The 144179-nt window shown below is 41.9% G+C and overlaps 1 protein-coding gene across 1 annotated transcript; it reads left to right on the top strand.

Moving 5' to 3' along the window:
• The first annotated feature begins 57866 nt into the window (after positions 1 to 57866).
• SEL1L (SEL1L adaptor subunit of SYVN1 ubiquitin ligase) lies at positions 57867 to 122051 on the top strand. The gene is made up of 21 exons (XM_002719616.4): positions 57867 to 58090; positions 64242 to 64279; positions 65121 to 65352; positions 80801 to 80968; positions 82448 to 82553; positions 83343 to 83505; positions 87388 to 87441; positions 87576 to 87635; positions 92135 to 92216; positions 92555 to 92709; positions 94198 to 94254; positions 99590 to 99658; positions 102201 to 102278; positions 103300 to 103362; positions 105933 to 106020; positions 106366 to 106514; positions 107974 to 108139; positions 109017 to 109091; positions 110113 to 110285; positions 115631 to 115759; positions 117873 to 122051. The coding sequence occupies exons 1-21, from the start codon at positions 58021 to 58023 to the stop codon at positions 118080 to 118082; spliced, it is 2385 nt and encodes a 794-aa protein (XP_002719662.3). The 5' UTR covers positions 57867 to 58020; the 3' UTR covers positions 118083 to 122051.
• Positions 122052 to 144179: the final 22128 nt, after the last annotated feature.

Genomic DNA, 144179 nt, shown 5'->3' with positions numbered 1-144179 from the left:
AACAATCCATCATGGGAAGCGGGATACACAGTAAACTCATAGAATGGCAGATGTCCTAAACAGCACTCTGGCCTCAGAATCAGCCCTTAAGGCATTCGGATATGGCTGAAGAGCCCATGAGAGTATTTCAGGCATGGAAAGCCAAGACACCCAGGAAAAAAAAAAAAGGAAGACCTAAATGGAAGATCTCTGCAAGTGAGATCCCAGTGGAAAGAATGGGGCCATCAAAGAAGGAGGTACCTTTCTCTGAAGGGAGGAGAGAACTTCCACTTTGACTATGACCCTGTCTGAATAAGATCGAAGTCAGCAAACTCAAAAGGCTTCCATAGCCTTGGCAAGTCATGACTAGAGCCTAGGGAGATTACTGACGCCATAAACAAGAGTGTCAAATTGTTAAGTCAACAACAGGAGTCACTGTGTACTTACTTCTCATGTGGGATCTGTCCTTAGTGTGTTGTCCAATGTGAAGTAATGCTATAACTAGTACTGAAACAGCATTTTACACTTTGTGTTTCTGTGTGGGTGCAAACTGATGAAATCTTTACTTAATATATACTAAATTAATCTTCTGTATATAAAGAGAATTGAAAATGAATCTTGATGTGAATGGAATGGGAGAGGGAACGGGAGATGGGAGAGGTGTGAGTGGGAGGGAAATTATGGGGGGGAGCCATTGTAATCCATTAACTGTACTTTGAAAATTTATATTTACTAAACAAAAAATAAAAAAAAAGAAATCAGCATGGGCACAACAACAAAAAAAATTACCTATGTGTATGGGCAGGTGTTTGGCTAGCAGTTGTGATGCCTGTTAGAATGCCTGCATCTAGTTATACATTAGTATAACTAGGTTGATAGTTAGCGCCACATCTTGATTCTAGCTTCCCCTAATGTAGACCCTGAGAGACAATGATGATGGCTCAAGTAGGTGAGTTTCTGCTACCCACATGGGAGACCTGGATTAAGTAAGTGTCCAGCTCCCAGCTTTGGCCACCTGGACACTGTGGGCATTTGGGGAATGAATCAGCAAATCGGTGCTGTGTCTCTCTCAAATAAATAAATAAACTTTAAAACTTTAAATAAAGGCCGGCGCCGCGGCTCACTAGGCTAATCCTCCACCTTGCAGCGCCGGCACACCAGGTTCTAGTCACAGTCGGGGTGCCGGATTCTGTCCCGGTTGCCCCTCTTCCAGGCCAGCTCTCTGCTGTGGCCAGGGAGTGCAGTGGAGGATGGCCCAAGTCCTTGGGCCCTGCACCCCATGGGAGACCAGGAGAAGTACCTGGCTCCTGCCAACGGATCAGAGCGGTGAACCAACAGCAAAGGAAGACCTTTCTCTGTCTCTCTCTCTCACTGTCTACTCTGCCTGTAAAAAAAAAAAAAAAAAAAAAAAAAAAAAAAAAAAAAAAAACCTTTAAATAAATAAAATCACCTGTGGGGCTTATAGCTCTGGCTTGCATTATATTTCCATTGGACTGCACTGGCCTAGAAAGATGACATGTTTCAAAAGCCCGTAATACCTGGCTCCATGCCCTCATGGCCCATTTCTAATACTTCCAGGTGCCTCCAAGGACAGTTATGTGCCTACTAAGGCATCTAGATTCCCACTTGGATGGGGCATGTCTCTACTTCTCTGCCTGGAGGCATCTCTAGTGCCTTGGGAGTTTGCTCGGGTGACGTGGAAGCACCTAGGATTGAATGCTCCCAGTCATTAAGGGGATGGTAAATATATGGTCTGTCTTTAGCAGTCCCTTCACAAGAGAATCTTAAAGTGTATTCCACACAGTCCCTCAGAGGGCCCCCAGCAGGGCTGAGCCCCAGCTGCCACAGCAGGAGCTTGTTCATTATTTGCTTCCTTATGCCCTCACTTATACTTCCTGGGATCACCTACCATATAAATCCCTTAAACCAACTGTTTGTCTTAGCATTGCTCTAGAGGGACCCAACTTCATAGAACAACTCATTTTCACCAACTTTATTTATAGGCTCCATGCCAAGTATCCTCGGACTTTCCAAACCATACTTTATTTTTCTTCCTGGGCTATTATTAGAAAAGATGTCTTCAATTACTTCTTTTTTCTATTAATTCATTTAGAACTGCGTTGTCAATGGCTTGAAAAACAAACAAGAAATGAAGATTGTGCTCTAATTAAACAAATAGCAGATCATTTAAGACTTTGAGTATTTTTTTTCCTCCCAAGTAATTTGCTTACATTTAAACTGTGCTTATAGAGTGTCGTTTTAATTATCAAGCCATTAAGGATATTGTTTTGGTCCTTGGAAACATTTTGTTCTGCTTTGGGGCAGTGGCAGGTTCTTTTGCTCAATGGAATTAAACTCCACAAGACAATTAAATAATGTTTCCCATTGGATCTGCAAGAAAAGGCACAACCAGGCGGCAGTGTTGGTGGGGGACAGCCACCATTCCCTGAACAAGGTCAAGCAGTAGGCACAGCTCTGCCCTGCTCGGCAACACGGCTTGCTATCTCATCCTATGCTTGTGTGGACAATGTGGTGTATTAAAAAATAAATAAATAAACATTAAAAAGGCCGGGGCGCAGGGCTTTAGAGAGCAAGAAACCCATGTTTTAGTCCTGTCTTCACCACTTACTCATATGACGTCCTTCAAATCTTTTTGTCTGAGTCTGTTTCCCTATCGACAGAAGGTCAGGGGCTATCACAGAACGAGCACAAAGAATATTTGGACAGGGACTCACACTTCAAAGTGTCCACGTTCAGATCGTTTACATTGTCTTCAAATGTGTGTGTGTGAGTACACTCACAAAATACATTTTAAGATTTTGTACATATACTTTTCAGGTGTTTCTTCAGTCTTTGATATATCAGCAACCTGAAAAGTACCTTGAGCCTCTCTTGACTCAGGCTGTGATAAGAATAATAATTCTCATATATCCAACAGCTCTTTACATCAGTACACAAGGAGCTTTAGAGAACATGAGATTTATTTCAAACCACCTGCATTTCCTTTATTCCCTTTAGTTCTTCTTGGAAAGCTCCACTTTCAGGTCTCCCTTGAGCCTTCCCTCTGTAGCCTCTTTGAAACCCTGGAGTCCTCAGTACTTCTCTTGTCTGTGTCTGGCTGTCCAACTGGGCATTCGTGTGGGCTGTCATTCCAGGAACCTGTACTTGGTGTGGCTTCAGAATGTTCTCACTCACAAACTCTCTCCATGGGAGATGCTGACAGCCCCTTTTGAAATCCCCCAAATTAGGCTCTGGGCTCTACCTAGCAGATTTGTTGAATAACATATCAAGCAAAGTCACTGGCATCCAGTACACAGTGAACTCAATATTTGCCAGGTGTTCCCCTTTTCTACCCAACACTCATCATCTTGCCTGAAATCTTAGGAAGCTGAGATTTAGTTCAGTGTTTCAATTAATTAAGAGTAATTACTGTGTGCCTACAAAGTTCATATGATGGGGCCTGGTGCTGTGGCAAAGCAAGTTAAGCCACCATCAGCAGCAATGCTGATTCCACTTGTGGCTGCTCCACTTCCACTCCAGCTCCCTGCTAATGCTTCTGGGAAAGCAACAGAAGATGGCCCAATTGCTTGCGTCCCTGTACCCATATGGGAGACCCAGAAGGAACTCCTGGCTCCTAGCTTTGGATCAGCCCAGCTTCAGTCATTGCAACCATTTGGGGAGTGAACCAGTAAATGGAAGATCTGTCTCTCTCTCTCTCTCTCTCTCTCTCTCCCCCTTTCTAACTCTGCCTTTCAAATAAACAAATAAATCTTCTTAAAAAATAAATAAAAATTTAAAAATAAAAAAGTGGTAAGACTTTGCTAGATTCCAGAATAAGGAAGGTTGAAAAGATAAGTTACAAAAAAGTCAGAAGATGGAGCCCCTTGCCCTTCCAGAAATCATAACTTAGTTGAATCTGATACAGAATAATATATTGAGCCTTCATCAAATGTTTGTGAAATGAATACAAGACTCACGTACAATGAAAGGCTAAAATGTCAAGGATCTGAAGAGGTTTAAGATATTAGCTGGGACCAGCACTGTGGTACTGTGGGTTAGGCTTCCCGTCAGCAACCCATATGAGCACTGGTTCAAGTCCTGGTTGCTCCATTTCTGATCCAGATCCCCACTAATGCACCTAGGAAAGCAGTGGAAGAAGGCCTGAGTACTTTGGCTCTTGTACCCAGGTGACCTGAATGGAGTTCCAGACTCCTGGTTAGGCCTGGTCCAGCCCCAGCCACTGGGGGCATCTGGGGAGTGAATTAGCAGATGGAAGATTTGTCTGTCTCTCCCTCTTTCTGTTACTCTACTTTTCAAATAAATTTTTTAAAATCTTTTTTAAAAAGATATTATGAGCTAAAGACCCAAGGAATTCCCAAATTCTGCCTTAGACAGCCTCTGTTCCACATTGTGAATTCTCTTACACAGGGGACAAACAGGAAATGAAGGAATTAATTATCTGGGATTGTGTTCCACACTCCTGTGAAGAACTGCCTGATAACCTGGTTAGGGAGCATGCGATCTACTTAAAGATCAAAGGGACCTTTTCCATCTTCCCAAACCCAAACCCAAATTATATCTGGGATTACACAACCCTGTGAGGAGAGGGCAGCATGAGGGAAGCATACACTAAGCACTCAGAGTAGAAGAAAGCTGCTAAAGATGGCTAACCTGCCCAGGGCTGCCCATCCAAATACTGCTGCAGTTACTGAGGGACTTTGTTACACCCAAGTGCCCTCACCACTTGGAAACATGGCCCAGTTGGCACATGGGAATCTGGCCTTCCCCAGTGATGGTACAGAGCAGTAGAGTGGGGTGGGAATTTGGCACAACAATTGGGACACTTGCATCCCATATGAGAGTCCTAGCTCTTCTCCCAATTCAAGCTTCCTGCTAATGTGTACCCCAGGAAGCAGCAAGTGATGACTCAAGTACATGACCCTGCCTCCCACATGGGAGACCCAGACTGAGTTCCAGGCTCCTGGCTTCAGCCTAGCCTAGCCTCAGCTCTTACAGACTTTAGAAATTCAAGGAGCATACGGAAGGTCTTTTTCCACCCCATCACTGCCTGCATTGTGCCTCCTGCTTTCTTCCTCTCTTTGCCTCTCTCTCCTTTTCAAATACAATAAATAAATAAATGTTAATGCATTATGTCATTAATTGACTTAAAAAATAGGCAGACAGGAAATTCTTTAAAACTCCAAGTGTAGCATAGCAGGTACAGCCATTGCCTGTGATACCAGTGTCCCATCATAAGGGCACAATTTGAGTCCTATCTGCTCCATTTTCAATCCAGCTTCCTGCTAACGTGTCTTGAAAAATAGCAGAAGAGGGCCCAAATGCTTGGGGCCCTACACCCATGAGGGAGACGCAGAAGAAGCTCCAGGCTGCTGGCTTCAGTCTGGCCCAGCCCTAGCCATTGCTGCCATTTGGGGAGGAAAACAGTGGATGGAAGCCCCACTCCTACCCCTGCAACTCTGCTTCTGAAATAAATAAAACAAATCTTTAAGAAAAAAAACTTTGAGAAGTGAACTCACATCGGGTCAAAGTAATAAAAGAAGTAACAGGATATTATTTGGCAGAGTTATCCTTAAGAGTCCCTTAGCATCAAGCAGGGCCAGAGATAATTTTGTTCTTCTCATGGAACTTTCTAGAAATTCTTACTAGGGAGTTTTCTGTGTGCTACTTTCCATCCCTTACAACCTCAAGAAGTGCTTGTTCGATGGACAACCCAATTCTGCAGTCAATTATCAGCAGGCTCACAAGCTGATACCTCTTTAACATATACATAAGAAAGGGAAGCTACTTGGTTGTTTAATGATATTCTTTCCACGACTTCTTTCTAGGTGTTTTCCATAATTGAATTGTCTACAAATAAAACAAGGATTGCTGCTTCTAATAGCAAGTGGCATTTGGTAGACACCTTTGAATGAAATGTAACAAAACACTTCAAACAAACGTTCATTAACTGTGTAGTTCTGTTTGAGGGCAGGACACACTGTGTTTCTAAAATGAAAGAGTTTGAGCAATCTAAACATGGCTTAGAAATAGCAGGTAGCTCTTGTTCACTAAATATGGTGGAAAATGGCATATTTTGATTAATAAAAAATCTCACCTCTTTTCCTTTCACCTAACTCAGATTATTTAGAGAAATGCTATATTTTATATCAGATACAGAAAATAACTTAAAAACTCTTGAACCCCAACTCCCTGTATCTATTCCATCTCATTTTTGCACCTTAGCCCAGGTAGATGGTCCAGGCATGTTTTGCTCCTTCATCTCTGATTTCATGGACCTAAAAACAATGATATATATATATATATATATATATATATATATATATATATATAATGCAAGTTGTAAATCTCTCTTTTCACTTTATTCTTTTCCTGAGTACCTGAGTCCCATAATAATTAAGTCTTTAGTCTCGGAAATCTGCCCATAGTTGGCAAAAACAAAGCCAATTAAATCAAAGATATTTTTAAAATCAACTTTATTTCTTATTTATTTGTATCTGACAGTGTTTCTGCTATACCAGGATTTCTCAAGAAAAGTAGCATTTAAGAAATGGGCAGAGGGGTTTTGATTAAGTTGGCAGAGTAAGGAGGGAACTTGCTGCTCGACTCCAGAAGATGGTTTGTTTTTTGTTTTGTTTTGTTTTGTTTTGTTTTTGACAGGCAGAGTGGACAGGGAGAGAGAGAGACAAAGAGAAAGGTCTTCCTTTGCTGTTGGTTCACCCTCCAATGGCCACCATGGCCGGCACGCTACGGCCGGTGCACCGCGTTGATCCAAAGCCAAGAGCCAGGTGCTTCTCCTGGTCACCCATGGGGTACAGGGCCCAAGCACTTGGGCCATCCTCCACTGCACTCCCTGGCCACAGCAGAGAGCTGGCCTGGAAGAGGGGCAACCGGGACAGAATCTGGTACCCTGAGTGGGACTAGAACCCAGTGTGCCAGCGCCGCAGGCAGAGGATTAGCCTACTGAGCCACGGCGCCAGCTGAGAAGATAGTTTTTAAAAAGTGGAAAGAGTGCAGTCTCAGGGAAGAGCTAGGGAGAAAACAGCAGAGGAAACTCTAAGCAAATTGGAGGGACACAGTGGACCTTTGTGGAGGGCAAGGACACACACAACTCAGGACTCCAGTAGCTGAGAGCCTCTGCACCAACATTGGAAAGTGAGGGGAGACCAGACTGCAGCAGCCAAAGCCACTGGCTAAAGCTGCAGGAAGAACCTATAGGGAATCCAGCTTGGAGCCCCATAGGGGATAGTGTACCTGCCAAACCAGAGGAGAAAAAACAAAGGGGAGGGCATGTTTTCTCTCTCCCGGATCACCCTGCCACGGTGTCCTGTAACAAGCTGATTGAGAGCAGGCAAAATTTTGGACATACATAACAGCTGTGCCAGCTTGTGTCCATGCCCAGCAACCAGCCAAGTGGAGGCTCCTGAGTCTGGTGGGGAAAACAGACAGGAGGCTGGATGCTAGTGAATGTGGGAGGCTTGTGTGCTGGGACTGTGGAAACACTGAGGCTATGTAGGAGGACTCAGGGTGTGGCTGGGACTTTGGACACTCCACACAAACTGGGCTGCCTGGTTTCCTGGCAAGGGACATTGCTGGGGAATCTGAGCTTACACTGAGTACTATACAGATCCTTTGTCTGGTCCTTGTGGCAGAGCAGACAAATAATATACACGCTGGGGCTGGTGCCCAGGCACTGGTCTCCTTCAAGGAAAGGAGTTCTGCTGAATCTACAGCAACAGACAAGAACAAACTTCCCCTCTCATTAAAGAGAGAGAGAGAGAGAGAGATTCACTACACCAAACCTGGGTGTGTCATCTCATAAACATCCTTCACTCTGGAGCACTGAACAGAGCTCTTTGGCCACACTGATCACACACCTCTACATATTACCTGAAAGCAGACACTCCATTAATCCAAACAGACATAGTCCAAAGATAAAAGCCACCACACCAAAGAAGAAGAAGAAGAAGAAGAAGAAGAAGAAGAAGAAGAAGAAGAAGAAGAAGGAAGAAACCAATGAAAATCTCCACAACTGCTGAATAACAAACACAGAAATTTAAGAAATAAGAAAAAGGAACACAATATGATGCCCCAAAAGAACACACTTCAGTACTAGATTGTGAAGATAATAGTAAGATTGAAGAAATGCCAGAAATGGAAGTCAAAACATTGATCATAGGTTTACTTAGAAGTAATCAGAAATCCATACATGACATGAAGGAAAATTTCTCCCAAGAAACTGAGATCTTAAAATAATAGAATAATAGGAATGAAGAATTCAATAGAACAAATGACAATGCAGTGGAAAGCCTTAACAACAGAATCAGTGAAGCAGAAGAAAGAATATCTAACTTAAAAGACAAATAACAGGAAATTATACAGACCAAACATAAGAAGAAGAAATTAGAAAACTAAAAAACACTGTTGTGAATCTACAGGATATTATCAAATAACTCAACATATAGGTCTTACAAGTTTCTGAAGGTGTGGATAGAGAGAGAGGATTAGAAGGTCTTTTTAGTGAAATAAAAATAGAAAATTTCCCTGATTTGGAGAAAGAAAGGGACATCCAAGTACAGGAAGCACATAGAACCCCTAATAGACATGACCAGAAAAGATCTTCACCACGACACATTGTAATCAAACTCTCCACAGTAAAACATAAAGAAAAGATTCTAAAATATGCACCAGAGAAATGCCAGGTAACTTTCAGAGGATCTCCAATTAGATTCACAGTAGACTTTTCATCAGAAACCCTGCAAGCTAGGAGAGAATGGTAAGATATATTCCAAGTCTTAGAGAAAAGAACTGTCAACCCAGAATACTATACACTGCAAAGCTCTCATTTATAAACCAAGGTGAAATAAAGACCTTCCATGACAAAAAGAAAGTGAAGGAATTTGTCACCACCCATCCAGCCCTGCAGAAGATGTTTAAGGATGTGCTATACATAGAAACACAGAAACACAGTCATCACTATGAAAGAAGGTAAAGGAAGGAAATTTCCCAGAAAAAGTACAAGGAAATCCAAGGTAAAAAAAAATAGCAATACTTACAGGAAAATGGCAGGAAAAGTGTTACTTGCCAATGGCTACCTTGAATGTTAATAGCCTCAATTCTCCAGTTAAAAGACACAGACTGGCTGAATGGATTCAAAAACAAAACCCATCTATTTGCTGTCTACAAGAAACAAACCTTACCAACAAAGATGTATACAGACTGAAAGTGAAAGAATGAAAAAGATATTCCATGCTAACAGAAACCAAAAAAGAGCTGATGTAGCAATCCTAATAGCAGATAAAACTTTTAACACAAAAACTGTCAAATGAGACAAAGAAGGGCACTATTTAATGATTAAGGGATCAATTCAACAGGAAGATATAACTATTATTAACATATATGCACTTAATTACAAGGCACTTGGCTATTTAAAAGAAATGTTAATGGATCTAAAAGGAGACATAAATTCAAATACAATAGTAATGGGGGATTTAAATACACCCGTTCAGCAATGGACAGATCAACCAGACAGAAAATCAGCAAGGAAACAGCAGTTAATCAACACTATAGACCAAATGGACCTATCAGATATCTACAGGATTTTTCTTCCTACAGTTGCAGAATACATATTCTTATCCCCTGTGCATGGAACCTTCTTTCTCTAGGATTGACCACATGCTAGGCCGTAAAACAAGTCCCAGCAAATTCAAAAAAATCAAGAGGCCAGCACTGTGGCATAGTAGTTAAAGTCACTGCCTACAGTGCCAGCATCCCATATGGCCACAGGTTCAAGTCCAAGCTGCTCCACTTCCAATCCAGATCTCTGCTATGGCCTAGGAAAGCAGTAGAAGATGGCCCAAGGGCATGGGCATCTGCACCCACAGAGGAGACCCAGGATCAGCAACTCTGGAATCTCTAGAACATATGCAAACACATGGAGACTGAACAACTTGCTCCTGAATGAACAGTGGGTCACAGAAGAAGTCAAAGAAGAAATCAAACAATTTCTGGAACAAATGAGGACAACAATATAACATATCAAAACTTATAGGATACAGCAAAAGCAGTGTCAAGAGGAAAGTTTATAGCAATTGTGGCCTACACAAGAAATTGGAAAAGTACAAAAAAAGAAGCTATCACTGAATCTCAGAGGTCTAGAAAAATACAGCAAACCAAACCCAAAACTACAAGGAGAAAAGAAATAATTAAAATTAGAGAAGAAATCAACAAAGTTGAAACCAAAAAAAGATACAAAATATATGCAAAATGAAGAGCTGGTTTTTAGAAAAAATAAACAAAATTGACACACTATTGGTCCAACTAACCAAAAAAAGGAGAGATAAGACACAAAGCAATAAAATTAGAGATGAAAAAGGAAATGTAAAAACAGGCACCACAGAAATAGTCATCAGGAATTACCACAAGGAGCCAAAAAACTGGGAATCCTAGAAGAAATGTATAGATTCCTGGACACATACAACATATCTAAATTGAGCCATGAAGACACAGAAAACCTAAACAGACTCATTACCAAGATGGAAGTTGAATCAGTAATAAAGACCCTCCCAACAAAGAAAAGCCTAGGACTGGATGGCTTCACTGCTGAATTCTACCAGACACTTGGAGAAGAACTAACTCCAGTCCTTCTCAAGTTACTCAAAACAATGAATCCTCCCAAATTCTTTCTATGAAGCCAAAATTACCTTAATTCCTAAACCCGGAAAAAATACAACAGAAAAACAGAACTACAGACCAATTTGCCTGATGAACATAGATGCAAACATCCTCAACAAAATTCTAGCCAATAGAATCCAACATCAGAAAGACCAAGTGGTATTTATCCCTGGTATGCTGGGATGGTTCAACATTCACAAATCAATCACATTAACAAACTGAAGAACAACAATCATATTATTATCTCAGTAGATACAGAGAAAGCATTTGATAAAATACAATACCCTTTCATGATGAAAACTTAAGCAAATTGTGTATAGCAGGAACATTCCTCAACAAAATCAAGGCAATTTATGACAAACCCATGGCCAGCATCTTATTGAATGAGGAAAAGTTAGAAGCATTCCCATTGTGATCCATAACCAGGCAAGGATGCCCACTCTCACCACTGCTATTCAATATAGTCCTGGAAGTTTTAGTCAGAGTCATTAGGCTAGAAAAAGAAATCAAATGAATATAAATTGGGAAAGAGGAACTTAAACTATCCCCCTATTTGCAGGTGACATGATTCTATAAATAGGGGATCCAAAAGACTCCACCAAGAGACTATTGGAACTCATAGAAGAGCTTGATGAAGTAGCAGGATATAAAATCAATACATTAAAATCAACAGTCTTTGTATACACAGACAATGTCACAGCTGAAAAAGAATGGCTAAGATCAATCTCATTCACAATAGCTACAAAAAAATCAAATCCCTTGGAATAAATTTAATCAAGGATGTCAAAGATCTCTACAATTAGAATTATAAAACATTAAAGAAAGAAATAGAAGAAGATAAAAAAAATGGAGAAATCTTTCACATTCGTGGATTAGAAGAATTAATATAATCAAAATGCCCATTCTTCCAAAAGCAGTTTACAGATTCAATGTGATACCAATCAAAAAATCAAAGGCGGGAGCCAAGATGGCAGAATAGTGAGGGCACGCACCGATAGTCCAGGAAAAGATAGTTTAATAAAAGTGGAGTTGCTGTAGCCTCAGGAAAAGGCTCAAGAAAAAATTGCAGAGGAAACTCTTCCGGATCTAGTGGATGTGACACAGAGGACCTACAGGTAGAGCAAGGTCGCCCACTGCATGGAAGCTGAGCCGTGGGAGCTGAGTCACGGGAGCCGAGCCACAGAGTCTGCGCGCCAACGCTGGAAGGGGAGGTGAGACAAAAACCCCAGTAACCCAAGACATTGGCGGGGAAAGGCAGAAAGAGCCTACAGGGAATGAGGCCTGAAGTCCCACTGGGGAAAGTTCACCAGGCTGATTGGAGGAGAGAAAAAAAATGAATAAGGGGAACCAGCATGGACATTAGCCTCTCTCTCCACTCACCTTACAAAGCTGAGCAAGACAAAGAGCAGGCGCCATTATACGTATGTAAAGCGGTGCCCGCCATTAGCCAAGCAGAAAAACCTGACTCTGGTGGGGAGAAATAACAGGAGGTTAAAACCTACTTAAAGTGTGGAGCTAACGAACTGAGACTCTGAAAATCTGAGGGGGGGGCGAGAGAACTCACCGAGTACACAAACTCAGTAACCTGGGCAACCTGGTGAGAGACTGCGGAGAAATTTGAGACCACACTGAGGGCTGCATAAACTCTTTGTGTGGTCCCAGGAGTAAGCAGACGAATACCCACAGGGGCCAGATTTCATACATCAACTACCCTCAATTCCACTCAGCTGTGTGGAATTACTTCCCAACTGAGTCAAAGAGAGAGAGAGAGAGAGAGAGAGAGAGAGAGAGAGAGAGAGAGAGGGAACAATCTGGATGAGTCACCTTTGGCACACCCTTAACCCTGAAGAACCAGAGCTCTCTGGCCACACCCATCACAGCCTCTAAGGATCCATCAAAAGCAGACAGTCCACTTAATCTAGAGTCACAGTATAATGAGAAAAAAAACCACAGTGAAGAAACCAAAGAATATCTCCAATATGCCAAACAACAAATGCAGAAACTGAGGTAAGAAGAACAAGGAAGACACTATGACACCCCCAGATGAAATAGACACCCCAATTCAGGATTATGAAGATGATGAGATAGAAGAAATGCAAGAAGCAGATCTCAAAAAATTGATAAGAACATTAAGAAGTTCTCAAAAACAAATTCTTGAACTACAGAAATGCTTAATGGACAAGATAGAAAATCTCTCTCACCAAAATGAAATATTAAGGAGGAATCAAAATGAAATGAAACTAGTAGAACATGAAACTGTGATAGTGATGAGAAATCATAATGAAATGAATAATTCAATAGATCAAATGACAAACACATTAGAGAGCCTTAAAAACAGAATGGGTGAAGAAGAGAGAATATCAGACTTAGAAGACAGAGAACAGGAAAATATACAGTCAAATCAAAGAAAAGAAGAGGAAATTAGAAATCTAAAAAATATTGTTGGGAATCTTCAGGATACTATTTAAAAACCCAACATTCAGGTTCTAGGAGTTCCTGAGGGCATGGAGAGGGAGAAAAGATTAGAATGCCTTTTTAGTGAGATACTAGCAGAAAATTTCCCAGGTTTGGAGAAGGACAGAGACATCCTAGTACAGGAAGCTCATAGAACCCCTAATAAACATGACCAAAAGAGATCCTCACCATGACACGTTGTAATTAAACTCACCGCAGTGAAACATAAAGAAAAGATCCTAAAATGTGCAAGAGAGAAACGTCAGTTTACTCTCAGAGGATCTCCAATCAGACTCACAGCTGACTTCTCATCAGAAACCCTACAAGCTAGGAGGGAATGGCGAGATATAGCCCAGATACTAAGAGAGAAAAACTGCCAGCCCAGAATATTATATCCTGCAAAGATCTCATTTGTGAATGAAGGTGAAATAAAGACCTTTCACAGCAAACAGAAATTGAAAGAATTTGTCGCCACTCTTCCAGCCCTGCAAAAGATGCTTAAAGATGTGTTACACACAGAAACACAGAAACACGGTCATCAATATGAAAGAAGGTAAAGGAAGGAAACCTCACAGCAAAAGATCACAGGGAATTCAAAGCATATATTAGAACTTATCTTTGGCAAATGGCAGGGCAAAGTTACCACTTTTCATTAGTCACATTGAACGTGAATGGCCTGAACTGTCCAGTTAAAAGACACCAATTGGCTGATTGGGTTAAGGAACAAAACCCACCTATTTGCTGCTTACAAGAAACACATCTTTCCAACAAAGATGCATACAGACTGAAAGTGAAAGGCTGGAAAAAGATATACCATGCCAACAGAAATGAAAAAAGAGCGGGCGTAGCCATCTTAATATTGGACAACATAAACTTTACCACAAAAACTGTTAGGAGAAACAAAGAGGGGCACTATATAATGATTAAGGGATCAATTCAACAGGAAGATATAATGATTATCAATGTATATGCACCTAATTACAGGGCACCGGTTTATTTAAAAGATTTGTTAACAGACTTAAAGGGAGACTTAGACCCCAATACAATAGTACTGGGAGACTTCAATACTCCACTCTCAGAAATAGACAGATCAACAGGACAGAAGATCAACAAGGAGACAGTAGATTTAAATGACACTATAGCCCAAATGGATGTAACAGATATCTACAGAACTCTTCATCCTACACAGAAAGCATTTACATTCTTCTCAGCAGTACATGGAACCTTCATTAGGATTGATCACATACTAGGCCATAAAGCAAGTCTCAGCAAATTCAAAAGAATTAGAATCATACCATGCAGCTTCTCAGACCATAAAGGAATGAAGTTGGAAATTAGCAACTCAGGAATCCCTAGAGCATATGCAAACACACAGAGATTGAACAACATGCTCCTTAATGAACAATGGGTCATAGAAGAAATTAAAAGAGAAATCAAAAATTTTCTGAAAGTAATTGAGGATAACAGCACAATATACCAAAACTTATGGGATACAGCAAAAGCAGTGTTGAGAGGAAAGTTTATATCAATAGGTGCCTACATCAAGAAATTGGAAAGGCACCAAATAAATGAGCTTTCAATTCAGCTCAAGGATCTAGAAAACCTGCAGCAAACCAGACACAAATCTAGTAGGAGAAGAGAAATAATTAAAATCAGAGAAGAAATCAACAGGATTGAATCAAGAAAAACATTCCAAAAAATCAGCCAAGCGAGAAGCTGGTTTTTTGAAAAAATAAACAAAATTGACACCCCATTGGCCCAACTAACTAAAAAAAGAAAAGACCCAAATCAATAAAATCAGAGATGAAAAAGGAAATGTAACAGCCACCACAAAAATAAAAAGAATCATCAGAAATTACTTCAAAGAGTTGTATGCCAGCAAACAGGGAAACCTATCAGAAATGGATAGATTCCTGGACACATGCAACCTACCTAAATTGAACCAGGAAGACATAGAAAACCTAAATAGACCCATAACTGAGGCAGAAATTGAAACAGTAATAAAGGCCCTCCCAACAAAGAAAAGCCCAGGACCAGATGGATTCACTGCTGAATTCTACCAGACATTTAAAGAAGAACTAACTCCAATTCTTCTTAAACTATTCAGAACAATCGAAAAAGAGGGAATCCTCCCAAATTCTTTGTATGAAGCCAGCATCACCTTAATTCCTAAGCCAGAAAAAGATGCAGCATTGAAAGAGAATTACAGACCAATATCCCTGATGAACATAGATGCATAAATCCTCAATAAAATTCTCGCCAATAGAATGCAACAACACATCAGAAAGATCATCCACCCAGACCAAGTGGGATTTATCCCTGGAATGCAGGGATGGTTCAATGTTCACAAATCAATCAATGTGATACACCACATTAACAGACTGCAGAAGAAAAACCATATGATTATCTCAATAGATGCCGAGAAAGCATTTGATAAAATACCACACCCTTTCATGATGAAAACTCTAAGCAAACTGGGTTTGGAAGGAACATTCCTCAATACAATCAAAGCAATTTATGAAAAACCAACGGCCAACATCCTATTGAATGGGGAAAAGTTGGAAGCATTTCCACTGAGATCTGGTACCAGACAGGGATGCCCACTCTCACCACTGCTATTCAACATAGTTCTGGAAGTGTTAGCCAGAGCCATCAGGCAAGAAAAAGAAATTAAAGGGATACAAATTGGGAAGGAAGAACTCAAACTATCCCTCTTTGCAGATGACATGATTCTTTATTTAGGGGACCCAAAGAACTCTAGTAAGAGACTATTGGAACTCATAGAAGAGTTTGGCAAAGTAGCAGGATATAAAATCAATGCACAAAAATCAACAGCCTTTGTGTACACAGGCAATGCCACGGCTGAGGAAGAACTTCTAAGATCAATCCCATTCACAATAGCTACAAAAACAATCAAATACCTTGGAATAAACTTAACCAAGGATGTTGAAGATCTCTACAATGAAAATTACAAAACCTTAAAGAAAGAAATAGAAGAGGATACCAAAAAATGGAAAAATCTTCCATGCTCATGGATTGGAAAAATCAATATCATCAAAATGTCCATTCTCCCAAAAGCAATTTATACATTCAATACAATACCAATCAAGATACCGAAGACCTTCTTGTCAGATCTGGAAAAAATGATGCTGAAATTCATATGGAGACACAGGAGACCTTGTATAGCTAAAGCAATCTTGTACAACAAAAACAAAGCGGGAGGCATCACAATACCAGATTTCAGGACATACTACAGGGCAGTTGTTATCAAAACAGCATGGTACTGGTACAGAAATAGATGGATAGACCAATGGAACAGAATAGAAACACCAGAAATCAATCCAAACATCTACAGCCAACTTATATTTGATCAAGGATCCAAAACCAATCCCTGGAGTAAGGACAGTCTATTCAATAAATGGTGCTGGGAAAATTGGATTTCCACATGCAGAGTCATGAAGCAAGACCCCTACCTTTCACCTTACACAAAAATTCATTCAACATGGATTAAAGACTTAAATCTATGACCCAACACCATCAAATTATTAGAGAGCATTGGAGAAACCCTGCAAGATATAGGTACCGGCAAAGACTTCCTAGAAAAGACCGTGGAGGCACAGGCAGTCAAAGTCAAAATTAACATTTGGGATTGCATCAAATTGAGAAGTTTCTGTACTTCAAAAGAAACAGTGAGGAGAGTGAAGAGGCAACCAACAGAATGGGAAAAAATATTTGCAAACTATGCAACAGATAAAGGGTTGATAACCAGAATCTACAAAGAAATCAAGAAACTCCACAAAAACAAAACAAACAACCCACTTAAGAGATTGGCCAAGGACCTCAATGGACATTTTTCAAAAGAGGAAATCCAAATAGCCAACAGACACATGAAAAAATGTTCAAGATCACTAGCAATAAGGGAAATGCAAATCAAAACCACAATGAGGTTTCACCTCACCCTGGTTAGAATGGCTCACATTCAGAAATCTACCAACAATAGATACTGGAGAGGATGTGGGGAAAAAGGGACACTAACCCACTGTTGGTGGGAATGCAAACTGGTTAAGCCACTATGGAAGGCAGTTTGGAGATTCCTCAGAAACCTGAATATAACCCTACCATTCAACCCATCCATACCACTCCTTGGAATTTACCCAAAGGAAATTAAATTGGCAAACAAACAAGCTGTCTGCACATTAATGTTTATTGCAGCTCAATTCACAATAGCTAAGACCTGCAACCAACCCAAATGCCCATCAACAGTAGACTGGATAAAGAAATTATGGGACATGTACTCTATAGAATACTATAAGAATACTATACAGCAGGAAAAAAAATGAAATCCAGTCATGTGCAACAAAATGGAGGAATCTGGAAAGCATCATGCTGAGTGAACTAAGCCAGTCCCAAAGGGAAAAATATAATATGTTCTCCCTGATCGGCGACAACTAACTGAGCACCAAAGGGGAAACCTGTTGAAGTGAAATGGACACTATGAGAAACAGTGACTTGATCAGCTCTTGTCCTGACTGTTGATGTACAATGTAATACTTTATCCATTTTAGTATTTTTTTTGTTCTAGTACTATTGGTTGAACTCCGTAATTAACACACAACTATTCTTAGGTGTTTAAATTTTAACTGAAAAGTGATCCCTGTTAGGAATTTGGAAAACATTATGCTGAGTGAAATAAGCCAGTCCCAAAGGGACAAATATCACATGTACTCCCTGATCGGTGACAACTAACCGAGCACCAAAAAGGAAACCTGTTAAAGTGAAATGAACACTATGAGAAACGGTGACTTGATCAGTCCTTGCCCTGACTGTTTATGAACAACTTAATTCGTTATCCGCCTTAGTATTCTTTTTGTTTGTTCTACTTAATACTTTTGGTTGAATACGGTAATCAATACACAATTATTCTTAAGTGTTGAAACTTAACTGAAAAGTGATCACTGTTAAATATAAGAGTGGGAATGAGAGAGGGAAGAATGTGCAATTTGGGACATGCTCAAGCTGACTTGCCCCACACGGTAGAGTTAGAAACATACCAGGGGATTCCAATTCAATCCCATCAAAGTGGCATGTACCAATGCCATCTCACTAGTCCCAGTGATCAATTTCTGTTCACAATTGATCATAATGATAGGACTAAGAGCCAAAGGGATCACATAAACAAGACTAGTGCCTGCAAATACTAACTGATAGAATAAAAAAGGGAGAGAATGATCCAATATGGTAAGTGGGATACACAGCAGACTCATAAAATGGCAGATGTCCTAAACAGCACTCTGGCCTCAGAATCAGCTCTTAAGGCATTCAGATCTGGCTGAAAGGCCCATGAGAGTATTTCAGGCATGGAAAGCCAAGACACTCTGGCAAAAAAAAAAAAAATGACCTAAATGAAAGATCTCCGTGAGTGAGATCCCAGTGGAAAGAACGGGCCATCAAAGAAGGAGGTACCTTTCTCTGAAGGGAGGAGAGAACTTCCACTCTGACTACAACCTTGTCTATAAATATGATCAGAGTCGGTGAACTCAAAAGGCTTCCATAGCCTTGGCAGCTCATGACAAGATCCTACAGTGATTACTGATGCCATAAACAAGAGTGTCAATTTGTTAAGTCAACAACAGGAGTCACTGTGCACTTACTCCTCATGTAGGATCTCTGTCCTTAATGTCTGTACATTGTGATTTAATGCTATAACTAGTACTCAAACAGTATTTTTCACTTTGTGTTTCTTTGTGGGTGCAAACTGTTGAAATCTTTACTTAATATATGCTAAACGGATCTTCAGTATATAAAGAGAATTGAAAATGAATCTTGATGTGAATGGAAGGGGAGAGGGAGTGGGAAAGGGGAGGGTTGCGGGTGGGAGGGAAGTTATGGGGGGGAAGCCACTGTAATCCTTAAGCTGTACTTTGGAAATTTATATTCATTAAATAAAAGTTTAAAAAAATTAAAGGCATTCTTCTCAGATATAGAGAAAATGATGCTGAAATTCATATGGAAAAAAAGAGACCTCAAATAGCTAAAGGAATCCTATACACAAGCAAAGCCGGAGGCATCATAGTACCAGATTTCAAGACCTATTACAAGACATTTATAATCAACACTACCTGGGACTGGTACAAAATCAGATGAATAGACCAATGGAACAGAATAAAAATGCCAGAAATCAATCTAAGCATCTACAATCAACTTATATTTGACTAAGGAACTAAAACCAATTCCTGGAGCAAGGCCAGTCTCTTCAACAAATGGTGCTGAGAAAACTGGATTTCCATATGCAGAAGTATGAAGCAGGACCCCTACCTACACCTTACACAAAAATCCATTCAAAATGGAATAAAACCATAAATCTGTGACCTGATTTCATAAAATTATTAGAGAACATTGGGGAAACCCTTCAAGATATTGGCACAAAGAGTTCTTGGGAAAGACCCCAGAGGAATAGGAAATCAAAACCAAAATTAACAAATTGGATTACATCAAATTGGAAAGCTTCAGTACTGCAAAAGAAACACCCAGGAAAGTGAAGAGGCAACCAAAAGAATGGGAGAAAATATTTGCAAACAATACAGCTGATAAAGGATTAATAACCAGAATCTACAAAGAAATCAAGACACTCCACAACAACAAAACAAATAACCCAGTTAAGAGATGGGGCAAAGCACTTAGACATTGTTCAAAAGAGGAAATCCAAATGGCCAACAGACACATGAAAAAATGTTCAGGATCACTAGCCATGAGGGAAATGCAAATCAAAACCACAATGAGGTTTCACCTTACTCCCGTTAAAATGGCTTTCTTACAGAAATCAAACAACAAAAGGTGGCGAGTTCATGGGAGAAGATGTACCTTAATCCACTATTAGTGGGAATGTAAACTGGTGAAACCACTATGGAAGACATTTTGGAGATTATAGTCTTACTGTATGACCCAGCCATCCCACTCCTGGGTATTTACCCAAGGGAAATGATATCAGCAAATAAAAGAGTTATCTGAACCCCTATGTTTATTGTAGTTCAATTCACAATAGGTAAGACATGGAATCAACCTAAATGCCCATCAACTGAGATTGGATATAGAAATTATGGGATATGTACTCTATGGAATACTACACAACAGTAAAATGTGAAATCCGGTCATTTTCAACAAAATGTATGGATCTGGAAAACATCATACTCAGTAAAATAAGCCAGTCCCAAAGGGACAAATACCATATGTCCTTCCTGATCTGTGATAACTAATAGACCACCTAAAAGGAAATCTTTAGAAGTGAAATTGACTCTTTAAGAAGCAATGACTTGAACAGCCCTTGTCTTGACTATCGAGGAACAGGTTTTTTTTTTCTCTTCTTCATACTCTCTGTTGAATTCTTTACTTGACATAGAGTTAATCATATGTGTATAAACTCAATTGAAAATAGATCTCAGTAAAAAATGAGAATGGGAATAAGAGAGGGAGGAGGAAATCTGTAACTGTAAAACTGTATAGTTCTTCTTACATTTCTACGGACTTACTTATAAAGGTACTGTTTAAAAAGTTGCCATGGGATCCCAAATCCCATTAAGCTGTGTGGTAAAAATGCCCTCTTAAGTGTTAAAGTGACCATATTAAGTGTTAAAGTGATCATATAGATAGGATTAAGTGTTAAAGAGGTCATATAAATAAGATCAAGTGTCTGGTAATAACAACAGAAAGAACTATAAAGGAGAGAATGTTCCAACGTGGGAAGCAGTCCACACAGCAGACTCATAGAATGACAAGCATTTTCAATAGCACTCTGACCCCAGAACCAGCCCTTAAGGCATTCTGGTCTGGCTGACAAGCCCATGAGAGCATTTCAAGGATAAAAAGCCAAGATACTGTGGCAAAAAAAAGTCCTGTTTGAAGGATCTCTGTGAGAGAGAGCCCAATGGAAAGAAGGGGCCATCAAAGAAGGATGTACTTTTCTCTGAAGGGAGGAGAAAACTTCCACTTTGCTTATGGCCAAGTCTAAATACTGACAGAGATTGTGGATTCAAAAGGCTTCCATAGCTTTGGCAGCTCATGTCAAAAGCCTCATGTGATCACTGACATCATAGATAAGAGGGTTTATTGTTAAATTAACAACAGGATTCACTGTGCACTTACTTCCCATGCAGGACTTCTATCTTCAATGAGTTATATTATGAGAATTAACTGTAAAACTTGTTCTCAAGCCGTTGTGTGTGTGTGTGTGTGTGTGTGTTCAAATTGTTGAAATCTTTACTCAATATACAGTTGGTCTTATGTGTATAAAGTTAATTGAAAATGAATCTTGGCAGGCGCCACGGCTAACTTGGCTAATCCTCCACTTGTGGCACCAGCACCCGGGGTCGGGGTGCCGGATTCTGTCCCGGTTGCCTCTCTTCCAGGCCAGGTCTCTGCAGTGGCCCAGGAATGCAGTGGAGGATGGCCCAAGTGCTTGGGCCCTGCACCCGCATGGGAGACCAGGAGGAAGCACCTGGCTCCTGGCTTCGGATCAGTGCAGCGCGCTGGCCGTAGTGGCCATTTGGGAGGTGAACCAATGGAAAAAGGAAGAAATTTCGCTCTGTCTCTCTCTCTCACTGTCTAACTCTGCCTGTCAAAAGAAAATTAAAAAAAAAAAAAGAAAGAAAATGAATCTTAATGGAGAATGGGACTAGGAATGGGAGAGGGAGGAGGAGGTAGGATGGGAGTAGGAGTGGGAGGGTGGGAAGAATTGTGAGAAGAACCACTATATTCCTAAAGCTCTACTTATGAAATTTGTACTCATTAAATAAAAGGGGTTTTTTTTGAGGAAAAAAAGAAATGGGCAGAAAGATCTTCAAACCACTAAAAGATTCAAGTGCTACAAAGGGTTCCAGCTTTCAATTCCACTTACAGAATTTAGAAAACACCAAAAGCATATTTTCTATATGTGTTTTTTATATTTTAAAAAACTGAAGTATTTTGGAATTTAGATATCTAAAACATCACATTGTAAAGTCCCCCAAGTCTAATAGAAATAGTATTTTCAGGGTTATATTAAAAGGGATTAGTGGGATTAAGGGAAGGCAGTTAGGCCAGAAATTGACAAATGTGGGAACTATAATTTCCATGTGTTTGTTAAAACATTTGACTAACTGGGTAGTATAGTGTACACCAAAGTGGGCACTACTTAAGTCCGTAGCTTAAGTTATCCCCATGTGTTAGGAAAAATTATACAGATGGCAAGAGAGACAAAACATTCAACCTAAATAATCCACCCATCTTTAGAGAGCAAATCTAGTATATGATTACTAAATTCACTAATTTGGCCAATGCTCTGCGTATTAGTCAGGGTTCCTCAGAGAGACAGAAGCAACAGAAAACATATATAGGTCTATGAGTATGAGAGAGGATTAATTGGGGGAACTGGCTCACAAAATTGTGGCAGCTGAGAAGCCCCGTAAAAGGCCATCTGCAGGCTGGAGACCCTGGAATAGCATGGCCCAGTCCAAATCCAAAGGCTTAAAACCACAGAAGCCATTAATGTTATTCTCAGTCTGAGGCCAAAGGCCTGAGAGCTAGGGGAGCTGCTGTCTTAAGTCCTGGAGTTCAAAGTGTAGGGGGCCTAGCTTTCTGATGTCCAAGGCAGCAGGAAAAGTCTATCTTAGCACACACAGAAGACACCATTTACCTTCTGTATCTGTTCTCTCTGGCCACCCAAACATTGAATAGTGCCACACTGAGGGTAGGTCTTCTGTATGTAGTCTACTCAAACTCGGACCAATCTCCTCTGGAAATATTCTCCTAGACATACTCCAAGTACACCCTGCATTTCTAGGAATTCCTTAACCCAGTCAAGCTGACACCTAAAACTGACCATCACACCATGCTATGCCAAGCAGATGGACAAAAGCAATACCAGGCATGATGCTACATGTTAAGATTGACAGGTAACTGCTTCCACACTGTGGTAGAGCTGGTGGAGTCTTTAATAGATAAAGCTTAGTGGAAGGTCCTTTAGGTTTCTGGAGGTGCTACCCTCAGAAGTGACTAAAGTACTTCTGTTGAGTGCTCTGGGTTAGTTCTCACAAGAGGGTTGCTACAAAGGACCAGGCTGACTACTCTAGCCTCTGTGACTTCCTGTTTAGCCATGTGATCTTTCTCTCTTATACCTGCTCCCACCACTGTGGTGTCATCTGTCATGAAATGATGCAGCCCAGGGGACCCTCACCAGAACTAGTACTTTGCTATGTAGACTTTCAGCCTCCAAAACTATGAACTAAATAAACCTCCTTTCTTCAGAAGTACCCACCCTCACAGATTTCATTATAGTAACAAAAAAAGGACTAATACAAGAACAATCAGTGTTTCAAGATGCTGAGGGCTTCACACAATGTATGAGCAGAGTTGCCCCACAGCAAGCAACTTCAAATCATACTGTGATATGCTTTCCACAGCTCATTAATTAAGATGTTCTAAAATATAATTCACAGGAATGCATTACATTAGTGGTTCCTGAACTCCTGTCCATGTATAAAAAATCAGAAAATTATCATTGATCCCCATCAAAATGAGACAAATGAGACAACCAAGGGTTTTTCATGCAGCTGACTTTTAAATTCATTGAATAAACAAAGTCATTTACTGTGAGATTATATTCTCCCTACTTTTTTTTTTTTTTTTCAGACAGAGCGGACAGTGAGAGAGACAGAGAGAAAGGTCTTCCTTTTGCCGTTGGTTCACCCTCCGATGGCTGCTGCAGCCGGCGCACCACGCTGGTCTGATGGCAGGAGCCAGGTGCTTCTCCTGGTCTCCCATGGGGTGCAGGGCCCAAGCAATTGGGCCATCCTCCACTGCCTTCCCGGGCCACAGCAGAGAGCTGGACTGGAAGAGGAGCAACTGGGACTAGAACCCAGTGCCCATATGGGATGCCGGTGCCACAGGCAGAGGATTAGCCAAGTGAGCCACTGTGCCGGGCCCAAGTCTTCATTCTTTTCAGAGAAAAGTAGCAAAAGAACAATGGAATTTTCTTTCCCAAATGAACTTAATTAGCAAAACAGACTGCCTCCCTATGAGAGTCCCCAAAAGATGTTTTTTAAATGTATTGGTCCAAGGAATTCTGATATCTGACAACCACTGGAACTGACAGGATATGCATAGGTTTGCCAGAAAAAAATGTGATATGAATGTATCTTTCAACCTGAGAGTCAGTTATGTTAGTTACTAAGATTTTTGTCCATTTGTATTCTAATTATGCCCAAATTTAATTTTAAATTTATAAAACAAAGATGAGTAATAAATGAATTTAATAAATGTCCACCATTTTCAATCATGTTTACTCTAGAATTACCATTTTCCTTATGAACTGTCATTTGGGAGATTTCTTATTTGTGGTGAAATATGAGTAAAACTGTAGCTCCTGTATATAAATGTGTGTGCTAGTGTATTTGTTTGGAACCTTTTTGAGATCCCCAAGCACCTTGTTGGGAGAATGGAAAGAGTGAGTAAAGACAGCAACATAAATAAACTATTATTATTTATATTGTACATTCTTCATTCTCATGCACTAATGCACAATGTTATTTATTAGTTTAATCACTGTTGTGAGAATTGTTATTACTATTTCACGAAATAAAACTAGAAGTGGAAATTGGAAAAGAGAAAAGAGAAAAATACATTCCATCTTGAGGACATATAAGATTTACTGTATCTAATCTGTACACAGACAAGCTATATTTATTTCTCACACAATTCCTTATTCATCAGTGTATTAAATTGCCTCCTACCCCAGTAACCAGGGGAACAGTAGTGACTATGCAAACACACAAGCTTCATTTCTTCCCATTGTCCCCTCCAGCCTTACTGTTCCAAGGCTTCAACATTTCAGGTCCCACATAACTGCAGGGCAGGATAGTCCACTTTTGTAGGCTCAGAGAGTCCAGAACATTCCAAAAATTATAAAATTCTAGATGTATCAACTCAGATGTCACAATCCAGACTCTACTTCCCTCCCATTCGGGGTCTTGCCCTGGTAAGGCACACCTGCTAACTTATAAATTCGAACTTCTCTGGAGATCAGCAGTCTTTTTAATTAAACATAAAGACCATTATTTAGCTGTTTCAACCCTCTGACTGCAAAGATGAAAGAATACTTGCTGTCTACCAATATGGACCCCTGCCTTTCACAGGTCAATGGCCTTAAATTGGCCATTGACCACCCTTAATGATAATTTCACCAGTGCATCAATGACCCCAGCAAGAGCCATTCAATTAATAGTCCTTATAATTACCATTCCCCCAAACCTCCCCTGTGCCTGAGCTATTACATCCATCAGTGAGCTCTGCTTCACTGGTATCTCATTCCAGTTCACCACTGGCAACGTTCTAACCTTGTGCATTTGCAGTACACCAAAGGCTAGCTTTATTCCACCAGCTACCATCAATGAGATGTTCATTGCCAGTAGCTCTCTTTAATTTTTAGAGGCACTTCCTAGAAAATTTCTGTACCTATTGGCTTAGGTCAGGTTTGCTGGGACAGTACATTTCACTGCAAAAAGTATATTGGGACGTGCTCACCTAAACTATGAGTACAAGGGAGTGAGCAGCAGAACAAAGTGGAGGAATAAATTGAAATGAAGCAAGATTTCAGGTCGTCCTACAGAAGAAGCTGGGATCCACATGGAAGCACAAGGGCCACACCTGGGCCCCCACATCAACCACTCATTGAATAGGGAGCACAGCACTGAAAGAGGTAGCTCCTAAGCCGGCGCCGCGGCTCACTAGGCTAATCCTCTGCCTTGCGGCGCCGGCACACCGGGTTCTAGTCCCGGTCGGGGCGCCAGATTCTGTCCCGGTTGCCCCTCTTCCAGGCCAGCATCCACTTCATCCCTGGGAATCAACAACCATGTTAATGCAATTGCTGAAGACGGCCAGTGCCTCCCGGTCTGGCATCTCTCAGACTTCTCCAGCCTTGTCTGCCATAGAGCCTCTACTCAGACTTCTCCAGTCCAAACAGACTCCAAAATGTCCTCCACATACTCCTCTCAGGCTTGGCTCATAGCTTGCCCACTGTTGGGAAATTCTACTCCTTGTTTTCAACTTTGCTGAATGTTTCTCATCTGGCCCAAGTCCTGCCTTTCCTTCGAAGTTTTACCAATGGTTCCTGCCCACCCTGCCCTCCTCTGGTGACTCACTAACCATGAGACATGGAGAATATTTATTTATTTATAAATGTTTTGCCTTCAACTAAGCTATAAGCTCTACCTCTTCCTAGGCTGAAATCTTGAACAGTGAGCAAGTAGATCTCTGAGCCTCAGTTAATCCATTTCTATCAAACTTAAAAATTACACGCTTAATATTTTAGTGAGTGTCTGAGTATCTATTATGTGCCAAGCCTAACGGATGTTCCTGTCTTCAATATCTGGAGGAGGGACGTGGCCTTGTGTATGAAGCCTGCAGCTCAGCATGTAAAAGCCAGAGGTGGCCAATGGACATGCCCCAGCTCACTAGAAGAGAGAAAGGGGAGAGAAAGATAAGGGAAGGGGCACAAGGGTCAAGCCAAAGTCTATATCCACAGTCTGCTGCGCTGACTTGCTCTCTCTGAGACTCATTACTCACCCCTCATGTCTGTAGCTACTTGTTTTAACCTAGTTCTCTTGAATCCCCAAGAACATTTTCCTCTCTCTCCAAATATAAAGAAAAGTTCAGGAAACAAAGACAGCAAAAATAGAAAATTAAGGTCAATGGGGAAGAAAGAGTAACTCTAACAGTTGGTCTTTAAATCTGTGCTAGTTTTTAGATCTAGGGCCTGCAGGCAATAACTATTCTTTATTTCTCTTGAGTTTCTCTAGCCCCTCACAGGTGTTTGTCTCATTGGCTCTAAAATTTTGCTCTTAGAGTGAACTTCTCCAGGGCTGGGATAAATAAACATCACTCTTCTATGAGATCATGTCTCCTTTTTATAAAGTATGTTTGTTCCTTTCTCCTGGAATTCCTAAATGTCTGCTTTCTTCGGTTTGCAAATGGGAAGACCCTGGAGAAGGGGAACGAATGTGAAGAAAGAAGGGGCAGGTGGGACTCGAAGATAAAAACTTGACAAAGCACACACCTCAGCCCAGTCCTGTCAGAGCCAGTGCCTGTTGCTGGTCTTGAAAGAAGTGAGCGCTTCCAAGATACAGACCCCCAGTCCCCGCAGGAGGGAATTGTGCTCAGCCAAATCCACTGACTTCAGGCTAGAAACCCCAGTTCTCAGAAGTGAGAAGCAGCAACAACTGCAATTTCGGCCTGCTCCTAAGCCTCTGTGGACCTACGTGTTTATTCTTCACACTACTTCATCATCCATCTTCTCCTTCCCAGCGTCTCAAAATAAACCTCCCGAAGCAGGCACCTGGGGTAGTTGGATCAGAGTCCTGGTTCTGCTTCCTGTTCCAGCTTCCTGTTAATGTGCACCCTGGGATGTCGCCGGTGATGGCCAAACACTTGGGTCCCTACCGCCCACATGGAAGACCTGGATGGAGTTCCAGTTCCTGACTTTGGCCTGACCCAGCCCCAACTGTTGTAGGCATTTGGGAAATAAACCAGTAGCTGGAAAAGTTTTCTGTGTCTATCTCTGTCCCTCTGCCTTTCACATAAATGAGTAAAAATTATTTTTAAAAAAGAAAGCAGCTTTCTCTGGGTTGCCTCCAGAATATGTACACAGGAACTCATCTTAGCTCCTGCTCATGCTCTGATTGCCAATCAGCACCTTCCTCTTGGAACTTTGCTCCTGTATCTACACGCATTCTGAGTTTGTTTCTCAATGTGGTCTCCTCTGGGACCCAAGAATGTTCCATGCCAGCACCATGGACATCCCACAAAGAGAAGTTATTGCCCAGTGATGTCTCTGAAACTAGACAATGTGCTGACTAGCAGGTGAACTGGGGAGAGGAGAAAAGATGGCAAGGCCGCCTAGCAACAAGGAAGTAACAATATTTTTTAAGATTTATTTATTTATTTATTTCAAAGTCAGAGTTACAGACAGAGAGAAGGACAGGCAGAGAGAGAGAGAGAGAGAGAGAGAGAGAGATCATCTATCTGCTTGTTTACTCCTGGCCAGGAGCCAGGAGCTTCTTCCAGGTCTCCCACATGAGTTCAGGGGCACAGACCCTTGGGCTATCATCTGCTTTCCCCAGGCCATTAGCAGGGAGCTGGATCAGAAGTGGAGCACCCAGGACACAAACCAGAGCCCATATGGGATAAGGGTATCATTGGCGGTAGCTTTACTGGATATGCCACAATGCTGGCTCCAAGAGTGATGATTTCTTTACAGGGAGAGAGGCAGTATGAGTACTGAGGCATCATCATACATGGCCCATGAGCTATGGCAAGGGTTCAGGGTACATTCTTGTTTCCTTAGTCTAAATTCTTAACTTCTATACCTCTGCATAAACCAGTACTTCCATTAAAGCTCACCTAATAGCCCAAAATAGAGGTCCTTATTCTAAGCCAGGATGCTAAGTCTTCTTTTCATGGCATTACTTTTTTAAAAGACTTATTTGAAAGGCAGAGTGCCAAAGAAAGGGAAAGAAAGATAAAGAGATCTTCCATCAGCTTCACCAAATGGCTGCAACAAACAGGGCTGGGTCAGGCCACAGCAGGGGCCCAGGTATTTGGGTCATCTTCTGGTGCATTCTCAGATGTATTAGTAGGAAGTTAGTTTGAAAACTGGGGAGCCAGAACTCAAACATTACTCCAATATGGGACGCTGGCGTCATAAGCAGCAGCTTAACTCAAACACTGGCCCTACAGCGTTACTATTTATTAGCTATGCAAATCTAAGCAAGTCTTCACCCCTCCAGATCTCAATGTCTTTTCCTATAAAATGAGGATGAAATTCCAGATCATCTCTGCAGTCTCTTCAGCTCTCAGTACGTAAGACCACCCATGGGCTTCACACACACGTTCTCTCTTAAAACTTCAGGTCCATCAACTCAGAAGATTCCACCTCTTCCTCTAAATAAGGTGTAATCCATGTTTAATTTTGCAGGTCCTCCAGGGACTCCTTGTCTGGGTTGGTAATTGGTAGAGTTGGAAATAAAGAGAGCAGTTAAGAAGAAAAACATACATTTCAGGCAAGAACTAGTCAATGGTTATTCCAGAGAAGCAGCTTGGAGGCTTGCCCTGCTCCAAGATCCGATAGTAATCACCTCCATTGAACTGCTCATTGCTTTGTTACACAGGCATCCTTCTAATCAAACCAACAAAGTCAGCCTTAATATCTCTATTTTCTTAAGTGGAGAAGCAGGAAATGGACTTCAAACTCCACGCTCTTCTGGCTTTGCCACGCTTGCCTGTTTTCAAGCACCAAACAAAGGGTCAGGCCAGTGTGGATAGAACATCATCTTTATAAAGCTACTTTTCATCCATGGTAGTTTTATGTTTTACCTGGTGTTGTTTGAGAATCATATTTTCTTCATATTAATACAGCAAAATGGGCTCTAATTTTTGGCATAAAAATTTTATTCTTTCATTAATTTTCATTAGCATATTTCCTCTTTTGTTGAATGCTTAATAAGTAGACTAAAATTCCATTATAAGGTCAATGAGAAAACTCACACCTATGAGTGTTCTCAGACTTTACTAGGTGTTATGCTTCAAGGGAAAAATTGAGTCATGGCTTATTTAAGTACATGCAATGATGAATAGGTCTGACTGTTCTTTTGAAATTTCTGTGATTCTCGCAGCACTTTGAAAGAGACTCCCAGTACCTAGAAACTGTCACTTTTCTTCTCGACCACCTGAGAGTGGCCATGTGCCAATTCAGTCTGTCATTCTGCAGCTCATTATGACGATCTAACAATCCATTCTTGCCAACCAGTCATTCTATCAAACTGGCCTTGAATTTATTTAACAGTCACAAATGAGAACAGCATGATTGTCATTAAGTTGGCATGAAGCAGATATTCTCAATTAAGCTTCTTTTTATCTTCCTTTCTACAAACTTTCTGAAAATTTAAAAAATTTTAAAAACTACAATGAAAAAATTTAATAATCATCCAATTATCCCCTGCCCAGAATTGACCACTATTTGTATCTTGTCACATGGACCTCTAATCTTTTCTTTGGTTTTTAAATTTAAAATCACCCATGTTGGTAAAAATGAGACTTACCTGTTATAAAAATGTAAAGAAGGGCCAGAGCAGTGGTGCAGCAGATTAAGCCACCACCAGAAACACCTGCATCAATACGTCAAGTCCTGGCCACTCTACCTCCATTCCAGCTCCCTGCCAATGTACCTGGGAAAGCAGCAGAAGACAGCCCAAGTATCTGGGTCCCTGCCACCCATGTGAGAAACCCAGTCAGAGCTCCAGACTCCTAGCTTCAGCCTAGCCCAGCCTCTGCTATTGAGACCATTTAGGAAGTAAACTAACAGAAGATCGCTTTCTCTGTCTCTCCCTCTCTCTATGTCACTCTGTCTACCAAATAAATAAATCTTTAAAAATGTAAAGAATGGGGGGCCAACATTGTTGCATAGTGGGTAAAAGGCCACACCAGCATCCCACAGGGATGCCGGTTTGTGTTCAGGCTTCTCCACCTCCAAATCAGCTTTCTGCTGATGGCCTGGAAAAAGCAGCAGCAGATGGCCAAGTGTTTGAGCCCCTGCCACCCATGTTGAAGACCTGGAGGAAGCTCCTGGCTTTGGTCTGGTCCAGTGCTGACTGCTGCAGCCATCTAGGGAGTGAACCAGCAGATAAAAGATTCCTTCTTTCTCTCTCTCTCTCTCGCTCGCTCAGATTTTCAAATAACATAGATAGATCTTTTTAAAAATGTAAAGAATGCAGAAAGTCACAAAGTCAAATATAATTTTAAAAATACCCAAATTACACAGCCAGGAATAACTATTGCTCATATTAGAATAAAATGATCATTCAGCTTTCTATATAGAAATAAACATATATAAGTAGATAAAAAGGAGAAAATCTATTTATTGAAGTTGGTTGATTCTTTTTTAATATTTATTTATTTATTTATTTGAAAGAGTTACAGAGAGGGGGAGAGGGAGAAAAAGTACGTGTGTGTGTGTGAAAGAGAGAGAGAGAGAGAGAGAAAGAGAGAGATCTTCCATCCTCTGTTTCATTCCCCAAATTGCCACAACAGCTTAGGCTGGGCCAGCAGAAGCCAAGAGCCTAGAACTTCATATAGGTCTTCCATGTGGGTGATGGGGGCCCAAGTACGTGGGCCATCTTGTGCTGCTTTCCCAGGCATATTAACAAGTAGCTGGATTTTGGATTGGCTCAGCTCCGGCCATTGCGGCCATTTGGGGAGTGAACCAACAGAAGGAAGACCTTTCTCTCTGTCTCTCCCTATCAAATAAATAAATTTTAGTCTGTAACTCTACCTCTCAAATAAATAAATAAAATCTTAGGAAAAAAAAGTGGAACAGCCAAGACTCCAACTGACATCCACATGGGATGCTGGCGTGGCAGGCACCAGCTTAACCTGCTGGTTAATGCCAGCCCCAGTTAGCTCATTCTTAAACATATACTTTCAATAGAAAGGATTAATTTTAAATTTATGCATGGTCCCTGACTTAACAGTGGTTCTACTTGAATTTTTGACTTTATAATGGTGTGAAAGCAGTACATATTCTGTAGAAATTATATTTCAAATTTTGAATTTTGACCTTTTCCCCAGGCTAGCAATGTGCAATTTTATCTTCTCTGGCAATATTAGACAGTGGCAGTGAACTGTAGCCCCCAGTCACCCCTGTGGTCACAGGGGAAACAGAACTCTACAGTGTGCCATGTTGCCCAACTAGAACATTTGCTATGTTAGCCATATTAAATGCTTTTTTGACTTAAAATATTGTCAACTTAAGATGAGTTTATCAGGGTGCACCCTCATTTCAAGAGGAGGGAGATTTTCATTCTTCATTTCAGAGACAGAGAGAGAAAGAGACAGACAGAGCAACAGCTCTCAGCGGCTGGCTCGTTCCCCAAATGCTCATCACGGCCAAAGCTCAGAGACAGGAACCCAATCCCGAGCCCCTCAGATTGAAATCAGTAACCCAACTACCTGACTCCCAGGAAGCCGGAGTCAGAAACCAGACATCTGAACCAGCATCTTAACCACCAAGCCAAATGCCCACCCTGTGCGCTGCTTTTAAAGGGAGTAAAAGAAACCACAGTGCAATCAAAGAAACTGCTTAAATTCAAATAAATGCTCTTGAAAATACTTTTAAGATGTCTCTAAGGAAAAGAAATCATTAAAAACTAAAGAATTGGTTTTTTTAAAGTAACTTATTTTGATGGGAACAGCTTCTCTTTACTGCATACTTGCTCCGAAAGGTGAAGGCTCTGTTTTCTCACACTTCCTCTCCCCCTTCTTCCTTCTGTCTGCACTTGTATTACTATGTTTACATTGCCTGTTGTCTATTCACATTTGGTTCTTTAACCCTGATCGCCACAATTGTTTCCTATTAATTCTACATCTTTATGGAGCCAGTGCTCAGCACAACTTCTGCAGTCCTGTGTTCTCTGTTTTGATTCATGCCATAAGGGTAAACTTGTTACAAGTGCCTCAGTCTTTGAGATACTATTCTTACTGTGATAAGAACTCAACGTGAGATCTACTCTCCCAGGAAATTTTTAAGTGTACAATACAGTATTGTTAAGTGCATGCACAGCATTGTACAGCGGATCTCCAGAACTTATTCATCTTATATAACTGAAACTTTACGGCTGTTGAATAACTCCTCACTTTCCATGACTGTCACCCCCTAGCAAGCATTTTTCTATTCTTTCTGTGAATTTGGCTCTTTAGATACCTTATGTAAGTGAAATCGTGCAACATTTGTCCTTCTGTGACTAACTTATTTTACCCACATTGTCACAAATGGCAGAATTGCCTTCTCTTTTTTTTCCCCTTATCATTCATCTGTTGATGGACATTTAGGTCACTTCCACATCTCGGCTATTGGGCATAGTACTGCAATGGATGTTAGAGTGTTAATCTCCCTTCAAGAAGATCCTGCCTCAATTATTTTGCATAAATACCCTCAAGTGAGATTGCTGGATCATACAGTAGCTCTATTTTTAATTTTTTGAGGAAAAACCATACTGTTTTCCCCAGCAGTTGCACCATTTTGCATTCCCACTAACATGAACAAAGGTTGGATTTGCAGATTCAGTTCTTGTCTGATTCAAAGTTTCTGTTATTTCTTTGAATACTTCTTTAGAGACACACAATGTTCCCTCTCCTACTTACATTCAATTGCCTTAACCTTTGTTTTTTTAATTACATTTACTCAGATTGTCTCAAGTCTCTCTTCTGTGTCAGTAATTAAAATTTCAGCAATGTTTAACTTTTATTCTTTGTTGTTACCAATTATTAGTTCTAGGGTCACATTGTTTAGTTCTTCAACTTAATTCCATGATGTTCCATAACTCACTGATTTTATTCTATTTTTTTATCTTTTATTTCATTTATATTGGCTCCCTTAATGTCAAATTGTTCTAAAAACATAAAGCACTTGCAAAAATTTTCTTCTAAACATAATCTGTATGGTACACTTCCTGCTTGCTTGCTTTGGTCTGTGGTTTTGTTTTGCTTCTTTTAGTGTAGGCTTGTACTGGTATCCTGCTGTTTATCTGCATTTTGCTAATGCTTAACAGTCCTATATAGACATTCTCCCTAGTCTAATATAAGTGAACTGGGCTTTTAGCTCTCTTCTCATTGTATCTGTGACCACAATAACTTCCTGTCAAAGAACAAATGGGAGAACTCAACTAAAATGACAGGTAGGGCAGATTTGATTAGAAAACTTGGTCTCTCTCTCTCTCTCTTCAAATATTTTGCTAATATTCTGTACAAAGGATCTCCTTACCTGAGAGATGGCCATGGCATAGCTCATTCCCACGGTTCTTGGGCTTCAATAGTTTTCTCCAATTCCATGCCTCACCATGGAGTTACCCTCACGTATCTCTTTCTTCTTTTATCATTTCCATGAGTCCTTATTCAGAAGAAGTAAAATATTTGTTTGTTCAGTTTGCTTCTGCACTAATTGGGGGCTATTAGAATTCACAGAATGTTGTCATCTCACTAATCTGCCTTTTGGAGACTCCTGGAAGGCTGTGGTTCCTCTCTATTCCAGCATCCTGTGAATCTTTCCATAGCAGCCATTTTTTTAAAGTTTAATGTACTAGAGTATGCCTCATCATTTGATTATTCCTTATAATCTTTCTGAATTTTATGATTTCTTTATATTTAGGGGGAAGGATGTAGTCTTAGTCTGCCATATTAGCACAAAATCTTTTATTTTTCTAGATGCTGTTAAGTCATACAACATGCTCCAATGTGCTCCCAGGGTGGTGAGCAATTTCCAGCACAACAGCTTTTTATCCCACCATCCATATGTGGAAAGTAACTGAGAGCCACCCACTCATTCAGTAAATACAGCCTGAGCAACTACTCCATGTCGTGCACCTATGCTAAACACCTAGTTATTGTGATGAGAAGTAGAGGACAAACTCTGAGCCTTTAGGAAGTGCAGAGCCTAGAGGAACAGACAGACGTCAATCAAAGAATCACACAAATAACATAGAGTTAAAACTGTTTCAGTTCTGTAAGATGAAAGGAGTTCTGTGCTTGGATGATGGTGACGCTAGCATAACAGTGTGAATATACTTAATGCCAATGTGATGTATTTAATGCCACTGAACTAGACACTTAAAAATGGTCATGATAGTAAATTTTGTTACATATAGTCTACCATAACTTTTACAAAATGAGATTAAATGTTATGAGAGGGAGATAAATGGTGCCATGGAAACATAGATGAGGGTAGGTCAGGAGACTTCCCTGAGAAAGAAATGATTGAGCTGAAATCCAAGGAACAATAGGATGGAAGTTATTATAAGGATAACCTTGAATCCACTCCAATTTATGAAAAAGATAAATCATTCACAAATGTTGGTACTTTATTATTGGTATGGCAGGATAATATATTTGAAATATTAACCAATATTTTTTCTCTGTATTTGCTTTCACCTTTCCACCCTTCTCCAGCAAGCCCATACCCAAGCAGCCAGGTTAGCCTGAATTACTTTGTAGGGAGAAGAAAGGCAGAGACAATAAATAAAAATATCAAACAGGCTTTAAGATTCGTTCACAATTTTTTTTTTTTACAAAAGACAAGGAACTTAGGTGAAACAAAGAAAATTTGGGGTATAGGTTTCTACAAAAAATTATGAATATAAGAGAAGGATTTCCAATCTTGAGACAGAAGCCTAAGAAAAGCAGCAGGATCTTGGAAGTTGGGGACTCTGAGCAAGGAGGCACTGGGGCCAACTCCAGGGATATACCCAAATCCCCAGGCCGGTGTGAATCACCTCAGGGCAGGAAAGGCTTCTCCACAATCAAAGAGCCCTGGGAGGCAGCAAGATGCAGAGTGCCAATGGCAATGACTGCCTGTGGTTTCTGGGACAGCTGAACAATATCATGGGTGGCATTACAGAGTTCACAGAGCTCCCGTGTAACAGAGAAATTCTTGTACCCCCAACAGAACCAGGAGGTGGCACAACCAGCCAACGAATCTGAAACACATGGGGAAAGAGTATGGATGTCTCCTTGGCAACCCGAATTAAGCAACAGTTGAGGACTAGGTGAGTAATAGACATCTCAGCAGACGCCTGTGTGGCCAGTTGACACCAAGGGCTTGGAGGATTTCCCTGCACACACTCCACAGTGCCTTGGCATCACCTCTGCCCCAACAAGAGACACGAATTGACTACGATGAAATTTCTGCCATCCCAACAGAATGAGGGAACAAAATGAAGTTAAAATGACTCAGAAGAAGAAAAAGCTACAAATTGGCCGGCACCGCGGCTCACTAGGCTAATCCTCCACCTAGCGGCGCTGGCACACCAGGTTCTAGTCCCGGTTGGGGCGCCGGATTCTGTCCCGGTTGCCCCTCTTCCAGGCCAGCTCTCTGCTGTGGCCAGGGAGTGCAGTGGAGGATGGCCCAGGTGCTTGGGCCCTGCACCCCATGGGAGACCAGGAAAAGCACCTGGCTCCTGGCTCCTGCCATCGGATCAGCGCGGTGCGCTGGCCGCAGCGCGCCGGCAGCGGCAGCCATTGGAGGGTGAACCAACGGCAAAGGAAGACCTTTCTCTCTGTCTCGCTCTCTCACTGTCCACTCTGCCTGTCAAAAAAAAAAAAAAAGCTACAAATTGTTCCTCCTAATTTCTAAGATAAGATTCACAGTAAAATAAAATGACCTGACACACTCCTTAGAATTCTTAGTAACACACTGGTGTGTCACTGTACTAAGGTTTAGAATCACTGATACAAATGCTCCCCACTGGGACATCATACTGGCCAAGCCCAGTCCATTAGCCATGGGTGAGAACCAGGGTTGGGCACCTCCTAAGAAGGGATCTGAACATGGTCGCAGGCCAGGCCCTGCTCAAGAACAGTCAGACCCTGCTCTATTATTCCAGTCTGTTGAGCTGCTCTTTTGTTCCTTTTCATGTAGAAACTGATAAATCTCATGTATTTCTTAATGGTAGCAATGATGTCTTAATTTTTGCCTGTTTTTTAACCCCTTGCTGAACACTGAGTACCTAAAACAGCAGTACAAAACAGGTGCTCAGTATTTATTGAACTAAAGATTCCAACTTTGCATCCTTGACCTAATACACTGTCTCATACAGTGTTAAATAGAATTTAAATGAACATCAGTAGCTGCTGGAGGCCTGTGTTTAACAGCTTGGCCAACTCTGAATGAAATTCTGGATATGCCCAGAGACAGCCCAATGCTTTTAGATAACTTGGCCTAATTTTTAAGACTCAAAATTTCAGATCCAGCTGAGTTCCCATTTCAAAAATATTTTCAACATCTGGAATGTAGAATACTTAACTGATGATTCCTATCGATACCCAGTTGAATGGAAGCCTGGAGGTTAGAACCTGCCACTTGTAAAATATAATACTAAGCTGCTTCGGCCTCAAAATGTTGTGTTTAGCTCACAACCTGAGAGTTATGCCACGTTCAGCGCTGAGCCATCTGTGTAGGGAAAAAGGCAGATTCCAAACAGCGTGGTCATACCGCCCTCTGGTGGTGAAATGCCATAGCATGTGAAACACTGCAGTAGAAAAACTATTCCTCGAGTATAATAGCTAGTATTAATTAGTACTCATAATAAATTGGACCACATTCCATAACACTGTAAACTTCACAAATGTTATTTATTCTGTCGAGGTCTTATAACAATCTCCGCTATTATTTTCTTGTTAACGATCAGCAAAGTGAGACTCAGAGAAGTTCGCATAATCCAAGTCCACACTAGAGCTAGCAAGTCAAAGGGCAGGAATGCAAGCCCAGGAACATCTGCTTCTAAAGTCCATGTGCTTTCTACTGTATCACCCAATAGTTTGTTCACAGCTATATCTCCGGTGCCTGCCACATAGTGGATACTCACTAAATATTTATCAAATGGATGAATGACTGAAGCAGCTGTTGTGTCTTTGAAGTGCACACACACACACACACACACACACACACCAGTATCTATCCTGTGCTGAATGCTGCCATGAACACACATCATTTGATTGCACTCCAACATGGAGAAATTAAGTTATTCTGATACACTCTTTAGCTCATTTAAGACTTTGAACACCTTCTTCTTACAGATACATGCATTCATCATTCAAAGATTGTATATTAAAGCCCTATTATGTGTCAGATGCTGTTCATGCTATGACGAGTCTTGGACAACTTGAGTGGTACTTCTCCAGCTTCGGTCAGCTTGCTGGCTCTTCCTTCACTTCGAGTTGGAACTGCGTGACAATTCATCTATTTTCTGTGCAGTATTTTGGAAGATGGACTTTAATTACTAACATCCTAGGTTATCCATACTACTCAATGGTAGCATGTGATAGCTTTACAAAAGAAAAATTGTATGCTGTGTTTTTAATTGCACTCATGAAAGCAACCATGGCAGAACTGTCAGTATTGTTTTTTATTTTTTAAAAGATTGCATTTATTTGAGAGGTAGAGTTACAAACAACGAGAGGGAGAAGAGACAGGGAGAAAGGTCTTACTTCCACTGGCTCACTCCCCAAATGGCCACAAGTGCAGGAGCTGCGCTGATCCGAAGCCAGGAGCCAGGAGCCTCTTCCAGGTCTCCCATATGGGTGCAGGGGCCCAAGGACTTAGGCCACAGCAGAGAGCTGGATTGGAAGAGGAGCAGCCGGGACTAGAACCAGCGCCCATATGGGATGCCGGCACTGAAGGCGGAGGATTAACCTACTGCACTACAGCACTGGCCCCAAACTGTCAGTTTTTGTAAACCTGCACCTCAGGCTCTTTTTGTAGCCATCAAGGGGCCCTGCTTCAGCAGTCATGAACACATGACAAGACCAGTATTCAAGTATAAAGACTCCAATGCCACCGCCACCTGTTTCCCAACTTAATGAGCCTCATCACAGCAAACATTCAGGAAATGTTAGCAAGGAATGGGAATTGTAAGGGAAGAGCAATTGAGCTATCTATGCAGCAGATAATTTGTTCAAGGAAATACTGAATGTATGTTACCGAGCCAGCGGGAAAAATGCAGGTCATTAAATTTCTATTTGTAAAACAATAAGGAAACCAAATAATCACTAAGATTCCCTTCATCTCCCAAACATTCTCACTGAAATTAGAGGAAAATTTCTTTCTGTTTCCTTTTCTCTGAGATCAGAGAATCAATGTTAAACCTCCACTGTGTTCTGAAATCTCAATCCTCTTTTTGTGACAGTAAATGTATTCATTCAATCAACAAGGATCTGTTGAACAATGCCACGTGCCATATCTTAAGGCTGCTTTGGGGCTGGATTTCAACTGGAATAAAAGCTGGCATCACTGCTCTGTAGTCTCCCGCAGTCATCCGGGTTTGCTGGCTGTCTCAGCCCTTTGATGAGTCCCGGGGAAGCATCTTTATCTCATGAGAGGTGGCTCACAGGTGGCAATCAGCGTCCCTAGGATGGGAAGGCCTCCAAAGTGAATAGAGAGGGAATGAGAAGGTGACTTTGGTGGCGACTGAAACCCTTCAATAGATATTCCTGCCCTGAAAGTGGCAGTGAGAGAGGGGCTGGCCACAAGATCAAGCTCGTAGAACCAACTGATCCATTGCAGGACATTTCAAATCATGCCCAAGCCTATCCCAAATGCCAGGGAAAGAAAACAGCACAAATGCCTCTGTGTTCTCTGAGAAAATGGTCCTCTGTGGGAAGCAAGGGGAGAAGCGGACAGAGGCGGCGGTGGCCAAGCAAGGGGGTGTGTTTCCAAGAGTGTAGGATGTAGGCAAGAGGGCACTGGCACAGGGGCAGAAACTCGGAAAGTTTATTCACTTGAGCTCGTTGTTCAGAGGATGCTCTAGGAAGATTTGCCTTGTGCTCACAGTGCAGAAGACATCCAAAAGCAAGGAAATTGGCAAGAACCCAGTCTGAGTCAGACTTCTGGGGTGGGTGTTTGGCCCAGAGGTTAGGTCACTACTGTGGATGCCTGCGTCCCATATCAGATTGTCTGGGTTCCAGTCCCAGCTCCATTCCCCATCCGGCTTCCCACTACTGTGCATTCTGGGAGGCAGCAGGTGATGGCTCAAGTATTTGGGTCCTTGGCACCCACACGGAGACCCAGATTGAATTCCAGAACCCTGGCTTTGGCCTGGCCTAGCCCTGCCTGTTGTGGACTTTTGGGGACTGAACTAGCAAATGGAAGTTTTAGAATATCTCCTGAAAGAACTGGGAATGAGAGTTTGTGTATATGCTGCATACATCCTTCAAGGATGTCATTGAGCTTGCAAAAACAAAGGCATCTCCCTTCAAGTGAGTCCTAAATACCAACAGAAAGTGGAGTCAGGGCAGTGTTATTAGATAAAGTTACGATTTTATCTGATTCCTGTGTCTTCTTAATGGACTCCAAGTCCAGAGAAGGAAGACGATGGAATGTATTGCATATTTCAAATAGGAAAACAAACATTAAAGAGATAATACATAGCAAATTATAAATAGGGCTAAGTGTTATGGACTATAGCAGGGAGAATATGACTACTGATAATATGCACAAGTTCTTTGTAAATTTGAGGTTTTAAAATTTATTTATTTATTTCAGAGGTAGATGAACAGACCAAGCCCCCATCTTCTGGTTCACTCTCCAGTACCCCACATGGAAAGGTCAAATCCAGGAGCTGAGTATGCAGTCTGGGTCTTGTCTATGGGTGGCAGCAACCCACCCATTTGACCTTCACCACTACCTCCCCGGGTGCACATGAGCAGGAAGCTGGGACCAGGAGCAAAGTCAGCCTTAAACCCAGCACTGTGATATGGGATGCAGTTAACCCAAATCTTAACCATTAAACCAAACACCTGGGGCCAGCGCTGTGGCCTAGTGAGCTAAGCCTCTGCCTGCAGTGCCAGCATCCCATATGGACACTGGTTTGAGTCCAAACTGCTCCTCTTCTGATCCAGCTCTCTGCTATGGCCTGGGAAAGCAGTGGAAGATGGCCAAGTCCTTGGGCCCCTGCACCTGTGTGGGAGACCTGGAGGAAGTTCCTGGCTCCTGGCTTTGGATCGGCACAGTTCCAGCCATCGCGGCCATCTGGGGAGTGAACCAGAGGTTGGAAGACCTCTCTCTCTCTCTCTCTCTCTCTGCCTCGGCCTCTCTGTAACTCTGGCTTTCAAATAAATAAATAAATATTTAAATACACACACACAGAAAAACCAAAAAATGACTAAGAATAAATGTTTAAAAAATACTAAACAGTTAATTATTACTGTGAAATTTGCAGAAATAGATCTAGATAGTACAGGCATAAAGCTGGATACACATTATTCACAGTGGCAACTAAATGACACTGGATGATAGAATTGCAAACCACTTTATTTTCATAAAATAATCAGTGATTTAATTATAGTCTCATAAAATTAAGTAGAAATACTCCAATTAGATTTAAATCATTTCTATTAAAAATGTTATATCCATTATCATATATATCTTACATTTAATTTTAGCATGCCATTATGAATATTTAAAAAATAAATTATAAATGTATATTAGAATTTTATTTAATTTTTTTTCACTTTACTTGAAATGCACAGATAGAGATAGTAAGAAAGACAGAGGGAGAGAGAGAGAGAGAAAGGGAGGGAAAGAGAGATCTTCCATCCACTGGTTTACTGTCCAAATGCCTACAACAGCCAGGGCGGGGCCAGGCTGCAGCAGGGAGCCCAGAACTTAATCCAGGTCTTTTATATGGGTGGCAAAGAGCCAAGTACTTGAGCCATTACCTGCTGACTTCCAGGGGACTCATTAACAAGAAGCTGGATGAGAGATGGAGCTGGAACTTGAACCAAGCATTATGAAATGAGATAGCAGTGCCCCGTGGCAACTTAACCACTGAGCTAAACACTCACCCCCAAAACTTTTTTACTTTCAGATTTATTTCCATTTATATATAAGATGAAAATATGTCTAAATTAAATGTACCTTGAATTTTGTTTTTACTGCTTTAGATCACTGATACCATGTAACAAATACAATTTATGAAAGTAGAACTCAAAAGGAAAATTAACAGAAGTTCTTCAAAGAGGCATCTTAAAATTAAAGCCAGAAAAATGAGCAAATTTCTGTCAAGTATGACCCATATAAAATTTCCCACTAGAATATCATATAATTTCTAATAAAATTTTAATTGCTATAAAAATTTTTAATTGGCAAATTATTCTCATCAATTCATGATCTGCAGAGGTATGATGAATTTCACATTCTTTACCAAGGAAGATCTAATTACACACTGCAAAATGTAATTTGTCCACAGAAAAAAGCATAAATGAAAGTTCTAAAATTGAAAAAAATAACAGTGATAAATGGAGGGCAGGGGCTGGCACTGTGGCATAGTGGGCTAAGCCTCTGCCTGCGGCGCCAGCTTCCCTTAAGGTGCCGGTTAGAGCCCAGGCTGCTCCACTTCCGATCCAGCTCTCTTTGATAGAAGAAGCTTCAGGCTCCTGGTTGTGGCCATTTGGGGAGTAAACCAGCAGACAAAAGACTTTTCTCTCTGTCTCTCCCTTTCTCTATCTGTATCTGTACTTCTCAAATAGATAAATAAATCTTAAAAAAAAAAAAAGAAAAAAAGAGCGATCAATAATATTCAGTAAGTGAAGTAAATGCCAAGTTGATTGCCTTACTGAGATGTTCCTAAAAGGACATTAAGTATCCCAAATGTGCCATAAAGATGCTTTTTGTTGTCACTAAAACCACAATATCCAGGCTTAGAGAAATGGTTTCAAATTCTGATGCTTAAGATGAACAAAAACCTAATAAAATAAATGATCACCCTCAAGGACAGAACACCACCTTGAACACACCCCATCTCGTCAGGCCACTAATTTAATGAGAAATAAAGCAAGAGAAGAAAACACACTTAAAGTTTTAAAAAAATCATTGTGAAACAGTTCATATGGTGCCAAGGTCAAAATTATACTGAGAAACTAATATTCACTATATGAAGATAATACTGTATTCACTATAATATATTACATGTGTTGTTCAACTATCAGAACAGGTAAACAACGCATAATTCATCAGTATTTCACTGGTCTTACATCAGTCGTAAAAACAGGCTCAGACTTCAGTGGAAAACTGAGGAAACCATTTTCTTATTTATTTAGTATTTATTTATTCATTTGAAAGTGAAAATTATAGAGAGGCAGAGGCAGATCTTCTATTTTTTATCCAATGATTCACTCCCTAAATGGTTGCAACAGCCAAGACAGGGCCAGGCTGAAGCCAGGAGCATCAGCTGAGTCTCCCATATGAGTGGCCAGGGGACCAAGCACTTGGGCCATCTTCTGCTGCTTTTCCCAGGCCACTAGCAGGGAACAGGATTGGGAATGGAGCAGCCGGCACCAGAACCAGTGCCCATATGGGATACCAGCATTACAGGTGGTGGTTTTACCCCCCATGCCACAATGCTGATCCCAAGAAAACTATTTTCAAGTTTAGGCCTTGATTGAAGAGATAGAAGAAGCTAAACTACATGACTTATCTAACCTTACTAACATATCTGGCAAGGAAAAAAGAAGGTTAAGCCAGAATTTCTACCAAAAAAATCAGAAGCATTTCTTTGTGCTAGTATAAGGGTACTTGGAATTTATTGCTGGAAGAGATGAGCTTATCTGTGGCAACAGAAATGCTATTTTTTGGACCAATTCATCAATGAAATATAAGATCTGCTGGATCTGTTTGACCCTACACCATGAAATGACACACAACAGGAATACACACTTTAGGCTATTGAGGCAATGGGTGCCAATCAGATAAACTCCAAGATGCCACAAGAATTTCGCAAAATAACATTCCCAATAAAGGGCAAATAACTGCCAACATGAAATTCATTTTGAATATGTGATATTATATCAGAGAAATATTTGCTTATTTTTAAGTTTTGAAAGGTGGCAAAACATACTTAATTTGATACTTTACTTTAAAAACATTACTCTTGGTATTTTTTAATTTTAGAGAATTTTTACTAAATTGAAACATTTTAAAAATACATAATAAAGGTGGTAGTCTACTAAAATATAAAGCATTTAGAAAAAGGAAATGGAAGTATTTTAATGACAGTGAAAGATTTCTGTATAATTCTGAGATAAATTTCTGAAAGTCTATTTTCAGGCAAAAAACAGATCAAGATATATTCTAAATTGAAAAGAGATGTTTAACTAATTTTGTATCAAATTGCTATTTAAAGTTCTCTTTCTATTATCTCATTATTAAAATTTTTGAAAAAAGACCTAATGCTGAATTGATGTAGACACTGCTTTAAGAAATAATTAGAAATATGATATAAAAATAGCAATTCAGATGATGAATTAAAATGTGTAGTAATACTTTCTGTGATAAAAATAATTTATCACATTCAACTCTATAAGATTGAACATGTTAGCAATATTTGTGGCTCATTTTTTAATTTAATAATGCTTTGAGAACTTTATTGACAACTATAATTGCTACAGCCTCAGCAGAGTGGTTTGCTTAACTTGGAATTTAAAAAAAAAAAAACCTTAGGATACTACAATGACTCAAGAAAAATTATATAATTTAGTATAACTGTCAAAGAGCACAAATTTTGTGAAAGGCTTGATTAAACCGCTTAATTATAGTTTTGTTGATATTAAGACAAAGTTGATATTAAAGTAAATGTGTAAGGTATAAATTACATGTCTTCAATTTATGACCCACACAAACATGGTCAATCCATCAACAAAACACCCAGGCTTGGGCAACTATAATTACACTCAGTTGTCTTTGATATTTGCCAATTTTCATTTATGTAAGCCTTGCACTTTTTTTTAATGAAGGTGTATTAGTTCTGGCAAGCAAACAGAACATAATTTAACAGTTTGTTTGCTCAATTTATAACACTTAATTTTCAGAAACAGGATGGATAGGCCTCCGTGTACTTATGCCATTGGCCCTGCCAGGTACATGCCAGGTGTATCCCTTGGAGGCGGGGACACAATCGTGGCACTGGTACTCAACACTGCCAGTGCAAGCTCCCTTCCCTGTTACACTGCTTGGTTCTTAGCTTGGTGAAAGTGTATGGTCTCCTCTTTGTTTGGCAATATTCTTCCAAGAATATTTATACATGAAAATCAATCCAAGCCTTTTTTTTTTTTTCTTTTTTTTTTTTTTGCTTGTTTAACTTGACAGAGAGGGAGAGCTCCCATCTGCTGGTTCACTCCCTATATATCCACAACAGCTGAAGTTGGGCCAGGCTGAAGCCAGGAGCTCGAAACTCAATCCAGGTGTTTCCCGTGGCTGGCAGAGACACAAGTACTTGAGCCTCCTAAGGGGCACATTAGTAGCCAGCAGGATCAGGAGTGGAGCTGGGTCACAAACCCAGGCACTCTGATACACAACACGGGCACCTTAACCAGCAGGTTAACCACAGACCCGATATCCACCACAAACATTTTTTCATGTGACTTGCAACATAATTATTAAATTAACTATTGAATGACCCTGAAAACCACAATAGCTGGAATCAGAGTCTCATTGAGATTCAACAGTGGTGGATAGGGCTGCATATAACTTTCTTCCAAGGGAGACAAGGAGGACCTTGATAGTGAAAAAAAACTGGCAAATATTACTTCAACCAAGTGACCAAGGTCAACATCACCACTGATAAGTCATGTTGATAGTATCATTCTTGATATGGTATAATGAGGACATATCACTTCAGTATGCTCCCTCATAAAACCCACAACTGCACTCTAATTGTTAAAACATCAGAGAAATCCCAGTTGAGGGACCTTCTACAAAATACCCACCAATACTTCTTAAAACTATCAATGTAAACAAAAACAAGAAATATCTGAAAAACTGTCATATCCAAGAAGATCCTTAGGAGACATAATTGAATATAATGTAATGTCCCCTATGGGATCCAGGCACAGAAAAAGGACACATCCCTAGTGGGAACTAGGGAAAGCTAAATAGAAATAAGTGCTATAGCTGGGGCAGACATAGTGACAAAGTGAACTAATGTGCCACTGTGATGGCAACATACCACGCTGGGGAGCCAGTTTGAGTCCAGCTGCTCCACTTCCAATCCAGCTCCCTGCTTATGTGCCTACAAAAGCAGGAGATGGCCCAAATAGTACCTGGACCCCTGTTACTCCTGTGGGAGACCCAGATGGAGTTTGAGGCTCCTGGCTTCATCCTGGGCCAATCCCAGCCATTAAAGCCATCTGGGGAATGAATCAGTAAATAGAAGCTCACTCACTGTGTGTCTGTGTCAGAGAGCGAGCAAACGAGAGAGCAAGAGAGACTGACTCTGCCTTTCAAATAAATAAATCTTTAAAAAAAATAAGAAGAATTAGGACAGCTGCCAGTGCTGTGGCATAGTGGGTAAAGCCACTGCCTGCAGTGCCAGCATCCCACATGGGCATTGGTTCAAGTCCCGGCTGCTCCACTTCCGATCCAGCTCTCTGCTATGGCCTGGGAAAGCAGTTGGAAGGTGGCGCAAGTCCTTGAGCCCGTGCACCCATGTGGGAGACCCAGAAGCTCCTGGCTCCTGGCTCCTGGCTTTGGATTGGCCCAGCAGCCATTTGGGGAGTGAACCAGCAGATGGAAGACCTCCCCACCACACCCCTCTGCCTCCACCTCTCTGTAACTCTGCCCTTAAAAATAAATGTTAAAAAAAAAAAAAAAAAAGAATTAGGACTGCAGCTAATGGTAATGTATCAACACTGGTTTGTTTGTTGTGACAAATGCATCACAATACATAAGACATTAGCAACAGGGGCAAAGTAGGTAGGAACTCAATACTCTCTTTGCAGCTTTTCTATAAATCTGAAACTATTTTAATACTAAAAGTTTTTCATTTTTATTTGAGAGAGAGATGGTAAGCAAACCCACCTGCTGGTTCTCTCTCCAAATGCCCAAAAAGGCAGAGGCTAGGCTGGGTCAAAGCCAGGAACCAGGAACTCAGCTTAGGTTTCCATGTGGGTGATAGGTGCCCAAGTATTGAGCCATCACCTACTGCCTCCTGGTGTCTGCATTGGCAGAAATCCAGAGTCAGGAGCCAGAACCAGGCATTGAACCCAGTTACTTGGATTTGGAATGTGGGAATCTTAACCAATCTCTTAACCAACAGTTTGAACACCTAGCACAAAAGCCTATTTTTTTTTAATGTAAAGAGATGTGTCTGAAGGAAAAAAATGCCCTCAAATTGGGGAAGGAGAACCATGTCCCCGAAGAAGACTCCCCACAAAAGAGGCCGGAGACTAGGTTTGTGACACAGGAAAATTCCAGGGCTCAGTCTGTCCTGCAAGAGGCCTTGGCTAGGCACAGCAGCACACTGAATCTGGACCCCTCCTGCCTCAGCCATCTTAACACCACTGACGTGCTGTGTTCCAAGAAGAGGCCATTTGTCTGTCACCAAAAGAAAAAAATCCCGAGAGCCTCAAGCCGATTTCCTATTAGCTGCCAGAGCTTGATTCATTGCCAAAAAGCACTTCTGCGAGCAGGGGCTGTACCCAGTGATGGCCACAAGGGGGCACATGAGGCCATCGGGAGCAGCCCACAGTGGGTCCAGAGGTCAGCAGCCCAGGACACGCACCTGAGAGGCAGTGCCTTCCTGCTAACTGGGAAAGCAGCAGGTAAGGAGAGAACCACAGCAGATTTTCAGGTCATTGTAAACAAACTCCAGGGTGACTTTCTCTCTCTCTCTGCCTCTCCTCTCTCTGTGCGTGTAACTCTGACTTTCAAATAAATAAGTAAATCTTAAAAAAGAAAAAAAAGAAAGAAAGTAAGTTTACATTCCACTTTGGAATCCAGAATGGGGTGGGATGGAGCGGAGGGGGACATTCTCTGGGCCCCTGACCCCCACTGGAGTCCACTTCTAGTGCAACGCCGAGCCTGCTCTCCCAGCAGCAGCAATGGCCCTGACCTCCTGGGCTAGCTTGGCCTGGTGACAGAAGATTCTGAGAGATTTCTTTCAGGCACTTTTATCCTAAGTGATTTGGACTGCCAGTGGCTCAGCCTGTTGATTCTCATGCTCCACTTTCCCTCAGCCTAGGTATGTCAAAACATCCAGATTCCTCCTCTCCAGGCCTAGCCACACTCTGGACCCACCTGAGCCTTGAGATGCATGAACCCGTTTTCTCCGTTTGTCAATGCTTGGTAGTTGGAGGAAAATCTGTGTAGTTCAGGTCTCCAAAGGCCCAGGCAGAAAGTGAGGCATGACTTTTTTTTTTTTTTTTTTTTTTTTTTTGACAGGCAGAGTGGACAGTGAGAGAGCGAGACAGAGAGAAAGGTCTTCCTTTGCCGTTGGTTCACCCTCCAATGGCCGCTGCGGCCGGCACGCTGAGGCCAGCACACCGCGCTTATCCGATGGCAGGAGCCAGGTACTTCTCCTGGTCTCTCATGGGGTGCAGGGCCCAAGTACTTGGACCATCCTCCACTGCACTCCCTGACCACAGCAGAGAGCTGGCCTGGAAGAGGGGCAACCGGGACAGAATCCAGCGCCCCGACCGGGACTAGAACCCGGTGTGCCGGCGCCGCAAGGCAGAGGATTAGCCTAGTGAGCCGCGGCGCCGGCAACATTTCTTCATTCTCAAATCCTCCAGCCCACAGAAGGACAATTTCTGTCCAGGACATTCCTCACGACCATTATCTGCACACACACATGCACACAGGCCTAGCATAGACCTGTGTGAGAAAGAGGGAGCACACACTTGCGAGGAGTCCTCCCTCTCTGCCCTTCACCGCATTTCAACTCTGCTGCTCTGTCTCAGGGGCCTAAATGGGCTAGCTGTCTGGCCCGCCAAGAGCGTGTATGGGCGGGGTCCTATTCTGATAGAAGTAGAACCCTACAGAAAAAGTCATGCAAACACAGCAAGGAGGCAGCCATATGCAAGCCAGAAGAGAGCCCTGACCAGAGCCCAGCCATGTCAGCCTGGTCTTACAGTTAGAATGTGAGAAAACAAACTTCTGCTGTTTAAGCAACCCAGTCTCTGGCATTTTGTTCTGGCATTCCAGACAAAGACAGTGTGCCCCCCGCCTTTTTTTCCTTTTTTTTTTTTCCTGGTCTCACTTGTAGAGTTAAATACGAATACGAGTAGCCTATTCATTGTGCTGTCAACATCTTTCCAAAATAATGAGATTTCCTTGACAGTAATATTTATTTTGCAGGACACGGCACTTGCCTCACTACAATCCAATTATAATGTTGAAATAAAAATGTGTAGCAAAATGTTTAAGAACAAGCACCTACAACTTAAAATAACACAAAGGAGTATTTTAGGAAAGACAGCAAGCCCAAAAACAAAGGATGAAAGTGAATGTGTGCTTCTTAGTAAGGGTGGATTGAGGAGTTGCACTTTGTAGAGGAAGAATATCAGAAAGCAAGGCCTAGCAGCCTAACTAGAGGGGAGATAGAGGAAAATGCAGGATAGTGCAAGCAGGTGTAACTGCCTCTAAAGCAGACAATCTGCATTAGATCATGAGGGAAAATGTATTGTGAGCGGAGGGGAGAAAAGTTGGTGGGCAGGAGAGAAGATGGTCAAGTAGGGGGATTTTAACTCATGGCACGAGGTTATAGGAAAGCCTCAAACAAGAGGATTTGAGGACAGTGGGTCTGATGATGATCTTCTCAGCAAGTGTATGTGACATGAAGTAGTATAAGAACTGTGCATAGGATGGTAACCAAGGAAATGAAAACAGTAGAATGTTTAAGAAACATCAGGGGACAAGAATTGCCAGGACTTAGAGATGAGTTAATTGTTATTAAATAGTAAAATCAGTTCTTAAGATTGACAAGGGTAAAATTCTGATGAGGACAAACCATGCAGTCCTGGTTAACTCAGGTGGCGGAACTACTGCACCTGGCACTTACTTCTGAGGGCCCCTCTTGCACATGCTCCACGATTAAATTCCCAGGTTTCCTGGAGAATTCATAAGTAACTGAAGTTGTTTTTTATACCCTTAGGCCACCTGAGGATAGAATGCCCAGACTGACCTCTTCCTACGTCTCCAACTTATCATTTTATCTCTTGAAATGTGCTAAAAATTCTCACTGTTTCAAGAGAGCATCCAGTTCTTTCATTCCACTGCTGCTCCTCTCTCTCATAAATAACTATTTTGCCTTTGTTTTTGGACTCAATACAAAAATCATTCCCTTATATATAAAGATAAATTAACTTTGGTGAAAATAATGTTCAATCCACATATACTTATAAGTATACACATGTATATATACAGGCAATCCATATCCTTTGCATATACACTTTACATACACTTACGTGCAAAATATAAATGTCTCTGGGGGCCAGTGCTGTGGCACAGAAGGTTAAGCTCCGCCTGCATCGTCAGCATCCTATATGGGCACTGATTTGAGTCCAGGCTGCTCCACTTCCCACCCAGCGCCCTGCTAACGTGCCTGGGAATACATCAGAGGATGGCCCAAGTGCTAGGGTCCCTGCAACCACACGGGAGACCTGGATGAAGCACCTGGCTCCTGGCTTTGGTCTGGTCTAACCCTAGTCATTGCAGCCATTTGGGGAATGAACCAATAGATCTCTGTCTCCTCCTCTCTCACTCTCTTTCAAATAAATAAATAAATAAATCTTTTGTCAAAATAAAATACAATAAATGTCTCTAAGTTATTCTGTGATACAAGTGAGGATTCCTCTTGCACCTTTGTGCTTGGACTCTGAAATCAAGCCGCTTCATTGCAATACCGGTGCCCACACGCTGAGCTTTTAACTTAAGGAAGTTGCTTAACATTGGACCATGCCTACATTTCTTTGACTGCAAAATAGGAGTAACTACAGTCCCTCCTTCACGTTACGATTCATGAGTCTTGAACAACAAACATAGCATGTGTCAAGTGCTTAGCACAATGCAAACGTAGTGTGAATGCACAACCTAAGTTACTGTGATGAGGAACTCACAGACCCTCCCAGAATGCAGCAGGAAAGGTGTGAGGACTCTTCAAAAAGAAACAGGAGGGGCCTGCACTGTGTGGAGCAGATAAAAAAAGCTGTTGCCTGCAGGCTGGAATTCCATAGGGACGCCTGTTTGAGTCAACGCTGCTCCACTTCCAATCTAGCTCTCTGGCTCCTGCATTCAGATCAGCTTAGCTCGGGCCAAAGTAGCCATCTAGGCGTCAATCAGCAGATGGAGGCCTCTCTCTCTCTCTCCTCTCTCTCTCTTTGTGCCTCTGCCTCTCTGTGACTCTACCTTTCAAATAAATAAACCTTTATAAAAATAAAAAATAAACAGGAACAAACATTTGCAACTGTTCTGACCTCCCACACATCACCCAACTCCAGCAGCATTCCTCCCCTTCTCTGCTTCCTTCTCTTCTCAATAGTTCTCACTGCCTTCTAATATATTACACTTTTCTTATGGATTTTGGTTTCCTTCTCTTCCTATTTAGAATGTAAGTTCCAGCCGGCACCACGGCTCACTAGACTAATCCTCCGCCTTGCGGGCGCCTGCACACCGGGTTCTAGTCCTGGTCGGGGCGCCGGATTCTGTCCCGGTTGCCCCTCTTCCAGGCCAGCTCTCTGCTGAGGTCAGGGAGTGCAGTGGAGGATGGTCCAAGTACTTGGGCCCTGCACCCCATGGGAGACCAGGAGAAGTACCTGGCTCCTGCCATCAGATCAGCGCGGTGCGCCAGCCTCAGCGCGCCAGCCGCGGCGGCCATTGGAGGGTGAACCAATGGCAAAGGAAGACCTTTCTCTCTGTCTCTCTCTCTCTAACTGTCCACTCTGCCTGTAAAAAAAAAAAAATAGAATGTAAATTCCATGGTTTTTGTCTGTTTTATTCACTGCCAGCTTCAAGAACAGCAGGTGCTGAGAAAGAAAAACAAAGAGCAGCCCCTGACATTCAGAAACTGGCCTGACACATGCTGTCCTCCAAGTAGACATAAGCAGTCTCACAGAATACCAACCACAGACAGACAGGCTACTCTGACAACAGAATACAGTAAGACACTGCAAGGTCATTGCATAATGCTATCTAGGTACAGACAAAAACAGCAGCCCTGGGCCACCAGCAAAATACCAAACACATCCTCTTCAGGCCCAAATGAATGGCTGATACTTCTTCACCAACTACAGCTTTATCTTCATTCTAGCCTCCTCTCCCTTAAGATTTATGGGTTTCTAGTAAATCATAAAAAGGCGGCATCTCCTATCTAGCATCCAATCTAGAGTTGAAGCTAGCTTCCCTAGACTCCATAAATCATCCAACCAAAGCCCAAATTCTACGTAGGTTCTAAAGCCCTGTTACTGATACCTCTTGGTGGGTGCTCTCCCACCTGGAATGAGTAATGGTGCCAGTGTGTTCAACTATAGATAGGTTCCTGGTGGTCTTTGGCTGTAAGGCATTGACAGTGTGTGAAAAACAGTGGGAGAGAGGAAAGGAGGAACAAGCAAGGAAGCAGTATGCTATGAATATAATGATCCTGATGCAGTATTCAGTAAAATAATCCAAGCTGTTTATCGCCACCTGTTAAAGCTTACTTACTCATGTTCTCACTGAAATTCAGTTTTAATTCAGTCTCTCTCCAGAACCGGCAGTGCACATGTCTATGAAAAGAGTATACCCCAAAGATGCCTGTCCAGTTATATAGGGTATCAAAGTATTCTGGCTTTTCCCTTACCCGGTATGACTCAACACTTCTCAGGAAGAATACACACCTCCAAAGCAAATGTTACTTCAAGAGGAAACTTGGCAAGCAGCCCAGGGGCCCCTTCCCCCTCTCACTCTCGGTCAGCATCAAAGTTGAGTTACAGCAAACACACTCTTCCTCAGCCTGTGTTCTGCACTATAAATTTTATGACCCAAATTATAATCATGGAAAGTGATATGAACATCCAAAGGCTGTTTACTTTGATTACTTATTGTGTACCTGCCAAACACTATTCTGAAGTTATAAGGGTTATAATGAGGAACAAAACCATTGTCCATTTACTCAACGAGTTCAGAATGTACATACGAAGATGTTACCTAGTAGTTCACGGATCTACATTTTAAGTTACACATGAAAAAGAAAAGTAAGAAAAATGACTTTAATCTACCTCCTATCAAAGAAATTCCATTCTTTTCTAAACCCTGAGGGGAAAATATGCTGCCGTGGCAGATACCTAGATACAAACCTTGGAAGCTGTGCACATTATCAACTAAAAAAATCTCCAAGAATAACACAGGAAAGAATAGAACCCAGGAGAGTTAGTGACAACCACTCCATTCTCAGGAAATCACTCTGATGGGTGTCCTGGGTTTATAACCTCAACACTTTCAGGAGTTTCTCAGCATTTGCTGATTGTTTGGTTCATTTCAGTGGAAAGAGATCCCACCAATGTCATCTGAATGGAAAGGCATTTATTACCTACCCTATGCAGTGTTGTAATGCAGAGCCAACAGGTTTTCTGCAACTTGGAAATCTATGACAAAGACTCAGAACACCGATAGGGAAGGGAACAGTGGACAGCTGAGTAAATATTAAAGAACTCCATGAATAAATAAGTTAACATTTTGTACAAGTAGAGTGAGTACATAACTTTCCCTGGGAATGTTGGCAGGGAACCTCTAGGAAAGTAAGCTCAGACTGGCTAAGGCCATAGAGAATTCACAACCTTTTTAAAAAATTAATCATTATGCTACATCTCAGGCTGGTAAAATACATCTAACATCTCCCCTACCATCTTCTGAATCTGCTTTCAAGACTCATAATTTCCCCCAGGAAGTCAAGGTGTTCAGAGCATTCTTAGAACATGTCAATTACTCTTTGCTGGCTAAAGGCAAAAGCATTAGCAGATCTAAACTCTTTTCAATGCAGGGAACAAAACCAATGTCCTGCATTTACTTCAACCAAGCAATCACTAAGAAATAATTCATTATCTCTGTGAAAAGGTCTACAATGTACAAGGTGCTTTTCTTGCATGTCTCTTTTGAACCTCACCACCGAGAGGTCAACTTTATCTATCAATAAACAACTAATTATCTTGTGCAGGAAGGTGGCCAAGTCCAATGCTAGATATCTATACAAAGGATCCTCTCTGGCCTCAGCAAGTTTACAATGCACTTAAAAAAACAAGGCTGCGGAGCCATCGTCTTGGTACAGCGGGTTAAGCTCCCTCTTGTGTCACTGGCATCCCATACCTGTGCCGATTTGAGTCCTGGCTGCTCCACTTCCCCTCTAGCTTCCTTATATTGGGCCTGGGAAGGCAACAGAAGATGTCCCAAGTGCTTGGGCCCCTACCACTCATGTGGGAGATCAGGATGGAGTTCCTGGCTCTTGTCTTAGACCTGGCCCATACCTGGTAATTGTGGACATTTGGAAAGTGAACCAGTGAATTGAAGATCTCTCTCTCCCTCTTTCGCTCTCTGACACTCTGCCTGTCAAATAAAGAAATAAAACTCTAAGGTCAGCACTGTGCCACAATAGGTTTAGCGGAATACAGGACTTGTCACACCTTTCCCCTCCTCCCTTACCTCCCCCCACCTTCCTTCCTCCCTTTTGTTGAGACCCTTGGTGCCTAACCAAACCCTACTCAATTCCTTGCAATGCAAATGGAAAAGTAGATAAGCTGCACAGGGCAGCTATGAAATAGATTGGGGGAGGGGGGGGAGGCGGCACCGCGGCTCACTAGGCTAATCCTCCACTTTGCAGCGCCGGCACACCGGGTTCTAGTCCCGGTCGGGGCGCCGGATTCTGTCCCGGTTGCCCCTCTTCCAGGCCAGCTCTCTGCTGTGGCCAGGGAGTGCAGTGGAGGATGGCCCAGTGCTTGGGCCCTGCACCCCTTCGGAGACCAGGAGAAGCACCTGGCTCCTGCCATCGGATCAGCGCGGTGTGCCGGCCGCGGCGGCCATTGGAGGGTGAACCAATGGCAAAGGAAGACCTTTCTCTCTGTCTCTCTTTCTCTCTCACTGTCCACTCTGCCTGTCAAAAAAAAAAAAAAAATAGGGGGGAAATTCCATGAGGCTTCCAAGAGTCCCCTACTCTTCTGCCAGCCAGCTGCTTTCCACCCCCTCCACTCCTACCCCCACCGCTTCACTCCCCCCCCCACCTTGTAGTGACAAATTCCCTCCTTACCTGGATTAAAACTTGGTTCTAAACATGCCCTGCCTGCAGTCTCTTCGCAAGAACAGACGGTTGCCAACCTCTTTGCTTCAAATAAAGCAGCCTGTCTCTGTTGAGATCAGTTGCCATCTCCTTTTCTGTCTCTCCTTTCTGGGGATATGAAAGCCCGGAACCCTGAGCTATTCCATACCTAACACTGTCTGCCACACCAGTGAGACTTCCGGTTGCTCAGCTTCTGGTCTAGCTCCCTGCTAATGCACCCACAGAAACAGTTGAATAGAGCACAAGTGATTGGGCCCCTGACACCCATGTGGGGACCTGAGTGGGGTTCCAGGCACCTGGCTTCAGCCTGGTCCAGCCCCAGCGATGGAGGCCATTTGGGGAGCAAACCAGCAGATGAACGATTCCCTCCCCCTCTCCCCTCTTTCCCTCCCTCTCCCTCTCTAACTCTCTCCCTCTCCATCCCAACCTCTCTCCCTCTCCCTTTCCCTCCCCCTCCCTGCCTTCTCTCTCTCCCATCCTAGTCTCCCTCTCTTTTCCCTCTCCCCTCCCTCCCCCTCCTTTCTCTTCCCCTCCCTCCCCCTTTCTCTCCCTCTTCTCCCTCCTTCCCTTTCCCTCTCCCCACTCCTCTCTCCTTCCCCTTCTCCCACTCTCCCTCTCCTCCTCTCTCTCCTCCCCCTCTCTAAATCTGCATTCAAATAAATAAATCTTTATATAAAAAATAAATCTTTATGAAAAATGTTGTGAATGTTTTATAGATACTTAAATGAAGGTTGGGGGGCTGGCGTAGCAGGGTAATCCAACATCTGCTATGCTGACATCCCATGTGGGTATTGAGTCAAGACCCTGCTGCTCCATTCTCAATCCAGTTCCCTGCTAATGAACTGGGAAAGCAATGGAGGATGGCCCAGGTGCTTGGACCCCTGCACCCATGTGGAAGACATGGAAGAAGCTCCAGGTTCCTGGCTTCCCCATGGCACAGCCCCAGCTGTTGTGGCCATTTAAGAAGTGAAGCAGCAGATGGACGATTCTCTCTTTCTCCCTCTCTCTTTCTCCCTCTCTCTTTCTCTCTCTCTCCTCCTCTCTCTGCCTGCCCCCGTCTCTGTAACTCTAAGTTTCAAATTTTAAAAAAGTCTTTTAAAAAAAATGAGGATTAACGAAGATAGGCCTGGCTGAAGAAGTCTCAGCTGAGAAGAAAGGCAAGTGAAACTGGGAAGGATGCCAGAAGTGTGGCACAGAAGAAGCAAGGGCATTGGGAAGAGAGAAAGGAAGCCCATGGGAAGGCAAAATTGTGTGAGTGTGTAAATCTGGAAAGCAGTAAAAGAGAAGTAAAATACTGGGCCATGCAACACCCAGCACAGGGTCCTACAGTACAGGAGGCATTCAACACGGATGAAAATGGAAAATGAATGGATCTAATGAAGTAGTGAACTTCCCTCAATTTTATCAAATAATCACTTCTCCCTCTATGGCAGGCAGCAATTTTTTCCCCATTATTTCTCCTAGAGAGTAGAACTATCAGCATACATTCCTATTTTGTGAACTGCAGAAGGCCTAATTTTTTTTGATCCTGTGAAAAGGGCAGTCACTGAAAAAACTTGAATAGGTAGACGAATGCCATGTTGGAGAATCATTAATACAGTCATAGTATGTGATGTAGGTTAGAGGGAAGGGGGAAATAAGTCAGTGAATATGGTAAGAATTCAGGTGCATCTTCCAGGAAAGGGAAAACGGGAGCCATTAGGAGCATTTTCAGTTAGAATGAGAAAAGAGCAAGCATTAAAATAATAAATTAAAAAGGTAATTAGTTCAAGTTGATAGTGGTACAGATCTCAGGTTCAAATAGAAATTGCTAAGAGCCCAACATGCAATCCAGACAAGGATTATTATGGGCTTATCTTCAGGCACAATGGAAACAAGCTGGGAGCTGAACAGGTGCTTTCACCAGACTGGGGAGGTGTGGCAATTCCCCTGACACATGACTCCAATCTGTACCCAACCTGGCGTTTTGGCCCATCTCCCTCCCTCTGCACACAACACTTTAGTTTGCACCCAGTTCTGTGTTCTGCATGGGTGCTGTTGTTTTTGTTTTTGCACAGTACTTACTTAAATTTGTGATGTTGTTCACCACCCCACAAAAAAAAAATCAAGATGGCCAGGGCAGGTTTTTCCAAAGCCATGAACTTGACCTGGGTAGGTTCCAGGCCCAGGAGTTTATTGTAGGTAGATGCTAGAGAAAGCAGGGAGACACATTTGTTGAAACAAATAAATCAAATAGTAAATCACTACCTTGCTACTCAGTATTAGCATGCCTGGAACTGGTAGGTACCACATGAACTGTCTCAGCAATGCAATCACTGTCACTTCTACCTCCTCACACATCAACCTCGCTTCCCAGCTCTAGTCCAGGAAGAAGAGAACAATGCAACTCACAAGCAAAGGGTGAGGACAACTGTTTAAACGTGTTCTACAAAGGCTGCTGGCACAGTTTCCACATGATTATTATCTGATGGCTCTAGTAAAAATGAATGCTAGCACTGAGATCATCTACACCAGGAGGGGTTAATTTCCTTCTGTCTGGTCGGGGAGGGGACAGGCGGTCGTTTGCATTACAGTTTTCAAGTTTTCATGTACAGGGTAGTTTTTTTTTTTTTTAATCAAATTTTCTAAATAAAAGCAATACTTTACATGTTCCTAATCTTATAACGCGTTCTCTGGCACTTAGCTTGGCTCGTAAAAAAAAAAAAAAATAGGCTCGTGTATTCATGCCCTTTAGTTAATATCTAGCCCAGGTGTTAAATTCTCAACTTCAACCTGAACCTGCAACTGGGCAATCTGGTCCCACCATGGACTGCGCTTCCTACTAGCACACGAAAGAATCGGATGAAATGCACTCTGGGAATCGTAGTCCGGGTGAGTCTCCTTTCTCTCAGCCCCTGTGACTCACGCTTTGATTCAGGGATGGCTGAACCCAGCGGCTACCAATTAGCAGGGGCCATGTCGGTGAGGCCGTGGGCCAACCAGAGAAGCCGAAGTGGGAGCCTCGCACAATCATTGGCTAATGGGTGATCCGGGGCGGGGCAATGAGGAGGGCGGAGAAACGATGGCGATTGGGCCAAGGACACGGGGCGGCGCTCGCGGATTGGCTGCACCCTGGGTCAGCGAGGCCTGGGAAGGGGCGGAGGAAGGCGACCAGAGCAGGAAGAGCCTCGGAGAGGCGGCGGCGGCGGCGGCCGAGTCGGTGGTGGCGGAGGTGAAGGCGACAGCTCCAGGGGGTGGTGGTGGCACCGACAGCAGGATGCGGGTCCAGGTGGGGCTGACGCTGCTGCTCTATGCGGCGCTGCTGGGTCCGGCCATGGTGTCCTCGGGTCAGTATCCGCCCCCTCGGGCTGCAGGCCCGGCGCCACCGCCCCCCGACCCCCCAGGCCTCCACCCGTGGGCGGAGCGGTGGGGACTCCGGGCTGCGAACTGCACTTTTCCCTGGTCACACCTCTCCCTGACCTGTCACTACTCGGCCTTCTCGGGCTCCGGGCGGCGTAGGCCGAAGCGGGTTGTCCAGGGAGCTGGAGGGAAGAAGGGAGAAAGGGGCGGTCACGCTGCCCACTCCTCTCTCCCACGTAACAAACTTCACCCGACTGCTCCCGAATGGGCACTCACTCCACGGGAGAGGATCCCAGCGGCTGGCTCAGACCGTCCGGCGGCAGCTTCCTGGACCCTCCTTGTAGATGACACGCTGTGTGGGGTTTGTAAGTGGCTGGAACGACTGGAGCTGTCACACCGGGCAGAGCAGGGTCCGGCAAGCCCAGGATGTGGACAGCGGTTTGCTTACCACCTGGGGTGGTCGCTGAGCGCTTTGTTTTAAAAACCAAGACTTCTGATGTAATTGTAACCACCCCTTCGTCTTTTTTTTTTTTCTTAATCTTACCGAGAAAGCGGTCCCGTCTGTTAGAATTGCCCAGTGTTTATTAACAGTGAATTTATGGTTGTTGAGAAAATCTTGGTCCATAAAATTGGAGAGCCGGTGGGTTCAACTTTTTATACAGATACAGAAATTCATGTGCTTTTGAGTTCTTTTTTAGTTATCTGGTTTATTCTCAGGCTTTGCATTTTTTTTCCTAATGTTTTAATCTACCTACCTCAGAAAAACTTGTATTTTGAGAGTGTGTGTAAAGGTTGATAAACAGTAAAGCTTTGGAGTTTTATTAAGTTTTAGTTAACAGGACAGCTGCTCGGTGACTTTAAATTTTTTTGGATCAAGGGAGAGTATGTCAACTAACTTAATTTTTAACAGAAAGTGTCCCAGATGGTTACTTGAACCCCCCAAAGCATCTGTCCTACTTGTACATCAAGGCTATTAACGTCATCCTGCTTCTAAAATAAGAGGCCTAAACCAGAATTCTCTCCATGATGTGGTTTGGGATACCATTTCACAACAAGCATATGCTAATTACTTACTGCCAACATCATGCCTTGAGGTCACTCCTCTCCCTTCGGTTGTAGTCATAGCTTGTGTTCAGGACCAGACTTTCTACAGCACAGAAATTCTGAAGACACGTCTTGCAGTTACTTGATCTAAGGAAGTATGAAGCGAAGCTGTTGAGTTTAATGGGTAGAGTCCCTGGTGGACCATGAACTGCCTGCATCAGAATTCCTCTTAGGGGGTTGTTAAAAATCCATTTTTAGGTCTGGACCAGGTCAGGTATCTGTGAGCTAAGAAGAGCTAACAATCATCCATATGTGATTCTTTCCATAAAATTTGAGCACTGCAATAAATAATGAATATAGTGTATATCCCTGTAAATTACCTTTGGAGAGCTTAAAGATTAAAGCATACAAATTTTCCCATCTCGTTCTTTGACTTTATTTCATAGACTTCCATGTTAGTGGAGTTGGTATTTGGAGATCAACAGTTGGAACGATCAAGATGCTATAATATGAACTATTAATACTGAAGTGTTAAATCATTGTTGTAAGCAGAAGACTATGTTCCAGAAATGTCTGCTCTGATCTCCATCATGGTTAAAGCTGTACCAAAATGTTTCTTTGATGAAGTTAAAAAGTTTACTTATTTAGGACTGAAACAATGTAGATATGCATACTGAAAGATAGTAAAGTTGGCCCTCTGTATCCACCCGGCCTGCATCAGCAGATTCAGTCAACTCTGGGTCGAAAATAGGCAGAAAAAAGTTGCATGTTACAGGGTAACAGGTGTTCACATAGCATTTAGGAATTGTAAATAATTTTATGCATAGGCTGTTTGCAAATATGGTGCCATTTTATGTAAAGGACTTAAGCAATCACAGATTTTAGTGTCCCCAAGAGATCCTAGAACCAATCCCCCTGAATATCAAGGAATGACTGTACTATGCTGTCCTTGTTTGAAGTTCAAATATCATAAAGCACATATATGAATTTTTATAAATTAGGTTCTTACATTTTCAGTTGGCTCTTTAATTCATCAGGTGCTTACTTACATGGGATTTTAACCTCATTTTAAAAATTTAAAGTTTTTATCCTGTTTAAAAATCAAATTTTGAGTAGTAATTTTGTGTTTCAGTGTTAGCGATTGCCCAGGGCAAATTGCAGGTAAATACAGTCTGCCAACAAAGTAACAAAGTCTTCATCCTGTCACTATTAGTAACTGTTACCTATCCTTCTTTAGATACAATATTTATATTACAATGATCTTTCCCTATGAATAAATAAATTTAAAAGAGTACATTCGAAATACACTTTTCAAGGCCTGCAATGTGGTATCGCAGTTCAAGCCACTGCCTGCAATGCCAGCATCCCATATGGACACAGGTTCATATCCCAGCTGCTCCAGTTCCAATCTACTCCCTGCTAATGGCCTGGGAAAGCAGCAGAGAATGGCCCAAGTGCTTGGACCCCTGTGCCCATCTGGGAGACTTGGCTTCAGCCTGCCCCAGCCCTGGTGGTTGCAGCCATTTGAGTGTGAACCAGCAAAAGCAAGATTTCTCTATGCTTCTTGTCTCTGTAACTTGGACTTTCAAATAAATAAATCTTTCAAATGAATAATCTTTTAATTTTCTCAAGATGATAGTGAAAAGGCTTTCATTTTTCTCACTTAGAAATAAATGTCCTCTTATTGGCAGGAAGAAGCAAATGATGTACCCTTTTTCCTTTGTTCCAAATTGTGCTAGAGTCCTTTTAATTATGTCCACTGCCAGCTGTTTCGGGTAGCAGCTACGTTAATACCATGAATTCAGAGAATAGTGGTCAGATTGCAGAGTATATTTAATTTCATGGTGTTAATTCCTTAACACAGTGTGAATCAACAGTACATATGTTATTATCCCCTTTTAACAGATTGAAAAAATGGAGACTCAACAGGTTTTCAGTATTGAACCATGTGTGTTGAAATTAATATATGATGAAACAGGGTCTCAAACCTAGATTGCCAGTCCTCAGGTTTGGGGTAATTTAGAATCAAGAATATCCTGGAATCTGCATAGATCCTAGGCAGCCATAGCAAAGAGGAGGCAGGGTACCTGGTCTCTTCACTAAACTCTTTTTAAACTCCCTGTGTTTGAAGTTGTATCAGTCTGTTTAGTTAATGACAGGCAGGAAAACGACTTTGTAGTGATTGCTTTTCCCTAAAAGTATACCCCTGCTACTTTGCAGCTTTGTTGGCTGATAGAAAAAAAAAATGAAAAATGATCTTTTTCAAATAAATGTACAGTTAATATGTACCATTATTTTTGGATGTGATGCTGATAAGTGAAATCCATAACTCTTGACTGTGAATCTTTTTGCATTTTGTCATATTGTTTGATGTCTGTGTTCTTATAAAAGCATTACTGTTTACTTTTATTCATGCATAACTTCAGTGTCCTTAATCTTTACCTGAAGTGCTCAAGTTATAAACAAGTTTTTATAAAGGGTTACGTGAATTTGTGATCAGTTTGGAAGAGAAAGTAGCCTGTGCTTTAAAACTACCATCTGGCATGGGCTTTCCCAATTTAGTAACTAAGAAAGAATTCTCCTATTGAACAGTCATCTTAGTATGGTTTGTGGAGAGAGAGGTAGAGAAAGACGTATGATGCAATTCGTATGAAACAACCCTGGTGTCACAAGTCGTGTCTTGTGGAGTTCAAAAACACATTTTACTCCTGTAATGCCTGAAAGCTTGGAGAACCTCAGATGTGGATGTCGTTGAGTTTATTTGCAGCTGGCTGTCTTACTTACCTGTTAGCTACCCGTGTGACCTAATGTGACAAGGTACTAAATTTAGTGATTTCATGTTCCAAGGACCAAAGTTTCAGTATTTAGGGATATATTATACACATTTGTACATTTAATGTCTGCTATCGATAACTAGTGGATATTTGTGATTAATTATATATCAGAGTTGTAATTTTTCCTTTATCCGAAGTTTTTTTGAAAATGGAATTTGAACCTTTAGGATATGGACTTGTAGTGATACTTGTGAAGAAGTTGGCAGAAATCACGATTGTTACTTAATTGATGTCTACCTGAGTGTTACGGGTACTATGCCTAATACACTATCATACTTTTCTTTGTGGTTGCCAAGCATAAAACATATTTTGAGAGTATTTTAAAAGTAATTGAATAGGGGGCCGGCGCCATGGCTCACTTGGTTAATCCTCCTCCTGCAGCACCTGCATCTCATGTGGGCGCTGGGTTCTAGTCCTGGTTGCTCCTCTTCAAGTCTAGCTCTCTGCTGTGGCCCGGGAGGGCAGTGGAGGATGGCCCAAGTGCTTGGGCCCTGCACCCCATGGGAGACCAGGAAGAAAGCACCTGGCTCCTGGCTTCCAATCGGCACAGCGCCGGCCATAGTGACCATTTGGGGCGTGAACCAATGGAAGGAAGACCTTTGTCTGTCTCTCTCTGTCTATAACTACCTGTCAAATAAATGAATTTTTTAAAAAGTAGTTGAATAGTATCTATAATTTTCAGTACTTTGATCCATTGCAAAACATCGCAGTTATTCAAAAGAAACAAATATTGTGAAATAAAAGTTGTATATTTTGTGCATAATGGGTTGGTTATACTTCCTAAAGTTAGCTCAGTATTTTGGTAAAGCACTCCAAAATTTGTTTTTGTTGCATTCTAAAGAGTTATGAATTACAAATAGCAATTCCTATATAGGTATATAAAGTAAAAATATATGGCAACTATAACACCAAATTTTCCATCAAAAATCAAGTGGTTAATTTCTTTTTTTTTTAATATTTTATTTATTTGTTTGAGAGGTAGAGTTACAGATAGTGAGAGGGAGAGATATAGAGAAAGGTCTTCCCTCCGTTGGTTCACTCCACAGATGGCCGCAACTGCCGGAGCTGCGCTGGTCTGAAGCCAGGAGCCAGGTGCCTCCTCCTGGTCTCCCATGTGGGTGCAGGGGCCAAGGACTTGGGCCATCTTTCACTGCCTTCCCAGGCCACAGCAGAGAGCTGGACTGGAAGTGGAGCAGCCAGGACTAGAACCGGCACCCACATGGGATGCTGGCACCGCAGGCAGAGGACCAACCTACTGTGCCACGGCGCCGGCCCCAGTTAATTTTTTAAATAGCTTGTGGAGCAGGCAATCCTGACACTCCCTCCCAGGTAAAATCAGGTAATTTTAAGGGAAAGAAGGAAACTTGGGAATCATCCAACAATTTTGTTTTTTTTTTTTTTAACTGGAAGAGAATGCAAGGATCAAACATTTGCACCTGAACATTGTTGTTTTGTTTCATGTGTTTATGTAAGAGCAGGCAAAAGGAAAACAAGCAACCAAAATAGAAATAATAGCCAGAAAATATGGAAAGAATAATAGAAAATTAATATAATCAAACAAAACCTAAGCAGCCTATATGAATCTGGAAGCCATGCCTAGTGGCTGGATTCATCATTTATTTAATGTAAGCTGTTGATTTCTTAATAAATAGCTCTCAGAGCTTCATTGTGAGTGAATAAGTGACAGTATAGTGCTGCTTTTTTACCCATAGTTGTTGATGTCTTCAGTCAAGTAGAATACAGTTCCTAAATATTCTTGTCTGGCAGCTCTGCCGACAAATAATAATTCTTCTTATCCATCCTTAGTTGTACTAGTGAACAGTAAAATGCTAACACTAAAATAAGCTAATGTAACTCCCACTCTTGAACAAAGGAAGAGAATAGGTGAAAGCCTAGACTGTGAAATTAGAGATTGATCATTAGGAACTTAGTATATCATTCTCACTGTATACAAAAGAATTGGATGATCTAAAGTGTCTGTTTTTAGTGGTAGGGACTGACTGGTCTTCCAACCCATGTAACTAATAAAGCTAGTATCTGTGCTGGAGAAAAAGAAAACCTGCCCCCCCCCCCAGCCCCAAGCACAGCTTTTCCTTTTATTTAATCATGTCTGAACAGTTACTGAATGCAACCAATTTTTAAGTAATTCTAGGCCTATTTATCCTGGGTATGAGTATTATTTGCTGTCCTTATCAAATGTTTTATTTAATAATTTCCCAACAAGAAAGATTGACTAAATTATTTTAAAATTTCTTTGCAGATGAAGAAGGCAGCCAGGATGAATCCTTAGATTCTAAGGTTTGTACCAAAATTTGCAATGGCCAGAATTTGCTGCCCAATTTACAAGCATAAATTATGTGCCTTAGAAAAAACATGAAAGCTGTATTTTTTTGAGGAACAATTGAGTTTTTTTTTTTTTTTTTTTTTTTTTTTGATATATGGTGTCAGTACTATTTCTTCCAGGAGAAAAATCACTGACCTACCACACAGACAGTAGTAAAGATTTCCATAAGAGTGTTGATTATTTGGTTTAATTTCAACTTGAAAATGCAGTGAGTGAGTGTGTGTGTGTGTGTGTAAGTTTGTGTGTGTGTGGAGAGCCTTTGACGGTAATATTACTGCTTAGTGAGAGATTGGTTTTATTCTTTTTTTGAGTTTTTAATTATTTTTAATTTTGAAGACTTAATTTAATCTCTGCCATTTGTTTTCACTTACATAGGTGTTCAAACAATAAAAAATCTAGTGAATTAATGCACTTACTGTGTGATTGAATGAGTAAGGCTGGTTCTTAGGTATCCAAGAAGACCAGTCAGATAGGAGGTGTGATCTCCAGATTAGAGAGAATATAGATAAACACATGAAGTTACAATTCAGATCCGTCGTAGAGGAAGTATAAGATATGTGAGGAGCGTGTAGGGGAAAACCTATCCCAGACTTCTCGATTTAAGGAAAACTGCCTGGGGGAAGTTACACAAAAGTTGGTATTTCAAGGAAGTGTAGGAGTTAGAAAGGTGATGAACACAGGGCAAGCCTGTAGAGATAAGTGGTTGCTTCAAAAGGAGCTGGGGGAGTGAAGTTATGGAGAACTGGACTGGGGAGTCTTGGTACCATTGAGAACTAAAATCCTTTATATTCTCAGTCTCCTTTGCCACCAGATGAGTCAGTAAAGGACCACAACACTGCAGGAAGAGTAGTCGCTGGCCAGATATTTCTTGATCCAGAGGAATCAGAATTGGAATCCTCTATTCAAGAAGAGGAAGACAGTCTCAAGAACCAAGAGGGAGAAAGTGCCACAGAAGAAATCAGCTTTCTAGAATCTCCAAATCCAGAAAACAAGGACTATGACGAACCAAAGAAAGTACGGAAACCAGGTAGTTGGACATTTTGTTTGATTTTGTGTGATTTAGGCAAGAGGCAACTGAAAGGTTGAAGTGTAGGAAGTGTAGGAAGATGCATAAGAAGACTGTTTTTACTGATTATTAGCCACGTATAGTTCAAAGTGCAGTTTTACAGGCTTTTCTAGATTTCAGTATGTTAGAATTAATCGCTTAACAGATGTAAGCCTTGTTAAGTAAGCTAAATTCAGTAGACAAAATTACATTTGTATCATATTAATATCCTGACATTTCTTTTTGGACTCCACTATGTCAGTAAATTCCTCCCTGAGAAATTTAGAAAAAGCTGTCAGAATGGTACAGAGAAGAAGCACAGGAAGAGAGTTGTCTAATACACTGCTTTGGTTCTTCAGAATTGTGTTGGGATTTTTACTGCATTACCTTTTCAGTCATCATAGTCAACTGGGTTTAGGTGTATTTCCTCTTCATTTGAAATTTAAACTCTAATCCTCTTCTAATTTTAATCCTCTTTCTGACTCTCCTAAATTTTCACTTTGACACTGCTACTTTTAAATTTAAAGTCTGGTCTTCCTCACAATAGAGTGTGCTGAGTACTTACCCTTTTAAAAAATTAATTATTAATGTTTGCACTCTGCTTTATCCCTCCTATTACTTAGTTGATTTTTTCATAGATCACCACCATAACCACTTACTGTTCCATTATTAACCACTCTCAGGAACTGATCCACATTTGAACTTTAAAATATAGTAATTTGTTTACTACAAATATATCATACTCATGAATAGAAAAAAACATTTTAAAAAATTAAAGTACCATAATCTCATCTATGGAAACAACAGCTTTTGACATCCTGGAGAATAGAATACTCATACAGGGTTTTTTTCCAGGTTTATAAATGATTTTAAGAAAACTAAAATTTATATGTTGACTATAAAGAAATGTTAAATGTTTGAAAGGATATATATATTTCCCCGATTGGGTATTACACAATGTATGCATAAAACAAAACATCAACAGAGTGCCCTATAAGTAATGCATATTTTATGTATCTGTTGAAATTTTTTAAAAAATTAAAAATTGTTATAAAACTAAAATAATTAAAAATATGTACTATTTTATAGCTTTAATTTTGTACTTAACAGTTTACCATGAACATTTTCTCTTGTTTTGATCTCTTTTGTAACTGGTTAAGATGTACACATCTATAAAAATTTCCTGAGAATTCTTTAAATTTGCTAGATTGTTAAATTTTATTCTATTTATTTGAGAGGTAGAGAGACAGAAAGGGAGAGAGCATTCCCATCCTCTGGTTCACTTCTCAGATTACTGTAAAAGCTGAGGCTGGGCTGAGACTGAAGCCAGGAATGGGAACTGCATCCATGTCTCCCATGTGGGTAGCAGAAGCCCAGTTACTTGAGCTGTCACCACCATCTCGCAGGGTCTGTGTGAGCTGGAAACTGGAATCAGGAATCAAACCCAGGCAAGCTTATGTGCATCTTAACCACAAGCTCAAAGACCAGTCCTGAATGTAAAGTTTTAAGACATTTGAAACATACTAAATAGTAATTTTTAGAAAAGTGATTCTGTCTACTTCCTTGGAAACTACCTCTTTACGTGTACCTCAGCCAAGTGTGCATTGCCATTTAAAATATTATGGTTCAGTTAATTTTCAGTTTCATTAGGGAGAATTTTAAGTATACACAGGAGAGTTTAAAAAAAAACCCCTTATAAGCACTCATCAAGCTTGAATAGCCATCAACATTCTACTTTTGTTTGGTCTTACCACGCTATACACATTTCCTTTTTTTCTTTACCTATAATATTTTAAAGCAAATACCACAAATACCTTTATTTACTTGTATACGTATCTCTGACTCTCATAGTAAGAGGTTTTTTTTGGGGGTGGGGGCAGGATCTTTCTCCGGTTGTTTCATGTGTCTTTTTGAAATTGATTTGCTCGAATCAATATGCAATCCAAAATCTTAACTTTCTATTAATTTGTAGCAGTACTCTCTCCCTTGTTTTTCAGTGTCATTTTATTTGTTAAGGAAGTGATGTTCTTTGTGTTATACAGTTTTGGATCTAGTTGTTTATGTCCTTGTAATATTATTTATCTTGTTCCACTATCTGCCTTATCTGTTATTAACTGGAACTTGGCTATTTTATTATTTAAAGATTTATTTGTTTATTTGAAAGGCAGAGTGCCAGAAAGAGAGGGAGAGGCAGAGAAAGATTTCCCACTCACTGGTTCACTCCCCAAATGACTGCAATGGCTAGGGCTGGACCAGTCTGAAGCCAAGAGCCTGGGACTCTACCTCAGTCTCCTACATGGGTGGCATGTACCTGGTACATGGCAGGTACCTGGGCCATTTTCTGCTGCTTTTCCAGAAGCATTAGAAGGGAAGTAAAAAGGAAGCCCGGCAACCGGTGCTTGAACTAGCACTCAGATGTAGGTTGATATATGAAGCTGATGTCACAAGAGGCTACCTAACCTGCTGCACCATAGCACCAGCCCCAGAGCTTCTCTTGAGGCTTTGGTAGATTTGGTTCCATCGTTTTATTGAGAATATTTTGTAGTTGGTTTGCTATATTTTGCATTACCCTAGACTCAAAGGATCTGGTTGTCCCTTTTCAGTTATGTTAAGATTTAACATGGGGGCTGGCGCCATGGCTCACTTGGTTAATCCTCCGCCTGCGGCACCAGCATCCCATATGGGTGCCAGGTTCTAGTCCCGGTTGCTCCTCTTCCAGTCCAGCTCTCTGCTGTGGCCCAGGAGTGCAGTGGAGGATGGCCCAAGTGCTTGGGCCCTGCACCAGCATGGGAGACCAAGAGGAAGCACCTGGCTCCTGACTTCGGATGGGCACAGCGCCGGCCGTAGTGGCCATTTTGGGGGTGAACCAATGGAAGGAAGACCTTTCTCTCTGTCTCTCTCTCTCTCACTGTCTAACTCTATCTGTCAAATAAAAAAAAAAAAAAAAAGATTTAACATGGAGATCAGATGGTGACTGATGCAAGCAGTCTGAAGTTCCCCACTGACTTTTTGCCTAGAGGTTTTTGTGTTCATTTATGTTTGTTATCTGCATCCTTTGTTTCATTGGGGGTTGCACAGGGGAGATTTTCTAATCCTGCCATTCTTCCATATTGTGTTATCAGAGATTTCTCTTACAAAGATATTTGCCTCATCAAGTATTTAATCATCTTGAAATATAGTCCATACAGGGAAAGCAGGATAAATTCTGCATTTTTTTTCCCTTGGAATATTTTCAAATAAGAATTTGATGTCCTAACAACCTTCACAGGGGATCATATGTTTTTGTTTGTATTTGTTTGTTTTGCTATGCTTTATTTTCAAGCATTGTAAGAATATAGGAAAAACTGACCCAAAGTGTTTTCCCTATTCTCACTCAGTCAATACTAAAACACCAGTGACTTCAAGCAAGCAATTTTGCAGTGGATTGACCAGCAGGCACCACCTGGGTTCCCCTAATTTAACTCTTTTTCCATCACCATCTACCTAGAGACAGTATCAGATTCCACAATTTGAAGTCTTAGACCCACAAGACTATCCCCAATTTTAGGTGCCAGTCAAACTCTGAATACTTTGACCTGTGCATTGGCTATAAATCGAGATTTCTACAGCCTCCTCTTGGGATTTGATTAATTTGTTAGTGTGTTCACAGAACTCAGGGCCACACCTTAACCCATTTATTATAAAGGGCATTACAAAGGATACAGATAAACAGCCAGATGGAAGACACACGTAGAATGAGATACAGGCAGAGGGGTACAGAGCTTCCGTCCCTTCTCCAGGTGCACCACCTTCTGGGAACTGCCATGTATTCAGACATAGGGAGGTTCCTAGAACTCAATCCTTTGGGGTTTTTATAGACGTTTCATTATGTAGGGAAGATTGATTAGGACACTGGCCATTCGTTTATCCATTCACTCCCTCCCCCGGAAGGTCTACTCACCTAGTTGAATCTTGAGACTGAGAGCCCCAACCATTGCTTTCCTTAGCATAAGAAGACACTCTTACTGTTGCAAAGATTTTAGGAGCTGCATGTCAGTAAACAAGGGACAAGACCAAATACTGTTTCATAATATTGCTGGAATCATTTCATGGATTTTTATACCTTTTTTATTCCATTTCATCATAATCATCCTTTTCTCTTGCTCAACTTATTCCGTTTTTTGCCATTGAGAATTCCTTTAAGTTCACTCCTTTGTCCTTTTGACTAGATCCTGATGGTGTTTCACAAGTGTTTTTCATCAAGCAGGACAAGATGTCACAAACTCATTTTATACCTTTCCTGACCCCAAAATGAATCTGAACCATTTCTATAAGGAATCTAGATTCCTTTTAGTTACATATTGCATATTACATATAACAATGTAGGCACCAAGGATACACATTGCTATTGCCTTGTCATAACTTGCAGAAATTTTTGGTGGAGAGAATTAGTAAATGTGTCATTCATACCGGTACTTCCAATTCATATTAACTATTACAGGGGTGGGCATTTGATGAAGCAACTAAGACACTGCTTGGGCTGCCTGAAGCACATATCAGAGTGCTAGTTTGAGTCTGGCTTCTGATTCCACTTCTGATTCCAGCTTCCTGCTAGTGCACACCCTGGGAGGCAGCAGCTGATGGCTCAAGTGGTTGCTGTCCTGCCACTCACATGGGAAACCCAGATTGAGTTCATGGCACCTAGTTTTGGCCTGGCCCAGTCCTGGCTGATCTGGGCATTTAGGGAGTGAACCAACAGAGAGAGGATCTCTCCCTGTCTCTATTTCTGTTTCTGTCTGCCTTTCAATTTTTTTTTTTTAATTTTAAATGAAGGAAAAAAAGAACTATTATAGATGAGGTAACCCAAAGAGTTGGGTAGACAAGTTGGACTTAGAAGAATCAAGAGATTTTACCCAGAATCAAACTTGACAAATATTTTCAGTATCACAAGACACCAATATTTGACAAATATGTAAAGTATCACAAGATATAAACAAAGTGAGGTCTGTGACTGCCAGAGCTGCCTGTCGGTCCTTTCTTGCCCCAGTGTCGAATGCACTGTGGCCCATATTCTAGCATGTAAGACCTCCAACTGATGCATATGGAGTTGTCATGCCACAGAAGAGAGCTGTTTCTCTCATGTCATGAGATATCTCCAGTTTATTCTCTGATAATCACATAGTTAATGTGATATATAATACGTATGTGTTTATATAAATTTATAGGTACACATTCAAACTTAAGACATTACCACTAACCATGGGACTACTGAATACAATCTAAGATCCCTTTATGCTTTTTTTGTCTTAAATATATAAATTATGTGGTTAAAACAACTTTTAAACATTTAATTCATCTGTTTCCATTTTTCAGTAATAATTTAGATATGTTTTCTATTTTTTTAAAGATTTACTTATTTATTTGAAAGTCAGAGTTACAGTGAGGCAGAGAGAGAGAGAGATCTTCCTTCTGCTGGTTTATTCCGCAGATGGCCACAATGGCTAGAGCTGAGCCGATCTGAAGCCAGGAGCCAGGAGCTTCTTCCAGGTCTCCCATGCGGGTGCAGGGGCCCAAGACTCGGGCCATCTTCTACTTTCCCGGGCCACAGTAGAGAGTTGAATCAGAAGTGGAGCAGCCGGGACTCGAACCAGTGCCCATACGGGATGCCGGCACTGCAGACGGCAGCTTTACTTGCTGTACCACAGTGCCAGCCCCCAGATATGTTTTCAATATATTCTTTTTTAAAAAGAAAATGATTTATTTATTTGAGAGGTAGAGTTAGGCTGTGAGAGGGAGAGAGAGAGAAAAAGATCTTCCATCTGCTGGTTCACTCCCAAAATGGCCACAGATCTGAATGACCAAAATGACCAGATCTGAAGCCAGAAACCAAGAGCTACTTCCAGGTCTCCCATGCAGGTGCAGGGGCCCAAGTACTTGGGCCAACTTCTACTGCTTTTCCAGGCTGTATCCAAGAGCTTGATTGAAAGAGGAGCGGCCAGGAATAGAACCAGTGCCCATATGGGATGCTGGCAGAGGATTAACCTACTGTGCCACAACGCCGGCCCCTGAATTTATTTTTAATAAATGATAAGGTTTATGTACTTGTGCACATTTATTATATAACAAATAGCATACAAATGGCTTTGTGTGTGTGCGGTTCCAACTACACTGGAACTTACGTGTCAGTTCTAAACTAGCTCCCTTTGTCAGCTTCTCATAGTGCTGCCATATTAATCTTCCTGAAGCCTACCTTCTTGAAACTCTTTAACTCTCAGATTTACAACCCATTCCTACCTTCCTGTTTGCTGTGAGATGAAGTGTACACTTCTTAGCACTATTCACAGAACCTTTCCTGTTGGGCACACAGCCTTCTGAATCCTCATCTCCACAACTCCTCCCCACCAAGTATCCTTTTTCATCAGTGCTAAACCCTTCACAGATCCTCAAGTCACCAAATAGTTTATGCCCCTAGGCCTTTGTCCAGGTTCTCCCTACTACTTAGAATGCCTTCTGACTTCTTGCATAATCCATCTATCAAATTTCTGCTCATCCTTAAAGGTAAACTTGTCCTTCTCCTCTCTGAAGCAGTTCCTGAACAATCCACGGGTAACTGGAAAGGTCACTGTGTGTGAGAGCTTCCTGTTTGGCCTCCTTGCTTTCATTCCTTCCCGCCAGTTCTGTAAGGGCAGCCAGACTAATCCTCCTTCCTACTAAGAAGGCTCCATGCCTCCTTGTCGTATACGTAATCCAGACTTCTTCCCTTTACTGACAAGGACGTCCGAGATCAGGCTCCTCCCCTCTCCAGCTTCATCTTCTGCTGCTCCCCTGGACTCATGATTTCAGGCACACTTGCCTTCTTCTGTTTCTTGAAGCCTGCACACTTACTCCCAACTGTGTTGGGCATCCCCAAGAGAACATTTCTAGCTCAGTGATTCACTAGAAAGACTTAAAGTACTTGGCATGTAGTTGCATTCACAGCTATGATTCATTATCGATGAAAGACCACAAAACAGCATCAGCAAAGGAAAGGCGCATGCCCTGGAGTTTGGGGGAAACCGGAGGTGAGCATCCAAGGGTCCCAGGAGGGTCCCACGCACGTGCGTGCTTCCCCCAGCAGCAAGTGAAAGCAGCACGTGGGAGGTGTTGCCTTTTTGTTTTGTTTTGTTTTGTTTTTAAGATTTATTTATTTATTTGAAAGTTACACAGAGAGGGAGAGGCAGGGAGAGAGAGAGGGCGAGAGAGAGAATGAGAGAGGTCTTCCATCCTCTGATTCACTCCCCAATTGGCCACAACGGCTGGAGCTGCACCGATCCAAAGCCAGGAGCTTCTTCTGGGTCTCCCACGTGGGTGCAGGGGCCCAAGGACTTGGGCCATCCTCTACTGCCTTCCCAGACCATAGCAGAGAGCTGCATTGGAAGTGGACAGCCAGGACTCCAACCGACACCCGTAGGGAATGCTGGTGCTTCAGGCCAGGGCGTTAACCTGCTGCACCACAGCGCCAGCCCTGAGATGTTGTCTTACTAGGAAAGCTCATTAGAAAATCAGTGCCTGATATTTTTACTAGGGGCTAGTTAGGTTGGTATCCTCTACTTGGCACAAAATGGTAGGCTCCCTGAAGGAAAGCAGGCGTTCAACATAAGCCATGTTATCTGTATAGTCTAAGTGACTATAGTGGTGGGAACTCTCTGGAAAAGTGTCTCCAGATACCAGCGAAGGGCCAACCTTGTAAGCAGGCCTTTTCAAAGATAGAAATTTACTCCTGCTGTGTTAACTCCTTTCTGCACAATCCACCCTCCACGGTCATTGGCCAAAACATCATCACAATAAAGTTATTATAACTTCTTAGTTGTCAACCTATACCCTGAAAACTGCCATTCAGGAGTCATGTACTTGTCCAGTTAAAACAAATTCCAATAAACATAATGAGTCTACATTAGAAACCAGTTGGCTTCTTCCTTAAGTTTCTGCCCTGACATTTTTTGCATGGCCTAAAACTCAAGGCATGGTATGGGTGGCCAGTAGATTGATTCTGGCCTGGAAGCCTTTTGTGACTGAGGCAATGTCTTAAGAGTCAGGGTATACAAAGATCGATCCCAGAGGGTGTACATGATAACGCTGGAAACAAAAGACTGACAGTTGTTGGGGTACCTCAAGCAGGACATATGTTAGGCAGTACTATGTGATCTTCTACAATTGGTGGCTTGCCCTAAGGTTCCTAGTCAAGCCCAAATAATTTAGGGCAGTCCTTGATTTCAGAAGGGCTGCCAGTTGTTTCCACATGGATTTGATATGCATCATACCAGTCCTCCTAACTAATTTGTGTCCGCACCATCTAGACATTGCCTGCATGAGACATGCAGGGACTGGACCACCTCCTGCTGTCTTAGAGCCAGCCCTGTCAGGTGGATCGACAGGCTCAGCAGTGTGAATTAGTCGCACTCTCAACACCTTGGAAAGGTACACAGTTTTTCTTGAGAAGGAGGTGGAAGCTTCTAGAAACCATTTTGAAAAATGAAGATCTTTAGTGCTCTCTTCCCCTCCCACTCCCATGTCTCCCCTGGTACATGAGTTATGGGTTATTTTCTGCAGTTCTTAAGTCACTGTTTCCATTCAGAAATTACAAGTTTACATTTCTGATCACCCCCTACTCTTATGCTGGTGTTTTTTCTGAAGGGGTTGTATGCAAGAGCGGCAAACTTTTTTATACAATTTAACCAGAAAGACAACATGGTCTGGAATTGGTCAGGGCAAAATTCTTGGTTTCCAAAAATTTTCAAAATGGGTTTCTGTAACCTCCTATCTTTTTACCCTGATCTTTGTCCCATGAGCCTTGAAACAACCAGTCGCTTTCTGAGGACTACTGCACTTAGTAATCATTTTGCACTGAGGTGCATCCAGCAGGGGGAAAGGCAAGGGGTGCAGAGTCAGGTTATCAGGCCCTTGTTTGCAAACTACAAGTAACCAGGAAAGCCAGACATGAGGAGCCAACAGCAGGGCAGCGTGCTCCAGACGCGGTCAAGAATTGGATTGACCTGCCACTTAGCAGAGGCTCTCAGTCCCTTTGATGAACTCACTCCCAGCTTGCAGCTGTTGACAACACTCAGAAATTCAAAATGACATCCCTCAGAATGGTGTATCAGAAATAGACAGCTGAGGCTAGCGCAGCAACTCACTAGGCTAATCCTCCGCCTGCGGCTCTGGCACCCGGATTCTAGTCCCAGTTGGGGCGCCAGTTCTGTCCCGGTTGCTCCTCTTCCAGTCCAGCTCTCTGCTGTGGCCCAGGAGTGCAGTGGAGGATGGCCCAAGTGCTTTGGCCGTGCACCCGCATGGGAGACCAGGAGGAAGCACTTAGCTCCTGGCTTCCGATCGGTGCAGTGCGCCAGCTGTAGCAGCCATTTAGGGAGTGAGGCAACGGAAGGAAGACCTCTCTCTCTCTCACTCACTCACTCTGCCTGTCCAAAAAGAAAAAAAAGAAAAAGAAATAGACTGCTGATCAGCATCTGCATTTCAGGTGATCCTGTTGACAAGCCATTTCCTTTGGGCACTTGTTTGTGACACTGGAAGTCCAACAGAGTATTCACAGTTATTTTTCACGGTTCGTGGTTTCACAAAGAGCTGTCCTAACCATGCAGGGATGCAGAGTCTGAGTTCCCTTTAGTCTGTATTTTGAATTCAGCACAGATCTCACTGGGGTTGAAAATCCACACTAGACAGTGTGTGGTTTTAGCTTACATTCAAGTCTGGGCAGTTAAGATCTATGCATACAGGATTCAGAAAAATCAGAGACTTTTCTTAGCAGTAACAGAGGTGAGATGCTGCAGGGTCAGCAAATCCAAATGATAAGGGAGGCTTTTCTAATCTTTTTTTGTCTTATCAGTATTAGCGTCCAAATTGACCTACTAAAAAACATGCTTATCAGGCTACAACATCTTCAGCCTTGAGAGGCAGATCTCTGCTTTCACAAGAGCTCCTTGGCAAGCTAAAACCTGCTTTCCAAAGTCTAAAAGTGTATCTCCATCTGTGTATCTGTTCTTTCTCTTGTTATCTGCCTTTGACCAGAGGCTCCAGAGAGCAAAATCCTGTGCCTTCCATAGCAGAAACCATCCATTACAGAAACTCATTCTGTTTCCAGTAATCAAAAAGTTTAAATTTCAACCTGCTCATTGCTTGTAAAAATCTTAAGAACTTGGGTCCCATTAACACATTTCTTGTTTGTCTTCCCATGATCAGGATGATTCCTGTGGCATTTATGAAGCTATTTAACATTTTATATCAGTTTTGATCATACATCCAAAGGCAATAGACATAGAATACAAAGCCACTCAAAAAAAAAAATCCATTGTTTTCTTCTGATCGCAATTTACTCAAACTCCTAACAGTAGGTTCAGCATTTGCAGTGTTAATATTACAGCTGCCATGGAAGATGCAGGCTGGATGCAGTGAAGGTAGGGATAGGGGGCCAGGGAGCCTATTGCAGCCACAGCACCAGCCAGACTAAAAAAAGTTGCTGGAGGGCCTGCACTGTGGCTCACTTGGTTAATCCTCTGCCTGCGGCGCCAGCTTCCTATATGGGCACTGGGTTCTAGTTCCGGTTGTTCCTGTTCCAGTCCAGCTCTCTGCTGTGGCCCGGGAAGGCAGTGGAGGATGGCCCAAATGTTTGGGCCCTGCACCCACATGGGAGACCAGGAGGAAGCACCTGACTCCTGACTCCTGGCTTCGGATCGGCACAGCGCTGGCCGTTGCGGCCATTTGGGGAGTAAACCAACAGAAGGAAGACCTTTCTCTCTCTCTCTCTCTCTCTCTCTCACTCTCACTGTCTATAACTCTACCTGTCAAGTTAAAAAAAAAAGTTTCTGGAGTATTGCCTTCTCTCACTTTCAAAATAATTTATTTAACTTCATTTTTATTTGAAAGAGAGACAGAGAGACCTTCCATCCACAAGATTGACTCCCTGAATGCCTGCACCGGCCATAGCTGGGCCGGGCTGAAGCCACTAGCCCAGACTCATTCCAGTCTCCGCTGAGTGGCAGAGATTCAGCTCTTGAATCGTCACCTGCTGCCTCCCAGAGTGAGCATTAGCAAGAAGCTGGAATTGGAAGTGGAGCTAGGATTTCCGCTCAAGCATTCCAGTATTGAATATGGGTATTTCAAGTGGTGACCCTCCCTTTTCTTCCTGATTTTTTATCTTAAATTTTGCTCCAGCTCCAGGACCTGATTTAACTTTTTTCTCCCAACTTGAAGTTGAGAACATTGCAAATTTTAAACATTTTAGCATATCCCATTGAATTTGGGGACCTTTTCTCCTCTCATCAGGAGAGAACAAATAATGAAAGGCATTACCTGGGCTATTGTTTTTTTCCCTCGCTTTAGCCAGAGGGACCAGAAACATCTGAGGAATTCAGTAAGCCAGCTCTCCTGGAGTTGACTGTCATTGTGTAACTCCACAGATGATCTCTGCCTCTCACAGCAGACAGCAGCTCAGCTGCTGCTTCATACCGCGGATGACCCCATGACTGCATCAGCACTGAGGAATCGTCATGCCCTACCCGTATCTTCCTCTTCCCAAACCTTGCTTTAGCCATATTTCTGTCATCACAAGTGGGGTAACAGCTGTGTTGGGGGTCCCCACAACCATGCCCAGGTTTGATGATTTGCTAGGAGGCTGCAGAGGAGCTGGCATGCAGTTATGTTCACAGCAGTGAAGGGATGTGAAGCAAAATCAACACAAGGTAAAGGTGCAAGGGTGCAGTCGGGAAGAAACAAGGCCCAAACTGCCAGATGTCCTCTGCAGGGGAGTCCTCTGGACGCAGGTGATTCCCCCAGCTGTAGGCTGTCAACACATGTGGAATGCTGTCTACCGTAGAAGCTCTTAGAGACCAGTGCCTGGAGTTTTTACCAGGGATTTGTCATATAATTGCCTTCTGCCTAGAATTGTAGACTGCCAGAGGGAAACAGATGTTAAGCATAACCACATATTTGTACAAACATTTAGGCATAGGGATTCATTTCTATAAATTAGAATGGTGAGAACTCTCCTAAAATCTGAGTCCACAGACACCAAGGGTCTAGCTTACAAGCAAGCCTATCAAATGATAACAACAGTGGGTTGTTTTCTGCAAATCACCTCATAAACAATTGCTGAAAATAAATGAATAGATGGCCATCAACCGAGGAGTGATTACTTTGTGGTAATTCTATATTATAGCCATTGTAAAAGGAAGCTATTTTCAAAGGTACATATTTTGTTGCAAATAGTAGAAAATTCTTCAAGCACAGGCAGAACAGGGGTTTATTTGGCTCATATAACCGGAACTCCATGGATAGGCAGTTTGGGTCTTATGCCATCAGTGACTCCAGGGTGTTCTTTTCCCCTTTGTTCAGCCTGCATAGTAGATTGACTTCTCATGTTTGTTGTACCTGGTAAACCTAATGGTGGCTATACCTCTGAATACAAAAAATATGTAGGAATGAAATGATCATTTTGAGATATGGTTGTCATTTTTAGCCCTTGTTTATACTCCTGTGGAACTGTGGTATTCCTACCTTTGTTAAATATTACGATTGGTGGCAAATTAAGCCTGTGAATATACAGTGGATTAAAATTATGTCTTTGCAAAAACTGATGAAGAGGGGAAAGGAGGAAGGAGATTGGAAGGAGCAAGGGATTGAGGGAAGTGTGCTTTTCTTGGAGTACATGAAATCTGTTCTCTTTATATTAATAAAATAATTTTTAAAAAGAAATATTACTCCTGTTTGGAGATAAGAAAGTTATCTCTAAATAAAATTATAGATAAAAAAAGATTATTTTGCTCAAAATGCAGTTAGGAAGTGGTAGGATTTGCATCAGGTGTTCTGACTCTAGAACCTATACTCTTCATCAACAAGCTTTGCTACCCAATTAAAGTCTCCAAGTAAAAGCAGCCAGTGAGGGTGGGCGTGTGACTTAGCATCTTAAATGCTCGTGTCCTGTATCAGATTACCTGGTTCAAGTCCTAGGTGCTCCAGTTCTGATCCAGCTTCTGTGAGCGTTATCCTGGCAGGCAGCAGATGATGGCTCAGATAGCTGAGTCCCTGCTACCCAGGTGGGAGTTCCAGGTGGCTCTAGGAGGTGAACCAGCAGATGAAGGGCATTTGCCTGCCCCCCTCTCTCTCCCTCTCTGTCACTCTTTTTAAGTAAAAATAAATAAATAATAGCAACAAATGGAGTTGACATGTACTCAAATCTATTATGTGGGATTCTAGGCTTTGTCCTAGCCCTCTGGTCTCATCTACCTCTCACTTGATGTTCTTAGGCTTACCCTTGGCATCAACTGCTATCTATGTGCTGAGAATTTTCTCCTTACAATCAAAAAGATGTCTAACACATTTTCATTTTTTAATAGCCACTTGATACATAGCAGGATCAAAACTTAACATGTCTCTCTCTCTCTGTTTCCTCCCTACCCAGTAGCCTATCCTCCTTTAGCATTCTGTACCCTAGTAAGGGCAGCCATCTACCCATACCTGAAGCCCAATACCTGGCAGTCTGTCCTCTTGTCCACACATCTAGTCCACCCGTAAGTGGTACCAAGTCTACATCCTTAGCATCGCTTGAATGTGCCCCTGTCTTTGATTCCATTGCCCTTCCCAAGCTACTGTTACCTTTCAAGTAGACTAGTGTCTCAACCTTTAAACTGATTTCTTTCCTCCATTCCATTCTCCACTTAAAATTCCTCAGTGAGTTTCCTTTGTTCTCAGGATAAAAGTCCAAATTCCTTATTAAGACTTAAAAAGACTTGGGGGCTGGTGCTGTGGTGCAGCAGCTTAATGCCCTGGCCTGAAGCGCCGGCATCCCACATGGGCACTTGTTCTAGTCCTGGCTGCTCCACTTCTGGTCCAGCTCTCTGCTGTGGCCTGGGAAAGCAGTAGAGGATGGCCCAAGTCCTTGGGCCCCTGCACCTGCATGAGAGACCAGGAAGAAGCTCCTGGCTCCTAGCTCCTGGCTTCAGATCGGTGCAGCTCTGGCCGTTGTGGCCAATTGGGGAGTGAACCATTGGATGGAAAACACTCTCTCTATCTCTCTCTCTCTCCCTCCCTCCCTCCCTCCCTTCCCCCCTCCCCTCTCTTCTCCTCTCCTCTCCATGTAACTCTTTCAAATAGATAAATAAATCTTAAAAAAAAAAAAAAGACTTATAAAGAACTCCCTACTCTGAATTCTGCATGATCCTTTAGCCACTTCTCTTGTCTATTTTGTTACTCATTTGATTCACTATACCTTGCTGTTCCCTCTGCCTGCGGAATTCTACTCACCGTACCCCACAACCTTTCATGCCCTCCATCTCATGCACATTCTTGGAGGTCAGTCCCAGGTTCCTGACAGTCGAGGCTTCTGTTCTGTAACATCTGTACACTAATGCCTCTTTCCTTGCTAGGCAGTAAGTTCTGTGTAGCAGAGACCTCTGCTGCACCTCATTTCCAGCATCTGGCGTAATTCCCAGCACCTAGAGATACTTAGAAAAAAAAATCCTAGAGTAAATTAAAGAGATAAACTCTACCCTTAACAAGTTCAAAGTCTAGCAGGAGCTAGAATATGATGAAAGATAATTATAACCTCAGTACATAAGATCAATACTCTTATAAAATACTGTGGGTCACAGAAGAGTATGTAAGTGATTAACTTTGCCTAAGGGGCCATTTTTCCTTTATAACTTCATATTATTGCATAAATTAACTTACAACACTTAGGAAAAAAAGAGTTGTGCTCATAGTGGAATTAATTCAATTGTATTTGGCCTTTTTTTTTAAGATTTATTTAATTATTTGAAAGTCAGAGTTACACAGAGATAAGGAGAGGCACAGAGAGAGAGAGAGGTCCTCCATCCACTGGTTCACTCCCCAGTTGACCACAACAAATGGAGCTCCACTGATCCGAAGCCAGGAGCCAGTAGCTTCTTCCAGGTCTCTGCGTGGATGCAGGGGCCCAAGGACTTGGGCCATCCTCTACTGCTTTCCCAGGCCACAGCAGAAAGCTGAATCAGAAGAGGAGCAGCCGGGACTAGAATTGGTGCCCATGTGGGATGCTGGTGCTGCAGGCTGGGGCTTTAACCCGCTGCGCCACAGCGCCAGCCCCCCCCCCTCTTTTTTTTAAGAGGCCTTATATTTTGCTCATTTGTGGGGCAAGAGTTCTACAGAAGACTTTTAACCTTCTAAGGTTGTATCTAAAGAACTTGAGAAAATTGCTTCTTGGCCTTTTGGCTTAGGTCCAGTGAAGAATTTCAGTCTAAGCAAGATTTAGTTGCAGAGTGGTCAATTAGTCATGCTCACTAAATTGACTTAACCCAAAGTCATCCCTAATCAAAAACCCTCTTACATTCCCCATTACAAATTTTACATTATGAAGGCTATAAAGTGTTGAATCCATGTATGCTAGAGGTGCTGTTCACATTTAGATTTTTATTTCTTGTCTTTCCAGCTTTGACTGCCATTGAAGGCACAGCCCATGGGGAGCCCTGCCATTTCCCTTTTCTCTTCCTGGATAAGGAGTATGATGAATGTACAGCAGATGGGAGGGAGGATGGCAGACTATGGTGCGCCACAACGTATGACTACAAGGCAGACGAAAAATGGGGCTTTTGTGAAAGTAAGTATTCCTCGGTAGCTTTGTGTTTTGAGCAACATTCTGAAGGCCTTTTTCTAGCATCTTTTCTTCCTTGGTCTTAAGTGGTTTGTGTTGTGACATGGTTGTAGTCTTAAGGAATGATTGTAGGAGCTGGCAGCCTGTAGTGTATTTATTTCCAGGCTGTGGCTCAGCAGTATATCACATCCCTGTCTTGTTTAAAGGTCTTCAGTTGGTGTGCACAGGGTGTTCTGTAAACACATCTGGCAGGATGCTAAGTTAATTAACATAAAGCACTTTTTGGCAATAATGGAAACAGATCATTACAATGAGGATTAATAGTGATTAGAAGAAAAATAGTACTTTCTTAAAGCTATATTGAACGAAGTATGATGTGCTAGGGTAACATTTGACAAATATAGTCTATTTAACCATCCTCAATGTAAATGTCAGTGTAAAGGGGCTGAGCTCTACAGTTGATCTATATTTTCAGAAAGGAAAGTTTTCTGTGAACAGCAGATAATCTTGGACACACTTCCCTTTAATATCAAATAGCAGAAGTAGAGAATAATGGCTCTGATAGAATATTTGAGCATTCTTGGGAGATAACATCAAATACAGTCCATATTTTAGTATAAGAAACCATGACTGGGTACTCCAGTTTAATAATCAGATTTTTTTTTAATTTGGCAATAAGAATTCAATTCTTTTTCTATAATTATTGGTACCAATGCAATATTGATAAGTCTTAAATTTCTATTTTAAATGTTGTAGTACAGTAACAAAATAGTTTTTGGGAAATCTTTTATAACAATTCTGTAGTTTTTTTTTTTTTTTTTCAGTGTTGAAACAGTGAGTGCGAAATAATGTAGTGGGGACTGGCATTGTGGTGTAGCAGGTAAAACCATCACTTGCAACGCCAACATCCCATATGGGCACCAGTTCAAATCCTGGCTAATCTGATCCAGTTCCCTGCTAGTGTGCCTGGAAAAGCAGTAGAAGATGGCCCAAGTGCTTGGGCCCCTGTATCCGTGCAGGAGACCAGGAAGAAGCTCCTGGCTTTGGCCTGACCAAGCCTGAGCTGTTAGGGGCATTTGGGGAGTAAACCAGTGGTTGGGAGATATCTCTGTCTCTCCTTGTCTGTTTGCCTTTCAAACAAATAAGTCTTTTTTAAAAGTTTAGTGAATTTGACTATTAAATCAAGATATTAAACGAAATGAAATTTTCTAGTTCTTATTATATATTTAATCAAAACTTCTCTTTGTAAAAGTACACAGCATTCCAGATAGGGCAAAAGTATCCTTTATTTACAGCAGTGTGTTTCTAAGTACTTTTTTCTGATAGCTTCCTATCCTTATTTTTACTGACTTTGACATATTTGGAACTAATAAAATATCATTAGTTGTGTTTGTATGACTCTGCTAAAGGAAGAATACTCATGCTTGGTAAATAATTGGTATAGAACTAAAATCCATTTACCTGCACCTACCATTATGTTTTTAGCCGAGGAAGAGGCTACTAGAAGACGACAGATGCAAGAAGCAGAAATGATGTATCAGACTGGAATGAAAATCCTCAATGGAAGCAATAAGAAAAGCCAAAAGAGAGAGTAAGTAGCATTGCCAAGTCCATTCTCCCCCTCAAGATAAGCCGTGTTTCTGAACTGTGATGTCAGAGACAGAGGATTTCCTAAGCACCATTACCATTAGTGCGCATTAGTGGCACTGCTTTTATTAAATTTTAGCTTGGTTGGATAAAAATGTTATAAATTCTGTTTATAAGAATGAACAGTGACTAAAATAGAAGTAACTGATTAAAATTGTTTAGTTCCTAAGAACCATGAATGTCTGTACTATTCAGAATTCAAAATAACATCAGCCAAGTAAAGGGAATTGTGGCTGAGTGTGTTTGTGTTTTGGTTTTGCTTTATAATTTTTTACCTGTATTTAGGAATTTATACTTGGAAGGAACACAAAACAAGCAATTGTCTTCTGCCATTTTATGTTATTTTAATTTCATCTGACATTTGTTCTAGTCTATACAAAGATTCAAGAAGAAAATTGGAACAGTTGTCATTGGATTATTGACTACATACCATCATATCATATTTCTCTTATTGTAAATCTAGTTAACTTCAAATAGAAGGTTTTAGAATATTTGCTAGTGTGATTAGACTATTTCAAGATATTAGGACAACATAGAGAACTGGTACCTTATGTAAAAACAAAATAGCCAGGATATTATAGACATGTAAGTAGTATGGCTTGGTAGAAATAAGATCAGAGGAATTCTGTAACAAAAGCAAATTATTTGCACTGTATTTTAGTAGGTCTTGGAAAAACTTCTTGCGGCAATTCTAAAACATTCCTAATTTGTTTTTTAATGCTTCCATTTAAAGAGCATATCGATATCTTCAAAAGGCAGCAAGCATGAACCATACCAAGGCCCTCGAGAGAGTATCTTATGCCCTTTTGTTTGGTGATTACCTGACACAGAATATCCAGGCAGCTAAAGAGATGTTTGAGAAACTGACTGAGGAAGGTTCTCCCAAGGGACAGACTGTAAGTACATTCAACATACATGCAGCACTTGATAATTTGACTGCAGTTTATTTTCTGTGTATATCCTACCTTCTTTTACAAGTAAGACTGGAAGATAAAATATCTATAAATACTAATTTTGTGGCAGACCATTTTACCAATCTTCTTGGTAAACTTTTTCCTTAATTTAAGATCTTGAAGGCATTTTTGCAGTTGCCACAATTACATTTGCTGTTTTCTAAATCAGATCTGTAGAGAAGGAAATATGAAGGTAATTATTTTTTAGAGAATTTACTGTTGTATTTTTTCCAGAATTCAAATGCTGTTGTTAATTTTGGTGTTTTTAAAAAAATATTTTCTTACAGAAACCATACCAGCCAATTAGAGAAAACTAAAAATACTAACAAAAGTAAGAAAGTAAACATCATATATGTACCACTCAGATATGAGCAGTGGTGATATATTTGTGCATGTGTGCCCTTGTAGACCTTTCTCTTCACGTGTGTGTGTGTGTATGTGTGTGTAAGTAAATGTTTTATTAAAAATGGGATGCCACTGTCACTATTGCTTTTTTCTTTAAATAAACATTATTGAAAGGCAGAGTGACTGAGGCTGGTGGAGAGGTGCGTGGAAATCTTCCATCTGTTGGTTTACTCCCGAAATGACCACGAGCCAAGATCCAGGAACTCCATTTGGGTCTCACACATGGGTGGCATGGGCCCAAGTACCTCTGCTGCCTTCCCAGTTGCATTAGCAGGAAGCTGGATCAGAAGCAGAGCAACTGGGACTTGAACGTGTGTTCTGATGTGGGATCTGGCATCACAAGTGTGGCTTAACTCACTCACAATGCCAGTGCACTATTGGCTTTTTTCAATTAAGTTTTTCACCTTTCTCGTCCAGCAAATTTTTGCTTCTTGTAATACCTACACTCACTATATTTCTATGGTGTTAAACCAAAAACTTCTTTGTATCATTTTGTTCAAACCATTAGTAATCAGTCTACAACTATACCATTAATTTGGTTGTTATTTCTGAGTTAGCCTCCTGCCTTTTTTTATTTCCTATGTTAGAGACAGGAACAGTTTTTCTGTAGAGTGTCCTATCTCTCCTTCTTCATAGTGTCCTTGGACATGTTTCTTTTTGCCTACATTTCTTGTAAACAAGATCTCACAGCTGCAAGCTGATAAATTCAAGTAAAATATTTTTGGCTAGGCTATGTTATAAGCATTGTCCTGTATTCCACATTATATCACTTCAGTTAATATGTGGTATCTGGTTGTTTCTGCATTAGTAATTCCAAGGTTGACACCTAGAGTTGGTGCTGTTAGTACTGATTGACACCAGGATCTAGGAGACCATCACATTTTTTTTTTAGATTTATTTATTTTATTTGATAGGCAGAGTTATAGAGAGGGAGAGAGAGGGATGGAGGAAGGGAGAGACAGAGAGATCTTCCATTCTCTGGTTCACTCCCCAAATGGTCACAACAGCTGCAAATAGGCCAGACTAAAGCCAGGAGCCAGGATCTTCTGGATCTCCCACATGGATGCAGGGGCCCAAGCATTTGGGCCATTTTCCACTGCTTTCCCAGGCACATTAGCAGGGAGCTGGATTGGAAGTGGAGCAACCAGGAATCAAACCAGTGCCCATATGGGATGCTGACACTGCAGGTGGAGGCTTAACCTCTACGCCGTAGTGCCAGCCCCCAACATTGGTTTTAAATGCCTTCAAATCATCCAGGATTACTCAAGCTGCAGGAAAAATTTCAATCACAGAGAAAGTTGTTTTTCAGACTCATTAATCAGTAACAGGAGTTGTACCCATTGTCTTCGTTCGAACTAAATACCTCAGGGTTAGCACTGTGGCATATGGGTTGGGCATCTGCCTGCTGTGCTGGTATCCCATATGGGTGCCGGTTCTAGTCCAGGATGCTCTACTTCCAGTCCAGCTCCCTGCCGATTGCCTGGGAAAGCAGTAGAAGATGGCCCAAGAACTAAATACCTAACAAGTCTGTGGCTCTTCTGTATTCTTTTAGTTGTTAGTTTATAAGTATTGTGTCTCCATTGCTTCCCTTTGTTTTCCAAGTCCTTTTCTCTTCTTTGCATAAATCAACTTAAATAAAATTTACACATATATTCTTTATTTTCAAAACCTTCTACTCTGAAGAATGGTTTTATTTTATAAGGCATTTTTCCCTCTGATAATAGACCCTTACAATGCCATAACACTTTACGTATTGCAAAGCACTCTCTCAGGGTACTTAATTCAAGCTGATACAACAGACAAAGCCCTGGAATCACTAGCTGAGCACTGCAAGCCAGGTTTGATACAGCTCTCCTGTCCACAGTGCTGTCTTCTGTGTGGTGGTTTCTGGTCCTGGGCTGCTTCCATCTTATAATTACACCATCCAAAACATGGGTCTCCAAGCCATCAGGAAGGGAGAAGAGAGAGCCAGAGGGTTCTTAGGGACATGTTTAAAGGCCAAGCCCCAAAACGTCTTATATCCCTTCTAGCCACAGCCCCAGCACATGCAGAGGATGAGAAATGTAGAGGCACTCATGAGTATTGAGCACTGGCAGGCGCTGCCACACCTTACAACTTTAGATTGGGGCCAGCCCTGTGGCATAGTGGGGAAAGCCTTCGCCTGCAGAGCCGGCATCCCATATGGGCGCTGGTTCACATCCCAGCTGCTCCACTTCCAATGCAGCTCTCTGTTATGGTCTAGGAAAGCAGTAGAAGATGGCCCAAGTTCCTGGGCCTCTGCACCCACGTGGGAAGACCCGAAGTAAGCTCCTGGCTCCTGGCTTTGTATCGGCGCAGTTCCGGTCATTGTGGCCAATTGGAGAGTGAACCATCAGATGGAAGACCTCTCTTTCCCTGTCTGTCCTCTATCTATGTAATGCTGCCTTTCAAATAAATAAATAAATATTAAAAAAAAAAAAAAAACTTGGCCAGCACCGCGGCTCAATAGACTAATCCTCCGCCTGCAGCTCCGGCACACTGGGTTCTAGTCCCGGTCAGGGAGCCGGATTCTGTCCCAGTTGCTCCTTTTCCAGTCCAGATCTCTGCTGTGGCCCGGGAGTGCAGTGGAGGATGGCCCAAGTGCTTGGGCCCTGCACCCACATGGGAGATCAGGAGAAGCACCTGGCTCCTGGCTTTGGATCAGTGCAGTGCGCTGGCCGCAGCGTGCCAACCGCAGTGGCCATTGGGGGGTGAACCAACGGAAAAGGAAGACCTTTCTCTCTGTCTCTCACTGTCCACTCTGCCTATCAAAAAAAAAAAAAAAAAGAGAGAGAGAGAGAGAGAGAAAGAGAGAGAAAAAATAACCTTTAGCTTATACTTTTGTGTCACCATATGATCCACAGAAGGCAAAGTACTGGTAGAACCTTACTGTGAGTTGGTTGTTGGGACAGTTTTAGAAAATCACGTGTATGCTAGCATCGCTAAGTGATCTTTCTCTTTTAATCTCTTCAACTCAAGTCCTTGCTACTTCTTTTTATTCCTGGAAAGGTTTATCTTGCTAATCTCTTACCCTTTTTCATAGTGTATGCCACTCTCCTTAGATAGAGAAATAATCTTGGTATAAAATATAAGAATTGTTTTGTCTTCATGATGGCCATTCATAAACTGAAGTAAAAGTCATGTTTTTGTGTGTTCAGTTTTGTTTTCTAGTTAATATTTTATTAACTTGTCATAGTCTTGAAGCTACACTTTACTTGTTTAAAGTTACATTTAATTGTAGAATGCTAAGTGGATTTCTGAAGCTTCTTAATAATTTTGCACTCTTGCATTCAAATCCTTTAGCAATAAAAATGTTTAAATCTTCCATACTGCATACTTATGTCTGCCTTGGATAAACTTTCACCAAAGAAAGAATGCTTACTTTTATCATTTTATTTTCAGGCTCTTGGCTTTCTCTATGCCTCTGGACTAGGTGTTAATTCAAGTCAGGCAAAGGTAATACTATCAAAACCTTATTGCAAAATAAATAAATAAATAAAACCTTATTGCATATTGCAATATTAATTGAATAAATAATAATAGCAGTTAAGTGTGCCTGTATATTTAGTAATCATCTTTTTTTTTCATAGGCCCTTGTGTATTATACTTTTGGAGCTCTGGGGGGCAATCTAATAGCACACATGGTTTTGGTAAGTATGACTTCAGTGGAAGAATAATAACATCAAGTAGTAGGAGAATTTCTAATTTACAGTGTCCGCTTTACCAACCTTCATAGTGGGAATTTGCTTCTATTAATTAAAAGCAAATATTTGCTTAAGCATTTCTCAAATTCTTGTCAATATTACAAACGTAATCTACATGTGAATTAAAATTTGTAGTGCCCACAATTTTTTTTTGAAATGAGTAGGTTGTCTGATTGCCCTTAAAATAGAGATCTGACAAGTGGCTCTCAAAAAGAAAGGAATTTTCTCTAAGTTGAAACTGCTTATCAGAACCATTTTTAGATTGGATTATCATTACATTTGACTTTTTTTTTTAACCTAGAAACCTTTTATTTAGGATATACAAACTTCATGCATTTCATATATACAAATTTAGGAATAGAGTGATTCTTCCTACCATACCCTCCTCCCACCCATACTCCCACCCTTCTTATCCCCTCTCCTCATTCTTACTTCTTACAAAGATCAATTTTTAATTCACTTCATACACATTAACGCTACCCTAAGTAAAGAATTCAACAAATAGTATGAAGAAAAACAAAACATTCTTCAACAGTGGAGACAAGAACTGTTCGAAATCATTGCATCTCAAAGTGTCAATTTCACTTCTGTTGATTACCTTTTAGGTACTCTATTTGACATTGACATTGCTGAAGGACTTACTATACAGAAAACTGAGTCCTATAAGGGACATTAAAGAGTAACTCTCCTGTATTACTAGACAGCATTAGTCCCTTAAATAACTTAGTGGTAAATTAAAAAACAATCTTTCCAACTAATTCTTTTTCTGCTAAGGGGTTTAATTTTCCTTCTGCTTTTAAATTGATTTGTGGTAGATCATATGATCTCTGATACATGTTACTGTGTTCAAATGAATTTGTTAAGTTCCTTTTTCCAGAATGTTAAGAGTAGGCTGAGTGGAAATGAGACTGAAAGCAGAAAAACCGGTCCCAAATCTGGAAAAGATTTACAGGGTTGGTCACTGATGGGATATGAGATTTAAAAAAGAAAGAAAATTCAGTAGAAGCTGGGTGGATCCTAGCTCATTTTACTCACATGTGTTGAAAAAACATTTATTTAGTGTTTATCATTGAGGTTCCAAATATGAATGAAATACAGTACCTAACCCCCAATGAGTTTTTAATCCAGAAAGGGAGACATAAGTAGGGAGAACATTAAACTGCTGTGTAACAATGTTAAGGCACTCTGGGATTGGAAGGGAATAGGATTTAGAGGAGATACTTCTGAAGAAAGAGGCAGTTGCAGTATTTTTTTTTTTTTTTTTTTGAGGAATAAATGCATGCAAAAGAAAACAGTGCCCAGGCAGCAAGAGCAGTAAATGCAAAGGAACAGAGACAGGAGGAACATTGTGTCTGCAAAAAAGTACAGGAACTTTGATGTGCTGAATAGTGGAAGGCCAGGTAGTTCAAAAGATGAGCAGGTAGGTGGATGATGTGAACGAACTCTTGTCTTGCCCAGGAGCTTGGACTTTGCCCTGTTACCAGGATAAGCCACTGAAAGAGATTAAACAATTGAAAAGCAAGGGTGTTACTCTGACTTTCTGAACCAACCCTCGCTAATTTAACATTTGTTCCATTTGTTTGTCTAGTCTACATTAACGTTTATTCCTCAAACAATAATTTAAAAACTCAAGTGAATTCTCAAGAAATAAAAGAGATTATATTTTTGTATGGCAAACATGTCAACTATTTTGATAGGTTTAGTATGTTCATCATTCTTCATTTTTTAAAAGATTTATTTATTTATTTATTTATTTGAAAGGCAAAATGACCAAAAAGGGGGTAGGCGGGGGAGAGCAACAGAGATGTATCTTTAAACTGTTGGTTCATTTTCCAAGTTCCCACAAGAGCCAAGGCTGCAGTAGGCCAAAGCCTGTGCCATCTGAGTCTCCCACATGGGTAACTGAGGCCCAAACACTTCAGCTATGATCTGCTTCCTTGTTGGGCATATTAACAGGAAGCTGGAAGGGAAGCAAAGTAGCCAGGACTTGAAGCAATACTCTAATACAAGATGTAGTTATCCCAAGAGGCGACTTAACCTGCTGCACCACAATACTTGCTCTACCAGGCTTCTTTAATGATAGCTGCACATGTGGAAAAGGTACCTTAATTGGTGGGAATGTAAACTGGTGCAGTCACTGTGGAAGACAGTGTAGAGATACCTCAGAAATCTGAATATTGAATTACCATATGACCCAGCCATCCCACTCCTGGGAATTTACCCAGTGGAAATGAAATCAGCATCTAAAGGAGTTATCTGTACCCCCATGGTCATTTGCAGCACAATTCACAGTAGCTAAGAGATGGAATCAACCCAGATGTCCATCAACTATTGACTGGATAAAGAAATTATGGTATATATGCACTGTGGAGTACAACTCAGCTGTAAAAACAAAAATGAGATCCTGTCTTTTGCAACAAAATGGACACAACTGGAAACCATTATAATTAGTGAAATTAGCCAGTCCCCAAAAAACAGATACCATATGTTTTCCCTGATCCAAGGTAACAAATAGAGTACCAAAAATGTATTGGAGTAAAGTGGACATTTTAAAATTCTATGATTGGGGCCACCGCTGTGACGCAACAGGTTATAGCCCTGGTCTGCAGTGCCAGCATCCCATATGGGTGCCAGTTCAAGTCCCAGTGGCTCCACTTCTGATCCAGGTCTCTGCTGTGGCCTGGGAAAGCAGTAGAAGGTAGCCCAAGTGCTTAGGCCCCTGCACCCGCTTGGGAGACCCGGAAGAAGCTCCTGGCTCCTGGCTTTGGATCGGCACAGCTCCAGCTGTTGCAATCATTTGGGGAGTGTGCCAGTGGATGGAAGACCCCCCCCCCACTCTCTCTCTCTATCTCTGCCTCTCCTTCTCTTTCTGTGTAACTCTGACTTTCAAATAAATAAATAAATCTTAGGGAAAAAAAAAGATTCAATGATTGTTTGCAGCCCTATCTCTTCCGTTGATGACAGCATTTTTTTTTCTTCATACTCTTTTATTTAGTGTAGGGGCAACTATATGATCATTAAGTAAACTGAAAATAGATCTTTGTAAAAATTAAGAGTAGGAATGTGAGAGGAAGTAGAAAGAAGGGTTGGAACATGAGTGGGAGGGAGGGATGGGTGGGAAGTATCACTGTGTTCCTAAATCTGTATATGTGAAATACATGAAACTTGTATAACTTAAATAAAAATTTTTTTAAAAAAATTAACATTGGCCACAGTTGAAATGGCTACACAGTAAGAACGTTGAAAGGGGTGGGCATTTGGCTTGATGGTAAAGATGCCAAAATCCAAATCACAGTGCTTGGATTCAGTTCCCAGTTCTGTCTTCTGACTCCAGCTTCCCACTAATGCATAAACTTGGAGGCAGTGGTGACAGTTCAGAAAAGCGGCTTGTTGCCATCCCTATAGGAGACCTGGATCACATTTCTAGCTCCTGACTTTAGCCTTGGCCTGGCCAAAGACATGTGAAGTTTCGAAGCAAAAGGCTGTAGATGGGGGAGTACTCTGTATTGCTGACTCTTCTGTGTCTCTCTCTGCCTTTCAAATACTTTTTAAAAGAACATTAAATATTATACATGTTTACATGTTTTTATACATAATGCCCTAAATATTGTTAAAGTTTGTTAGAGTTTTGCTTTTTGTTCTTATTCTGAAATTGTTAATTGCTGGTGTTACTGGGCCTGCTGCCAGTAGTCCTATTTTCTTTTTTTTTTTTTTTTTTAAGATTTATTTTTAATTTGAAAGTGAGAGTTACACAGAGAGAGGAGAAGCAGAGAGAGAGAGAGGGGTCTTCCATCTGCTGGTTCACTCCCCAATTGGCCACAACGGCTGGAGCTGCGGCAATCAGAAGCCAGGAGTCAGGAGCTTCCTCCCAGTCTCCCACAGGGTGCAGAGGCCCAAGGACCTGGGTCATCTTCTACTGCTTTCCCAGGCCATAGTGGAGAGCTGGATTGGAAGAGGAGCAGCCAGGACTCGAACCAGTGCCCATGTGAAATGCTAACACTGTAGGTGGCAGCTTTACCCACTGTGCCACACACTAGCCCCAGTCCTATTTTCTTTATTTTGCCAATTTCTTACTGCTTTGTTAGTTTGGAAAATTAGTTCATTTTTGCTAAAATTGTGTCTAAAATAAGATTAAAATTCCTTCTAAGCACGAGCCTGTTTTCTCTTACGGGTAAAATGTCCGTACTTCACCCACAGAGCCCTTGGTGTTTAGTTTGATTGCTGTAGGACCTTTATTATTTATTTCCTAGTTCTTAACTGTAGTCTGCTTGTGGACGTTGCTGAGCAAGCTACCTCAAAACCTAAGACTCGGGAAAAATGAAGTGTAAGTGTGCTTCAGTGGAAGGACAACAGACCACATTCTGGCTAGAGTCAGCGTTGTCACTTCTAGAGGAATGCCACGGGAGCTTGGGAATCCTGTCTTCTCACCTGAAGTTGTTTTCCAGGGATACCGCTACTGGGCTGGCATCGGAGTCCTCCAGAGTTGTGAATCTGCATTGACTCACTATCGGCTTGTTGCCAATCATGGTATATATTTTTTATTCTTTTTACTAAGAAAAAAAAATTTAAAGTCCTGTGTTTTTGTTGTACTGCTTGAAGTATCTTGAATGACTCTTTCACATATCTCATCTTCAAATTAGGTGATGAAGTACAGTTTTCTTTAATTTTGCTTTGGGTTTCACTTCTTAAATATTTTATGGGAACAAGTCTCCTTTATGAATAGATTACTACTTTATAATCTATAGAATATTTTAGAGTTTCTCTTTCACATTACTTATTGTCAGCCATGTACAGCTGGGATTGTACCTCTTTCCGTGGACAATCCTTCTGACTGTTTGCCACATTACTTTGTCCCCCTGTTTCAGTTGCTAGTGACATTTCGCTAACAGGAGGCTCAGTAGTACAAAGAATACGGCTGCCTGATGAGGTAGAAAACCCAGGAATGAACAGTGGGATGCTAGAAGAAGATTTGATTCAGTATTACCAGTTTCTAGCTGAAAAAGGCGATGTACAAGCACAGGTATGTGTTTAAACATCTCAGAGAATATTTTACTGCGTTGGGTATTTTAATGTGATGGGGGAGGGTGGGTAAGTACTTAAATCTGTTAGTAACATTCTCATTGCTCTGAGCAATTACTGACTTCATATTAGAGTCCCCAAAGGAGCATTAAAAATAATAGCAAGAAGCCCACACTCTCCGCAGATTCCATTTGGGTTCATCTAAGGTGGGACCTGGACAGTAAGAGTCCCTAAAAGCTGACCACGTGACTGTCCTGTATAACACAGTTGGAAGTCACTGCTTGAGATGAGCAACATTAACACTGGTGATCAAAGTTCTTACTGGAGTCACCAGGGTTGAAACTCATTTCTCTAAATAAGGAATTTCTGTAATATTTGGAATCTTGAGTATTCTTTGTGGCTATTTACTGTTCATGTTTCTTTTGCTTATCTTAGAACATAATTCTCTGAAGGTCTAGAACAGAATTAGGTTTGTTAAATGTAAACTATATGCTATCCATCAGAGTATCATGCGTTTGTGTGTGTGTATGTGTTTGTATGAATGTGCTTCCTGGCTTATTTTGATGATATTAAAATAAAAAACTTAAACATTGTTTTTCTACTAAATTTTCATTTCTTTCTAATTTATAATATATAGAGATGAACAAAAGACACCTACTAAGATAAGACAAGACATAATTTTAAGACTAAGAGAAGGGAGACTTAAAAAAAATCAGTAACCACAGTGTGAATTAGATTAAAAGTTTAACTTACTGAAATCATAACAAGTTATCTTGTGTGATTAAGCCTATTTCTTACATATTAATTTTTGGCGTAAATCTTCTGTTCATGGAACATGCTTTTCCATGTTCCCTGCTGTCTCCTTTCTTGCTCGCATTGAGTTTGGCTGCTTTTTGCTAGTGCATCTCTGTCCCTTACCCAGTGTGGTAGCCCTGCTTCCACTATCCTTTGATTGCCTAGAGAGCACAGCACACATCCTTAAGTTAGTGAAGGTGGTATGATAAGCACTTTCACCATTTCCAGGACAACTCAGAAGCTTTCATGTACCCTGTTTTAATTCTGCATATCTCTGAATCTGACGAGATATTATTGTTTGATATAGTATATATCAACTTAGATTTACTCACAAATTTGCTTTTCCACTGCTCTTACTGCATTTCTGAACTTCTCAGATAAACTCCCTTCTTTCCTAAGGAGCACCCGTTAGTATTTCATTTAGAGTTGGTTCACTGGGGACAAACTCAGTTTGGAGTTGTCTGAAAATGTTTTGTTTCACCTCATTTTAGAAGAATACTTTGCATATATTTTTAATTTTTAAAATTTGGAGTTAAAGTAGAATCATGTTTTTAGGACTGAAGACTATGTTTAGTTTTTTTTTTTTTCTGTTTTTTGAGTCATGAACAGAAAGCCTTTTACTCCCAAGATCCTTTCTTGGTAGTCTGATCCTGACTGTGTGCCACCACTTCCTTTGCTCTGTTCTTGTTTTTAGGTTGGGCTGGGACAGCTGCATCTGCACGGAGGACGTGGAGTAGAACAAAATCATCAGGTAACTGCCCTGCCCCTTGGGCTTTGAGAGATTCGTGTTGTATCAAGAAATGATGCTCTAGATGCATTTCTTGCTCACTCAGTGCCAATATCAAACTTGTGTTGTTTACACACCACAAAAGAGCTTTCAAAATCTAATGCCTGAGGAAGCAAAAGAAAAAAGAAAATGTGAATATACTTTAGAGTGGTAGAAAAGGTTTTATTAATTTAAAACCTGCTTCTCAATATTGCCCAGAAATTTCACATACAGGGTCTTGGTTTTCTGTAAGTATGTGTTAGTGTGTGTATGTGTGTGTGTGTGTGTGTGTGTGTAGATATAGATATAGCTAGATAGATATTACTTTAAGTGTGTGTGTGTGTGTATATATATATGTGTGTGTATATATATAAGTGTGTATATATACACACGTGTACATATATGTGTGTGCGTATATATATATATATATACACTTATTTTTTAAAGCATTTATTTGAGAGAGAAGAGTTACAGAGAGAGAGAGAGGGAGAGAGACATCTTCCATTGACTGGATCATTCCCCAAATGGCTACAATAGCCAGAGCTGGTCAGATCCAAAGCCAGGAGCCAGGAATTTCTTCCAAGTCTCCCACATGGGTGAAGGGGCCCAACACTTGGGCCATCTTCTGCTGTTTTCCCAGGGCATAAGCAGAGAGCTGGATTGGAAGTGAAGCAGCCGGGACAGATACCAGCGCCCATATGGGATGCAGTGCCGCGGGCAGAGGCTTACCCTTCTATGCCATAGCACTGGCCCCTTCTTTAAGTGTATGATGGAAGTATGTTTTAAACACCTTTTAGAAAATGCTTTATAGAACTGAGGAACATTTCATGTTATTTGTGAGGAGTTAGAAGTATATAGTTCTTCCAGTCTGATCTGTTATTCAGTCACCAGGTTTTGTCCACTTTGTGCCCTAAATATCACTCACCTCTTCCCTACTTTAGACCTCCATACCTATCACTTGTGTGGATCATCTTCCACATGTATCTCCTAGATAAAGCTGTCTCTCTAAATCACACATCTGATTTCCTTGGGTAAAACTCTTGCGTGGTCTGTAACTTCCAGTAGCTTAAAGACCAAAACCTTTATTATGACCTCTAAGGCTTCCTACCAGTCAGTCTATGTTTACCTTAGTAGCCCCTTCCTCTGAGTTACAGGCACACAGACCCTTTGTCGAGTTTTTGAACCTATCAAGAGCCTCCCTGCTTCAAGACTTCTTTAGTGTTAGTCCTCTCTGCACGATGAATGTTACCCACCTCTTTCCTTCATGTAGCTAATGCTCACTCATTCTCCAGAACTTGAAGCAAACCTGTAGTATGTCCCCCCTAGTCTCCCTCCAGGAACAGGTCATGTTCCACAGTCAGATGTCTGAACGTCTGTCCTTTGTAAATTAACTACTTAACTAAGTTATTTCCTTGCTTAAGCACAGAGTCCAAAAGAGCACAAACCATGTCTGCTTGCTTGCTACTTTATTCGTAACCTCTGACAGTGTATAATATGTAGTAAGTTTTTAAAAAACATTTGTCAAACTAATAAACTGGTCTCCACCATGCCAGTTAAATATACTAATTGAGATTATTTCACATACTAAACACCACCAACTTTAAGAATTAGATTGTAACAAAATATACTTATCATTAAAGCTATCCAAATATCATGGGTTGCTTTGTTTTTGTTTTATTCAGACTGCTTTTGACAACTTTCATCATCTCTGAGATATTAAAATGTACATCTTAGGGCAATGAATCATCACATGAGCTGGTTAGTAAGTGAGAAAACAGAATTCTGAGTAAGAGTTTGCTGCATACCTTTTGTATAATAACTTTGGGAATATTCCTGTATTGTTGCTGCCTACCTGTGAAGCAACTGCACTATAAATTACTTCACCAGCTTTAAAGAAGAAAATAAGTTCCTGACACATAATTGAATTAACTCAACAAATATTTTAGTACCTACTGTTTGCCATTCATTGCTAACAATTCAGGAGGTCTTCTAAAGTTCATGGAAGCTGTGTTAACTTTAAAATTTTTCGTCAACAAAATAAACTTATACTTACTACAACACATTTGAACAGAGTCTACTTTGTGGCACTAAAAAGGATTAGACATCAGTTTGAAAAGAGCTTCTGTCAGAGTGACTTGAATTCTGATAAAACTAAGTTAAAGCAAACATCAAATTTAGGGTGATGGAGGAATGGTGAAATCATTGACACTTGACAAAAAATGTATGGGGACAGTGCCTGAAAGAAGTCAGAGGTTTACAGACACGTAACTAATTTTAAGAAGGGACCGAGTTACATTAAGATGAAGCACACAGTAGCAAACCATCCACTTCTACTTGTAAGGAAAAAATAAATCCTGTTCCTTCCCTAATCAAAGAGGACCAGTGATTAACAGCAGAAACAATAACCAACACCACTTGCACCTCAATTGATGTAGCTTACACAATTCTGCCTGAATGTTGAGCAGACTTTGTCCTTGATGTGTGCCAAAGGTTGTGTCCAAATTGCACACAAGGGAAAAGCTTTCAGTGAAAGCTTTAAATAGGTGGGATCAAGATCCTGAAGCATTTTTTCAAATAATAACAGCAGATGAAACATTGTTTTACCAGTACAATCAACAAACCAAAACACATCAAGGGCCGTGCCGCGGCTCACTAGGTTAATCCTCCACCTGCGACACCGGTATCCCACGTGGGCACCGGGTTCTAGTCCCAGTTGCTCCTCTTCCAGTCCAGCTCTCTACTGTGGCCCGGGAAGGCAGTGGAGGATGACCTGAGTGCTTGGGCCCCTGCACCCGCATGGAAGACCAGGAGGAAGCACCTGGCTCCTGGCTTCGGTTCCGCGGTAGCTCTGGCCGTAGTGGCCATTTGTGGGGTGAACCAGTGGAAGGAAGACCTCTCTCTCTGTCTCTCCCTCTCACTGTCTGTAACTCTACCTGTCAAATGAGTTAAAAAAAAAAATCAAAGCAACAGCTACGAGGAGTAAAAATGGTTCAGACAAAGCAAAAGACCAGTTGAGAGCAAAAGTCATTTGGGGGATGCTAATGACATTTTGTTTATTAAGAATGATAACATTGTTTATTTTTGCGAGTGGAGAAAGTTAGACAAAGCTATAGCAGAAAAGCACCCAGGAAATTCTCCCACCAGGACAATGATCCTTCTCATTCCTCCTGCCAGACAAGGGCAGTTTTGCCAGAATTTCCGTGGCAGATCATCAGCATTCACCTTATGGTCCTGATTTGGCTCCTTCTAACTTCATTTTGTTTCCTAATTTTAAAAATTAAAGGGCACTCATTTTTCTTCAGGTAATGTAAAGACTGCATTGACATCAGATTCCCAGGCCTCTTCGTTCTTTAGGATCCTGGGAATGATGATATAATCAACCACAAAAAAAGTGTCTTGAACTTGATGGCACTTATGTCAAGAAATAGTGTGGGTTTTTTTTTATTTTTATTTTTAAATCCCACTTTTTCACAAGTCATTTGAAATCTCCTCATACTGAACAAAATATCTGTTCTTTATTCCTGTGGAGCTTCAAGTTTAATAGGAGCATTAGATACTTCTTAAATAATCACACCAATAAATATGTATGAATTGTGATTATTATTACAAAGAATAATTAAAGGACACAATTACTGATTAGTAAATGGGAAGTACCAGCTAGAAAGAATGGGAGGAAAACTTGTCTAAGAAGTAGAGGACATTTAAGTTGAGACTGGAGGTAATGTCAGTTCCCAAAAAGAACAGCATAAATGAACAATGGCTGGCATGCACATCGTGCAGAGAGCATGGTGCAGTGCTAAGAAAACTGCTTGGTAACCTCAGTATATCCATTTTGTATTTCAAGGGACTACAAGGAACATCATGTTCAGATTTTAAAACAGTGACTTCAGCAATACAGAGAATGAATTAGAAGACCCCAGGAATAAAAGAGGATGATCAGGAAGGGGATTATTCTAGAGGTTCGAGTGAAAGATAATGGAACTTGGTTGATCTGTGGTAATGAAAATTAATAGATGGATGAAAGATGTTTTTTGATAAAAGAAAGAAGGTTTCAGTGGTGGATCAGATATGAGAATGAAGGGGAGCATGTGGCTTGAGCAACCAATAGATGGTATTATCTGCTTACATTGAGATTCTGAATAATCCCCCCACTCTGTGGGGGGAGGGGTAGGCATGGAGTGAAGATTTCAGGTATATATGTTCAAGCAGTGGGTGAGATGTTCAGAGGGAGTTGAATAGATGAGTTTGGAGCTGCAGATGGAAGTTTAGAAGTTGCCATAGTCTAGGTGGTATGCAAAGCCATAAGAATAGGTAAGACTGTTTAAAGACTATAAAATGAAAATGGAATCCAAAGTTGTGCCCTGAAGAAATGTTTAAAAGTCCGCTGGCAGAGTAAGAATCAGCAAAGGAGACTTGAGTGTTGAGGTGGAGAGTTAGGAAGGAAACTGTGGAAGAGTGGCATCTTGTAAGCCAGGCTTAAGAGTCTTTCAGTAAGGAGGGTGTGGTAGAATGCGGCAGAGAGAGCTGAGGTGAAATGAGACAGCACTTGCCCTTGACAGTCTTTCTGAAGCCAATGAAGAGTAGGTTGTAGAATGCATTGCAGTGGATGCAGATAATTCATTTGAGAAGCTTGACTGTGTGGAGGTAACAGTCATCATTGGAAGGAAATTGGGGGTCTAAAGAAAAGATGAATCCTGTGTGTTTCGGTTTTTTTATTAACAGAAAAGTACTAGATTGCATTTAAGGGGTAACGTTCAGAGAGGGAGAGATGAAATGAGCAGGAGACAGCAATAACCATCAGTGTTAGGTCCTCAACAAGGATGAGCAGTGTAAGAGTGGTGATAACTTCTAATGATGGGAGTGTGTTTAGTTCTTGTGATTTTAAGCAGAACAAAAGGAAATTTTATTTCTTTACAGGAATTTAAAAAACCTCTGTGCCTTGAAAAGACTTCAGTTTTTCCCTTCTTTCAAGGTTATCACCAGAGGAGACAAAAGTTAAGCTCCTGTTAGATTCTGTCTGTTAAGCAGCCTGATGTTCACTTTTCCTGTAAATAAGAGAAGTTTTCTTGGTCCTTTATTTTAGGGAACACAAGAAATTTCTTTCGTGTTTCTAACTATGAAAAGACTTAATGATGCAGCTATCTTTTAATAAAATAAAACCTGAAAGTGCTGATTTCTGTTTTGAAATATTGACAACTGGGTATTCTTATTTTTAAACCACTTGAATATAACAAAATTTTGTTAATGTTTCTGAAGTAACTGTTTTTGCTAAAGCAGATTCTGTTAAAAGCTAATGGTTTTAACAATTCTTTTCCCACAGAGAGCATTTGACTACTTCAATTTGGCAGCTAATGCTGGCAATTCACATGCTATGGCCTTCTTGGGAAAGGTACTGTACAGCCTGTGAATGTATTATGTAAAAGGAAGAAGTGTTTACACAGAACAGTGTATTCAGGATCTACAATTTAACAAAAGTAAACTAGAAATAAGGTTTCTAGTGCAAGGATATTATATCGTGTCTTAAGTACTATTCTGAGGCATATTCTTACACAGCTTAAACATAATATGGCATCTCCTCAACAGTATATTAATTCTCCATTGAAATTAGCTGTCACTTTCTGACTTCCCACTTTTTATATATTTGTTATACGCATAGTGAGGAATTCTTTATTTGTACAATTTTGTTGTTGTTAAGTCTGTCCAAGTTGCCTGTGTTCTTCTGTGCAGAATAGATGCAGTTGGGTTTGTTAAAATTGATCTGCAGATCTTATAATTATCTTTTTTATAAGATTTATTTATTTATTTGAAAGAGTTATGAGAGTAAGATAGAGGTCTTTGATCTGCTGGTTCGTTCTCCAGATGGCTACAACAGACAGGGCTAAGCCAGGCCAAAGCCAGGGGACAGGTGCTTCATCCAGGCCTCCCATGTGTGTGGCAGCAGCCCATACACTTGGGCCTTCTTCTGCTGATTTTCCCAGGCCATTAGCAGGAAGCTAGATCAGAAGTGGAGCAGATGGGACATGAACTGGCACCCATGTGGGATGCTAATGTAGCAGGCAGTGGTTTCACCTGCCAGGCCACAAGAATGGCACCTTTAATTATCTTAAATATGACAGTTGTGACCCACCTCACAATGCAGTTCTTTTCTCAAGCACAGAAACATTTAAATCCAGAAACTTAGAGAACAGATGCGATATGTCATAGAAGAGTCACAAAAGTTCATTTTCATTATTTTGAAAACTAATGCAGTATAAACCAGTGAATGTTTTTATTCTAAGCAAATCCTAAAGTAAGGAAGTTCAAATGGAATGTATCTGAAAGGTTTTTACAAATAGGATTTCACTGTCACATGGTCACAAATAGTTAACTGGGGCCTCTTGACCCTTAAGTTTTAACATTCTGACCCTTGTATCATAGAGGTTGCTACTCCCCCATCTGTCTTTGTTATGTGTATTTTCCTTTATTTGTTGTTTCCTCAATATATCATAGATAGAAACAACACTGGTCATTCTGTTTTCCTTTTTCTTGACTCTTCATCATGTTCCATACCTACTACTCTTTAAAAAAAAAAAAAAAAAGATTTATTTATTTTATTTGAGAGGAACAGTGACAGAGAGGCAGAGGCAGAGAGAGACAGAGAGAGGTCTTCCATCCGCTGGTTCACTTCCCAGATGGCCGCAACGGCCGGAGCTTCACCAGTCCAAAGCCTGGAGCTTCTTCCAGGTCTCCCATATGGGTGCAGGGACCCAAGGACTTGGGCCATCTTCTACTGCTTTCCCAGGCCATAACAGAGAGTTGGATGGAAGTGGGACAGTTGGGTCTTGAACTAGTCCCTATATGGGATGCTGGCACTGCAGGCGGCAACTTTACTCACTATGCCACAGTGAAGGCCCCCGTACCTAATACTCTTAATGTTCAGTGTTTAAAGCCTTTTAAAAATAACATTTTAATTTCTTTGCCTGAACTTAAGACTCACTATTATCCTGGGAACAGCTATGGTAGAGGACAAGGGAGGGTGGACCCTGCTATTGAACAGACCTCACTTCATCCCTAACCTGATCCCCAGGACCGTGTCAGCCATCTCACTGCCCTATGGTAGAGAGAGAAGATTCATCCTGGTGTTAGAGATTTCTTCTTGAGACTGATATGCGAGCTTATTTGTATGTTAATATTTACCATACAAGTCATGAATTTGAGGTGACATCAAATGCATACTACAGGGGCCGGTGCTGTGGCTCACTTGGTTAATCCTCTGCCTGTGGTGCCTGCATCCCATATGGGCACCAGGTTCAAGTCCCGGTTACTCTTCCAGTCCAGCTTTCTGCTGTGGCCCGAGAGGGCAGTGGAAGATGGTCCAAGTGCTTGGGCCTTTGCACCCGCATGGGAGACCAGGAAGAAGCTCCTGGCTCCTGGCTTCGGATCAGTGCAGCGCCAGCCACAGCGGCCATTTTGGGAGTGAACCAACGGAAGGAAGACCTTTCTCTCTGTCTCTCCCTCTCACTGTCTGTAACTCTACCTGTCAAATAAGAAAAAAATGTATACTACAAAAATGTTTAATTTAAGAGCCAGAGCTGTGCCGATCAGGAGCCAGGAGCTTCTTCCCGTTCTCCCATGCGAGTGCAGGGGCCCAAGGACTTGGGCCATCCTCTGCTGCTTTCCTAGGGCACAGCAGAGAGCTGGATTGGAAAAGGAGCAGCTGGGACTAGAACCGGTGCCCATATGGAATGATGGCACCACAGATGGAGGATTAACCTCCTGCACCAAGGGGCCAGTCCCAAGAGTTTACTTTTAATTCTAAAATCTTCTGTGAGAAATTGTAAATGTTTGGAAACTTTTCGTGAGATATAACAAAAACCAAAATGAAATGCGATAGGAGAGAAATGTAGCTGGAAAGAGGGTTACAGCTCTTAATGAAATGGGGTCTGTTGCAGATGTATTCAGAAGGAAGTGATATTGTGCCTCAAAGTAATGAGACGGCTCTGCACTACTTTAAGAAAGCTGCTGACATGGTAAGACTTCATGACTCAGTGTACTGAAATGTGAGCCCCATTACTCTTACAGTAAATGAATCTATTGTATTGTAAGATTCATCATGACCAAACATGCCACAAATTAGTGAAAGTGCTTATGTAAATATGATTCATGTGAATTTTTTGGCTGTACATAACTTTCCCAATAAAAAGCAATTTTTTCTTAGGGACCAGGTTGTTGAATATTAACTCTCTGTTTAAATTTCTCAGAGAAGTTTCCTAATCAGAAAAATAATTGATTTTTGTAATGAAATTAGGAGTTAGGCATTCTACCTTATTTGTATTGCAGGTTGAAGCTTCAAAATTTATAAAACTGGATACTTTTGACAATTATAATACATAAATTAAGCTTTCTTTAGACATGAGAAAACTGCATATAGTCATTTAAGACCCTGTGTCTCCCAAGTATGCACTTACCTTGCATGTTACAGTAATCTAAATGTCACTTGAATACTTCTCAAAAGACACTGTGAAACTTTTCTTAAAGTTGCCTTCTATCTAAGTTAAGGTGAATTCTAGATTTTCCTCTTTTTAGTCTTAAAAAAAAAAAAAAAGATGATTATCTTTGCTTTACAATACTCCAGTAACCTTAAGTGTATCTTTGCAACCTGATAGTAGTATTGCTGTTGTTACAAGACTGTTGATTTTACTGTGGCATCTTCCTTCTTTATTGGGGTAGAAGGTTATTAATGAAAAACTACCCAAAATATGTTAGTCAAGTTTTGCATCAAAGATTCATGGCTCAAATAGTCAGAAGGTAAGTCACCAAAATTTAGTTCTAAGTTAACTTACTGTTTATTCTTTTCAGCAAATTACTGAAAGCCTCTGAATCTTTATAAGTCAATGTTAAATTGTCTGAAGGGGAGAAACTTTTGAATCAGAAAGTACTTAAGACATGTTTTGAATATGCTCATAAATTATTTCTTTTGTAATTATTTATTGTTACCTGTTTTTAATGAATTCTCTTTCCACTCACTTGTCTGATTTCTCCTGTTTACAGGGCAACCCCGTTGGGCAGAGTGGGCTTGGAATGGCGTACCTCTACGGGAGAGGAGTTCAAGTTGTAAGTGTTGAGTCTAACATTCTGACTTAAATAAGCCCTCATCTGGTGAGGAGGGGACATATTCTTTATCTGATAATCTGGATAAAACTATCCCATTTTTAAAAAATATTTATTTATTTATTTGGAAAGTAAAATTACAGAGAGACAGAGGCAGAGAGAGAGAGATCTTCCATCCACTGGTTCACTCCCCCAAATGACTGTAATGGCTGGAGCTGGACCCATCTGAAGCCAGGAGCCAGGAGCTTCTTCTGGGTCTCCCACACGGGTGCAAGAGCCCAAGTACTTGGGCCATCTTCTGCTGCTTTCCCAGGCCATAGCAGAGCTGGATTGGAAGTGGAGCAGCCGTGCCTTGAACCATCCCATATAGGATGCCAGCACTGCAGGCGGCAGCTTTACCTGTTGTGCCACAGCACCGGTCCCCATCCCATTATTATCTCAGAGTTTAGCTCACTGCCACACCTTCATTTCAGCTGTCTTAGGATGGCTCCATCTCTGCCTCCTTCTTTTGAAGGTGTCAAGCTGTTTGCTCATTCTTCCACCCATGCTTCCCCTCTACCAGCTCGTCCCATTTCTCAAGTATTTAAATATCCCACTACTCGAGCCTAAGAAAATCATCAGTCTTTCCCATTTAGGAGGGAAGATTTTTCTATTCTACTTTTTACCCCTTCTAGCTACTCTTTTCCCTCTCATCCTTCACTACAAAGCCAAGTTTTTCCAAAGAATCAACTTTACTAAGCTGCTAGCGTTCACTCTAGTTTTTAGCTATTAGGTTTCTGCCTCCCATGACTGCTTTCTTTATACAAGTCACCCATCACCTAAATGTCACTCCATTTGACATTTTTGGTTCCCCCACACCTTGGCCATCTCTGGGTTCTGTGACTACAAACTTTATTGGTTTTTTTTTTTTTTTTTGGCCATTTCATGCATTCTTCTCTGCTGCTGACTCAGACTGGATGTCCCTGGGTTTTCAGTAATGTTCTCTCCTCTGTTGAGCTCTCCAAACAATATATTCTTTAATTTGAGCCTAAAACTAAGAGCTAAGTTTAAGAGTCTAAGCTGTTTTTCCCCCCCAACAAAAATGACAGTTATGTGGTCTTACTTTGGTTCCTTCTAGTCATTTTAGGATTATAAAAGTCTTTAGTAATCTTTTTTTGTTTTAACCTTTCTCTATGGATATATTTGAGCTTTGAAATCTGATAATCATATCATGTTTGATAAGGTACACAATTTTCTTTATTTAATGCTAGGAAAATAGAGATTTGAAAAGGATTAGTTGGTTAGTAGGAAAATTTTTTCCTTTTTTTAAAGATGTATTTATTTATGGGGCCAGTGCTGTGGCGCAGTAAGTTAATCCTCCGTCTGTGGTGCCAGCATCCCGTATGGTCTCTGATTGTAGTCCCAGATGCTGCTTTTGTGATACAACTCTCTGCAATGGCCTGGGAAATCAGTAGAAGATGGCCCAAGTCCTTGGGCCCCTGCACCCACTTGGGAGACCCAGAAGAAGCTCCTGGATTCGGATCAGCACAGCTCTGGCCATTGTGGCCATTTGGGGAGTGAACCAGCAGAAGGAAGACCCCTCTCTCTGTCTCTCCCTCTTACTGTCTGTAACTCTACCTCTCAAATAAATAAATAAAATCTTAAAAAAAAGAAAAAGATTTATTTATTTAAGTGAGTTACACAGAGAGAGGAAGAGACAGAAAGAAAGAGATATCTTCCATCAGCTATTACACTCTCCAAATGGCAGCTGTGGCCAGGGCTGGGCCAGGCCAAAGCCAGGAGTCAGGAGCTTTTTCCGGATCTCCTGTGTGGCTGCAGGGGCCCCGGAACTTGGGACATCTGCTGCTGCTTTCCCAGGCATCTTAGCAGGGAGCTGTATTGGAAGTAGAACAGCCTGGACATAAACCTGCACCCATATGGGATGCTGGCATTGCAGGCAGTGGCTTTATCCAATATGCCACGACACTAGCCCCAATTGTTTCTTAATTACCAACCTGGAGTTTCTGTTAGTGTTTGTGCTTTCTGAGAGTAAACATACAAATTCAGGGCTGGCGCTGTGGCTTAATAGGGTAGGCTTCCACCTGCAGTACCTACATCCCATGTGGACACTGGTTCATTTCCTAGCTGCTCCTCTTGCTGTCCAGCTCTCTACTTATGGCCTGGGAAAGCAGTGAAAGATGGCCCACATACTTGGGCCCTTGCACCCACATAGGAGATCCAGAAGAAACTCCTGGCTCCTGGCTTCAGATTAGCCCAGCTCAAGCCATTACGGTCATTTGGGGAGTGAACCAGCAGATAGAAGACCTCTCTCTCTGTCTCTCCCTCTCTGTCTGTAACTCTGCCTTTCAAACAAATAAATAAAATGTTTTTAAAAAATAAAAATTTCACAAAAAAAGTCATAAATGGCCCTATGCTTTAAAGTATATTACCATCTTTATATATTTTAAAACAAACTAGACAATAGTCCTTATGGTTGCCCTCAAGTTATTTTATGGGTACTTTGTTGATTCCTAACTCATTAGTATATCAGCCTTTTGAGCTTTCTTATCATATGACGTATTTTTTTCCTACAGAATTATGATCTGGCACTGAAGTATTTCCAGAAAGCTGCTGAACAAGGCTGGGTGGATGGGCAGCTACAGCTTGGTTCTATGTACTATAGTAAGTAATGTTGGTGTTGAGAAATTTATAATGGATACAGCAAGATCTGACTTAACCCATCTTTCCAGAAGGGGGACCATAGTATGGAAAACAAAGCTGTCTAGTTTGGGCCGATTGATTTACTGCCACTTCAGTGATTTGCACATCTTATTTTGTGTTGTATTGGTTTGTATCAGTTGTATTAGTCTGTACCAATATGGTGATCTATATTAATCAGACTGACATGCTTACTGAGTAAGAATTGTGACTTTATGCTTTTCCTCTTTGTATTTAAGTCTTCTCTAATGCTTAGCTAAATGTCATTTAGGGCTATGCCTAACCTCTGATATGATTCATTTCTTACAGATGGCATTGGAGTCAAGAGAGATTATAAACAGGCGTTGAAGTATTTCAACTTGGCTTCCCAGGGAGGCCATATCTTGGCTTTCTACAACTTAGCACAGATGCATGCCAGCGGCACTGGTGTGATGCGATCCTGTCACACTGCAGTGGAGGTATGGTCTTCTCTGCCCTCTTGTGTGTGGGACATTGATTTGCCCAGTAGGACTGTGTGTGTTCTTTTAATTCTGGGTGGGTTTGTTTGGTTTTTTTGTTTTTTGGTTCTTTTATTTGCATTTCTTCTGCAGAAGAAACAAGACTCAACCTCCTAGCATTGAGATATGAGGGCAGACTCTGGTAGTCTGAGTATAACTGTTGTACTTTATTTAGTTTGTGTATACCTGTTAGAAACAGCGTTTGTAAGGACAGATACTGGTTTATGTACTAATTAGAGTACCTTAGACAGTACCTGAAAAAATGTATGTTGAATGATGTTCTAAAGGGGAATGCTAATATATCCTAACTGGAAATTTCCCTCTTTAACTCTGTCATGCCCAGTACTTTAAAGTGACATTGATAAACATCAGCAAAGAGTCCAGATCTCTGTGTGCTTTAGTTTCCTCACCTTTTTTTTTTTTTTTTTTAAGATTTATTTATTTACTTGAGACAGAAAGAGAGACAGGTTTTCCATCCACTGGTTCACTCCCCAGATGGCCGTAATCTGGAGCCAGGAGCCAGGATCTTCTTCCGGGTCTCTGACATGGGTGCAGGGGCCCAAGCACTTGGTTGTCTCACTGCCTTCCCAGGTCATAGCAGAGAGCTGAATCGGAAAAGGAGCAACCAGGACATTAACTGGCACCCATATGGAATGCTGGCGCCTCAGGCAGAGCCTTAACCTACTATACCACAGCTCCAGCCCCTCCTTTTTTTAAGATTTACTTATTTACTTGAGAGGCAGAGTTACAAAGGGAGAGAGAGAGAAATAAAGATCTTCCATCTGCTGGTTCACTCTCCAAGTAGCTACAACAGCCAGAGCTGAGTTGATCTGAAGTCAGGAGCCAGGAGCTTCTTCCAGGTCTCTCACATGGGTGCAGGGACCCAAGGACTTGGGCCATCTTCTACTGCTTTCCCAGGCCACAGGAGAGAGCTGGATCAGAAGTGGAGCAACCAGGACATGAACTGGCACTTATATGGGATGCTGGCACCACAGGCAAAGACTTAACCTACTATACCACAGCTCCAACCCCTCCTTTTTTTTTTTTTTTTAAGATTTACTTATTTACTTGAGAGGCAGAGTTAGAGACAGAGACAGAGAGAGAGAGAGATCTTCCATCGGCTGAGTTTCTGGCTCTCCGTTTCATTAGCCTTTCCCAGCTCTGGATGTAGTAAGCATTTAGGGATTGAATGAGCAGATGGGAGCTCGCTTTGTGTCTGCCTCTCTCTATCTCTTCCCACCACTGGCTGCCTTTGAAACAAATAAAACAAATACATAAATTAAAAAAAAAAAAACAGAAAGCAAGTAGCCAGATAGTCAAAGAGCAAGCATAACAAACACTTGTAGCTGGAATACAAAAGTTATTTTCTGGCAGATCCTTCTGGCTTTATAGTTGTTTTGTTTTTTTTCTCTTCTCACAGTTGTTTAAGAATGTGTGTGAACGAGGCCGTTGGTCTGAGAGGCTTATGACTGCCTATAACAGTTACAAAGATGGTGACTACAATGCTGCCGTGATCCAGTACCTCCTGCTGGCTGAGCAGGGCTACGAAGTGGCACAGAGCAATGCAGCCTTCATTCTTGATCAGAGTAAGGCTCACTTCAGTCCTCTGGTTTACATCAGGCTACCTTGTTTGAAAAGCAGAGCCACAAAGAAGCATTCTTTTTTTGTTATTGTTGTAAATGGAACCCAACCCACATGCTTAAAGTTACTTTGCCTCAAATCCCTAAGCAGTCAGCATTAATTTCATAGTTAGAATTGAAAACAGAAATGGATCTGACAGTCATGTTTAAAGTAATTGCACCCAGTAAATGTATTTCTGAAAATATACCGTATGTAAAAATGCCATTTTTCCAATGCTTTAGATTCTTAAATGTGGCTGAATAATTAGTCTCATTATTAGTGCTGTGGATAAAACATGTGTCAGAAAGTAGTGTTGTCCTGAATCCAGTGATTCCTTTGAATTCAGTATTTTATTCCATTACTTTTTTTTAAAGATTTATTTATTTATTTGAAAGGCAAAGTTACACAGAGAGTGAAGGAGAAGCAGAGAGAGAGAGAGGTCTTCCATCTGCTGGTTCACTCCCCAGTTGGCCGCAATGGCTGGAACTGTGCTGATCCAAAGCCAGGAGCCAAGAGCCTCCTCCAGGTCTCACACGCAAGTGCAGGGGCCCACGGACTTGAGCCATCCTCCACTGCTTTCCCAGGTCATAGCAGAGAACTGGATCAGAAGTGGGGCAGCCAGGACTCGAACCAGCACCCACGTGGGATGCCAGCACTGCAGGCGGCGGCTTCACCCACTCTGCCACAGCACCAGCCCCCCATTACTTTTTTAATCTAGTGCTTGTTATATCTTAATTCTTTTTAACTTGGGCTCCACATATTCACCTGAGTTTGCTAATAAAGCCTGAAAGTCTAATGGCTTTGCTTGGATGCCTGATTTGTATTTCATTTCTTTTTCTGTAGGAGAAGCAACCATTGTAGGTGAGAATGAAACTTATCCCAGAGCTTTGCTACATTGGAACAGGGCTGCCTCCCAAGGTAAGTGGTCAATTCTAAGGAAAGAGTTTCACCCAGGAGACCTCTCTATTTTTTTAACCTCTCATGAACATTAAATTGTGCCATTTATCACCTTAAAATTAAGCAACAGTATTTTTGTTTAACTTGCTTGTATTTATTCTCAAAATAGTAGTTCCTGGGCCAGGGTTTCTTTTTCTTTCTTTGCTTCCTTTTTCTTTTTTTTTTTTTTTAAGATTCGTTTACTCATTTGAAAGGCAGAGTTAGAGGGAGAGACAGAGATTCTTTTTCCATCTGCTGGTTCACTCCCCAGTTGCTGCAACAGCCAGAGCTGTACCTCTGTGAAGCCAAGAGCCAGGAGCTTCTTCTGGGTCTCCCGCATATTTGCAGGGGCCCAGTTACTTGGGCCATCCTCCATTGATTTTCCAGGCACAATAGCAGGGAGCTGAAGCAAAGCATCCAGGACTCAAACCAGAGCCCCTATGGGGTGCCAGCACCACAGGTCGCAGCCTAACCTGCTACGCCACAATGCCAGCTGCAGAGTTTCTAAATTAAATTGAAAAGTCTCTACTGGATTTCCATCATACTCTGGTTCACTCTTTGGCTTCTAGTTTGAGGCCAGTTTATTGTACAAAATGAAAGAATTGAATAGATCATGTATAAGAAGCTAATAGACTTGAACCTTTCCCCACTCTTTCTTTTGAATATTTCTTTCTCACACGTAGTTCTCTCAGCCTTGTCTGCCTATCCCATACTCAGTGATCAGATGAAACTAAATATTATAGTGTGTAAATGACATGATAAAGCAGAACTTGATCATTCGAAGATATTTCAGTGAAAAGGCAAGAACCACCCGCCATTGTTCTCTCCCAGACTATCCGAAAGCATTCTGCAGAAGAGCTGCACGGCTAGTATAAATTTTTACTGACTTCATAACTGACTAAGAATTTGTCATATTGGCACATTAACAGGAAGAGAAATAACAGATTAGTATGTTTAAGCATAATTGATTTACCTGCTGTTTTGCGTTTAATTCTTGTTTAAGGCTATACTGTGGCCAGAATTAAGCTTGGAGACTACCATTTCTATGGATTTGGCACAGATGTAGATTATGAGACTGCATTTATTCATTATCGTCTGGCTTCTGAGCAGCAACACAGTGCACAGGCCATGTTCAATCTGGGATATATGCATGAGAAAGGACTAGGCATTAAACAGGTAAGTGTGGCTTCAAAACAAATGCTTGACTAAAATAATTGAGATCAAAGGAACCATCTTAATTTGTGTAGAAAATAGACTCTGGATTCAGTAAGATTTTAGGCCACTGATTTGTAATATTTCAGAAGACAACCTTTATATATCTCCCAGCACATATACACATTAATATCCACACTGTTATATTTACAGTGTTAAGATAGATTCATGAAAACGGAAACACAGTGCTGCTTGTATTTTTGATTCATTGAGAATTTCTGTCTATCTTCACCCTGATTTTATTGTCTGTAAGTTATTTCTTCTTATTATTTTTTTAAGATTTTTTTTATTTATTTGAAAGGCAGAGATGAAAGGAGAGAGAGAGAGAGAGATCTTCCATCTGCTCGTTCATTCCCCAGATGGCCACAATGACTGGAGCCAAGCATGTGCAGGGGCCCAAGTACTTGGGCCACCTTCTGCTACTTTCCCAAGGTGCATTAGCAGGAAACTGGATTGGAAGTGGAGCAGCCAGGACTCGAACTGGCGCCCATATGGGATGCTGGCACTGCAGGCAGAGGCTTAACCTATGCCACAGCGCCGGCCCCTGTAAGTCATTTCAAACTGAATAAAAATGTTTTCTGCTGACAAACTGACTTCTGATTCTCAGAACTTCCTAATGAAGTCTGAGTTTTTGTTTGTGTACCTGCAAAGGAATTTTTAAATACAATTCCCTTGTGCATTTAAAATTTTTCTTAAACTTCAAAAGGTCTAAATTCCAGCTATTTTAAATCTTAATAGTTTTAAATTAAATTACTCTTAAAATATTCAACAGAATCTAAATACCAAAACAATTTGATAACCCATCATTATTAAACTTTTAAAAATATATCATTAAGATCCTTAATTAAAACTGTATCATTCCATTTTCTCCCTAAATTTTTATTTTTAGCTGGTACTATAGACTTATATGCTGATGTAACTTTTCGATGATTACATCTTTTACTGACTAATCTCTTATGGGAATAAATATGTAAATACATTGTGAATTTATTTCCTGTGATCTAAGTGTTAAGAGTTTGTAAGATATTACTAGTCACAGTTTGTCAGCAAATTATTAATATATTGATCAAATTTAAAAAAGTTATGAAACTTTATGTTTTGTGTTAAGTAAAAATTCTTCGAATGAGATGAATGGAGCATTCTCTAAAAATTTTGTGTTATCATTTATACATTTAGCTTTAATTCTGTTTTTTTTAACTTCATAAATGTATCACTGGAACCCTACATAAATAAGTATATGGGAAGGGGAAGTGTTTTTATAAAAGCAGAGTCACTTAATTCTTTAAGCTGCTTAATGGTTTTATGAAAAAAATCAGTGATGTGTTATTAAAAATTATATTTAATGATCTATTATCTGCTAACAACTTGATAAGGTCCCCCTTCAGTTCTGTTGAAAGCAAAGAATTGGAAACCAGATACGAAAAATGATGTGTTCCTCTGTCACTGGAACCATTCACTTTCTAGTTTCTTAGAAAAACGTGGAAAAGACTTTACTGAGGCCAGTGCTGTGGCATAGCAGGTTAAGCCTCTGCCTGCAAGGCTGGCATCTCACATGAGTGCTGGTTCGATCCCAGTTGCTACACTTCCGATCTAGATCCCTGATAATGCACCTGGGGAAGCAACAGAAGATGGCCCAAGTACTTGGGCCCCTACACCCACTTGGGAGACCTGGATTAAGCTTCTGGCTCCTGGCTTCGACTTGGCCATTGCAGCCATATGGAGAGTAAACCAAGGGATGGAAGATTTCTCTCTCTCTTCCTCTCTCTTTCTGTAACTGCCTTTCTAAAACAAAAATAAATCTTTAATAATAAAAAAAAAAGTCTACCAAGTCATAAGAAATGATTGTTACTATACCTCTCTCTGTAGTGACACTTTTTATAGACACTTTGTTAACCTAATGTGCTTCAGGATTAAGAGAAAGTTATTAAATCCATTTTACTGATGAACCACGTTTTAACAAAATGCTCATTTGATCACACTTAAATATTTTAGTTTAAATGTTAGTTTTGTGTTTTAAAATGTACATTAATATGGATGCCATCATTTATTAATATTACTTAAATATAGTTTTAACAAGAGTCTGGAGCTGCAGGCTCAATGCACTCCATTTCTGGAAGATCGATGCTCTTTAGCACGGTTATTAAAGCTCTTCTTCATTGTAGACCAGTCAGCCAAAACAGAGTTAGTTTCCATCACAAGGCTGACTTTGCTTTTTTTAAGTCAAAGTTTAATATGTGTTTGATGATTAATGTAAAGATCACATACATATAAGTTATGGCATTTATGAGGTATATCTAATAATAATTTACTGAAAGTCAAGACTAAAATGATGCAAGTAATACTGTATTTGTATAATGTTATAAAAATCTTGTGCTTGTGACAATTTGTAATATGGATAGCTAATATTATAAATTCTTGTTAATTGCGGGTGCCACGGCTCAATAAGCTAATCCTCCGCCTGCGGCGCCGGCACCCCGGGTTCTAGTCCTGGTCGGGGTGCCGGATTCTGTCCCGGTCGCTCCTCTTCCAGTCCAGCTCTCTGCTGTGGCCCAGGAGTGCAGTGGAGGATGGTTCAAGTGCTTGGGCCCTGCACCCGCATGGGAGACCAGGAGAAGCACCTGGCTCCTGCCAACGGATCAGCGTGGTGCGCCGGCCATAGCGTGCCAGCCACAGCGGCCATTGAGGAGTGAACCAGCGGAAAAGGAAGACCTTTCTCTCTGTCTCTCTCTCACTGTCCACTCTGCCTGTCAAAAAAATTAAAAAAAGAAAAAAGAAAGAAAAATTCCTGTGAATAAAGAATATGGTAAAAGGCATAGTATTCCTTTGAAATGAGTGGGAGCAGGGAATTCAGGTTCAGCTTTTGAGAATAAATGATCATCGATTAAAAATCAGAAAATTTCGTTAGGTTTCCTAAGACATCGTGTAATTAAGTTTCTAAAAGAAAGAAAAAGTGGCAGTTACCATTGAGATACATTGACTTGGAACAGCCCTTGTCTGAGCTGTTGAGGATCAACTTTTGTTCTTTTTTTTATATTTTTTTTGTTTTTAGTTTTTTTGTTTGTTTTGGATTTTTTGTCTTTCTCCCTTTTTCTTCCTTATACAAAGTGCTAAACTCTTTACCTAGAATAGAGTTAGTCTTCTCTGTATAAAGTTTGATCTTAGTAAAAAGACTGAGAATAGGAGAGGGAAAAGAAAGAGGGGTAGGAGTGTGGGTGGGAGGGTGGGACCAGTGGGAAGAATTGCTGTGTTCCTAAAGTTGTAGTTATGAAATGATGCAAATAAAATATGTATATATATGTAAAAAGACATTATGATAATCTTTTTCCCTTTTTTCTATTTTTTTAAATGAAAGAGACATTCATATAGCTAAAAACCAATCAATCCAGTGTCTACTTCTGCTTAGAAAATATCAAGTAGTCACTAAGATGAGGATTGGGTATAATTGGAAAAAAAATTCAGGATATGATTTGACAAGTTTAGTTACCCTATTGAATCTATTTAATTACTCTGTTGAAGCCAGCACCGCAGCTCACTTGGCTAATCCTCCGCCTGTGTCACCAGTACCCCAGGTTCTAGTCCCGGTTGGGGCGCCATTTCTGTCCTAGTTGCTCCTCTTCCAGTCCAGCTCTCTGCTGTGGCCCGGGAAGGCAGTGGAGGATGGCCCAGGTGCGTGGGCCCTGCAGCTGCATGGGAGACCAGGAGGAAGCACCTGGCTCCTGGCTTCCGATTGGCACAACGTGCTGGCCGTAAGGGCCATTTGGGGGGTGAACCAATGGAAAGACCTTTCTCTGTGTGTGTGTGTCTCTCTCTCTAACTCTGCCTGTCAAAAAAAAAATTTACTCTGTTGAATCATCTTTAGAGTATTTATATGTTACCACACAACGTTTAATTCATCATCTTGAGAAATATAGTCATCAAAAAATTTGGAGGTTTATTTTTAAAAAACTCAGAGACACTAATACAGTTGCCATTATTTGGGAGTGCCTTTTTTTTTTTTTTTTTTTTTTTTTTTTTGACAGGCAGAGTGGACAGTGAGAGAGAGAGACAGAGAGAAAGGTCTTCCTTTTGCCGTTGGGTCATCCTCCAATGGCCGCCGCCGCCAGCGCACCACGCTGATCCGAAGCCAGGAGCCAGGTGTTTCTCCTGGTCTCCCATGCGGGTGCAGGGCCCAAGGATTTGGGCCATCCTCCACTGCACTCCCGGGCCACAGCAGAGAGCTGGCCTGGAAGAGGGGCAACCGGGACAGAATCCAGTGCCCCGACCGGGACTAGAACCCGGGGTGCTGGCGCTGCAAGGCAGATTAGCCTATTGAGCCGCGGCGCCGGCCAGAAGTGCTCTTCTTTTTAACTAATGATACAACTTAGAGACAAGAAGTGACTGAAAGTAACTGCTTATATTTAAATATGTTAGGAGAAAAAAGTCATTTTCAGAGATTAGCCTTTCTTTCCCATGTCTCATGGAATTCTTTCCTAAAAGTTTGGTATTCTTTGCCAGTGGGCATGGAAGAAATGAGATTTTTAAGTGAAACTTGTCATAAATGCCCTCATTCCATTTTACCACATATCTGAATTCAGAACACTCAGCCTGGGCCAAACTTATAATAACTTGTTTCACTCTTCAGAGAAATATTAAGATGCTCCATTGTGAGATTAGTCGAACGAACCTTCTGTAAAACCATTATTTCTAGGTATTTCTTTGTGAGAGAGCCCCCCCCAAAGCAGTGCACTGAGAAAGGAGTGAGGAGGTGAGGTTGTGCCATTTTTTTATAAAGAGTAGAGAGCTTGCTGGTCACACAGGCAAGTTTCAGGCAGATCTCTTTCAGGAGAAACAAGTATGAAAGTTGAGAAACTACAAAGTAATATCCCCTAACACTGTCCACGCAGGTTGCTACCTCTTGGAAAATCCTATTTTTCCACTCCAGTTTGAAGAAGACTGCCCCAAAGTGGAACCATATGTTTCGTATTGGTAAAAAATTAGTTTGAAACTTTGAGATTGTCCTTAGAACTCCCCAGGTTAAGAGTGTTAGGCGAAGATATATGTCTGTATCCAGCATGTCTACATAGGAGATGGAATTTCAAGGAGAAATAAGTTTGCTAATTTTTGATTACAGTTTTCAAAAATTAAGAAGGTGGATAAAGAAATTGTACCCAAGTAAAGCTTGTTTTTTTTTTTTTTTCCTTTAGGTAAGGGAAATTCATTTTAAAATGGAAATCTGAAATGTTAGATAAATTTTCCTAATATGTAAACTGAGTGAATATTTCTAGTTACTTTGACAGGAAAATAACTTTGGCTTATTACCTGTGTTATAGGATATTCACCTTGCCAAGCGTTTCTATGACATGGCAGCTGAAGCCAGCCCGGATGCACAAGTCCCAGTCTTCCTAGCTCTATGCAAATTGGGCGTTGTCTATTTCTTGCAGTATATACGGGAAACAAATGTAAGTAGTCCACTTCTCTTTTAATTAAAACACAAATACTGTCACCTTCCCAGTCCTGGAGGTTTGTATTTAAAAAGCTGAGGAGTCAGGTAGATTTTTAGCCTAACAGTTAAGATGCCTGTGTCCCACATTGGAGTAAGTGGGTTTTTATTCCTGGCTCAGACTCCTGACTCCAGCTTCTTATTAAATGCAAACCCTGGGAGGCAGCAGTGATGGTTAACATACAGACCTGGATAGTGGTCCACGCCCCGGTTTCAACCTTAGACCAGCCACAGCCATTGTGGGCATTTGAGGAATGAACCAGTGAATGGGAGCTCTTGCCTATTTTTGTCTCTGTCTATCTCTCCCTCTCCAAAAAATAAACAAATGGCCTTCAGGTATCAGGATTCTTCCCTTTTCCCCCAGGTAAAGTGCTGTAGGGCTTCACGCATATGAAGGGTGAATATGGAAACAAAGCAGAGCTCACAGCTGTCAGTGATTCCTAATGCTGATGTATCTTTCATGGATGCAAATATTTCTGGTTTGGGCAAGGCTGAGACCAATTCATAGCAGATTGAAACAGTAGTCAGCTAAATTCAGTAAGCATGAAATCAGATCACTGCCTGGCAGTGAATCAGACTGGTCCCTAAAAAGAAAAAGGCGGTGCTTGGGGGTAGGAAGGAGAAGCACCTGAGAACCTGCCCAGGTTGTACTTGAGGTTCTGATAGTGAAACAAAAGTCAAAGCATTACTAGAATTTTCTTCTCTAAAAATAACTTGAATTATGTAAATAAGGGTAGATCCTAGATGGGAAATGGATTACTCATTCTTCTCACAATTACCAACTTTATTTAATAGTACTTACTTGTAGGTCCTCATAGGTTCTCCCAGTTCTACGCTTTGTTTAAAGGACCTGTAGTTCCTAATAATGAGTTAACTGGTATGGCATTTAACTCCGAAAGCCCTAAAGGGTTCAGGGCTGTTTCACACTAGTACCATCAGGACCATTGCAATCTTTTGTCTTTCTAAGCACAGACTGAATCGCTGCTGTACTATCACGTGTGCTGCCAGCATCCCCCACATGTAGGGCTCCAGAGAGCTGCAGGTGTTGGACTCTATTCTGGTCACGGGTACACATGTGCTGTCATTTGTAAAACTGCTCAGGATTGTGAGCCAGGGTGTGCTGTACCCTCTGCCAATTCAAATGATCTTTGTTCCTCTAATTAAAAAGCTAACAGTGTGGAACCTGCTATTTGTCTGTCTTTTGTCTCCCCCCGTTTTCATCACTAGTAAACTGTTGGCTAAAGTCTGGTACTGGATCTCACAATCTTATACCATATTGAGTGTATTACTACATCTTTAATGTTTTTTTTAATGCACAGTATAAAGACAATAATAAAATATCCCATAATCTTACCATCCACATACTCCAACTGAAAAAATGCAAAACTAGTAAATATTGAAAGTCAAACATTATAGAAAAGCACAAAATCGCTCAGCTCTGGCCTCCAAAGAGCACAGTTAGTCTCTGGTAAATTTTAGCTCTAGAAAAATTTAGCACCTATACTTACAGATATGTAATATGGGGACCTATTAAATGTAATTTTATGCTGAAGAAGGGCCGTACCCCATATTTGCATATTTTATGAGTGAGTAGTAAGAAAATGTCAGGAATATCTTTTAAATGACATTAAAACAATTAAAATCTCATACAATAATACAACTTTTAAGTTCAGATTCAAGTGTTAAATATCCTGTGCTTTCATTAAATGCTAACTAAAAGGCATTATTCACTCAGCTGTTAAACGTTTGAATTCCTATAGTCTTGAGTTTCATGAGCGAAGTAGTGACAGCCAGCTGTGACTGTGGTTAGGACAGAGCCTTTCAGCTGTGCCTTCAAATAGGCTACAAGAGTACCAAGGTACTGAATTTCCCCTCCGTCTCCCCTTCTTCCAGTGTTCCTTTCAAGCATTTTCTGTGGAAAAAATGGCTGGAAATGGCATTAGATTAATAATGGAAAGTGCTCTACTAAACATCTTAGATAATCGGTGGTTACAAAATCATGGGTCAGTTCAGCTAGTTCTTCCCCTCACACTGCATTGATAATAACTATCTTTATATTATTTTCGTTTAAGATTCGAGATATGTTCACCCAACTTGATATGGACCAGCTGTTGGGACCAGAGTGGGACCTTTACCTCATGACTGTCATCGCATTGCTGCTGGGAACAGTCATAGCTTACAGGCAGAGGCAGCACCAAGACATGCCTGTACCCCGGCCTCCTGGGCCACGGCCAGCGCCGCCGCAGCAGGAGGGGCCTCCGGAGCAGCCGCCACCACAATAACAGCCACTGTTTCCAGCCTCAGTCAGTGACAGCTAAGGAAGCTGTTTGCTGAGAGCACGTGGACTTGACTTAGGACTTTGGATCAGTGGCCACCTCCCGGAAGAGGCACAGGAAGCATTGAGTTCCTAAAGCTGCTTAGAATCTGATGCCTTTATTTTCAGGGATGAGTAACTCTCACCTACACTGAGTTGAATGTTTGTTCAGTGCCATATGGAATAACAACTCTCAGTGGCTTTCCTCTTTTTTTTTTTTTTTTTTTCCTGGAAACATGAGACACACACAAAGTAATGTCTGCTGCATCCAGCTGTCTTTCTTGGGCCCTTTCTGTCATTCTCTCAATGTGCATAAGTTCTTATGTTAGCCATCTTTAAAGTCATGTACATTGACAGTAAAAACTGATCAATGTAAAAAGGAAAGCCCAGTTAGTTGCAAGTTTAACCTTAAACATATTTAGAAGTCTAAAAATAGAATTTGCGTTTTAAGTAAAAAAAAAAAAAAAAAAAAAAAACGTTTTGGAACTGCAGTAACAGAAACTTTTACCAGTCCCCATGCGGTATACATATTCTGCATATTTGTTATTTTTAAAGGGAGGTTTCTTTTTATTGGTGATTGTCATACTTTATACCATACTTCCCTCCTTCAAAGACTGAGAGGCCTTGTTAAAGAATTCTGTGTAGACTTCTCCTCTTTGGAATGACCTATATATAAAACTTTGTGACTTCTTGCACTAACATGTGAATTTGCCCCACCTACTCAGTGTAATTAGCTTGTTTTGAGTATGCAGAGCCTTGATCCAGAAGCCAGGGGATGAACTAACTAAATGGAAAAATTAGAAAACAGTAGCAACTCTGGATGAGGTACCAAGGTCACAAACACACTTTTCGAAAAGTTGAAGGATTTGTTCCCAGGATTTATCTTAATTTACATTTCTTATTGCACAAAGAATAGATCACCCACCTGAGTTTTACAAATATGAACTATCCTTGCCAGGATGGGGCATATAGTGACTACTGTAACATCCTGAAAGTCTGCCGAAGAATCAAACATGGATTAAACTCAGTGGTTGACAAAAGCCAGATCCTGTTTGTACTGTTGTGCACTATTCAGGTGGTTTTTTATCTCTGACAATTTATATCACAGTAGAAAGCCACTTGCTTAGCTTTTAACTCACCATCGTCCTGGTAACATTAGGAAAATCAAGGCTACTAAGAATCATGTGATGAAATAGTATGGGGGATAAAACAACTACAGAATTGAGAAGTTCACATGATCACACAAATGGAAGAATTAAACCAAATTTGTATTTCCTTCTGTTGTCAGTAGGTGTTGTGCACTAGCCTGTCTCCAAGACTGTTAGTAAGCAAGCAGGCTATCTATGCCTGCTGACATCAGTCTATTTATGTTAACCTTTATGCTTTGTTCTCATAATCCCTCAGCTGCCAGAAGACTTGAAGAGTTTATTACTTTTAGAGTTGCAATGTTTTGGTTTTTGAAGTTGGAATTGTATTTAGAACTAAATTTAATTAGTCCAGAATTTACATGAAGGCTTTAAATGTGAAGTTGTGTACTTTTTTATGTTTAGAGTATTATGGGAAACTGGTCCTCCTAGATAATTGCTTCTAACTTGGAAGATGTCATCACAGAGAGAATTATTTATAAGGAAACATGTTTGTTTGAAGATAGGAAATCAGAAGTATAATGTTGCTTTGGGAAGTTCTTGTGAATATTAAGGGTGTTCGGTCTCTGACCCCTAGAGATCTGAGTACGGTCGATGTAATGCATTGTTGTCTCCACTGCCTCTTCTCCCCTACACCTTCATAGTAAGTATAATCCATGGTAGCAGCCACACTTCTTTTAGAAGGAACTCTATTAATTTATTTAAAAGTTGAAAACCACCTAAGATGACTGTCAACTTACTTTTTTTTCCCTGTACCGTCTGATCAATCCTTTAGGGGCATTTTTATATGTATCTTCACTTCCCTCAGAAATATTTCTTAAACGAGTGTGCACTACCTAGGCCACGTGGGAAAGTGTAGTGTCGTTCTTTAGTAACAAACGTCCTGCTTGTCGACTCCCGCTTTGCGCTCTTTCTCAGTACTCCTAGTTCAGATACCCTTTCCTTGGCTTCTTCCCATCTTCTCTAATTTGCTACCAGAAATCTGAATGGTTTATTTAAAATAGCTTAGTCCTTATGGCTTAAAAACTGTCTCAAAATACTTTGTCCCCTTTTTCTTTTTTGTTCATGGGACATGGTACCTAAGCAAAGAGGAATTGGGTTTAGTTTTTCTCCTAAAAATAATGCTCAATACTTACCTAATCAAATGGCATCCATTTGAATAAAGTGACAATAACTAAAGCTAGTTAATGTCAGTGACATTAAACTAACTCCAGGATTCAGGAGTTTTAATGTTAGAACTTAGACTTAACAGATAGAGTGTGGTTTCATTTCTCTCTGGTAGCTCATCTTCCTTACCCTTAGACTGAGTCTTCCTGCCTTGGAAGGGGATGACAGTAGAACTCTATTGAGCTCAGACAAGTATTCTCCTGTACATTTGGTTTGCTGGTTAACCAGCCGTTTCAGGGTCTTGAGTCCATCCGTGTTGCTTCTGTTTTGTTGTACAAAGGTAGCATTGGTGCTTTTTTTTTTTTTCTGTGTTGCCTAAAGTTATTGCTTCTGTTTTCTGGGTGAGACTTACTTTATTAATTAATAGTCAAGTGGCACAGAAAAAATAAATCAAAGCCTTCTATTTTTCAAAATTCATTATTTAGCACTTGAATCAGATTAGCTTATGAATCATTAGTTTTGATACTCGAGTATCAAGAGATACTCTGCATAAAAGGCGGATCTGTAGCTTTTGCCACTATGCTATTTTATTTCTGTACTATTGGGAGGCTTTAGAAAATTTCACCAGTGTTCTGGTGATGATCTGATGGTTTATTCAATTAAGGAGCTATGCACGCCTCCAGGAAACCTAAGTATTTTATATATAGGATATTTGTTTTTTGGGCTTTTTGGTTCTTTTTGCTTTGGTTTCACTCCCTTCTTTGTTCCTCGTGTTTGTTCTTCAAACCAATGTCTAGGAAGTATGCATGCAGGCCTATGAATGAAAACCACAGTTCTTCATTTGTGTAGCATGTGTATCAATGTCCAACTACGTATGCAAAAACTTCCTTTATGGAGAGTTGAACTAATACGTCACATGCACATTTCAGAACAAGATGCTTAAGGTAAACAGCCCTGTTTTTACCTGCCGAGATGAGCATGGCTATATTTGTTCCAGTGACAGCTGGTATTTGTTTTGAAAGCCAGTCCGATATACATTACACAATATTGTGACTAGCAGCATGCATGAAATAACGAGAGCAAAAGAAAACTTCTATTTTCATGCAAATCTTTTTCATCAGACATTACTCTTAAATATAAGTGAAAATAAAATTTCTGAATGCTGTATTGTCTTAGGCGCTACCTGGTTTTTAAATGTGTAATTTTCATTGAAAACAAGCTAAATTTCTCTATTCTCAAAGTATTTTAAGAGAAATTAAAACAAGTAAAACTGTTTTGCATTTTAAAGTGACTATTTACACAAGTGAAAATCTGGTTTTGTGTGCGTGGGAAGGATCCCTTAGTTGTACGCAGGGAGCCATCTCAAATGTGCTGTTTCTCAGATTTGGATGACAAGCAGGCTGATGCTATTTTCTTTGATTTATTAAAATGTTGATATGATCAAGGCATAACCACTATAAATATTTAGGAGAGGAAGTTTAGAAAGACCATAAGATGGCATTGTAAAGGAACACCATGTTAGACTTTTTTTTGTAAATTTATTTTGTATTTAATGAAACGCAGTATAAAGGGTGGTGAAGTGTAATATAATTGTGTAAACAAACAAATCCTGTTAATAGAGAGTTGTACAGATTTGTTTTGTACTGTATCTTGAAACTTGTGAAATAAAGATCCACCTCCAGTTATCCTGTATGCTCTAATGTACCATGGCCAAGCACCTCTCCAGCCAGACTTCTTTTTTTTAAACTGAACAATTCAACTTTCTATTGAACCTTTTTTAGAAAGAAACTTCTGGAAAACATTCACATATGGCCATTTGAATCCCATTTGTCATTCTTAACTACTGAAAATCAGATTCCTCTAAGTTTAATATTGCCCTAAGGATAATATAGATTTGCTAAGAAATGTTATTTTTAAATGTGATTTTTTTAAACTGAATTCACCTGTGATATGTAGTAAGCATAAACTGTTTAACTTAGCATGATTATAATTTGAAATGTATTTATGTATATAACACGGTAAGTGTGAAGATCTGACTAGAGAGGAAATGAGAAAGAAAATCATATTAAACCAGGCATGAGCTTTGTACACAAAAGGCAGATTAGAAGTGGGATACACATTGATCCTTGACTTCCTGGTAGCCCACTCCAAAAGGCAATTGAGGCAAAACATTCCATCTTGGGATATCCTTAGATTAAAATCTGTATGATGCAAATTGTGCCAAGTAGATCCTGAATTTACTTTCCAGAGTACAGTCAGCCCCTTGGGTGATGTTCACTGATCTGGGGTAAAACACAGAAGGTAAGGGTAAGTGCGATGTAGGCACTGTCGCATCAGCAGGCCGGAGTTGGATGTGGTGCTTCCTCACCACTTGAGCATCTCCGACGTCTTCAAAATGAAGCTCTGACTTCCTCAGCAGCACCTTGGTGAGAATCAGCTCTTTCCTCTAACTTCTGTTAATACGAATGTAGATTGATTATGCCAGCTCTGAAATTTACTAAGAGCATGAACATGAATTATGTGCAAGTAAGCAATTAGAAGTAATTTATGTAATAGCAGCTTTGGGAAACACAAGGAAGATTTTCACTTTCTGGATATTTTCCATGAAGTGAACAACAGAAGAGCTTTAATATCTGCCCGTTCTAAAGGAAGTACTGCTGTGTCATGAGCCTTGTATATTTCTCCTCCTGTCACTTCTGTCACTACTTTAAAAACAGAATGAACAATCTTATGCTTAAATCTTAATAATTATACCAATCTAGCTAGTGGTTTATTGTTAGTATTACTTTTTGGGCAAAACTCTGATTTTCCTAGAGACCAGATTCTTTGTCTCTGGATTAGTATGCTGAACTTTTTATTAAATGCCATTTCTAAAAACCCCACATAATTTTTTCTCACAGAAGTTTACTAGAATGCTATAGATTAACTAATGTGATAAGTTAAAATTGTAAATATTTTTGTTGTTATACAATCCAATTTCTCTTTGCCTTTTCTCTACTACCCAATAGAACTTCATTAATTAGTTCCTCGGGGTTGAACAGAATTCCTCTAAAATCTTGTAATGTTAGATCAGAGATTCAAGTATCCAGAGTAAGGAGTCTGGCTGCATGTAAGATGTCATAGAGTTTTAAGTGGTATGAGATTTAAATATGAACAACAGAAACCTCCCTTCTTGGAAACAGTTTTATTTCAAGGTGTGAAAGTCAGCTGTGGGTTTCAAGATTTGCCCTCTGGGATTCCCTACTCTTGCACCATACCCTTGACCACAAGATACTTTTTCTTAAAATCTGATTAACTTTGTCTGAAATGAGTAGAGTGTCATTCTGATGAGGGTGGGGAGATAGTGTGCAGCCCCGAGAACCTTCCTGCTGGCTTTAACCCTCTTACGGGCTAGTGGACTGTCCTTCCATTCTGCCGAGCTGCACGTGTATTTTTATTGCGTACTACTTGGACATCTCGTCGGGTGACATCTCACAGGGTCCCTGGATGTTTGCTTTCAGAGCCAGGTGAGAGCAGAACTGGTTTCGCAGTAGCCCTGTTTCAGGCTGAGCTGAAATGTGTTCTGTAAGCAGAAAGGTCCACACCAGAGCTGTGAACAACAGCCTTTATTGCCTCAAAGGCCAGAAAAAGATAATGAAAGAAGCCTTCTTTGTTGAATGGCTCCCTGTATTTTATCACTCATTTGCGGCTTAAAAGTAATTAAATCTTCATAGCTAAACTGGTATTTTGTGTACTCAGGTTAGCTAAACTAAAGAGACTATTAGGTCTCACCAAATAGTACAGTAAGTTAGGACAGGAGTAGTGAAGTTCAGGAAAGGCCCACAAACAGGGATGAAACCTCAAATTTACAGAAAAACTAAATTCCATCCTATTAAACCTAATACTAATTTTTAATTGGGTCATCATTCCAGGGCAAGAGTCATTATGACAAATAGAGCAGGTGTGTTAGGGAGGGAACCAGACACAACCTCCACTGGCTGTAGTTGGTCTTACACACCTAACTATCCTCCTACTGACCCTCCGATGATGACTGTTCTCCTTCAGAAAAGAGGTTAATAATGGTTCTAACCCCCACTGAAGGGGCCTGCAATGCAAAAGCAAATGGGAAGATGCTGTAGAAAGACGAGCAGGAGTTCTGGGTGGGGTGAGTGGACAGGCTGTCAGGGTGCATGGTTCTCAGAGGTGTGAGACTGTTCGCACTAGTTGGGTGATCATTGAGGTCTTAATGCCAAAAATCTTTCTTCACTGACATCAGACTCTTAGAGGGCTTCATGGTAGAAAAAATACATTACACTGTCCTGAAAAATATACACAAAGCTGCCCTTTAGTTAAAGTCAGTTTCATTTAGTCATTCATGCAGCAGCACTGAAATGTACAGTGAACCTAAAGGTATGAAAGAAAGTTTGAAAAGGCCCTTGACCTCTTAGGGGTCATCTTCATCACTGCTGGTGGAACACAGCTTGTGACAGGCACTGTGCCTTTCACATGCGTTACCGGCTTAAATCTTACGCACTCGATGGAGTTGGTGCTGTTCAACTCAATACTGCTTAGCAATAAAAGAAACAGGCTTAGGTTGATTTGTGAAGGCCGCTCAAAAAACTCATCATCAAAACTGGAATTTAAAGAATATCTTGACTCTACCACCCAGGTTAGCTCTTGTGCCATTCTGTCTCCTTAGGGCAACACGATAAGGGTTGTAAGTGAGATGCGAGCACAGTGCCGTGCGGAGGCAGGATAGAGTAATAATAACGAAATTGGCCACATGCTTCCAATTGTGTGCCATCCTCATCCACACTAATGCTAATGTGTTGTGCTGTTTCAATGTGTGCTACTAAAGCAGTGCTTGCAGGCATCCATTGCTGTTAACAATTTTAAAGATGAAAAGTCGTCCCTGTTCCACCACGTCTAGGTGAGGTGACACCTGCCTGGACCAGAATACCCAAGAGGCTCCTTCACTCACATCCCTGGTGGGTGTATGGTGTCTGAGCTGCGGTGGCCAAAACAGAGGACTGGCCATCATCACCCGTGTGACACCAAAGTAGACAAAAGTTGCCTCAGAGTGAGCATTGCCCGGATAAGGGACCTACCAAGCTTCTTAGGACGTAGCCTTGGAAATGGTGTTTGCATTGCATTCTGTCGGTCAGTAAGTCAGGCACTCAGACTGAAGGGAAGCCAGGTGGAGAAGTGGACTCCACCCGCCTTTGGAGGGTCGGCTTGGGTTGGGATCTATGGCCATCCTGGGGGTTAGACTGCCACAGTCGAAGATCTGTTTTTCTCTGTGGCATCACCAAACTTTGTAGTTCATACATAGTCATGGGAATACTTACTGATTGACTTGGTTCTAGATAACTTCTCTGTATGTTACATGCTGTTAGTTGTGGGAATTCAGGAGCACCACAAGGAATCAGACCCCAGCCCTAGCGTCAAGATTTAGAATAGCCTTCACAAGATTTTCAAGACCCAACTTGTTTCTCTGGTTTCAATTTTTAAGAGCTTCTAACTTAGCTGCCACCAGCCAAGTTGTCTAAGATCTAAAACTAGACCTCCCACATTCATTTTCCTGAAATAGCTGAGCAAGTGAAATGATTAATGGAGGGGTATGTGCCTGCACAGTGTTAATCACGCCCGCTTCAGTCTTCTAATTGCGCTCTCCAGAGGCCTTGTCACGCTGCTCTTCCCTACGTCTGCCCCTAACCAGGCTCTCTTCCTCCTGCTCTTGGCTCAGACTTGCTGTGCCTGCGTACATCAGGGCCATCTGCTGTGCACCCCTCCGCGTTTCTCCCCGACAGCCGTTCTTAGCGTTGATTACATTGTGGTTTCATCTGGGTCTCCCTGTCGGTAAACCCCGGGAGCACAGGCACCCATCTGTCTTCCTTGCCAGTGTGTGTCCAGGGTTTGGCATGATGCCCAACACGCTAATTAATTTAATGAACGTTTGAATTAGCAGATGGACTTTCCAGTAGAAATAATGTTATAAAAGATGGTTAAGATCGAGAACGGGCTCTTGAGAAAATTTGCCTAAATGCAAATATCCTTGAAGGATGGATGTGGTGGTGTGTGACATCATCGGTTCCCCAAACAAGCAGGGGAAGTCTCTACTGGAAAAACAGCTTAGGGGAAGGAGAGAGAAGTGAGTGTGTGCCTGGCAAGTGCTGTCATAGTCTGAGCGCCCAGGAGTGACAGCTCCTACCTGTGTAGCAGTGGCTGTGACCAGTGCTAGGGACACAAGGGCTTATATTGAAGGTGGCCCATTGAACAGACAAAGGCCTTTGCAAACTGAAAAGCAGGAAACACTGGGTACTTCAACTGCCACTGAAAAGAAACCAAGACAACCTCTGCCCTCCTGGCCCCAGGGGGCAATTCCACTTCATACCAAGCATGCCAGCCTTTGTGTCAGGAAGGAGAAGGCGATGGAACTAGGGCTTAATGGGGCTGTGCGCACTCCCTGGAGACTGACTGCTGTCGCAGTGTTGTGTGTGCATCCACGGGCGCTTCAGAGAGCTCATGGGAAATGGAATTAAAAGTTTGTTTTTGGTGCAAAAAAAAAAAAAGTTGAACTTCATCCATAGTTTTTTCATGATAAATGTTTTCCTTAAATTTTTGGAAAATCCCTCATTCCTGCCTTTCAAAACTTTTTTGCACCAAAATAAACTTACCTCCTAATCCCATTGCCCACAGCTTTCTGAGGTACCCTCACAGGGGATTTGTTAGGTTTTCTTAACATTGCTCTGACCAGTGTTCTGTTACAAACTGGAGACGTAATCGTCCAGTATCCCTTCACCGCCTCCCTTCTGTCTTCAATGTTGTGGCTGGAGGAGATACGCAGCTTTCTTCCCTGGTAGTCTCTGCCAGGTAACCTCCCTCTGCTTGTTCTGTTTCTGTAAAGGGGAGGGCAGCGCAGAGAACCAAATCCACAAGGCAGGCGGTGTCCTCTTCTCTGTGCAGCGTAGATTCTCACGAGGGATGGCAGGAAATGGTACTGGATTGTGCTTGTAGCAAACTCCTCTAACTGTATTGAACTTCACCCTCATGTGTCACAGAACTGTCTTACCAGTTCCTGAAAAGTCTACCTGCAGTTACCACAATTTCCCCTGGAGGGCACCAAAGGGCTATATCTGAGAAAAAGTTAAAGCAAAAAAAAAAAAAAAAAAAAAAAAACACTTTCCCAGTTTTTCAGAGGTGTTTTCAGGGGACAGGGGAGACCTGAGAAGCCTGTGCTCCCCAGCTTCCTATAACAAAATCGTTGTAGCTGCCAGAAGCATCACGAATGTTAACAAGTACACTAGACCAGCTGTGTGGCTTGTGAAGCTTACACACTCTCTGGCTTTTCTCACTGAAGAGTGAAATTTACAGTATCCACAAGGAATGGATGGATCCCTTGGCCTTCCATATCTTTCTTATTGCAGTAGCGGCTCCCCTAGTTCCTGTCTTAACTCCTGGAATCTGTGTATGTGGCCTTACTTGGGAAAAGCTGAGGAATGAGATTAGCTGTTCTAGATTATTGGGGTGGGCCCTAAACCCAACTTCAGGGCCCTAATAAAGAGTAGACAGAGGGAAACTTGAGATAGAAAAGAGGAGAAGGCCGGGTGAAGACATAGGCAGAGCTGATGCCGTAGGAGGAAGACACAGACAGACTGAAGTGATGCCACACAAGGCAGCCAACACCGGGAGCCACCAGCAGCAGGAAGGGACACGGAATCTTCTCCCCAGATCCCTGAAAGGAGCACGGCCCTGCCAGCACATGGGCTGTGGGCTTCTGGAGCCCAGAAGGGTGAGAGAATGAGTTTCCAGTGCTTGAAGACACGAGGTTAATGGTAGTTTGTTATGGCAGTCCTAGGTGACCAGTAGGGCCACCCTACACCATGTTTTGTTTTGTTTTGTTTTGTTTTGTTTTGTTTTGTTTTTTGACAGGCAGAGTAGACAGAGACAGAGAGAAAGGTCTTCCTTTTCTGTTCTGTTGGTTCACCCTCCAATGGTTGGCGCAGTGTGGCCGGCGCACCGCGCTGATCTGATGGCAGGAGCCAGGTGCTTATCCTGGTCTCCCATGGGGTGCAGGGCCCAAGCACTTGGGCCATCCTCCACTGCATTCCCGGGCCACAGCAGAGAGCTGGCCTGGAAGAGGGGCAACCGGGACAGAATCAGGCGCCCCGACCAGGACTAGAACCCGGTGTGGCAGCGCCCCAAGGCGGAGGATTAGCCTAGCGAGCCGCGGCGCCGGCCACCATGTATTCTTGATAGGAGTTTGAGGAGCACTGTCAGTGATGAAACACTGAAGTCACCCAGGACAGAGGTTGACAAACTTCATCCTGCCCGGTCGTCTTGTCTACCTGGCCACTGAGTGCCCTGACATGAGAGACAGATCCTGGGCTTTCTGTCCACTCCCGCTGGTCCTCTGTAGGCCATTTCCTCAGACTTCGTCCCACCCTCCAAGGTTGCTCCTTCCAAATCCATGAGAAATGGATGAGCAAACGCAAGCACCTGATGGGGGAGCATCTCCAGTCGCAGGTAACTCAGGAATGGGCCCCTGGGGTGGGGGTGCATCTGCTCTCTAAAGTGCTCCTGACGTGTCATGCATTTCTTTTTTTTTTTTTTTTTTATTGAAAGGTATACTTTTTCAAAGATTTATTTATTTGAAAGAGTTACAGGGAAACAGAGAGAGAGATCTTTTAGCTACTTGTTCACTCCCCAGACGGCTGCAACAGCCTTGGCTAGGCCAGGCCAAAGCCAGAGCCAGGAACTTCTTCCAGGTCTCCCATATGGATGCAGGAGCCCAAGGACTTGGGCCATCTTCTGCTGCTTTCCCAGGCACATGAGCAGGGAGCTGGATTAGAAGTGGAGGAGCCATATGGGATGCCGACATTGCAAGTGTTGCTGTCAGAAGCTTAACCCATTACACCACAAACAGTTTGCATTTCTTTTACGAGTGAGGTTGGCCATCTTTTGTGCACCAGGAGTTAGTTATCTGCACTTGTTTTTCTGCTGCTAATCATGTTCTCTGCTCACTTTTCCCATTAATTAATCTTTATTGATTTCTGTGAGCTTTAATGGCTTCAGGAAATTCATCTCTTGCTGCAAAATGAAGTGCAGCTGTTTTCCCAGTTTCCATTGGCTTTTCCACCTTGACCACCATGGGTTCCATCATGCATACGTTTTTGTTATGTGGTCAGATATATCAGTCTTTTCCTTCATAGATTCAGGGACCTAAGTGATCCTTTAGTCTTCTTAAATGTATGTTTCCAACACACAAAGAAAGGGTGTCTTAGAAATTAGGAAAACTGGCTGGTGCCACAGCTCACTAGTCCTCCGCCTGCAGCACCGGCACCCTAGGTTCTAGTCCCGGTTGGGGCGCCAGATTCTGTCCCGGTTGCTCCTCTTCCAGTCCAGCTCTCTGCTGTGGCCCGGGAGTGCAGTGGAGGATGGCCCAAGTGCTTGGGCCCTGCACCCCATGGGAGACCAGGAGGAAGCACCTGGCTCCTGGCTTCGGATCGGCGCAGCGCGCCAGCCGTAGCAGCCATTTAGGGTGTGAACCAACAGAAGGAAGACCTTTCTCTCTGTCTCTCTCCCTCTCTCTCTCTCTCTCTCTCTCTCTCACTGTCTAACTCTGCCTGTCCAAAAGAAAAAAAAAGAAAAAGAAAACTGATCAGGGCTGGACATGGTGCCCTGAGTCAGCTAGTAAGGGAGTTGCTCCAAACTAATATTCTTTAAATAATCATTTACATTCGCTTTAGAAAGCAGATTGAAAGATGGCGGAAGAAGACACTGGAAAGACCCGGGGGCCCCCTACCCAGGAAAGGAGCAGACTCCTTGGCCCGCAGAGGCATCCCAACCGCACACTCACATGCACCTTTCAGCCACACTCCCTGATGGGAATTGCTGTCGGCGCAGCTTTCTCATCTAGGGGTATCTCCAGGGTTATTTGCTAGTCCCTGTCCGGGGGCTTCCCACTCCTCCAGGCTGACTGCTCTGATGATTAATGAGAACAGAAGCTGCCTTCCCCCGTGGGTCAGACGCAGGAAGCTGGTTCATCCCCAGGAAGGCTGGCAAGGGCTGGCAGTGGTTTTGGAGGAAGAAAGCAAGCTTGATACGAGGACCATGAAAGGAAACAGCTGGGTGTGGTGAGGAACTGGCTTCCTCATCTCCGTGGGAGCAGCAAAGAGGGTTCTGAAAGACGGAGCCACATGTAACCCCCTGCCTGTCTGCAGTGGCTAAAGCGCTTGGTGTGTGTTAACCAGCCCTGAGCTAGAAGAACCACTGTCATTTTTAACTGAAATTTTTTCAAGGTTATTTATGTATTTATTTGAAAGGTAAAGCATCATAGTGGGAGGGAGAGACAAAGAGAGACAGAGAATCTTCTATCTGCTGGTGCTCTCCCCAAATGGCTGTGATGGCCAGCGCTGGGCCAGGTTGAAGCCAGGAGCCCAGAACACCATTGGGTCTCCCATGTGGGTGGCAGGGGCCGAAGTACCTGGGCCTACTTCCACAGCTTTCCCAGGTGCATTAACAGGGAGCTGGATTGGCATAAACCAATTTGCCACAACGTGGCCCCAAAATTGCACCTTTTTATAAACATTGTACTGTTCCTTGCATTTTTCTTGTAATATAGTTGGAAATCTTACATCAGCACGTAGCAGGATTTCTCATTCCTTTGTTGAACATAGTACCTAGCTCCTTGGATATAGCATAATTTATGTAGCCATCTTTTTGAGGGGCATGCATTTCCTGTATTTTGCTATTACAAACAGGGCTGTAAGGTGATGGCCCAAGTAGTTGGGTCCCTGTCCCCATGTAGGAGATCTGGTTTCACTAGCCCAGTTGTTGTGAGCTTTTGGGGGGTGATCCACCAGATGGAAGCTCTCTCTGTCCCTCTCTAAATATTTTTGTATAAACATATATATCTGTCCCTCTCCTTTGCAAATAAAGTGGAAATAAATAAAAATTTCAAAACAGAAAGCAATCATGGCTCTAAAATCCCTACACTATTCATGCCCAATGAGGCCACACTGCCCTCCAAGGGATGAAGATGGGCTCTTGTCAGGAGCAAAGACATATTTTTCTCTTTACTTATAATGCACAGATATGCATATAGCACCTAAGCAAACATACAGTATATCTGAGATACCAACATTTCCTGGGGGTGAGACAGTAGTAATTAGGGAAAAAAGTATCTGTTGCTCTTTCAGATAAAATATAGCAATCTTTTTAAAAGGGGGGGTGGAAAGATAGGGGCCTGCACTGTGGTGTAGCGGATAAAGACACCACCTACAGTGCTGGCAACCCATATGGATGCTGGTTCGATTTCTGGCTGCTCTACTTCCAATCCAGTTCTCTGCTATGGCCTGGGAAAGCAATAGAAGATGGCCCAAGTCCTTGGGCTCCTGCACGCCTGTTGGAGACCCAGAGGAAGCTCCTGGCTCTAAGCTTGGGCTTGGCACAGCTCCAGCCATTGCAGCAATCTGAGGAGTGAACCAGCAGATGGAAGACCTCTCTCTTTTCCTCTCCTTCTCTCTCTCTGTGTAACTCTGACTTTCAAATAACGAAAGAAAGAAAAAATTAAAAGGGAAATTAAAATTTTTGTAAAAAAGGGGGTACTACTTTGTATAAAATGTAGAGGAGTGGTTATATGTATTTTAATATGCCAAATTATCACATAAAAGACAAGGATGTGAGATGAGTGAGTTGGTGCGCTCAGAGGGGAAGCAACCAGGTTACAGCAGGACACAGATGGAAGATAAACTCCCAGCCGTATACCTTGAACCATGTGTGTGTGTCATCTATTCAAACTTTAAATTAAAAATTTAAAGTTAGAATTTATACTTCTTGGTTCATCTTCTTTAACCAGCAGTGCTAGCAAAATTAGTACATCACCAGCTGAAAGATTCTCTCATTTGTTGGGTTTAAGGACCTGGTAGAATAGCCTGACCACCGTTGTGCATTCCTACAACTTAGAAGTGAGGTTTTATCACCTTGGGATTTTCCATATCACCTCCATAACTGAAAGAAGGCTTTATGCTGAACTTAAAAATGGAATTTCCCTGAAATTTTCATTTCTCTGCTTAAACACACAGTTAATTCCCATAGCTTCATGTTGATTATCCACATTGTGGTTTACCCAATGACTTTCCATACCTCCCACAGTAATTTTCTTTGGGTAAAGAGTCATTACCTGATTTGGTGAATATTCTAAGACCAAATACTTTCTCCAAATATTCCTACATTTAATTTTTTTTAAAGATTTATTTATTTATTTATTTAGTTGAAAGTCAGAGTTACACAGAGAGAGAAGGAGAGGCAGAGAGAAAGAGGCGCTTTCCATCCACTGGTTCACTCCCCAGGTGGCTGCAACAGCCAAAGCTGCGCTGTTCCAAAGCCAGGAGCCAGGAGCTTCTTCTAGGTTTCCCACATGGGGGGCCCAAGAATCTGGGCCATCTTCAACTGCTTTTACCAGGCCAGAGCAGAGAGCTGGATTGGAAGTGAGCAGCCAGGACTTGAACTGGTGCCCATATGGGATGCTGGCACTGCAGGCGGCGGCCTTAGTGACTGTGCCACAGCAACGGCCCCAAAGATTCCTACCTTTAATGACTCACTCTCTGCATGGGGAATCCAAAGCCAACAAGAAGCTCTTTACATAATCGATTTTCTGGACACCTTCCCCTTTCTGTCATTAAAGTTGCCACCCAGTTGGCTGATTCTCTCCACTCTTCTGAAGCTTTGTTTAAGCTCTGGTCTAAATTTAGTCCCCGGGTTGCCATCAACAGTCATTAAATGACTGTTGACCATGGATCGACTCATGAGCTCAGCACTTGATGTTCGTGACTGTGACTCTTGATTGTGATGTATGATTTAGTCAAAGCTCCTGTCGAGGCATTTTGGTGATGGGTAACTCATATACATTTGTGGGCTCCAAACCATACAGGATCACTGACACTCTTTTCATAGGAAGTAGGAGCCCTGTGAGTATGGTGGCATGTACACAGCTGTTGACAGTCAATCTGGTGACAGCACTCTGCTGGTATTGTTCTGCCACCTTGAATTCATCAGTATTCAATCTTTTAGTATTTGCAGGTTGATCTTCAAAAGTAATTCAGCACTGCTTCCCTGACTTTGGTAGATGGACACAGACCTACCTCTGGACTATGCGGCCCAGTCATCAGTGCAGATGCAATCAGTGGATCTGGGGGTAAAGGATAGGATGTGGCCCTTCCTGCTGAGGCTTTGGCATTCATGGGGGTTGAAGTGGGTTAGAAGCATGAGGCTAATACCAGGGAGGCTCATGGTGGGTGTAGAAGTGGCAGCTGACCTTCTGAAAGACTCTTTTGGGTAAAAGACTCGGTCCCCCAAGTCTGCTGCAGGCAAATGTAGTCTGTCCCTGTCGGAGGGGTTGAAATGTAGGGTTCAACATCAGGGGGCTGGGATTCTTGTTTTCCAGACTGAACAGGTGCCAGCTTAAAACCATTTCACTTTCTTCCCAAAGTCCTTGTTTAATAGCTTCGCTGATCTTCAAACCCTAGAGATTATCAAATTGTAATATCAGAATTTTAAATTTTAATTAATGTTTTCATTTTATTTGAAAGGCAAGGAAAGAGACGGAGACATACAGGGAAAGGAATAGATCTTCTGTCTGCTGCCTCAATCCCCAAATGTCCACAGCAGCCAAGGCTGGGCCAAGCCAAAGCCAGGAGCCTGCAACTCAACTGGGTCATCCACAGGGGTAGCAGAGACCCAAATACGTGAGCCACTACCTGCTGACTCTCAGGGTCTGCATTAGCAGGAAGCAGAGTCAGAAGCCGAGCTGGACCCCCAGCCAAGGCATCCTGACATGGAATACAGGCATCCCAAGCAGTATCCTAACCATTGTGTCAAATGCTCATCCCAGTAAGATTTTTAAAAGACGATTTTTATCAAACTACTTTTGGTTGTCATTTCACCTCCTGGAGAAAAACAGCTAGTTGTACACTTAGCAGCTGGAAGTCTTCCATTCCTCTGATGCTTATGAAAACGTGTTTGGATTTCCAAACTGAAGTAGAATAAAGCAAAACTGTGCAATTTGATCTTTTAGATTTATTCAGGATGTGATGAAAAGAGAATTTACTGTTAGAGTGTGGGATAGGTCTCAGTGTCATACAACAAAAAGCAGGATAAGCAGAGGGCTTCAAGGACCCAACTCGGGCCCAGCCAATGGAAATGAAGCAGGGTTTCTCATCACCATTTAATGTTCGGACCTTTGGGCCCACCCCTTAGCCAGGGGAGGGCAGAGCATTTGATTGATAGCCTCACTATAACTGTGTGAGTTTAGGGGACGAAAAGAGAATCAGTAGAGCTACAGACCGAAGAAAGAGAAAGGGCATCTTGGGGCCGGCGCTGTGGCATAGCAGGTAAGGCTGCCGCCTGCAGTACCAGCATTCCATGTGGGCGCCGGTTCAAGTCCTGGCTGCTCCAGTTCCCATCCAGCTCTCTGCAGTGGTCTGGGAAAGCAGTACAAGTCCTTGGGCCCCTGCAGCTGCATGGGAGACCTAGAGGAAGCTCCTGGCTTCTGATCTGCACAGCTCTGGCTGTTGTGGCCAATTGGGGAGTGAACCAGCGAATGGAAGACCTCTCTCTCTCTCTCTTTCTCTCTCTGCCTCTCATTCTCTCTCTGTGTAACTCTGACTTTCAAGTAAATAAATAAATCTTTAAAAAGGAAGGGGGAAATCTGAGCAGGGAAAAATGCATAGGTTCCATTACAAACACCATTTTTACTTCATGCTCTTCTACCGTGTAATCCAGAGACGTGGCGATACTCATGTAAGAACCAGAATACCCACTGTCTTAAGTCAGAGGTTCAGGTATTTCCCTGGAGGAGCTGAAGAACAGTCACTGAGACACCCACTTGTAAATGCAGAACCAGATATAAACAGGGAGAATTGAACACAACTCCCAAATGACATAAGTGATCCCGAACCTGAGCTAGGATCTCTTCGTGATGGTCTAGATGGGAGAGTCTGTTACAGTGATTCTCAGCTGGTCCAGACTGTGGTGCTGTTGTTTTGTTTTCTTTTTTTTTTTTTTTTTTTTTTTTTTGAGTTCACCCTCTAATGGCCGCCACCGCCAGCGCACTGCGGCCGGCGCACCGCGCTGATCCAATGGCAGGAGCCAGGTGCTTTTCCTGGTCTCCCATGGGGTGCAGGGCCCAAGCACTTGGGCCATCCTCCACTGCACTCCTGGGCCACAGCAGAGAGCTGGCCTGGAAGAGGGGCAACCGGGACAGAATCCGGTGCCTCGACCGGGACTAGAACCCGGGGTGCCGGCGCCGCAAGGCGGAGGATTAGCCTATCGAGCCACGGCGCCAGCCCTGTTGTTTTGTTTTTAAGGATTTATTTTATTTATTTGAAAGACAGAGTTACAGAGAGAGGTAGAGACAGAGAGGTTTTCCATCCACTGGTTCACTCCCAAGATGGCCACAATGGCTGGAGCTGAGCCAATCCAAAGCCAGAAGCCAGGAGCTTATTCCAGGCCTCCCATGTGGGTGCAGGGGCCCAAGGACGTGGGCCATCTTCTACTGCTTTCCCAGGCCATAGCCGAGAGCTGGATCGGAAGAGGAGCAGCCGGGACTAGAACTGGCGCCCCTATGGGATGCTGGCGCTTCAGACCAGGGCTTTAACCAGCTGTGCCACAGCACTGGCTCCTTGTTTTGTTTTTTAATTCAAGGACCACCATATAATAGTTGTCCTGGTTTTATATATTCAATGTCCACATGCATTTGCCCAGCCCTTGCAATTACTCTGACTTCCACCAGGGGACCTCAGCGCATATGAATGTAATCACACCATTTAGTGGTTTGATGATGTGGCCTCTAGAAATTCACTTAATTTTTGAATCCATTACTAATGTAAGGATGGACTATGAATAACTGCCTTGGAGACAGCAAAGAGATAAAAGGGTACCATAGGCTCTAGGATGCGTGGATCTAATTGCAGCTCTGCCTCCGTATATGTTGGCTGTGATGCCAGCGCATGGTAAACTTCAAGGTAAAATAATGGGCACAATAATAACCAATGCCCTGCACTGCCCACCTCCAAGTTTCTATGAGAATTCATAAAGAAGCTCCTTCATCCTGTCTGAACTGCTGTCTCAAGTCCCTGTCCGGAATTCTCCTCCCTGTCTCACCCTCCTAACAAACCACTAATGCTGCAGCTCTGTTTCTGCGGGCACAGACTGATAATCCCAAACTGTGGACTATGAACAGATGACTCTGCACATCAACTTAGTGGGAGCAGGAATCAGCAGCTTCTTGCTCAACAGTTAACAACAGTGGATATTAAGCACTCATTCACGGATAAGTAGATCGCACTGTCCCCAATTTTTTGTTCCTTGTCTCCTATGAAAATCCTCCAAGTAAAACAAAAAGCCCAGTCCACACGTCCAAAGCAACTGGCATGTGACTGATGGAACTACTGAATACTTTAAATGTGACTGGTCCAGGCTGAGACTTGTGTTCAGCATGAAATTCATACCCGTTTTCAAAGACTTAACATGAAGAATAAATGCAGATTGTCATTTTAGTCTATTCTAGCTGCTAAAACAAAGTTCTGGAAGCTGAATAGTTTGTAAACAGCAGAAATTTATTTCTCACAGTTCTGGGGGCTGAGAAATCCAAGATCCAGCTTCCAGCATAGTCATTGTCTGGTGAGGGCCTCCTTCTGGTTCACGGATGACGCCTTCTCTTGCTGTCTTCACCTGGAAGCAGGGCTCTCTCTGGGGTGTCTTTTATAAAAGCACTAATCCCATTCATGAGGGCACCCCATGGCCTACTTACTGCCGCAATACTTACTTCTTCTTCTTATTTTTTTTTTTTTTTTTTTGACAGGCGGAGTTAGACAGTGAGAGAAGAGAGGCAGAGAGAAAGGTCTTTCTTCGTTGGTTTACCCCCAAATGGCAGCGCGCTGGTCCGAAGCCAGGAGCCAGGTGCTTCCTCCTGGTCTCCCATGCGGGTGCAGGGCCCAAGCACTTGGGCCATCCTCCACTGCCTTCCTGGGCCACAGAAGAGAGCTGGACTGGAAGAAGAGCAACTGGGACAGAATCCAGAGCCCCAACTGGGACTAGAACCCGGTGTGCCGGCGCCACAGGTGGAGGATTAGCCTAGTGAGCTGCGGCACCGGCCCCCAATACTTACTTCTAATACTACCACCTCCACAGTTAGGTTTCAACATAAACATTTTGGGGAGACATAAATATTCAAAACACAGCAAACACTTTCATTAATAATTTTTTATATATCAGGTTAAGTAAAATACATTATTAAAATTAATGGGGCTACTAGAAATTACTGATAATGTGTGTGGTCCACACTATGCTTCTATTGGACAGTACCAGTCTAGATATCTGAGTTATAAGTTTATGTCCTGCAGTGCAGTTCCATGAATCAAACACAGGTAGTCTTGAGACAAGAAGTTTCAGAGAACCCTTGGTCTTAGCTATTCCAGTCCTTGGGCACAACCCTAAAGACACACACACACACAGGGTTTTCTTTGTCTCTCATTTTGAACCCGAGGCTTTTGCTACATATGCTCCCAAATCCTCAGTCAAGCCAAGAAGCTGCGAAGCCTGATGCCCCTCATCATATTCATTGGAGCAGGACTTACTGGAGCTGCACTCTTCGTCACGTGTCTGGCATTGTTCACTCAGACATCAATTAGGGCAGGAAGAATAACCCTGACCCTGGGAAAAAGTAGATCCCGATGATCAATGCAAATTCTTCTCAGTGAATGTGGTTTGCAGCAAACTGAAGAAAGAAGCTCTAGACTCTAAAAGAAATGCTCACTATAAAGCAGCTTAGCATGAAGGCCTTCCAGAAGCCATCCGGACAATTTTCCACTTAACCAGGAAGTATTTCTCCTCTAATTGTGTGAGATCATGTTGATTTACTAGAATTTATTACACTGATTAATAACTACGTGAAACTTGAAAAAAGAAAAGAAACATACAAAGGAACCTGTATATGTTTTTGCCGTCTTATTTATGGCACGCAGACAAAAGCTGGAAACAACCTAAATGCTCATCAAAAGGGGACTGGATGATAAACAATAGAACACCCCTATATGAGACATGCACAGCCATTAAAAAGAGAAGGTATTTTCCCAACAAATCACCTGACTCACTCAAAGTACTAGCACAGTCCAGTGTTGTGACAGAGCAGGTGACATCAATGCCTGTGACGCCACATTCCACATTGGAGCACCAGGTTTGAGTCCCGGCTGCTCTGCTTCTGATCCGGCTCCCCACTAATGTTCCCCAGGAAAACAGCAGCAGATGACCCAAGTACTTGGGCCCTTGAGCCCACACAGGAGATCCAGATAGAGTTTTTGGCTGTTGGCTTCAGCCTGGCCAGCCCTGACCATCACGGACATTTGGGAAATGAACCAGCAGATGGAATATCTCTTTGAATTTGTCTCTGCCTCCCCAGTAAATAAATAAATATTTTTAAACTACCAACACAAAAAGACTTCTTTGACAGGCAGAGTGGACAGTGAGAGAGAGAGACAGAGAGAAAGGTCTTCCTTTGCCATTGGTTCACCCTCCAATGGCCGCCGCCTGCACACTGCGGCCGGCGCACCGCGCTGATCCGATGGCAGGAGCCAGGAGCCAGGTGCTTTTCCTGGTCTCCCATGGGGTGCAGGGCCCAAGCACCTGGGCCATCCTCCACTGCACTCCCGGGCCACAGCAGAGAGCTGGCCTGGAAGAGGGGCAGCCGGGACAGAATCCGGCGCCCCAACCGGGACTAGAACCCGGTGTGCCGGCGCCGCTAGGTGGAGGATTAGCCTAGTGAGCCACGGCGCCGGCCCCAGCTGCTATGCTTCTAATCCAGCTCTCTCCTGTGGCCTGGGAAAGCAGCAGAGGATGGCCCAAGTGCTTGGGCCCCTGCGCCTACATGGGAGACCTGGAGGAAGCTCCTGTCTTCTGGCTTTCGTCGGGCCAAAAGACCTGGCTGTTGTGGCCATCAGGAGAGTAAACCAGTGCATGGAAGATCTCTCTCTTTGTTTCTCCCTATCTCTCTGTAACTCTTTCAAATAAATAAATAAATAAATGTTTAAAAAAATCAAGTTTAAAGAAAAGAAGTACCTCCAAGAGATTCTAATTTCCCATCAAGTTTAAAATGCCCTAAAATAAGTGATAAGTATCTGTAACTACATGGAAAAGTGTTCTGAGTTAGTGTACTGAATAACATTCCATGAGACACTTTTGTTTATAAAACAGGATTCTGTGCGTGTGTGCCAAAAATAGCTATTGATTAACTGAAAAAAGTGTGGAAGTTCATGAGCCCAACTGCTACAGATTGAAGCACCTTGAGAAGTTCAAGGAGAAGAAGAGGTGGACTTTCTGTTTTCACTTGCATTCTTCAATGTTTGTTTGTTTAGACCTGGTTTACAAGAGGAGGAGGAGATTTCATCAGTTCCCAGCTGTTTGGAGAGAGTGAGGAAGGGAGGAAGCCAGGGGCGAAGCCAGCAGCTGTGCTCACAGCCACGCCACGCAGCCCACGGGTGGCCCGTGATGAGGCCAGGGCTAGGCCAGGCCAAAGCCAACACCCTGGAACTCCATCTGAGTGTCCCACATAGATGGCAAGGTCCTTCCCAGGAGCCCAGAGGAGTTCTGTCCTCGCTCCACAGCTCCTTCCAGGTGCTTCTCTTCTTCCTCACTGCCCCTGACCCAGGGAGAGCCCCTACTTGGGAAGAGGGCTTCGCAGATTGGACTTTGGCCGGTGGCAGCGCCACAGCGATGAGGTCACCCTGCACAGCTGCAAACTATTTCAAGGAAACAGGTGGCGGCTCTGGCCTCTTCCTAGACTTGGAGTTTGCTGGGAGAGGACTCTCCAAGGGCATCCTCAGAGTCCAGCCACGGATGCCTCTGTGAAAGGGAAACAGGAGCACAGGGCAAGAGGGTATCCTCAGGAATCTGCAGAGGTTGCACTCCTCCAGAACAGTGGTCACGTTGCTGGCAGAGCTGCAGAAATGCTGAGTTCGAGCAGACCAGGAAAATCCAATTCTCCAGCAGGGGGCCCAGGCCTCAGCCTGTTGCAGGCTCTTAGCTGATTCCTGTGTGTGGTCAAAGATGAGACCACAGTCCCTGGAAGCATGTTAGAAATGCAGAGTCTCAGGCCCCACCCCAGACCAAGTGAGTGGGAATCTGCATTCCAACAAGATTTGCAGGAGATTCATGTGCCCTGCAGGGTCTGCAGGAGCTGCTGCCAGGGGCTGGGGGCCGAGGCACGAACACAAGGGCTCTGGGTACTGGCAGAAGGGATGAAAAGCTGGCTAAGGCCCTGACTTTCTGAGATGCATTCTCCACGATGATATAATGAAGATACTAAAGCGTTGCCTTGAATTATTGTGATGACTAAGTGTGTCTGCGCTGGTAAAGCGCCTGACGCTTGGCACTCAGGAACTATGAGCTCTGGTTTTGATCGGATCCTTACTGTTTGCAATCCTGAAACCCAACCTGCTCAGCTGGATGGCCTGGTATGGGCATGTGCTGGCTGTGTCTCTTGTCCAGCTCAGCCTGCATCCTGCCAGCATCAAATGTCTTTTCTCTCCTGGGGCTCAGGCACAGGGACCAGAAAGTTCATGGCTCAAACCAGACTGTCTCCAATTCCAGAGTTGTTTTTTTCTGTTGAAATCATGTGATTGCTCCATCGTTAGGAAAAGAAAAACAATAAAAGGGTGTAGGTTCTTGTAATCGCTGTGAAAGCTGCGAATGTGCAGTGTTTCTCTGCCAGCTGGAGAGGAGCAGGGTTTGGGGAGGGGGTTTGCCAAATCCCTGCCTCCTGTTCTTCTTGGTTACAATTCAACTCTGGATTCGGAATCTGAGGAGCTGTGTGGAAGCAGCCCGGGGACGATCTGGGGAATAATGCACTGGGAATGATGAGTCGTGGACAACGTTAGGTGATGCTATGCTTTCGAGGAAAGCACAGCTTTGCTCAGGAATGGTACTTTTAAAAAAGAGCTCTCTGTTCATTTAACAAGCATTAATTAAGTGTGTTCTAAATGCCAGACATTGAACTATTATTTCATCATCAAAATTACTGTTTTAGACTGATACTACCCTCATTTTATAGTGAGAAACAGACTCAGAGATGTTTACGTATAGGGTCAAACAGCCATGGAAACACAGACTTGGGATCCACACAGAGGTTGTCCGGGGTCTAGTGTTCATTGTGCCCCTTTCCAACCTGGAGGACATGGCATTGGGAGCTAGAGCCCTTTCTAGGTAAATACTGGATTGTGTGTGAGTTTTTGTGCTTTTTTCCTCCTAGAGTTGAGAGAGGCACCATGTCTCTGAATTACTCTGCCAATTCTTTTATCCCATGAGAAGGAACATGTTAATCTACTATGAGGGGCCAGCGCTGTGGTACAGTGGGTTAAAGCCACCTCCTGCAGCACCGGCATCCCATATGGGCACTAATTTGAGTTCCAGCTGCTCCACTTCCGATCCAGCTCTCTGCTATGGTCTTGGAAAGCAGTAGAAGATGGCCCAAGTCCTTGGGCCCCTGCACCCATTTGGGAAACCCAGATGAAGCTCCTGGCTCCTGGCTTTGGATCAGCTCAGCTCTGGTCATTGTGGCCATTTGGGAAGTGAACCAGCAGATGGAAGACCTCTCTCTGGCTCTAACCTCTCTCTGTAACTCTGTCTTTCAAATAAATAAAATCAATCTTTTAAAAAATCTACTATAGACTACATTTTTGCATTGCAAACTGTAAGAGTTTAAAATTATCTCCCTTCCTCTTTCTCTCACACCTTTCTATTCAAGAAACATTCATTAGAATGTCAGGAAGTACACAAAGGCTTAAAAGGGGAGATGGAGCTTGTCAGAGGGACAGGAGTGTGACAACGAATCCAGACCAAGGGGGAAATGGAGAGAATTCTTGGTGGTTTCAAAGAACAAAACCGGAGGGATTCCAGGCAATGAGAACAGCACAGGCAAAGGCACAAAGACAGAAGGAAAATCTCTGTGCTCTGTTTTGGTCACTAAAAGGCAGGCCCCTTGAAACAAACGTCAATTGGGATTTTGATTTTTGAATTTTAAATGAGTGCACATCATAATAGTGATGGCAGCTAATCTTCAATTTTTTTAACTTTTATTTAACAAATATAAATTTCCAAAGTACAGCTTATGGATTACAGTGGCTTTTCCCCCGCAATAACTCCCCTCCCACCTGCAACACTCCCCTTTCCCGCTCTCTCTCCCATTCTATTCACATCAAGATTCATTTTCAATTCTCCTTATATACAGAAGATCAATTTAGTATATATTAAGTAAAGATTTCAACAGTTTGCACCCACACAGAAACACAAAGTGTAAAGTACTGAGTACTATTTATAGCATTAATTCACATTGTACAACACATTAAGGACAGAGATCCTACATGAGGAGTAAGTGCACAGTGAGTCCTGTTGTTGATTTAACAAATTGACACTCTTGTTTATGGCGTCAGTAATCACCCTAGGCTCTTGTCATGAGTTGCCAAGGCTATGGAAGCCCCCTGAGTTCACTGACTCTGATATTATTTAAAATCCTTCCTAACACCACACACCAGGCACTGCCCTAAAAACTTGATGTGTATTGTTTCAGGTCTGTGTGTGCCCCCTCACCCAGTTCTAAGTTGTCTGAAGTTGTCTGGTGACTCTCTTCCATTCTCATTCTCAGCTCCTAGGACTCTTTTGACACAAAATAGGCAGGAGGTACTAAAATTTTTCTATTATTTGTTATTGATTTCTAGTTCAACAGAAGTTCATAGAAGGGAAAGATGAACAAGATGTACTGAGCGAGTGAAGTATGTCACAAGGTTTGAGATGGAAACAAGAAATCCAAATAAAGATTCCTCAGCACTACGTCATCATCTTCACGGCGAGATTTCCCACTGGCGGAGGGAGGGCAGAACGGATGCATCGGAGAGTAGGCGCTGTTGGAGGGAAGTCAGGACAGAGCCCGGGGCTTCTAAGGGATTTCTCTTGGACCTCCTTCCTCTCACTCTCTTCAAGACCCTCCTTACGGAATTTGGATGGCTTAGCCTACAGTCCTTCCTATCTGTGACGTATTCTACAGGGTGCCTGCTCATAAATGTCTGTGGAACAGAAGCACCTTGCCATCAAGACAAAACTGAACTCCTTATTATGGACTAAGGTGAATGAAGAGTTCGTCAAACAGGAAAGGGTGGGAGCAGGGAGGCCTTACGGAAGGATTGCTAGTGGGTGCAGGGTTGCACTGGGCTGTGGGACACAAAAACACTGACTTTCCCATTCCAAACCCCCAGTTACTCTACTACTCTAAACCAGACAAAGTCGACTGCCATATTGATAGCTAGTATCTCTATGTGGCCGTTTAAATTTCAATGTAATTGAAATTCAGTTCTCCAAGTTGCACTAATCACATTTCAAGTGTTCAATAGTCACATGTGCCTAGAGCTTCCACACTGAATAGCTCTGATAAAGAATGTTTCCGGGGCCGGCGCTGTGGCAAAGCAGGTAAAGCTACCTCCTGTAGTGCCAGCATCCCATATGGGTGCTGGTTCAAGTCCTGGCTGCTCCACTTCTGATCCAGCTCTCTGCTATGGCCTGGGAAAGCAGCAGAAGATGGCCCAAGTCCTTGGGCCCCTGCACTCACATGGGAGATTGGGTAGAAGCTTCTGGCTCCTGGCTTCAGATTGGCGTGGCTCCAGTCATTGTGGCCAATTGGGGAGTGAACCATTGGATGGAAGACCTCTCTCTCTCTCTCTCTCCCTCTCTCCTCTCTCTCTCTCTACCTCTCCTTCTCTCTGTGTGTAACTTTGACTTTCAAATAAATA

Source organism: Oryctolagus cuniculus, chromosome 20, assembly GCF_964237555.1.
Source record: "Oryctolagus cuniculus chromosome 20, mOryCun1.1, whole genome shotgun sequence".
NCBI classification, from domain to species: domain Eukaryota; kingdom Metazoa; phylum Chordata; class Mammalia; order Lagomorpha; family Leporidae; genus Oryctolagus; species Oryctolagus cuniculus.
The sequence above is the reverse complement of the archived record's forward strand: the minus strand, read 5'-3'. Positions and strand labels throughout refer to the sequence as shown.

Excerpts from the sequence above, each read along its gene's own strand:
- SEL1L (XM_002719616.4), top strand. The coding sequence starts at position 58,021 with ATGCGGGTCCAGGTGGGGCTGACGCTGCTGCTCTATGCGGCGCTGCTG. Across the intron at positions 82,554-83,342 it reads AAGAAAAGCCAAAAGAGAGA|AGCATATCGATATCTTCAAA; the intron begins GTAAGTAGCATT and ends TTCCATTTAAAG. Across the intron at positions 83,506-87,387 it reads GTTCTCCCAAGGGACAGACT|GCTCTTGGCTTTCTCTATGC; the intron begins GTAAGTACATTC and ends TTTTATTTTCAG.